This window comes from Dermacentor andersoni, chromosome 7 (assembly GCF_023375885.2).
Source record: "Dermacentor andersoni chromosome 7, qqDerAnde1_hic_scaffold, whole genome shotgun sequence".
NCBI lineage: Eukaryota > Metazoa > Arthropoda > Arachnida > Ixodida > Ixodidae > Dermacentor > Dermacentor andersoni.
Window position 1 is genome coordinate 104,913,529 of NC_092820.1, and position 121,896 is coordinate 105,035,424.

The 121,896-nt window shown below is 47.1% G+C and overlaps 1 protein-coding gene across 6 annotated transcripts; it reads right to left on the reverse strand.

Annotated features, from left to right (window-relative positions):
- Positions 1 to 16,491: 16,491 nt before the first annotated feature.
- LOC126534729 (uncharacterized) lies at positions 16,492 to 121,370 on the reverse strand. Of its 6 annotated transcripts, none has more exons than XM_050181976.2 (10): positions 121,250 to 121,370; positions 120,183 to 120,246; positions 116,969 to 117,056; positions 101,402 to 101,572; positions 100,418 to 100,443; positions 70,008 to 70,154; positions 51,243 to 51,259; positions 43,446 to 43,507; positions 38,696 to 38,788; positions 16,492 to 16,644 (listed from the first exon to the last, which is right to left on the reverse strand). In XM_050181976.2, exons 1-10 carry the CDS (start codon positions 121,339 to 121,341, stop codon positions 16,511 to 16,513), a joined length of 894 nt encoding a protein of 297 aa, XP_050037933.2. In that variant the 5' UTR covers positions 121,342 to 121,370; the 3' UTR covers positions 16,492 to 16,510. The 6 variants fall into 6 exon arrangements, with proteins under 6 accessions (XP_050037933.2, XP_054928544.1, XP_054928543.1 ...); XM_055072569.1 differs by having other exon boundaries at positions 121,223 to 121,367; XM_055072568.2 differs by lacking the exon at positions 120,183 to 120,246 and having other exon boundaries at positions 121,223 to 121,368.
- Between the last annotated feature and the right edge of the window lie 526 nt (positions 121,371 to 121,896).

Here is a 121,896-nt window from a genome sequence, read left to right on the forward strand (position 1 = left end):
TTGAAGGCATCACGAAGCAGTCGGTAAAACTCCTGCCAGATGGTAAATGGGGCTTCGTGGCTCTCGTATTATACTGTTGCCGCGGCTAAAAGGGAAACGTAGACATTCTTCAAGTTACAGCGATCGTTGCAGTCGTTAACGGCGGCAACCCGGTTGAAATGGTCCAACCAGTCTTCAACGGCCTCAAAGGCGTCGCCGTGGAACAGGTTAGGCGTGCAAGCGCGTTGACAACGCATGGTACAGCAGCATTTGGGATCCCCTCGGTTTCGCTTGCGGTTATTGTTGATATCTTCCTCACAGATCTTGCAGGGGACCGCAGTGCGGCGGAAGACCTTGGAAGCGACGGCTGCTTCGATGCATTTCTGCCATCCCCGAAGTACTGGCGTCGGTAGCTTCTGGTTCAGGACCAGTAGGCATAGGATGGATGCGTACCCAATACCTCCACCAGTTTTTCGCTAGAGGAAAAGGCAAGCCGTTGGTTCCAAGCAAACGGTTGCTTACTGTGCGTTTCTGCAGCAGCTACCACACACACTTCTTCTTCCTCGCCTTCTAGCGTAACTAGTACGTGCTAATATAACCTCCTTACATAGAAGCGACAGTGTTATTTGTTTGGCATGAGGCCCATGGCGGCACCCTGTCTTCTAACGCGTTCTCATGTTTGCGTTCGCGTCTCTGTCTTGAAGGGACGCGCACCGTAACATGCTGCCGTGGAGCGTATGTAAAGCGAGAAACGCTGTTCTAAAATGTCTCTAACTTCTGCGGGAAACCAATGTTTATAGTATTCCCGCAATAGTAAGAATCACAAGCACGGCAACCGTAACCGCAAGCGTCACCGTATGGTCGTAACTTGTCGCGACAACGCAGTTGTAATCCACAGACCCTGCGCGGCGAAGTGTGGCCGATCAATAAGTGATTGCCAAGATTACTTTTCAATAGACTTTTACTATTAAGAACCTTGGGTGCTTATACTGCCAAAAATACGGATGCTCGCCGGCGACTCCAATCATTTACTCACCACATCACACACCTACACATCAATTCAACCAGTTTCCCCAGAACTCGCTTATATTCCCTCGACCCTGAACTTCACTGCGACTCCCAACTGGAATCTAGGTTTTGCTCTTTCTTTTCACCGCTCCTTTCCCAAGGTGCTGAGGCGCGCTTCCACCGATGTTTGCTCCTCCTTTTTCTCAATAAATGGAGCCATTCATTCATTCATTCCTAAATTGCGCTCGAAATAGCAGGTCTTCATCTCCATAACAACCCTGTCTCTCACCTTGACTTTCCCTTTGCAAAACAATGCTGCAATATTGCTGGCGTCACATATACGATTTTCTAGGAATGGGCAGCAGCGTGACATGCAATTTTTGGTGGTTGGCGAGACAATATAGAGCACCTACTCTGCCGCTTCTAAACTCAGCGCTCTGCTCTGTTGGCTACTATTAGCCGTTGGAACGAAATACGAAGTGAAAGAATCCTAGCTGGACTGGACGCAGGCAACTCTTTTCGGATTCGTGATGCATTGACTTAAAATATACATGCCTTATCCAAGCCTGAATGACAGTGATATGGGCGAGATCAGTTATGGTAGCTCGTGCGTTTGGACTAACGACGCTCTTCACGCAGCCCTTTCGTGTCATGCGTGTTTGCGAAGCGGAGTGAAGGGCAGGAAGGTAACGTGCCTTCCTGAAATGAAACATTCGGAATAACCCTTCGTTTGATGTTTGGACATATTGTCACCCAGCTATGATGATGATGATGAAAAACTTTATTTATCCCTCTTTAAAGGGAAGCTATGACAACTAAAACAGTTTAGCACCGACAGATTGAGAAAAAACGTCTGCCTTTAGCGATGGCTGGTCCTCGGAGAGCACGCGCGCAACCACGAACTTCGTCGTTCTCGCCTTAAGGGTCCCGTGTCAACACGTGCAAACCTATTACGCGTCATTGCTCCCCTCTCAAAAGCGACCGGCCCGGTCGCTTCAAGGGCAGCGGGCGCGCACTATGGGCAAGAGTGCCAACATGAAAAGACAAAAAAAAACATAGAGGAATGTACACAATGCTGAAGCGGTTTGTGAGGGTTGCTTAGCCCTGGCGTGCGTAGTACGGCTTCATCCGTACTACGTGGACGACTTCAGCACGGGGACGGCGTCGGTTCGAGCCAGGATCAGAGGTTTGAGGCACCACCTCGTAGTTCACATCACTGAGGCGGCGTACAACTTCATAGGGGCCGAAGTAGCGGCGCAACAATTTCTCTGAGAGCCCGCGTTGTCGGATAGGTGTCCACACCCACACGCGGTCGCCTGGTAAGTACTGGACATTCCGTCGGGTCCGGTTGTAACGGTAGGCGTCGGTATTCTGCTGGGTGCTGATGCGATTCCGAGCAACCTGGCGAGCTTCCTCGGCTTTCTCGACGAAATCTTCAGTGTTGTCATTCCTTGTGGTTCCGTGGTCTACCGGGAGCGTGGCGTCTAAGGGGGTTGTAACGCGACGTCCGTAAACAAGCTCGAATGGTGTAAACTCGGTGGTCTCCTGCACAGCTGTATTGTAAGCAAACGTGACGTATGGCAAAATTTCATCCCATATTTTGTGTGCCACATCAATGTACATGGAGAGAATGTCGGCTAATGTTCTGTTTAGACGCTCTGTTAAGCCGTTAGTTTGGGGATGATAGGCTGTGGTCTTTCGGTGGTCGGTGTGCGTCAGTGTGATGACTTGTTGCAATAACTCCGCTGTAAACGCCGCACCGCGGTCAGTAATGAGTACAGCGGGTGCACCGTGGCGAAGCACGATGTTGTGGACGAAGAAGCTGGCGACTTCAGCAGCAGTTCCCCGCGGCACAGCTTTCGTCTCCGCATAGCGAGTTAAATAGTCAGTTGCCATGATTATCCACTTATTTTGCAAGGAGGACGTGGGGAACGGCCCAAGAAGGTCCATTCCCACTTGCTGGAACGGCGCCGGAGGCGGATCCAAAGGCTGAAGGAGGCCGGCAGGCTTGACGGGTGGAACTTTACGCCTCTGACAGTCACGGCATGTTCGCACATAGCGCTGAACCGACGAAAATAGGTGTGGCCAATAGTATTTTTGCCATATGCGCGCTAATGTCCTCGCGAAGCCTAAGTGGCCGGCACAGGGATCGTCGTGACACGCCTGTAAAACTTCCTCGCGCAGTGCCGCCGCAACGACGAGAAGGAACGTTTCCTGGCTGTTCTCGAAATTTTTCTTGTACAGGACATCGTTTCGCAGGCAGTACAACGTCAATCCTCGTGAAAGTGGGCGTGGGACAACAACGTCAGCTGCCTCGAGATATCGGATGACTGGAAGCAGCTCAGAGTCTGCACGTTGATAGTCAGCCATGCGCACCACGTCGACGACACCAAGAAACGGCAAATCTAGCTCCAAGTCGGAGGATGTCAAAGGAATAGGAGAACGTGACAAGCAGTCAGCGTCGCTATGCTTATGGCCGGATCTGTAGACAACAGTTATGTCGTATTCCTGGAGGCGGAGGCTCCAACGAGCGAGGCGACCTGACGGGTCTCGTAGATTGGCAAGCCAGCAGAGCGAGTGGTGATCACTGATCGCTCGAAATGGCCAGCCGTATAAGTAGGGTCGGAACTTGCTGATGGCCCACACGACTGCTAAGCATTCTTTTTCGGTCGTTGAATAATTAGCTTCTGCTTTTGTCCGACTACGACTGGCATACGCAATTACATGTTCTGCGCCATCTTGCCATTGAACCAGAATGGCCCCGAGTCCTACGTTGCTGGCGTCGGTGTGTATTTCAGTTGCCGCGGTGTCATCAAAATGCGCCAGCACTGGAGCGGATTGAAGGCGTTTACGCAATTCGGTGAAGGCCTGCTCTTGCTCTTTCGTCCACGCAAAGGGCACATCTTGTCGCGTCAGTCTCGTGAGCGGTTCAGCAATCCTTGAGAAGCCTTCAACGAAACGACGGTAGTAAGCGCAGAGGCCCAGGAACCGCTGAACAGACTTTTTGTCTTTAGGACGAGGAAACTCGGCAACGGCAGTGAGTTTTTCTAGGTCTGGTCGTACTCCTTGGGAGCTGACCACGTGGCCTAGAAACTTGAGTTCCTCGAAGCCAAAGTAACATTTTTCAGGCTTGATGGTGAGGTTGACCTTGCGTATTGCGGTAAGAACACTTCGTAGCCGGGTGAGATGTTCATCGAACGTGCTGGAAAACACAACAACGTCGTCTAGGTACACTAGACACGTCTGCCACTTTAGTCCAACGAGTACAGTGTCCATCATTCGTTGGAACGTAGCAGGAGCGGAACAGAGACCGAAAGGCAGCACTTTAAATTCGTACAGCCCATCGGGAGTCACGAAGGCGGTTTTTTCACGGTCATGCTCGTCCACTTCGATTTGCCAGTAGCCTGACTTTAGGTCTAACGAAGTAAAGAACTGAGCATGACGCAGACGGTCCAAAGCGTCATCGATCCGCGGCAGGGCATAAACGTCGCGTTTGGTGACTCGGTTAAGCCGTCTGTAGTCAACGCAGAAGCGGAGTGTGTTGTCTTTCTTTTTTACTAGTACGACAGGCGATGCCCACGGACTTGTCGACGGCTGGATGACGTCATCCTTTAGCATTTCTTGAACTTGACGCTTGATCGTCTCCCGCTCCATAGGTGACACGCGATACGGATGCTGACGAACCGGCCGCGCCGACTCCTCTGTAACTATCCGGTGTTGCGTAACGGAAGTGCGCCGGACTTTGGATTCCGTGGAAAAACAGCCGGAGAATTCTGTCAGTAGGCCCAGCAGCTGATCCTTCTGGACATCTGCTAAGTCAGCATTAATGTGGACGCGGGTATTCAGGCTGGCGTGAGTTGTTGCGTCCGGTGAAGTCACTTGTAACGTGCCGATATCGGAGAAGTCAGCAATTTCGTTCAGGAATGCCACAGCTGTACCTTGAGGGACGTGCCGATACTCATGGCTGAAGTTTGTCAATAAAACTTGCGAGCACTTATGCTGTATTTGAACAAGGCCCCGGGTGATGCAGATGTGTTTTTCAAGCAGCAGCGGGATATTTGCCTCGGCAATACCCTCATAGCCGTCGAATGCGTCGCAGGTGACGAGGGTCAATACGCTGCTCCTTGGCGGCACCGTGATGTTCTCGTCAACAATCCTCAAGGCGTTGACATACGTGTCGTCAGTGCTGCTCCCTGCTAAGGCCTGCGCCGTAGAAAACGCTACCCGCGACTTTTGTAAGTTGATCACAGCTCCATTAGCCTGCAGAAAGTCCATTCCCAGAATTAGGTCCCTCGAGCAGCTTGGGAGGATAACAAAATCTCCGAGGTACGTAAACCCACGAATGCTCACTTGCGCTGTGCATCTCCCTACCGGGGTTAGCAGATGGCCTCCTGCAGTTCGAATCTGCGACCCTGTCCACTCGGTAGAAACTTTCTTCAGCTTGCAGGCAAGGTCCATGCTCATAACTGAGGTGTCCGCTCCAGTGTCGATTAACGCCGTTATTTCTTCGTCGTCTATGGTGACGGGAATGTTCGACGTTACAACCTCTCGTAAGGTGTTCGACTCCGTCTGTACGTCTGCGTCGTTCTGTTTTCGTCGTTGTCGTCGTAGTGGAGGATATTGCGTACGGTCGTCGTCAGCGGCCTCACCTCCGGAGGTCGCTGAACTCAGTTTTCCCGACCCGCCGGGCTAGGCGAGCGGCGTCTCAGAGCGCCACGAGTAAAGGCTTGGCTTCGTGATGGTGACCTGTAACGAGCAGGAGACGACGAACGGGGCTCCGGCCATCGCTGATCATCATTGCGACGATTTGTGACGAAACTCTCTATTTGCGGCGGCCGCTCACCAGGTCGTGGACGAGGTGCATTCGGCGAGAATCCACGAAGCCCCAGGTGACGATAAGGACACATTCTGTAGATGTGCCCGGCTTCGCCACAATGAAAACAAATGGGTTTGTAGTCTGTGGTGCGCCAGACGTTGCTCTTCCTAGTCCTTGCTTCGGCGATGTGCGGTGGGCTGCGAGGCGGCCTGAAGCTTACGTCTATTTGTTGAGTGGGGTGTACCATGCTGCACGCACTTGAGGGTGGCGGACGGCGTACTGCTTCAGCGTAACTCATTTCGGCATGCGGTACCTGCTGTGGTGCCTCGTACTGTCCAGGAACATGGACGGCCTGTCGGACCTCGGCGCGCACCATTTCCGCAATGGAAAGTTGTCCCACAGGGGCAGTGGTCGTCTGCATCTTCTGCAGTTCCTCCTTGACGACAGCCCTGATGAGTTCTCGCAAGGCGCCAACGTCGTTACCGAGGGTAACGGCAGAGAGCTCCCTTGAAATCACGGCGTCGCGGTTGTTTTGCCTGGCCCGCTGTTGAAGGGCCTTTTCCATAGTACTGGCTTCGTCATGGAACTCTGCAAGTGTCGTCGGCGGATTTCGAATTAGGCCAGCAAAGATTTCCTCTGTGACGCCGCGCATGAGATGGCGCACCTTCTTTGTTTCAGTCATCAAAGGGTCCGCACGTCTGAAAAGCCGATTCATGTCTTCTACGTACGCAGTCACTCGCTCATTCGGGCCTTGAATTCTTGCCTCCAACGCTAACTCCGCTCTCTCCTTCCTGTCCGCCCTGGCAAAGGCATTGAGGAACTGCCTACGAAATTCTTCCCATGACGTCAGTGTCGCCTCGTGGTTCTCAAACCATGTTTTCGCGGAATCTTCAAGAGCGAAGTACACGTAACGTAGCTTACGCTCGTGGTTCCAGTCGTTGAGGTTGGCAACCCGGTCAAAATGGTCAAGCCAGTCATCGGCGTCCTCTGAAGCACTTCCGTGGAACAGATTCGGCGTCCGGATGTGATTGACGACAACGTGCGATGATGCAGGAGTGGCAGGAGGTGGTTGGGTCGTCATTCTAGTTCGTTCAGGTAGCAGACCGTGCTGTGGCTGGAGTCCCTGGAGGCGTCGGCTGGCACGTACGTGCACAGGGGTAAGCTCGGTTGAACTACTCGCCGGGCTTAGGTCTGGGGTATGCTCCGGAGATCTTAACATCGACCGTACCCAGCACGTCCACCAGAAATGTCACCCAGCTATGACAACTAAAACAGTTTAGCACCGACAGATTGAGAAAAAACGTCTGCCTTTAGCGATGGCTGGCCCTCGGAGAGCACGCGCGCAACCACGAACTTCGTCGTTCTCGCCTTAAGGGTCCCGTGTCAACACGTGCAAACCTATTTCGCGTCAATATGTCAAGGGTCCACAATACGAACCACCTTTAAGTCGTCATCGGCTTCTTAAGGGGGACTGCAGATGAAACGTTGTCAAGGGGATATGCTTTTAATTATCATATGGATGATTCTATTGAAATTTACTTCCTTACCATGAGGCGGAAGCTGACTAATAAGCATTAAAATTTTCTTTATTCTTAAGACCTCCTGTTTATATAAGTTTCCTGTTTCTTATAACCTCGCAAATTAAAACGTAAGTTATGAAAAATAAATTGTTGCGTCAATTGTGTAAACGCACATGCAACAAAAGTGCTAGTCCATTTCCGAGTATTCACTCAATGAAAATGTAGCGCGTCTATACTGTAACGTTGTAGTGTTTGAACAATAAGACAGTTCCAAAAGAGGGAGTCACGCAGATAACTCATTATAAGGCGAGCTTGCGCTGGAAACGAAAATAACACTCAAAGCACAACGATGGCTATGCACAAAGTGGTGCCTCCTCTGAATCTGATCACCGGATCAAGGCATCGGTTCAACAGATTGGAATGCTCGTACATTGCAGCGGCATCTAGAGTCCTCAAATATGATCGATAATGTACGCCAGTATTGGCTTCACGCACAATCTCATAAGACAACGCTCTTCCACTATCGAATCCATGACAACATACTGGATATTAGAAACACATGCGCGCATGTCTTGAGCTAACCGATAACTTTGCAACAGTTGTTAGACGCTCAAAAAAACTCAACCCCCCCTCTCCTCCCCCCCCACCAAAAAGTGTACAGTTGCTTTGAATACTAGCTGAAACATAGTGCTCGTGGTGAAAAGGACCCACAAGACTGCACAGCGGCGCCGACATACCAAAATTCAAGCGCTAAAGACTTTCCAATTACCGCTATTCATCAAACCAGCATTTCGTTGTTCAATGTAGCCCTGCAGTCAAGGGGCCAGTTCTACCACGGGTACTGTGTCGGAGCTCATATTTCACGTGAGTGTACGTATGTCGGCAATAATTGTCAGAAAATCACATAACTTTTCTTTATATGTTAGCTTTAGACAGCCAAAATATCCGCAGCAAATTCCTCACATTAATATTTCAGTACCTTTCGTTATTATATATCCGATGTGTCCAATGCAAAATGCATCAAATGCCTTCCTGCAGGCAGCTGTTTTTATTCTTGATGTTGCCAGGAAACCGAGCCTCATGCAATTACCGCTCAGAAATTTAATCGGCAGCGCGCACAATATTCTCGCACATCTTGTGTGATGTACCGTAGCGCTGAGGTGCTACTTGTATAATGTAGAATGGTCCATTGTAAAGGCAGAAGTGCACGGTTGGGCACACGTGCTTAAGCTAAGGAATTTGGTTTGCGTCACGAAAACCTGTGCAAGCTTTCACACTTGGTTTTTAAGAAGCCTACAGCACGAACAATATGCCGGCTTCCTTTACCTACACCAAACAAAATTCCAAAGGCGAAAAGGCGAAAAGGTACACCAAAGGCGAATAGGTACGGGACTAAATAACCGACTTGCGACATCTTGCAAAAGATTGCAGTTTCGATAAGTTTTTGTATCGCATGTTGCGGGATCGGATTGTCTGCGGAATCCGTGATGAACAAGCTCGACGGCACATGTTGTCTCAGAAAAAGTTGACCTTGGCGGAGGCAGAAGCTTTTGCTCTAGCAGCGGAAACCGCAGAAACAAATGTCCGGGCAATGCAAGAGAGGAGCTTCAACGACAACGGTACTGCGAACTTCACACAGAAGCACAGGATAAATCCGCAGAAGTCCGGACGTGGGCATGGATCCATGACCGAGGCTACTCAATGCTGTAGATGTGGCTCAAACCATGTTTCGGAAGTTTGCAGACACAAGAAAACGACGTGCTAAAAGTGCGGCAAGAAGGGACACCTGCCAAGGATGTCCTCTAGTGGTCGTGCTAACCCCTCAGGAACGTACGCTGTGAAAGAGCTAGACGGTAGTGACGAAAGTGGAGAAGAAATTCTCTACGCTTTGGTGGCTCACAGCTACAGTAGTAACGAGTCCGCACGGCTATTCCAAAGGGATTTCATCTGGGAAGGCCGGAAACTGCGCATGTTGGTGGATACAGGATCCACTATCAGCGTGATTCCAAGGACGGTATTCGAAAACCATCGCGAATGGTGGCCGACACTGGAGAAGACTTCACTGCGGCTGACATGCTTCCTGGGGCCTCTGCGGGTCTTTGGCCGAGTGGCCATGAAAGTCGAATGCGATAATGCGTAAGTAGACGGCTCGCTGATGGTAGTGGATTTCGACGGGCCTCTGTTGTGCGGCCGGAACACCATCCACGCCTTCCGGAATGCTGGCATGGCGCTACTGGAAGAATGCGCGCCGCGGAGCGTAAATGTGGTTCACTGCGACGCAGCGACAGCGAAACTTTTGGCTATATTTCCAGAAATTTTCGAGAAGTTGGAGTGTTGCAAGGGGCCGCCCATGAAACTACACAAAAAGGAGGCCGCTGTAGCACGCGTTCTCAAGGCTCGATCAGCGCCGTACGCGCTTCGGGAAGAGGTGTCTGCAGAAATTGACCGCCAAATACAGGAGGGAGTGCTTTCACCAGTGAGAGTTTCCGAGTGGGCTACGCCCGTCGTGGCCGTAGTGAAGCGAAACCGTGATACCAGACTGTGCGGCGACTTCAAGCTAACCGTTAATCAGACGGCACAGCTGGAACAGTACCCGTTGCCGAAAATTAAGGACATCTTCGCATCTTTGTTAGAGGGGAGAGTTGTTCACCCCTTTGGATTTACGGCATGCGTATAATCAACTTCCACTAGACGACGAGGCACGAGAAATGGCCGTGCTGAACACACACAAAGGGTTGTTTGCATACAACCGCCTCGCGTTCGGAATTGCATCGGCTCCGGCTTTGTTCCAGCGCCATCTCGAATCCGTTCTGAAAGGCGTCCCTCGCGTCAAGGTGTACTTGGATGACATCATTATAGCTGAAAAGCAGAACGACAACTCAACTCTCTGGCAAGTCCTCGAACGGCTGCGCGACAATGGACTCAAGTCGAACTGTGAGAAATGCAGGTCCCGCGAGAAGCAAGTTTTGTTCTTGGGCCACAAAATCGACGCAACTGGCCTACACCCTCCTGAGAATATGGCAGCCATCACCGACGTACCAAGACCGGAGATGGTGAGCCAGCTAAAATCGTTTTTGGGATTTCTCACTTATTACGCGAAGTTTTTGCCTAAGCTTGCAATCATGTTAGTCCCACTCTATAGGCTGCTGGCTAAAGGAGTTCGATGGCTAAAGGAGTTCGCTGGTTATACTTCATCACAGAGTGTAATGGAACTGCGTTTTCTTGTATTGATTTGCTTTTAGAAGGAGGTACTGCTATAAATGCAGTGTCGCTAGTTCTTGTCTCGTAGATTCAAATATGGGTTTAAATAAACTACATCAGATTCATCCCTAAGAGTAGGTGTAAGAGGCAAAATTCTTGCTAACTCGCTCACACACACACACACACACATACGTACGCACGCACACACACATACACACACACACACACACTCACACACGCACGCACACACACACACACACAGGGAGGGAGAGAGAGAGAGAGATACGACACATGTCCCTTACATTCACATTTACACGCGCCCACGTATGCACAGTTGTGGAGCGGTGGCGTAGAGGTAGAGCATCCGCCTCGCATGCAAGAGGACCGTTGTTCCAATCCCGGTGCAGTGCAATTTTCCACCGGATTAAAAGAAGTTCACGTGTTGATGAAATTGCATAAACAGGCCTGGAGTGTGGCCTAATCCCGGTGACCAGAACCGGTAACACACTCCCTCACTAGAGCAGGATTGGCCACCCTGGTGCAGTACTTGGCCACAACCTCCTTTATGAATACAGCAATCAAACCCCAGCCCTCAATCCCAAGTAGCTGCGAAGCAACTGATCACGTCGGCGGTCAGACCTGTGACGCAGCAGACGGTGCTAATATCTGGGTCCGGACAGGCGCCATTGGAATCTGAACCTGGAAACGTTTAACGCTTGAACGTTATCTAGTGAGGCGAGTCTAGCACTGCTATTGGAGGAATTAGCGGGCAGTAAATGGCATATAATAGGGCTCAGTGAGACTAGGAGGACAAAACAAGCATATACAGTGCTAAAAACTGGGCACGTCCTGTGCTACCAGGGATTAGCGGAGAGACGAGAACTAGGAGTCGCATTCCTGATTAATAAGGACATGGCTGGTAACATACAAGAATTATATAGCATTAACGAGAGGATGGCCGGTCTTGTAGTGAAACGTAATAAGAGGTACAAATTCAAGGTCGTACAGATCTACGCCCCTACATCCAGTCATGATGACCAGAAAGTCGAAAGTTTCTATCAGTACGTGGAATCGGCGATGGCTAAAGTCAAAACAAAATACACTATACTGATGGGCGACTTCAATGCCAAGGTAGGCAAGAATCAGGCTGGAGACAAGTCAGTGGGAGAATATGGCGTAGGTTCTAGGAACAGCAGGGGAGAGTTATTAGTAGAGTTTGCAGAAGGGCATATTATGCGGATAATGAATACCTTCTTCCGCAAGGGGGATAGCCAGAAGTGGACGTGGAGGAGCCCGAATGGCGAGACTAGAAATGAAATAGACCTCATACTCAGCGCTAACCCTGGCATCATACAAGACGTGGACGTGCTCGGCAAGGTGCGCTGCAGTGGTCATAGGATGGTAAGAACTCCAATTAGCCTAGAATTGAGGAGTGAAAAGAAACTGGTACATAAGAAGCCGATCAATGAGTTACCGGTAAGAGGGAAAATAGAGGAATTCTGGATCAAGCTACAGAACAGGTATTCGGCTTTAACTCAGGAAGAGGACCTTAGTGTTGAAGCAATGAACGACAATCTTATTGGCATCATTAAGGTGTGTGCAATAGAAGTCGGTGGTAACTTCGTTAGACAGAATACCGGTAAGCTATCGCAGGAGACGAAATATCAGATTAAGAAACGCCAATGTATGAAAGCCTCCAACCCTACAGCTAGAAGAGAACTGGCAGAACTTTCAAATTTAATCAACAAGCGTAAGATAGCTGACATAAGGAAGTATAATATGGATGGAAATGTGAATGCTCCCAGGAACGGAGGAAGCCTAAAACCAGTGAAAAAGAGACTAGAAATAGGCAAGAATCAGATGTATGCTTTAATAGAGAAAGCCGACAATATTATTACTAATATGGATGAGATAGTTCAAGTGGCTGAGGAGTTCTATAGAGATTTATACAGTACCAGTGGCACCCACGACGATACTGCAAGAGGGAATAGTCTAGCGGAATTTGACTTCCCACAAGTAACGTCGAAAGAAGTAAAGAAAGCCTTGGGAGCTATGCAACAAGGGAAGGCAGCGGGGGAAGATTAGGTGACAGCAGATTTGTTGAAGGATGGTGGGCAGATTGTTCTAGAAAAACAGACCACCCTGTATACGCAATGCCTAATGACCTCGAGCGTACGGGTATCTTGGGAGAACGCCAACATAATCTTAATCCATAAGAATGGGGCCGCCAGAGATTTGAAAAATGATAGGCACATCAGCTTACTGTCCATTGCCTACAAAGTATTTACTAAGGTAATCACAAATAGAATCAGAAACACCTTAGACTTCTGTCAACCAAAGGACCAGGCAGGATTTCGTAACGGCTACTCAACAATAGACCATATTCAGACTATCATCAATCAGGTGATAGAGAAATATGCAGAATATAACCAACCCTTATACATAGCTTTCATTGATTACGGGAAAGTGTTTGATTCAGTCGAAACCTCAGCAGTCATGCAGGCATTATGGACTCATGGTGTAGATGAGCCGTATGCCAAAATACTGAAAGATATCTATAGCGGCTCCACACGCACCGTAGTCCTCCATAAAGAACGCAACAAAAGCCCCATAAAGAAGGGCGTCAGGCATGGAGGTACGATCTCTCCAATGCTATTCACAGCCTGTTTACAAGAGGTATTCTGAGACCTGGATTCGGAAGATTTGGGGATAAGAGTTAACGGAGAATACATTTGTAAGTTGCGTTTCACTGATGATATTGCCTTGCTTAGTAGCTCAGTGGACTAATTTCAATGCATGCTCACTGACCGAGAGAGGAAAAGCAGAAGGGTGGGTCTAAAAATTAATCTGCAGAAAGCTAAAGTAATGTTGAACAGTCTGGTAAGAGAGCATCATTGAACGATAGGTAGCGAGAATACATTTACTTAGGGCAGGTAGTGACCGTGGATCCGTATTATAAAACTGAACTAATAAAAACAATAAGAATGGGCTGGTGTGCGTTTGCCAGGCAGTCTTAGATCATGGACAGCACGTTGCCTTTATCCATCAAATAAAAAGTGTGTAACAGCCGTGTCTTACCAGTACTCACCTACGGGGCAGAAACCTGGAGGTTTACGAAAATGGTTCTACTAAATTTGAGGACGACGCAACGAGCTATGGAAAGAAGAATAAGTGTAACGTTAAGGGATCAGAAAAGAGCAGATTGGGTCAGGGAACAAACGCAAGTTAATGACATCTTATTTGAAATCAAGAAAAATGGGCATGGGCAGGAGATGTAATGAGCAGGGAAGATAACCGATTGTCATTAATGGTTACGGGCTGGATTCCAAGAGAAGGGAAGCGTAGCAGGGGGCGGCAGAAAGTTAGGTGGGCTGATGAGATTAAGAAGTTAGCAGGATCAACATAGCCACAATTAGCACATTACCGGGCTAGTTGGAAAAGCATGAGAGAGGTCTTTGCCCTGCAGTGGCCGTATCTAGGCTGAAGATGATGATGTATGCACACACGCACAAAAATGTACGCGTCCACGCACACGGAACTGCACGCACACTCAAACACGTAGGTTCACACACGCATACACGCACTCATGCGCATGTATATTCAAATACTGAAACACACACATGCGCACACACGAAAATAAACGTACACACGCACGCAGACTCAAGGTGTGCCCACACCCATATGCAATCGCTCTCGTTGCCTTTCGCCTCCAAGAACACACGCGTGCAAACTGACTGAATGACACTCGATCTGCAATTACCGTTCAAAACTCCAGCTGTAATAGATCGCTTTACGGTTTAAATTTTGGGCTTCTTCAAGTCAAGGTGCCCTCTGCTGAGAGAGTGCAACTCTTCTCGTCAAACCTTGGCTACAAGAAAAAGGCCTCTTTGTTGCATGATCGATCAACTACCGCAGATGTAGGAAAGCAGAGACGATTGAACACACATTTTTGGATTGCTCGGAGGCACTTTTCTTGTGGGACATTCTGCAACGCACACTGAAAAAAGCGTTATCTATCACACCGTACGGCATCCGTTTCCTTCCAATTGCCACTGAAGATGGTGTTCCTTACGATATGTTTATGGCGCTGATTCTACACAGCCTGTGGAAAACCCGCTGAGTGTCAGAGATGAAAGACTGGTTATTCGCCCAGCTAGAGAGCATTTTACTGAAAGTATTTTGTTTTTGCGCGAGGCTTGCAATGCACGACTAGATAAGCCTGAATGGGCAACCTTGTTAGATGAACTCGTCTGCCTAAAGCGTTTTTAACAATGTACACCCGCCAATTGACGGTAGGCGGTTATATCACCAGACCACTGTACACACAATCCTTACGCCATCTGTATGTCTGTTTCTATTGTCAAAGAATGGCAATAAAGATAGAAAAGGAGCATTTGCTCCTGTCGTGTGACATAATCGCCCATCTCCGACCAAAACACCGGTTTAATGCACCACCAATGTTCCGTCTATGTGCCATAAATGCATATGTTGTTACAAACGGCTACCCTCTTGGCGCAGAGAGTAGAAACTTGTTCATACTCGGGTAGTATATAGAAATAAAATTGTGTAAAATTTTGTCATTCAGTTAGGCATGTGCATTGCCGTGAAGTTCCACAGGATGGTGAAGGTGCAATGTCCAGAATTCCTGAGTATGTCCATCCTACAAGGCACGTTAGCATCCTTTAACGTAACACAAAAGATGCGCATACTTGTGGTTACGTTTTCCAAGGAGTAAAATGCGATAATATAAGCGATGACTTATTGAGTAACCCATCGCGACCTTTTCGGAAGTAAAAATAGAAAATATAATATTTGGAGAGCCCTCCCGAAGAAAGCAAAACTGAAACCAAATCTTGAGTTTTGTGTTTCAGCCATGTGGTGGGAGACTGGCGAACTCGGTCCTACGTGGCGTTAATAAAAGGCAGCACGGCATTGAACCGCTGTCAGCATGAAGCGGAACGATAGGTGCCAGCGATTATACAACTCTGCCTCGGCTCCCAACAATAGTGCAAGAGATACGCTCGGATTTTCATTGATACCATGTGAACTTGCACGACTGTGCTTGAAGAAACGCGTTTCTGAACAATGTTACGCCATCTGTAGAGAGTCGACATAGGCATCAATTGAAATCTGCGTATCCGGACTACATACACCGTAGCGGCTATCACGATAGACGCCGTACTTTTATCACAGCTACCGTTTGTGTCTCGAAAGTCAAGCACAAATTTTCGTCGTTTCCATCGGCTTCCATTTCTGAATCTTTAACAGCTCTGGGAACAATATCCAAAATTACTGCATTTGGCTCGTGTGCATTGTCTTCCAGAACATATCTGTCACTTGCTTTCTTCAATAATTGGCCTGCAGCTTTTGTTATTCGCTAAAAACCCACCCGTTCCATTGAAAACGCGCTAGCTTCGTGCCAAGGCCGCTTGGGGCGCTAGTTGATACGTGTCCAGAAAAGCTGGAAATGTCATGCGGACCCGTCCGAGCTCTCAATGCGTACTACTGTCTGCTCCCTTCAGCGCTCGCTCGCGCTTGTTCGGTTTCCTTGGTTTGGTCTTGTTCGCGCATATCGATGCGAGATGTGAATTGTGTAGCATATTCTGGAAGCCAAGCGGCACCAGCCAATACACTGGAACCTTCGACGAGTCATGTAAAAAAGCCAACGCGCTTGACACGAGTATAAGATTTTCGATGATTGCCGAGTCTGCTAGATGTCTCTCTCAAATTCTTTCCCTCAATATAATGCAAAATGAAAACACATACTTAAGTTTGCTCAAATTTCGCATTATGGAGAGTCTTAATCATCGGTGAGCTTTTTTATCATCTTCAGCCACACCAACGGATTTCACGCTACATGAACCACATAATGGTTTCGCATGAAAAGAGTATTTCATATTATGATTGCTTGAAATCCCTGACACACCAGATTACAGGAGGACTTGAAGAAGGCCCAATTGTCTGAAATAAACTTTTCCTGCGTTTATTAGCACTGGTTTAGGTTTTTTTCATTTATTACAATCGCTTGTGACTTGCAGAAGTTATCGAATAAGAAGTCACAACGCCAATTGCGATTTCCAACAACACTTCTGCGAACCCAGTAGGTGCATTCCGTTTTTTCTGCAATAAAGAAGAAAACGTGTAAATTAATGGTGACAGTATTTCTCCTTATAAAGCATCAGCTAGGAACAAATCTTATTAGGAGGCCAGAGGAATATTTTCTAGGGTGCTACAAGTGTATAACAAATGCTTGCTACACATAACTTCTGGAACATTTGCCTTGATCTTAACAGAATAGAGCTTGCTTTCTCACAGCCACAAATTAATGGAAAAATACCTAAAGTGTTTACGCGCTGTGAATTTCCATCATGGGTCACCAGCTAGCCCATTCACACACTTCGATCCGGTAGAATTAGGCGTGTTTCGAAAGTTTCTTTGGTGGTACATTCTCGTAAAGCCTTCCCACCTAGTCCAGCATGTTTCGCAGGTGGGAATAAAAGTTCTGTGAATGTGCCTTTAAAGCAGAGTTAGTAAGACTTGTTCATATATGTTTTTATCGCTGCTAAATTTATTATGGAACCACAAAAATTATTTTAGGTTGTTACGCATGTCGCGTTGCGTTATACCTACTAAATTACAATGTGCTTCATCTTAGCGCATCGCGGTTCACATTGCTCAGCCACAGAAAAAGAAAACGAATATGCGTGGCTGCGTGTTTGGCAATGACAGGGCAAAGGAAATAGATGTTAGCGCTTTGCTAAGTATGGTGAGGAAACCATGAATGCACCGGCCCAAGCATCCAAGCTATATTTCGCCGAAAATACGCCAAGGTCATTTAAAGCGAAACACATCTAAGTGTTGAGCACTACCAGTTTCTAGTGCGAAGCAGTGTTTACCTGGTACATGGCACTTCTCACTCAGTTCTTTTTGTCGTTATATAGCCACGGTACTCTATATGACAAAAGCTGTTGAGTTTTCTATAATGGAAGCAGACAGTTGCCGTCCGACACCTTCAATGAGAGCGCGTGTTCGTTGTCGTCGTCCTCAGCTTCTGCAGTAGCGGCAAGCCCACTACACAGCCAACTGTTATGCTCATGGCATTAACTCCCTTCGAGAATGCATCGTCTCGATGCTTCAAATGCGAAAAAAGGGGAAATGTACAATGCACACATATGGCAACTCTGATAACTTTGGGAAGAAGGAAGTGTCACATAAGGGGGATGAAGGTGAGTGGCAATGAGAATGGCCTTGTCAACGTGAATGGTGCGGTTTCATCATGGAAACCTGGTCAATGTCCGTCGGGTGCATACCACGGGATTGACGAGTCGTGTCTACAGGAAGGACTTCGTATTTGGCCTCTCTGAGGCGGCGCAGGAATCTGTAGGACACAAAGTAGCGGTGCAGTAACTTTTCCGACCGGTCGCGTTGCAAATCGGGGTCTATACCTATACTTCATAATTGGGCTGGTAGTGAACCTTGAGATGGCGAGCTTTATACCCCTGGGAGTCTATGCATTGCTGATTCTGTATTAGCTCGCATGCAAGCTAGCGAGCTGCGTCTGCGAGCCCGGAAAATCCTTCCCCGTCGGTGGTAAATTCGTATTGCTCTGGTCCAGCATGGTGGTTACCTCACGGCCATGGAGCAACCGGTAAGGATTCCACCCAGCAGTTTCTTGAACAACAGTGTTCAATACGAATGTAAGGTATGGCAAAACATCGCCCCAGTTCTTGTGGTCGCTGTCGACATACATGGAAAGCTTGTCAGTGATTGTCTTATTCAACCTCTCCGTAAGACCGTTGGTCTGAGAATGAAATGCAGTGGTCCGGCGATGAGCTGTCCCCCTGAGCATCATGTTTTGCATCGCCTGTACTGTGAAAGCTGTACGACAATCTGTTATGACTACTGCTGGTGCTCCCTGCCGGAGGACCATGTTTTAGATGCAGTGCGGGACGTCACTGGCAATGGCTGGTAGAAGGGCTCTAGTTTCGCAGTATTGGGTTAGATAATCAGTCGCAACCACGATCTAGCAGTCGCCACCACAAGACTTAGTGCAGGGCCTGAGCAAGCCCACGCCGATCTATTGAAATGGTTGTGTTGGTGGCATAACAGGCTTCAAGGAAGCGGCTGGGCGCTGATGCGAAGGCTTTCGGCGCTGGCAGTGACGGCACGTTTTCACGCAATGCTTGACTTCATGGGTGAGCTTAGGCCAGTAGTAACGTTGGCGAATTCTGTCCTAGGTACACGCGAATCCGAAATTATCTGAAGAGGGCTCATTGTGGCAAGCGGGTAGAATATCGGCACACAGAGCGGACGGAACGACAAGATGTCCAGTAAATGATCGATAGTTCTTTTTGTACAGCACATTGCTGCGGAGACAGAAGGAAGATAGTGAAATGTGGGCTAGAAGTTTGTGAATAAGTTGCCTAACTTCTAAATCGTCTCGCTGTTGTTGAAACAAGTCGGAAATATTGACAGCGCAGAGGAAACCACTGTCGTCATCGGTATCACTTGACACCGTTGCAAGTGGAGCGCGCGAAAGTGTCATCATCAGTGTGCCTCCGGCCAGATTTGTAAACGAGTCTTACGTCAAATTCTTGCAGGCGAATGCTCCACCTGGCAAGAGTATCTGAAGGGCCTTTAAGGTTTGCTAGCCAAGAAAGGGCATTGCGGTCGGCAACCACTGTGAATGAACGGCCGAATAAATATGGCCGAATCTGAGCTATGGCAAGGACGACAGATAAGCATTGCTTTCCAGTACTGGAGTAGTTCGTTTCTGCAGATGCTAAGGTTTGGCTAGCGTAAGCGATAGTACGTTCAACGCCACCTTGCTAATACACGAAGACTGTACCAAGGCCAATTTCGTTAGCATCACTGTGCAGCTCAGTGTCGGCATCTTCATCAAAGTGTCCAAGAAAGGGCGGTGTCTCGAGGCACCGCTGAAGTTCGGAGAAGGTGTCTCTCTTCTACGGGCCCCAAACAATCGGGTTCCGCGATCTTGGAAAATTTTTCCACAAAGCGTCTGTATTATGGGCAGAAGCCCAGGAACCGGCGCACGTCCTGTTTGTTCGCTGGTGGTGGAAATGCTACAACAGCCATACTTTTTTCTGGTTCTCGCCGACCACCTTCACTAATAACAAAGTGGCCGAGGAACATTGGATCCTGGTAACCAAAATGGCATTTCTCAGGTGTCGATGACAGGAGTGCAGATCGAATTGTAAGGAACATGGGCTGAAGTCGTTGCAAGTGTTCTTCAAATGTCTGAGAAAAAGGAATGACGTCGTGGAAATAGACGAGACATTACTCCTATTTAAGGCTTGATATCGTGGTGTCTGTCATACATTGGAAGGTCGCAGGAGCTGAGCATATTCCGAAGGGCAGCATCTTAAGTTCGTACAGGCCGTCAGGAGTTACGAAAGAAGGCTTCTCGCGATCTCGTTTATCCACTTCTATCTGCTAGTATTCGCTCTGTAAATGCACTGAGGAGAAGTATTGGGCTTGTCGAAGACGGGATAGAAAGTCATATTTGCGGGGAAAAATGTAGACATCTTTTTTTCTTCTCCCTGTTCAGTTTGAGTTAATCCACAAAAAATCGAAGGGTGGCGTCGTTTTTCTTGACGAATACAACAGGGGACTCCCATGGGCTGGTTGAGTGTTGGATTATGTTGTCGTCTATCATTTGCTTCACATAACAATGAATCGCGTGTTGCTGCTTTTTTGACACGCGGCAGGTGTGCTAACGCACGGGATGTTCGGTCGGGTGTGTTATATAACAGTGCTTCGCAAAGGACTTCAGAGGTGGATGCGAAAAAATCACTCAACCTGCATACAATACTTCGTACTCGCTTTTTCTCTGTGGTTGAGAGCTCAGGATTTACATGGACTGTACTGACAACCATGGTGCCAAGCTTTACGGCTGCCGAAAGCACAGAAAGTGTATAACTTATTGCATCCCCAATCTCTTCAAAGTTAGCAATGGTTATTTGCATTGCCAGGTGCTGGTACTCGCCGCCTAAATTGGCCTCGAAAACCTCAATCATTTGGCCGTTCAGGTGAATAATGCCAGGGGCGACACAGAGTAGTCGAGCCAGGAGCACCGACAACTTTCCTTCAGCGATGCCCCTATTATTATGGCCGCAGTCGCTTTCAACAGTTATGAACATACTACTTCCCGGCGGACGTGCCACAGCCTCATCAAAAGGACGCAGTGCTGTCTTTTGCATGTTACTATCTTGCAATACCGGGACGTAGTTGACGGAAAACGTTAAAATCACGTCCCGAATATCGATGATTGCACCGTGCTCGCAAAGAAAATTCATCCCAAGGAGGACTTTCCGCGAGCAGTCGCACAACACGATAAACAAAGTAACGTACCTTGACTGATGGATTTGAAGCCCGGGGGTGCATCTCTCAATCAGCTCCAAGAGACTACCACCTGCTGTCCAGAGGTTCGGCCCGTGGCATGGCGTCGTGACTTTTCTCATTCAGCAGCAATTTCTGCATTCATAACAGAATAGCTGGTGCCAGTGTCCACGAAGGCAGTGACCAAGTAGTTGGAGACTTTAATGGGGATGTCTGCGGAAACACTTTTATAGTCGACGGCATGCGGCTGTGAAAGGGAATCGTTGGTGCTCGGCTGGCGTATCGATGAGGATACTGTTTTATAGAGCCGTCCACAGCGGTTCCACGCCCGGAGGTAATTGCTCCTATTTTGCCCGGCATGGGCCTGCGGAACTGATGAATCTGCCTCTAACGCCATTAATGAGCGGAAAGTTTTGGCCAGGTGACATAGAACTTCGAGGAGATGGAGAACGGGACTAGTACCGTGGACGACTCGGTGACTAATGGCTCACCAACTATTCGACAATAGCTCGCGGACGCTCACCATCACGGTGTCGAAGTGCGTCTGCGCGAAAGCCAGGATTGCCCATCTGGCGGTATGTGCACTCTCGGTGTACGTTACCTGCTTTACCAGAGTGGTAGCAGCACCGCCAATTGTCTGGAATGCGCCACACACTGGGTTTCCGCACGTTTAGAGGGGTTTGCGGAAGGCAGAGGGCTCCAAAAGTACTGAGGATTCGAGGAGTACTGTGTCATCGCTTGCGTGCGTGGACGGGACGGATAGACCACTGCCGGCATAGGAGCTCTAAAGGCTTCGGCGTACGTCATGAGAGGGGCTGCGGCAGCGGGAGCGACCAGCGGTTGTACCAGCTCCTTGACCTCTTAGCGAACCACTTCACTTAAAGCAGTCACATGCCAGTGAGGAGACATTGCATGAACTTGCTGCATCTGCTCGGGTATAATACTGCGCACAATACTCCCTGAATGTCGTCAAATCAGGGGTAGCCATCGACCACGACAGAAATGAGAAGTTTCTTGGGCGCTCGTACTGCGACGATCGCTGCCGTAGCGTACGCTCCATCGATTGTGCGTCGTTGCGAAATGCGGCTATGGTACCCGGCGGATTGCGCACTAACCTGCGAACAACTACTCTTCCACGCCCCGTATCAATCAGCGTACTTTTTTTCTTCTGTCATTCCGCGATCGCCGCGTCGTAATAGTTGCGACATGTCCACAACGTTCATGACAACACTCTCATTTGCTGGCCACAAAATCTTGCCAGGTCGTAAACTAGCTTCGTAGTTTTCAAACCAGATGCGCACCGAGTCCTCGAGAGCGAAGTAGACGTACCGTAGCTTCCGGTGGTTGTCCCATTCATTGACGCTGGCAACTCGATTGTAGTGATGCAGCCAGACACATCCTCGAACACGTCACCGTGAAACGACCTTGGTGTTCGTGGCGTGTTCAATATCCACGCAGCAGGCGGAGTGGTGGTCTCTTCAGCCTGGCTACTCATTGAACTGGTTGTAATGGAAGCACACTTTACTGAGAGAAGGTTCAGTTCTGGTGGCAGTTCTAGAGGTTGCCGGCTGCGCCGAAAGTCAGCGTTGAAGGTATCTTGACGAAGTTAGGAGCTACCTTTTGGTCGCAGGGCATGGAACAGTATATATACATATATGTATATATATATATATATATATATATTTATATATGAAGCGATCTGTGCTGGACGCATGAAAGACGAAGAAATGGGCTAGAGGAGAAGTGAGAAGGAAGAAGTTGGAATAAAATGGCGGGCGCCACGCATCTACCTTAGATTATGCCATTTCTGTTGCTGTTCTAGTTAGGAACGCTACATTTTGGCGCAGCCAACAGTTTTCGAAGACCAGCCATGCGAGTGACGTTTTTCGTCGACCAGGCGTCATCGGAGTTGGTTGTGTTCACCCGATACCAAGTGCACGGTGAGCCAGCGACGGACCTTCCTCTCGAAGTTAGTTCTACCGCGCTGATCAACGTGGTGCTGCAACAAGCTGCAATCAGCCGCCAAGTCCTCGTGCAAACAGGATCAGTGACAGTGAGCCTACAACTGCAGACACTGAGCGAACTCGTTTTGGAACCCATACGACGTGGCACCCTCAAAGAGGAAACGCCTACCGGGAAGGTGAGCCTAGACTTGAGTGTTATGGAACCGCAAAGACACATTATACAACAGATCGAAATAATGAGAACTTTCGCCCAAGCGCTTAGTCGAGAGCAATTAGCACGAGGCATTGTTGAACCGGATATATTTGATGATGATATGTGGTGTTTAATGGCGCAAGGGCCAGGTGTGGCCAAAGAGCGCCATGACAAGTGGTGATGTTGACGATGTATTATGGAGATGTGACTTGGCTGTAAAATGGCCTAAAAATAGTTGCTGTAAAGTGCATAAAATCTACGTGATATAAAATTATGGCGATGACTAATGACGAATACTATGAACATTAAAATCCATCGTAAAAGAATGACATAGAATTGAAAATATATGAGATGGTAAAAATAGCTGGAGCGCTGTTGCCTCGCCTGAGCCCTTGAAACACAAGGGCCTAGAGGCACGTGCTATACGAAAGAACTATCACAGCGCCATCCTCTGAAGAGAGGAGGCGCTACGAACATGTGGGGCTAACAACATGCAATACAACATCTTTCAGATAACTTAAGACTGCATTGGTGTCAAATAGCGGTTCTGGGCCGAGTAACATTAATGGGTGAAGGGGAATGTGCTGCCGGTATGCTAATGAAAAATGTCTATTTCTCTCAGATTCGGCTTCCCGACACTCCAGGAGGACGTGGAGTACGGTCAGCCTCTCCCCGCATCTACCACAGGTTGGAGGCTCACTTCCGGTCAGTAGAAAGTTATGGGTGCCATATGTGTGTCCTATTCTTAAACGACAGAATAGGACATCTGTTCGGCGCGATTTTGTTGTAGAGGGCCAGAGTCCTAACTGTGGCTTTATTAGGTGGAGCTTATTATCTTTTTCCGCGTCCCACATGCCTTGCCAGTGGGCCCGCAGCCGCCTTCGCAAGAAAGGCCTCAGATCTGTGACAGGCACCTCAGCGGTAGGGTTAACGGCTTGCGATGTTATAGACGTTGCCATCTCGTCCGCCAGAACGTTGCCCTCGATGCTCCTATGGCCAGGCACCCAGCATATAATGATATGCTGGTTAGATATGTACGCTTTACACAAGACGGAATATGGTTCATTAAGTACTGGATTTTTGTGTCTATAGGGTGACATCAAGGCCTTCACGACGCTTAGGGAGTCTGTATATATCGCTGATTTTTGAAGTTTCGATTTTCCTATGTGATTTACAGAAGACAGTACTGCGTAGGCCTCGGCCGTAAAGATACTTGTTTCCGGATGCAGTACACCAGATTCTGAGAAGGATGGGCCGAAGGCAGCATAAGACACCCCGGCATTTGACTTCGAAGCGTCTGTGTAGAACTCTGCGCAGGAGTGCTTGTGCTGGAGTTCAAGAAAATGCATTCGGATCTCTATCTCTGGTGCGTGTTTTGTTACTTCTAAAAAGGATATGTCACATTCAATCAGCTGCCACTCCCAAGGTGGTAACACCTTGGTTGGATGCATTAGGCGAAGCTCGAGGAGTGGGACACGCATTTGATCACTAAGCTCCCTCACTCGAAGCGAGAAAGGCTTTCTTACAGAAGGACGATTATGCAATAGTGTAGTACATGTCATATCGGTAACAGTGTGAAAACATGGATGTTGATGATTGGAATGTATTTTCAGGAAATATGTAAGGCTGATGTAAGTTCTTTGTAGATGGAGGGACCATTCATTTGATTCCGCGTATAAGCTTTCAATCGGGCTAGTTCTGAAAGCGCCAGTGGCTAAGCGGATACCTAGATGGTGGACAGGATCTAGGATCTTTAGTGCGCTCGGAGCGGCTGAGTTATATACAACGGCGCCATAGTCCAATCGTGATCGAATTAGGCTCTTATAAACATTCATCAAACACTTCCTGTCGCTACCCCATGTTGAGTGGGATAGAATTTTAAGTAGGTTCATTGTCCTTAGACATCTTTCTTTAAGATATTTAATGTGCTGTATAAAAGTAAGCTTGGAGTCTAGTATAATACCTAGAAATTTGTGTTCTTTGTTGATAGGTATTTGATGTCCACAGACTTGAACACAAGGATCTGGAACCAGGCCTCTCTTTCTAGTAAAAAGAACACAGGAACTTTTCTGGGGGTTGATTTTGAATCCGTTTTCGTCTGCCCACTTGGAAACCTTGTTCAAGCCCTGCTGTACCTGTCTCTCGCATACTGTGAGGTTGCAGGATTTGAAGCCTATTTGTATATCGTCTACGTATACGGAATAAAAGATGGCCGGTGGCAGTGAAGCACGTAGTGTGTTCATCTTAACGATGAAGAGAGTGCAACTCAGCACGCCTCCCTGGGGTACACCAGTTTCCTGCGTAAAAGGACGTGAGAGTGCATTACCAACTTTTACTCGGAAGGTACGATTTGACAAATAGCTTTCAATAGTGTTCAGCATATTTCCACGGATGCCCATTCCCGACAAGTCTCGCAAGATTCCGTAACGCCATGCTGTGTCATACGCCTTCTCCATGTCGAGGAATATTGATAGGAAAAACTGTTTATGAACAAATGCATCGCGGATATTTCCTTCAATGCGCACAAGGTGGTCGGCAGTCGATCGTCCTTCTCTGAATCCACACTGATTGGGATCGAGCATATTGGCGAGTTCAAGGAAGTGTATAAGTCTGCGATTAATCAATTTTTCGAAAAGCTTACAGAGACAATTTGTAAGAGCTATCGGTCGGTAACTTGCCGCCAAGGAAGGGTCTTTGCCCTGCTTAAGAACAGGGACCACAATCGCTTCTTTCCATGAGGATGGGAGCTATCCCGCAGCCCACATAGTGTTGAAAAGTGTGAGAAGTGTAAGTTGTGTGTCAGTATGTAAGTTTCTGATCATGTCATACATGACTCGGTCAGGTCCCGGTGCAGTGCTTTTGCATGTGTTCAATGCAGCTCTCAACTCGGCAACACTGAAGGGCTGGTTATACGGTTCATTCTCTCTGGATTTTCGTAAGATTGGCTTGCGTTCTTCTATTTCTTTAAGTTTCAAAAAGGATTGGGAATAGTGAATTGAGTTTGACACGTGCTCAAAGTGCTCCCCAAGTGAGTTTGCCTGAGCTTGCAGGGTATCGCCTTCTGTGTTTACCAAAGGCAGTGAACATGTTTGCCGCCCTCTTATTCTATTAACCCTGTCCCAGGCTTTGGCCTCATCAGTAAACGAGTTGATACGCGATAGAAACTTCTGCCAACTTTCTCGTCTGGCCTGTCGACGGGTTCGCCTACCTTGGGATTTTACTTTTTTAAAATTGCTAAGATTCTCCGCAGTGGGAGAAGCGCGTAGCAACCCCCACGCCCTGTTCTGATTTTTACGAGCGATCCTACAATCGTCGTTCCACCACGGGGCACGCCGTTTGCACGCCAAGCCATTTACTTCTGATATGCAGTTAGATGCGACATCTAATATGAATGCTGTAAAGAACTCGACTGCAGCATCAATTCCTAAGGAAGACAGGTCAGCCCATGAGATACTAGTAAGAGATCGAAATTTCTCCCAATCAGCTGTCTCAATCTTCCACCTAGGAGCGTGTGGTGGATATTCGTTTTCTTTAGGTGATCTTAGCAGTATAGGGAAGTGGTCGCTGCCGTAAGGGTTGTCGGTAACTTCCCATTCAAGTTCAGGCAGTACAGACGGGGAGACTATGCTAAGATCTATGGAAGAATAGGTTCTGTTTGCTAGAGAGTAATATGTGTGTTGCTTCTTATTCAACAGACACGCACCAGAAGAAAAAAGGAATTGTTCGACAAGACGTCCTCGCGCATCTATACGAGGGTCGCCCCACAGGTAGTTATGCGCATTGAAATCGCCAAGAACAACATAGGGTTCTGGCAATTCATCTATAAAGGACTGAAATTCATGTTCGCTTAGTTTATAATGTGGGGGAATATAAAGCGAGGAAATAGTGATAAGTCTGTTTAGCAGAATAGCCCGAACCGCCACTGCCTCAAGGGACGTTCGTAGCTGTACACGTTGACAAGCTATGCTTTTTTGAATTATAATTGCAACACCGCCCGATGATGCGACAGCATCATCGCGATCTTTGCGAAATGTAACATACTGTCGAAGAAAGTTTGTGCATTTTGATTTCAAGTGTGTTTCCTGTAAACACAGCACATTTGGATTGTGTTTATGGATGAGTTCTTGAACATCATCAAGATTCCTAAGTAGACCTCTGACATTCCATTGAATGATTTGTGTATCCATATTTTAAATTAAATTAGTGCTGTGCTTACGGAAAGGGAAGGGATGTCTTAGATTACAGAACCCTTTCGAGGCCCTGTAATAGGGGTTTTGCTCTTTCTGAAGCGTTCGAGCGAACCTCGGCGCTCCTTAGGCGTTTGGTGCGCCTTGAGGACAGGTGTAGTGTCCATTGCCTCCTGTGAGACGCCGGACAAGCGCTCTTGCGAGCGAGATGTTTTCTGCGAGAGTCCTGCCCCGGAAGGCAAAACCCCTGCGCCCCCCATCCCGGAGGTCGATGGGGCTCCCTGAGGGATTTGGCTGCGCTGGCCGTTGCCAGCGCTGGAAGGGGCCTCGGGGGTTGGGGCAGCCTCGGCTGCGCCCACCTTCGGGGTCGATGGCCCCGTCTGCTGGGTTGGCGGAGCAGCGCTAGCTGCAACCGCCGCGGGGGCAGATGGCGTAGCTGCCGACTCACTGCCTGTGGGTCGGACAGCCGCCGGAGGCCGTTGTGACGCTGCCCCCTGGCGCGCCACTTCGGCAAAGCTTTTCTTTGGCAGGTATGCTACCCGCCTGCGTGCCTCCTTGAATGAGATATTTTCTTTTACTTTGATCGTTACGATTTCTTTTTCTTTCTTCCAGGAGGGGCACGACCGCGAGTATGCGGCGTACTCCCCGTCACAGTTTACACAGTGGAGAGCGTTATCACAAGCATCAGAGGTGTGTTCTTGAGCACTGCATTTTGCACATGTTTGGCGGCCTCGGCAGCTCTGTGAGCTGTGACCGAAGCGCTGATTTCAAACATCGGAGTGGATTTGGCACGTACGGCCTAACACGGAGCTTGATGTACCCGGCCTCGATTGACTCGGGCAAGATACTTGATCCAAAAGTAATTATGAGGTGCTTCGTCTGAATCTCTTTACCATCCCGCCTCATCTTAATTCTTCTGACATTGATCACATTTTCTTCGCTGAAGCCCTCCAGGAGTTCCGCTTCAGTCAGCTCAAGCAAATCATCATCTGACACAACACCACGGGTGGTGTTCATTGTACGGTGTGGGGTTACTGTTATGGGGGTCTCGCCAAATGACACTAGTTGCGGTAGTTTCTCATATTGTTTTACATCGCGGAGCTCCAAGAGGAGGTCGCCGCTTGACATCCTCGACACCTTGTAACCTGGACCAAAAACATCAGTCAGGGATTTTGAGACAAGGAATGGTGAAATGTTTCGGACTACTTTGTTTGGCTTTTCAGAATGAATAACGTGAAAGCGGGGAAAATTCTCGGTTTGGCGTCCAAAAAACTTGAAGACATCTTCGGTGCGCCCTCGTTTCTGAGGGCGATCAGCAAGGGAGGGGAAAGAAGTTTCCATGGAAGAAATGTATATATTCGGCAACAGCGCCGACCGCCCACCACGGAGCCCAACGAGGGGACGCGGCAGAGCTTGCACGCAAGTCTGCACGACGCCAGTCGTACGCCGTCACTATAACCGAATATGGTGTACCCAAGGTTGGATAGCCACACAGGGTTAACCCTTGCCGCCAGGAGAAAGGAAGTAAAAAGAAGAAAGAAGGAGACAGGAAAGGTCAAAAAGTGAGAGATAAAGACGAAGATTCGAGGAGGGAGAGACAGGAAAAGGCGACTGCCGATGTCCTCCAGGTGGGTCAGTCTGGAGGTGCCGTCTATGTGAAGCCGAGGCCGAAGAGGTGTGTTGCCTCCGCCGGGGGGCCTTAAAGGTCCAAGCACCCAACTTCGGCTCAACCCCCAGGATCCCCTTTTCCCCAGACACGGCTAAACCGCGCACGGCTACACGCGGGAGGGTCCAACCCTCGTGTGCTCGGGTACGTGGTGTCGCAACGCACCAAACGCCTGCTTGCGCAGACGCCCCTGCGGGGGATATATTTGAAGGAAACTCGCAACGTGCACACTACTGGCTGTCGTTTTTCGAGTATGCCTGTGACAAGAATATGTGGAATTACGACGACACAAAATTTTGAATATGCGCCGCTATTCGGGCGGTATAGCCAGAAAATGGTATGAGGTGCAACTCATGGGTCATGGCACAACATGTTAGGAACTGTGGAAAAGCAACTTTTTAGCGGCTTTCGAAGGCAACGCAGTAGAAAGATGGGATGCGGCACTACGGTTCAGTTATACAGGTGGCTCTCTGCTTGAGTACTGTCTGGAGAAGCGTCGCCTATTGTATTCTGCAGAACCGAAGCTGTCGTCTTCTGCTGTTGTAGCTTTGATAACGCAAGGGTTGTGTATCGAGATCCGTAGTCATGTCCAACTCAAAGATTTAAGCAAAAATCTTTCGACACCACGCATACCCAGTCACACAAACGCTTCTTGTAGCGCAATGAAGTTACTGAAATAATTGAATTTATTAAAGCAAAATGCGTCAAAGCAGTCGTAAAGTACGACTTGGACACGATGTACAGACATGATACAGTCGGATTGTATTTGAATATATGAGAAAACGTAAGTTCTGTTACGCGGAAACTCGAACACAAATCTCTTTACCAGCATTTCTACCATCCATAGAGCGGCGGGCCCTGTTCCTTAAAACACCACCCAGAACACGCTCTCCTCCGTGCATGCGCGGCCCACACAAGAGGCTGCTTTTGTATCAGAAAGCTAGGCTTCGTACGTGGCTTTCATTACCAGCGTTTCCCAATAAATATTACGATTACATACGTTAGAGTATCCAGGAAGCGTGAGATGCAGTCGGTGATCATTGAATGCTATCGGGTTCTGCTCTAACGGGGAAGCTTAAGCGTCCTCCAAATATTTTTCTCGGACATTTGAGCAACGCTTTCAGCGACTTCAGTCCATGTTTCTTGCAATTCGCTCTGCAGGCCTATCACTGAAAGCCTAGAAATGCCATTTCAGTTGTCAGGAGCCGAAGTGGCTCGGCCACGTTGTTAGGCACGATGGTATTCGGCAATACCCAGAAAAAAGCATTGCTGTTGCCGCGTTTCTACCACCAGCCAAAAAACGTGACGCTTGCCACTTATTAGGCCACTGCGAATATTACAGAGGCTTCGTGGATAATTCTTCCAAAATGTCCCAACCCCTGATTTGTTAAACCCTGATTCGTTTACGGAGTGATGGCCAGCTCTAATAGAATAAAGGCAACACTGGACGTTAGTCAACCAAGGCTGCAGGCTAGCTTCAGGAAGGGATACTCTACAATGGACCCCATCCATGTTGTTAACCAGGTTATCGAGAAATCCGCAGAGTAGAATAAGCCTCTCTATATGGCTTTCATACATTACGAAAATGCATTTGATTCAGTAGAGGTACCAGCAGTCATGGAGGCATTACGTTATTAATGAGTACAAACCGCTTACGTAAATACCTTGGAGAAGGTCTACAGAGGTTCCACAGCTACCATAACTCCACACAAGAAAAGCAGGAAGATATCTATAAAGAAAAGGGTCATACAAGGAGACAAAATCTCTCCAGTGCTATTTTCTGCGTGCTTGGAAGAAGTATTCAGGATATTAAACGAGGAAGGCTTGGAGTAAGGATCGACGGCGGATATCTCAGCAACTTTCGGTCTGCCGATGATATTCTGCTATTTATTAACAGTGCAGACGAGTTGCAACAAATGATTGAGGACCTTAAGAGAGAGAGACTGTTAGAGCGGGGGGAAGAATAATATACAGAAGACAAAGATAATTATGAATAGACGGGAAAGAGAAGAGTTTAGGATCGCCAGTCAGCCTGCTGATCCTGTGGAGTACGTTTAACTAGGTCAAAAAATCACAGAGAACCCTGGTCCTGAAAAGAAAATTCGTAGAATAATAAACATGGGTTGGATCACATATGGCAGACATCGCGAGCTCCTGACTGGGAGCTCACTGTTATTATTCAAAAGGAAAGTACACAATCAGTGCATTTTACTGGCGCTCAGATATGGGGCAGAGATTTGGAGACTGACAAAGAAGCATGAGAACAAGTTGAAGACCACGCAAAGAGGTATGGAATCAAGATTGCTAGGCATAACGTTAAGAGACAGAAAGAGAACGGTTTGCATAAGAGAGCAAACGGGTATAGATGATATTCTAATAGTCATCAAAAGAAACAAATGGCACTGGGCTGGTCATGTAATGCACAGATTAGATCACCGTTTGACCATTAGGGATACAGAATCGGTACCAAGTGAAGGGAAACGCAGCCGAGGACGGAAGAAGACTAGGTGGTGCGATGAAATTAGCAAATTCACGGGCGCTAGTGGGAATTGGTTGGCGCACGGCAGGGGAAAATGGACATTGCAGGGGCAGGCCTTCGTGCTGCAGGGGACATAAAGCAGGCTGATGATGATGATGATGACTATGATGGTTCGTTAAAACACCGCCGTTACTTGTACACTTTGATGAAGATGACCACATGGAACTGCACATTGATGCTACCAACATAGACTTTGCTGCAGTCCTCGTGTAGTGGTAAGATGGCATTGAACGTGCTATTGCTTAGTGTAGCCGCCCTTTAACTTCTGCAGAAACGAACTACTGTACCACTGAAGAGGAATGCTTGGCTGTCGTCTGGGTCATAGCTAAGTTCCGGTTACATTTACACAGCCATCAATTCAGAGTGGTTACAGACCACTCTGAATTGGCTAGCCAATCTCCAAGACCCTTCAGGGCCACTCGCCAGGTGGAGCCTACGTCTTTAGGAATTTGACGTAGCAATCGTCTACTAGTCAGGCCGGAAGCACACTGATTCTAATTGTCCTTCTCGTGCTCCACTTCCAAAGGTGTCAAGTGATACCCATGACGTCGGTTGTTTCTTTTGCGCTCTCAATCTGTCTGAGTTGGCTGAGCAACAACAGGACGATCTAGAACTGAGGCAACTTATCCACCATCTTGGAGCCCAAACTTCGCATCCTCCACGGACATTGGCGCTTTCACCGTCTTCGTCCTGTCTTCACGGCAATGTGTTGTAGGAAAATAACTTCTACACATAGGCGACTGGATCACCTCCTTGTTCCGTGCGCTTTGCGTACCGATATTCTACCCGCCTATCCGGATTAACCCTCTTTGGGTCAGTTTGGATTCGCGCCTACCTTGGCCCGTGTTCGTCAAAGCGACTACTGGCGTAAGTTCACCCAGGAAATCAAGCATTACGCGAAAACTTTTCGCTCCTGCCAGAGCTAAAGGCTCCACATCAGCGCCCAGCCGGTTTCTTGACGGCTGTTACAACGCCAACGCAACCATTTCAACAGGTTGTCATTGACTTGCTTTTGCTAGCTTTCCATGTCTTTTGCTGGCAAGCACTGGATTGTGCTTGCGACTGACTATTTGACGCAATACTGCGAAACTCGCCCACTTCACGGAGCCATTGTCATTGATGTAGCGCAATTTTCCAACCGCGACATCGCGCTCCGGAACGATGCACCAGAAGTAGTCATAAAAATCGTGGTGCAGCTTTCACAGCAGAGATGATACCAGGCGTCATGACGCTTAGTGGACCATATCATCGCCGAGCATATGCACACGATCTTCAGACGAAAGGTCACACGGAGTGTTTAAATAAGTGGTTTGCTTACATTCTTACTGTGCTATTCGACAGCGACCACAAGAAATGCACCGATTATATATATATATATATATATATATATATATATATATATATATATATACCAGAAAAAAAGCAGTTCTGGGTCCGGGTAAATATTCACAGCGAAGTAGACGCGCGTATGAAGCGGCTTATTGACGTTTCGGCCGGGGTCCGGCCTTCATCAGAAATAGACGGCCTTCTGATGAAGGCCGGACCCCGGCCGAAACGTCAATAAGCCGCTTCATACGCGCGTCTACTTCACTGTGAATATTTACCCGGACCCAGAACTGCTTTTTTTCTGGTATATATATATATATATATATATATATATATATATATATATATATATATATATAATATGGCAAAGAAGTCCGACAGGGCTATGGACGACACCAAGAACGCAGACAAGAAGACACAGCAGCGTAGGCTTAGCCAGTCACACCAGGAACAGCGTCTAGCCCGAGCCCCACTTCAGTAGCGCTGGCGATCCGGCTGCGGAGCTCGGCACGGCGCACTTCTTCCTTACAACTTCCCCCCTCTCTGAAGACGGAGCTGCACAGGAGGCCTAAGGCGTCGTATGGATGAAGGGCTCGTGATACGGCTTGAGCCGATCTACGTGCACAATTTCGCGGCCTCGGCGACGCAGGTCCGTAGGGGGCGTCAGAGGTTCGATAACGTAGTTCACCGGAGAAGTTTGGCCTAAAACCCGGTAAGGTCCATGGTATCGGGATACAAACTTGGAGGAGACACCTTGTGTAGAAGTAAAAGGCACCCACAACCAAACAAGAGCGCCAGGCGAAAACTGGTGGTGGGGGCGCCCGTCGTCATGACGAAATTTCTGTAGCGCTTGTTCTTGCGTTGTAAGGGAGCGAGCTAGTTGCCGACATTCTTCTGCATATCGGGCGGCTTCGGAAACCGGTGTACTCTCTGATAAGTCGGGACGGTAGGGGAGAATAATGTCAATGGGAAATGATGGTTCGCGGCCATATAGAAGAAAGAAGGGAGAAAAGCCCGTCGTTGACTGGGGTGCCGTGTTGTAGGCGTACGTGACATAGGGAAGGATGAGGTCCCAGTTGGTGTGGTTGGAGGCGACATACATCGAAAGCATGTCGCCAAGAGTTCGGTTAAAGCACTCTGTCAGACCGTTTGTTTGCGGGTGATATGCGGTGGTACAGTGATGAATAATGCGGCATTCAGCGAGAAGTTCTTGAATGACATCGGCGAGAAAGACGCGGCCACGGTCGCTCAGGAGTTCGCGGGGAGCGCCGTGACGTAGAACGAAGCGTTGAAGGAGGAAGGAGGCAACGTCACGAGCCGTCGCGGCTGGCAGAGCGACCGTTTCTGCATAACTCGTGAGATGGTCTACAGCTACAATGACCCAGCGATTGCCAGCAGCTGTGTATGGCAGAGGCCCGTAGAGGTCTATCGCCAACCCGGTCAAAGGGTCGCGAAGGGCACGGCAAAGGTTGCATTGGTCCAGAAGTGCGGCAAGGATCAGGCTTCCGGCGTTGACATTCTGTGCAAGAGCGAATGTACTTTTGCACAAATGTGTACATACCACGCCAATAAAACCTATGACGTAGTCTGGTGTAGGTTTTGAAGAGACCAGCGTGTGCGCACTGAGGGTCGGCGTGGAAAGCGGCGCATACATCAGTGCGGAGCTGCCGAGGTATTACAAGCAGCCATTTGCGGCCGTCGGAACTGTAGTTACGGCGATAGACAATTCAATCGCGGATGGCGAAGTGCGAAGCTTGTCGGCGTAACGCTCGGGATGGTGGGCGTGTAGGTGAAATAGAGATGTAATCAATCAAAGATGAAATCCAGGAGTCCTTGCGCTGCTCCAAAGCCATGTCGACAGAAGCGAATGGGAGAAGTGGGTCGTCTAGGACGGACACACTGACAATGTCGGCGTGGACAGGCGAGCGCGAAAGAGCATCGGCATCCGGGTGCTTCTTGCCTGAGCGGTAGACAACCCGGATATCGTACTCTTGGAGCCTCAGTGCCCACCGGGCTAGGCGGCCGCAGGGATCCTTGAGAGACGACAACCAGCAAAGTGCGTGGTGATCGGTAACGACATCGAAGGACCGGCCGTACAGGTATGGGCGAAATTTTGTGATGGCCCAGATGATCGCGAGACATTCTTTTTCCGTGACGGAATAGTTGGCTTCAGCTTTCGTCAGAGTGCGGCTCGCGTAAGCAACAACATATTCTTGGCAGCCGGGCTTTCGCTGGGCGAGCACAGCGCCAAGACCAACACCGCTAGCATCCGTATGGATTTCTGTGGGAGCAGTTGGATTGAAATGGCGTAGTATCGGTGGTGTTGTGAGCAGGCGACGTAGCGTCGCAGAGGCATCATCGCAAGCCGGGGACCATGAGGAAAGATTGCGGTCTCCTCGAAGAAGCTCTGTCAGCGGTGCCATAATCGAAGCGAAATTTCGAATAAAGCGGCGGAAGTACGAGCAGAGGCCAATGAAATTGCGCAAGTGTTTTAGTGACGTTGGCCTCGGGAATTCTGTAACCGCACGGAGCTTAGCGGCATCAGGGAGAACGCCGTCCTTCGACACGACATGTCCGAGAATTGTCAGCTTGCGTGCGCCAAAGTGACATTTCTTCAGGTTTAGTTGGAGGCCAGCGTCACTGAGACAGCGTAAAACCTGCTCCAAGCGATGAAGGTGAGTAGGAAAATCTGGTGCAAACACTACTACATCATCCAAATTACACAAGCACGTGTTCCATTTGAGGCCTCGAAGAATAGTGTCCATCATCCGCTCAAAAATCGCGGGCGCGTTGCAAAGTCCGAATGGCATCACACGAAATTCGTATAGGCCATCTGGTGTGATGAAAGCAGTTTTAGGCTTATCGTCTGCAGCCATAGGCACCTGCCAATAACCAGAGCGCAGATCGAGGGAGGAAAAGAACTCTGCGCCTTGTAAGCAGTCTAGGGCGTCGTCGATCCGCGGCAATGGATAAACATCCTTTCGGGTTATTTTGTTTAGGCGACGGTAATCTACACAAAAGCGGATCGAGCCATCTTTCTTTTTAACTAAAACTACTGGCGATGCCCATGGGCTGTCAGATGGTTCAATGACACCACGCTTTAGCATGTCACCTACTTGCTCGTCAATGACGCGCCGTTCGGTCGACGATACGCGGTATGGTCGCTGCCGTAGCGGTGAGTGAGAACCGGTGTCAATCCGGTAACATACAGTCGTCGTTCGGCCCAGAGAAGTGGTATGGCTGTCAAAAGCAGGACGAAATTTCTCGAGGAGACGAAGAACGTCATGGCGTTGCTTGGGGTCTAAGGCATTGTCGATGACATGGTTGAAAACGTCCTCAGGCGATGTGGCAGCCACGGGACTACAGTAGAGCGTGTTGACTTCTGACGATCCAATAGGAAGTTGCAACGTGGTAATGGTGTCGTAAGGCTCCACAGTGCCGAGAGATTCGCAGCGAAGCAACGTAATCGGGAACGGGGAGTAATTGTATACAGGAAGGTGAGTCGCGCCAGCTTGAAGGCCAAGCAGCGCAGTTGGGAGTGGTGAGAGGTGGCGGCGAACGAAAGCAGTCGAAGGTATAAAGAGTAGGGTGGCGTCGGAGGCAACGGAACAGAATACAGATGCCAGAACGGATGCGTGTGGAGGTATTAGGATGTCGTCAGTGAGGGACAACTTGGTGCAGGAAAGTGAAACGTCATCAAATATGGCATTGCCAAGCGAAGAGAAGGCGACTTCTGCACGGGAGCAATCAATAACAGCTTGCTGACGGGAGAGAAAGTCCCAACCTAAAATAATATCGTGGGAACAGTGGGGAAGAACGACCAACTCGACTGTGTAGAGCACACCTTGAATTTCAAGTCTGGCGGTACACGCAGCCACCGGCTGGACGTGCTGTGCTGTGGCCGTGCGGAGTAAAGGACCGAAGAAAGGCGTCGTGACTTTTCGTATTGAGCGGCAAAGTTTTTCGGCAATTACAGATATGGCGGCACCTGTGTCAATGAGGGCAAGCACAGAGACGCCTTCAACAGCGACATCAATAACGTTAGGCGGCGAAAGAAGAGGGCTTAAGCGTTGCGGCGATGACGCAGTTCTTGCCTCAGGAACTGCGCCACTTAGTTTTCCGTGTCAGCATTAGAGGGATGTCGACGCATCGGGGAGGGCGAGCGGCGACGAGGAGAAGGAGAACGGCGGTCAGAAACTTGGCGAAGGCTTGGGCGGGGAAGGGGTAAATCGCGGTCAGGAACGTAAGGCGACGGATGGTCGTACGCGGCTGTGCGTGGGTCGTCTCGTGGATGAAGTGCACGGCGGCGGCACAGGCGTGCAACGTGACCGGGAATACCGCACGAATAGCAGATGGGCCGATTGACCGCTGTACGCCAGGGATTTTTTACTCGATGGACTGGAGGTCGTGGCGGCGTGGGGGTAAAAACAGGGCTAGGCATCGGAGGCGGAGCCCGGAAGGTCGGTGGTCGTGGTCGTGCAACGGCGTCGACGTAAGTCAATGGGGCGGTGAGTTGAGGCGCCCGTTCCAGAGGAAGGACCTCGGACACTTGTTCTTCTATAACGTGTCGTAGGGTCGAACTAAGGGATGAACTTGACTCCGGTGGGTTGGAGATGAGGGAGAGCTGGCGAGCAACTTCTTCCCGGACGAAAGCCTTGATTTGCGAGAGAAGGGTGGCATCTGGAAAAGGAGAGGTCAAGCCGGACAACGATTCCTGATGGGGAACAGGACGGCGGATGAGGAGGCGTTGACGGCGGAGCTCGTCATAGCTTTGGCACAGTTCAATAACTTGGGCAACAGTAGAGGGGCTCTTTGAGATGAGCATCTGAAACGCGTCCTCGTCGATACCCTTCATAATATGCTTGATTTTATTGCACTCAGTCATGGATGCATCGACGCGTTTACAGAGATCGATGACATCTTCGATGTAGCTGGTAAAGTTCTCACCAGGCTGCTGAGAGCGCGACTGCAGACGCTGTTCGGCACGAAGCTTTTGAACAGCAGGGCGGTCGAAGACCTCGCTGAACTTTGTCTTGAACACCGTCCAGCTTGGGACTTCACTTTCGTGGTTCCGAAACCACAAGTGGGCAATTCCGGTGAGGTAGAAAGGGACGGTGGTCAATTTCGTGATGTCATCCCATTTGTTGTTCCGACTGACCCGTTCGTATGATAAGAGCCAGTCATCAACGTCGTGGTCGTCACTGCCGCTGAAGATAGGAGGGTCCCGCTGGCGGAACGTGCCGGGGCATACGGTAGACTGGGGAGCAGGTGGTGGTAAGCTCGTGGCGCTTTCGGTGGTCATGATGGCAGAGAGAGTCCGGCTGCGCAATTCCAGGATTGCAGGAGACCCAGCAAACCCCCACCAATTATGGCAAAGAAGTCCGACACGGCTGTGGACGACACGAAGGACGCGGACAAGAAGACGCAACAGCGTAGGCTTAGCCAGTCACACCAGGAACAGCGTCTAGCCCGAGCCCCACTTCAGTAGCGCTGGCGATCCGGCTGCGGAGCTCGGCACGGCGCACTTCTGCTTCCTTACAATATATATATATATATATATATATATATATATACACATATAAACAACGTGCGACATTCCCCGATGCAGTGTTTAGGCAGATGCTACAGCCGATTTCCGACGACCATCGTGTGTCAAATTCATCTAAACGCTGCTAATTGCACTCCAGAGCACGTGAAAATTTTGGATACAACAAGGTACCTGTGATACGTACACTTGCCCCACTTGGTTGGTGTCGGCTAAGAAACACCGCAAATTACAAGAAACAAAATTAACACATCTTAAGTAACTGCACAAGCGCCACACATGAGAAGAACCGTGAGAAAAAGAAATCACACATGAGAAGACTTATAGTCCGATCTGCACTATTTCTCTCAGCATTGGCATTTTCTTTGCCCATATACTTTAATTTTGCTTACGTCCATATGGGGGCATCTTTCCCAGAATGATGCAGTCCTCGTCGGCGTGCAAAGATGGAAAATCCTCTATTCCGTATGGCAGGGAGGTCCATGCTGAAAAGCACAAGGAAAGGGTATTTATTTATATCCCTCAATACAGCTCTACGATGATTCGCGCACTAATAACCGACCGAGCATCAGGTCGGAGGTTGGATTTACGGCCGTAGTCGCGCAATATTCAAAGGGGTTCGGATTGCTAGCGCGTTCATGTAGCAAGCACTCAGCAGTGCACTCCCTGGGTGGCAGAGTTTGCGCACCAATGCACCACTGCGGAAACTTGTGCACCTTGTAGTACCCTCGCCGTTGTAGCATACACAATGAATGCAATAAATTGATCACTGCTTTACTACTAAGAGATATTATTTTCTCTTCGTAGGCTACTCAGTGTTCTGGATAATTTACAACTGTTGTCTCATTAGTGACGTATTTTCCCACTATAGTGCATGCAAGTGACCTTACCAATGAGCGCACCTTCTTGAGTTATCTACCCCTTCGAGCCAGCAACTCCTGAAAAGCCACCACTTAGCACACAGACATGCTTCAAGCTGTGTAAATTTTCTTTAGAATAACTTTTGATGACTTGATCGTCTAGTAGCGATACTCAGCCTTATACCGCGGTGTAAGCCCCGCTTATCCCAGTCGTCTGTCGTATAGATGCGCCCGGTCACCGAAGAGCCAATCTGTCCGAGCTGTGTGCGCGTTTGCCTTATTGGATGTGTACGTGCTCGCACAAAGTGTTTCCCTCTGGCATTGCACCACGTGCAAGCAACCCTTTCACGAACGCAGTTGTAACCAACACACTATAATATGCATGCGAAGGGTGGTATTCATTCTACGGATGGCACCCATGAAGCTTTGCCATGATTGCGGTGCCTCACTTCTTAAACTAATATTTTTTCCGTTCCCTTTGATTATCCCTACCTCCTTCCCTTTTTTGCTCTTTCCGAGCTGCGCTACAAGCCTAAAACAGTCACAATATAAAACGAGCAAACAAGAGGCAAGCAGCTCATTATTTAGTAATCACAAGGCTGCACCGTCCCACAAAAACATGCGATGAATTCCCTGCATTCTTTTATTTTCATGACTATTCTTCACATGGTATTCACTTTGCACGGTAACAGTAGACCGTATTATTCTTGCGTTTAGTCCGTTTCTGTTTAACTGTTTTATTTTTGTTTTATTCATCACAAGTGGTTCACACCTACGAGCACCCATTTCATCACACAAGGAAAAGAGCTCTTCTTTTGCAAGTGGCTGTATTTTCAAAGGAAATTTCTCAGCTTTGATAGCTTACGCTCTTCGTCATTGGCTCGGATGCCCCCGCGCCGTAGTTTTTGCCCGGATTCATTACTCGGCATGTCAGATTAGAAGAAATCTAGAATGAAAATGCATCTTAACAAGCCGCATGAATCGCAACGAATTTAGGCAACCGGAAATGCCAGAAGCCACCGATGTCGAACCACTTCGACAATCAGCGCCACCTAAATGGAGGCGCATCATTCCCCGCAGTCTTTAGTACCGTGCGCTGTTCCGGAGATGCTTGAGAATGGAAGGCTGGGGAACACGAAGTTGCGGAAAGCAGCATCTGTGGCAGAGGAGATTCAACCTTTCGTTCGCAGTGTCCTTTGACACGACCAATTAAAACTCAGTTTGCTAACAACAGGCGTACACAGAAAGAAAACAGAGGGAGCGCAATGGCAAAGTAACCTGGCCCGCAGCGAAAACCGCCCAGCGGCGATGACGCCACTACTTTTCTGTTTTGTCCTGTCCAGGCATACAGCATGTGCCTACATCGCAGTGTCTGCTGCAATATTGCTTATGTGTTAGCATTAGTAGTGTCAAAGTGGAGAATAAATGCTAGGTGTGTGAAGTGTGTTAGGACGGTCACGTGGCAGAGAGCTGATGGGAGAGCTTAGAAGAGCGTGTGTGTGAGTATGTGGATTTGAGATCTATTCATGCATTACGCATGAGGGCACTTCAGAAAATATTTGCCCGTATTTTTTGCCTAAATTAAGGCTGTAAATGCGTAGTCAACTTATCCATTCCCAACGGTGGACTTTTCTAGGACCGGCCCAGCCTTATCTGCCTGGTAGCACCTCAGTACATCTCTGTATTCAGTTGTTGAACATGGCAGTTGTATTTCACACGTTGACGGCTTACCATCAACGAAGTGTGATTCGTTTTCTGTTGAGCAAGTGATGAATGCCCATTGAAATCCACAGGGAAATTTAGCACACGTGTGGGGAAAGTTGTATGGGAAAGCAGCTGGTGAAGACCTACGCGGAAGACACAAGAAGGAAGACTCCCCTGAAGAGTCAGCCCCAGCCGCAGAAAAACACAATTACTAGAGCTCAACAAAGTTTTCACACATTCACTCACTGACTCACTCACTTACTTTCGTTTTGAGAAGTGTAAGGTGGTGGTGTTGTGAAATCGAAAAAGGCCGTGAAGGCTATCATGACAAAGGGTGTTCTGGGAGGCCGCGTGCATCGCTGACTCACGACAAGTGGCGATAGGCGCATCTCAAATTTGGTACTGTGATGGGACAAATGTCTGAACCAGTGGGGGGACTATGCGGGAAAATAGTGTAAGGTACGTGAATAGTAGCTGTATTTCTAATTACCTGTATGCACCCTATTTTGGCTTATAAATAAAAAGATAAGCAAGGACTTTCTGAATCGCCCTCGTGTGGCGTATGCATGTATGTATGTGTGCGCGCGTGAGTGTGCATGTGTGTGTGCGCGTGTGTGTGTGGGTGTGTGTATGTATGTGTATGTATTAATAGAGTGTGACTGACAATGGCATGCTCCAGAGCACCGTCAATTATACTTCACTGCACGAAGAGGCAGGACATGTGTGGATTGAGCTGCTGAACAATACTTTGCAATGCGGTGAACGCAGTAAAAAGGAACACACTGGGTTGCCAGAGAGGTACGAGGTAATGCTAACGCATTTCTCTCCCAATTACTACTAAATTGCCTCCCAACTATTCTTTAAAGCGGTCAGCGCTAAGAACGCGACTAAACAGAAATACGCTTTCAAACTGATACCAACTAGCTCACTAACGCGTGTTATCGCTATATAATAGCGGCGGACAACATGACGTAGCAATAAAAAAAAGCCACGAGGGCGGAGCTTGTTCACATACGCATACTTGCCAACCTGTGATTTTTCAAATTTGTAATAACCTGACAGCAGGGCGTAGGGGGATGAGGGCAATAGCAAGCGTATTGTTTCAGAGCTTTTCCTCAACCAATGACCGTTCAGGCATCCATACGCACTTTGTTAACCATGATTGCACAAGCGACGCAGTGTTTTAGACCGCAGTTACTTTATTCCAGCGACTCTGGTGCTGCAAATTTGGCTTGCTTCAGAACTGACATGTAAAAATGGGAATGTGCTTGCAGCATCTTGGATTCCTTCCAGCATCACAATACTTCCAACGGTATGGGATTGTTGAGCGAAACGTGTTGGTGAACATATTTTTCGTAAAGCTTGACGCAACGTTCGTACAATCGTAAGCCGAGCTGTAATGATGCGTAAATATTACGAAAGTTTTGGAAGAGTTGGCATGTATGCATGTGTTACTTCACCAAGTAGTCGGGCTGCGTTTGACAGCGCTTTCGACATTTTGTAGCAGATACTTAATTGGCGCAGCTGCCAGTTGCGATGGCTTCACATTTGCCCAAATGCTGAAGTGAAAACCAGAAAAATAGGTCATATTCAACAGTCAGTTGTCTATTCTATCTGTAACTTGCGCTTCTAAAGCAAGAAAAAAATTGTATGCTTTCTCTTTCCCAGCGTTACGCAACGCGAAGGAGCATGTGTGATTGTTTAGCATGAGTGTTCTTGCTCGTGCTAGGTTCACCTCCTTAGCTTTTCGGCAATGCCAAGCAGACAAGAAAAAATATACCGTGACCAAAATTTGCAGGAACGAGTAGACCTTGTGTAACTAAAAAAGCAAAAGCTCAAAATGGTGTATGGTGAAAGATAGTAAAGCCCAAAATTATCGCCAAATTTAGAATGACTCCTAATATAGTAGGCAGTTTACGCAATCGCCGGCGGATAGCCTTCTCAAAATTCTCGATGTATGCCTAATGAGCGTTCACCTGCACATCTGCTAAAGTATTTTGCTAACTATAGGGCCGTACTAGGCACTGGTGCATTTTTCGAACGCTTCTATAAATTTATACGCTATGTTGCTTCCCGATACATTGTTTTGCAAAAGCTCGCGACCATTTCCGAAGCGTTCAAACTGCAAGACACATGTTATGATACTTAAGGCTGATACCTTAAGGCTAGTGTGTGTTTAATCACGAGGGACGCTCAGAAAGTTTGTTGTATATGCACCATGAATTTGGAGCACATGAACACACGTCTCTTTGGCTTTAGAGGAATAGAAAATTGTGTCTTGCTTACATGGGGGCACTTCTAAGGAACGGGGGGGGGGGGGGGGCGAGGAAGGGCATCAAAGCAAACTAGGCAGCGTCCACAGTTGGTTGAAACACGGACAGTGAGCTGCTTTCTATTACGATACCAATATCACGAATTTCGCGAACTTCCCTCGTGATTATTGTTCCTTATTTTTCAATGCCTGCATTTTTTATACTTTTATGTGAAGAGCATGTATTTCGTGTTTAGCATTGAACGATCGTACAGATAATTTCTATACGGTCAGAATTATGGTGGTGAAAATTCTCTGAAATCTCACCATCTTTGACCAGGAGTGTTTCTCCATAGTGTACCGAAGTGTAGAGATTTAGGTCAAATTGCCTGAAAGAGCCATCGTATAAGTTAAATATAGTACAGATCTACTACAGGACTCTTAGCTGCATTGTTGCAGATCCTGACATCCTTTAAACAATGCTTGCAAATATCCGCAAAATTGCCGCGCGACTCGCCGCTCCAGGCATTTTGCGTGTATTCGAGGGCGTTTTCTTGCTCGGTAAAATACTATTCTATAGCATGTATTGAGCAACACAAAGATGTATAGGGAGATTTTCATGTCGCTCTACAATTTTGTCATTGACTGTTTTCATGTAATTGTAATATTTGAGAAAACTAGTTCATCAAGACTAATGATCTGATTATACAGAATCAGCGTAAATAATTTGAGTATCTCCAAGCGATTGCAAACAACATTACCTTGGTTCGGTCCAGCGACGTGGCATTCACATATTTTTATGCCCTGGCTAAAGTTATCTGGGACACCCCTGTGTATTCATGCTTGTTTCTAAGGAATGCCAGTTGGAAGTCAGTGCTTGTTCTTGTCGCTTCTTTTTGTGTTCCGTGTCAACTTTCGCGCTGGTTATATCATTATGAGATACCACATAGCCCGGTTTCACAACTTGAAGTTTGAGGGTGGGCTAACTTGAAATTTGGGGATGGGGCAACTTGAAGTTTGTGGAATGGCAAAGTGAAATTTGGGGGTATACTTATGCATACTTAGAAAACTCCAGCGGAGTTTCTGCGCACTTTTCTGCTGTATGCAGCTCGGGCTTGCCACTTCCCAGCATAGTGTGAATAAACTTCACCTGATTCGGAGCAGCTTAGGAGAGAGCGATGCACTCAGGCCAAACTTTGGTTTAGATAACGAAACTAAATAATTCGTTTCATAATTATAAGAATGAGTCGTTTTTATATACAGATCACCTAATTGTTTAATTTATCAGGCATGAATTATTGTACGATAGAAACGTTTGTTTGAGAAATATATTAATAATTCAGATTACCTAACATGGTCGAACTAATGTCTGGTACAATTAATGATTCTTGAATATGCTCCATTTGATATAACTTTAGTTACTCTTGTTTGGTGTAATAATTTAACATAAATTATTTAACTAGCCTCACAACACTTCATTACCGTCAAATTATGGTTTTACGCCTAGCTAATTTTATTGTAATTATTGTTATTAGTCTGCTAACCTCAATTACTCTTACATCTCTTCAGTATTCATTACACGACATGACATTATATGATATATGACATTATGACGTGGCACTGTGTTCACAGTACGCAGTGTCAACAGAGCGACAAAGACGACGATCAGCTGCCAGACCAAGGAGACGACTTAGTGGGGCTAGCCTACAACCATACTGGTTGTGCCGGCCATATCTTTGTAATAGTAGACATGGTCCAATTGAACCTTAAAATTTCGCTCGTTTCATTTTTGGTCGAGGTGCTGGATACTGCACAAGAAGGAACTCCGCAGCAGGCTTGTGCTCGGCCGTCCTACAATGCTGGCAGACGACCAGGCAGCTCGGTCGAGCACGGTGTCAGCACCCGGGCCGTCAGCGTCCTTGACGCCGCGATCGTGAGTTCGCGATCGTGAGCGGATCGCGATCCGCCCGACCTAGGGCACCGACAGTGTCGACGTGGAAGAATGGTCTAGCATATATGAACGCGTTGCTGCGCCCAACCGATGGCACCCGACAGTAGAGAGTTTTAGCAGAGCGTTTACGGTCCGCTCCGCTCAGACCGGCCTATCACAACAATTGGCAGGCAGCCGCTCAGCAAAACGCTACTGGGAACACTGACGCGCGTGCGCACAGCACACATAGCGGCAGCGGAACGTGGGACGCTGACCACGTTCCGCTAGGAGCCTGATTTAGCGGTGCGTCAGGGAGCGTGTAGTTGCTTTCGTAATCGTTTTACCGCCAAGCTGAGAGCACGTCAGTGGCATCTCTGGAAGGCGCTCTTGTTAGATAAGCGAAATCAATGCATTCTGTGCAGCCACCGGTGCGCGTGAAACGTGTGCGGAGCGGAGCGCAAGCAAACGCTCTGCTAAAACTGTCTAGTGATGCTCGCCGTTCTTTCTACCTCCAGGGACCAGCACTCACCTAGTAGGACACACATGAAGAAGAGCTGACCAGCTGAGACTCCCGCAAGCAAGAACCATGTGACCTCGTAGGCAAGGTCAATGGTCACAAGATAGCCGCTACGAAAGGCCTATCATGTCGAGCTCAGAAAGATACAGAGTCATGCATTGCGTGCATCGTTGATGTCCTAGCTCTTTGCCACGGCGTCGATTCCCATATGCCCGAGTCTCACAAAGTAAGGCATGTTGTGAAAGACATCACAGATGATAAGCTCAACTTTCTCGTTTTTATAGATTGCTTGAACATTGACGAAATTATCTATGAGTGCAGGTGTTTCGAAGAGTCAAAGAGCCGTCGCACTGCCCGAAAGCTCTTGCGGCTTCCCAACACCACTGCTACGCCGTCGTGCGAAGACGCTCATTCGTTCTTTCAGTCATACACTACAGATAGCGTTGTCCGAATTCTGCGACACGAAATCGAGGCTACTTCATCATCTTCTTTTATACGCCCTTCGGAGGATACTCAGTCGACGATCTCCCTCATCCAAGTCCGCGAAGAACTGCCAAACGCAGACATTCAACCCATGTGCTCCGTAAGCCGCTCCTAGGATAGACCTACTGCCCATCTTCATTGACCTCGCCCGACGTTTGGACGCTACTAGATCCGGCACAATGACGAATACCTGACGACATGCACATATGCTTCCGACTGTTCGCCAAATCGTTAGCCCTCGTCTTTCCGCTCCACGTTTTACTACCACCACAATGACAACCTACTTCCTCCATTTGATGCTCCCCATGAACCGACATACTGTGACCGCGGCCTTTCTGCGTGCACCAAACAGTCAAAACGCTCTACGTCACCTTGTACGCCTCATTCGCCGCACCATTTTGTACGCCTACCTCCGGAAAACTTGTGAATGTAGCGTCCGGGTATGAAGCTGCATTGGAACTGCAAATCCTGTCCTTACGTTGCCGGCAGATCAGAACCTAATCGCTGTGGAAGTTGACGCCCTACCTGTAACTGACCTGATCGATACCGGCACACACATCTCATTCATGAACGCTGATCTCCGGAAGCGGCTCAAGAAAGTGCTCCCATTTGCCGAGTCCTCTGTTGTAAGAGCCGCTGATGCGGATACTCCCTCTGTGCTGGGAATGTGTGCCGCTCATCTCGACATAGCTCATCTCGACATAGACGTTGGCGTTTGTTGCACATCTGTTCTGCTCCACGCACTCGGCGATTGCCCGACGTCAGCCATAGCCATGATTTCTTATCTGCTCACTCATAAAAACTGACTGCTCGGCTGGTGCAGTCCAATTTGATTTCCCTCATGTTCGAGACCTTCCCGACAAACTGCAGACCAAGCTATGTTGTGGCTACTTTGTTCGTCCACAACCGCAGGTACTGACCTGCATCACAGCTGTGCCCCACCCCTGTGTACCTGATGGTGACTGTGCTGCCACTTCGGGCATTTATGCCTTACTTTTGCATCACGTGTATTTTCCTGACAGCATTGTGACCATATCGGCTCACATAACTTATCTTCCGTCCCTGAATGTCCCAGTCTGCCCTTGGGCACTACCCGAAGGCCTCTGTCTGGCCACACTGTCGCCTTCGTAGAAGCACGAACTCTCTTCTCTCTCGTTTCGTCCTCCTTCCACCAACTCTCCCGCGGCCTGCAACGCTCATTCTCCATGATGGTCTCCAATGCACGAGGACGTTACCGAAATGATAGCCCTGGACCTTTCACCCACACTAGCTGACAACCTTCGTCATCTGCTGCATCTCATTACATTTTTGACATTCACGGTCGGCCTTTTGGACAAGGTTGCCTTGTGCAGCATAGCATACATACCGCCAATGCACCGCCTATTCCGCCCTATCGCATGTTACACACCTATCGCCGAGGATACTATTGTATACTGCACACCAACGATATTATTGCGCCATCGTGCCTTTGAGCCATCTATCCACTGCCGCACATTAACACCTCGTTTGACTGCCTACACGGTGCGACGTATTTCTCATCAATACACCTGCATTCTGGTTACTGGAAAATTGCCGTTGACGACATGCACCATGAGATGGCGGAATTAGTACGAGTCACGTCGTTTGTCTTCAGCAATGTTTCAGCCACCTTCGACCGAATGATGGACTCGCACTTGCTCAACTTTAGGTGGCCTATGAGCCTCTGTTATGTCGACGATGTCATCGTGGTATCGGCATCCTTCGCAACAATACTTTGGCGCTTTTCGTCTGTTCTCTAAGTCTTCTGTGCTGCTGGGATACAAGGGAATATTTCGAAGTGCCACTTTGGTTGTCGCCAAATCACTGTCCTCGGTCATCTCGTCGACTCATCTGACGTCCGCTCCGATCCCACAAAAATTCATGCTGTTCTTGATTTTCCTGTACAAACTTGTGCCAATGACGTCCGCAAGTTTGTAGTCTTGTGCTCATATTTCCGTCGATATGTCAGAAATTTCGCGTACGTTGTTCGGCCTCTGGCATTCCTCCTCAAGAACGGCACCCCCTTTTCATAGGCCCTGACGAAGCTGCTGCTTTCGAACGCCTGATAACAGTGCTCACTACAACGCCAATGCTCGCTTACTTCAACCCATCTACCCCATAGAGATCCGTGCAGATGCTAGTGGCTGGGGTATTGGCGCTGTTTTAGCTCAGTGCCATTGTGAGCATGGCAGAGTTACTGTGTACACAAGTTGCCTGCTTTCGCACGCTGAACACAATTACTCCAGTACTGAGCGCAACTGCATTGCACTCGTATGGGCAGTGGGTAAGTTTTGACCGTACTTATACGGCCGACCTTTCGCTATGACGACCGATCATCACGTTCTTTGTTGTTTCTCGACACTGAAAGATCCAGGCCGCTGGGAACTACACCTTCAAGAATTCACGTACAGTGTGTTGTGGTATTTAAGTCCAGTAGGCTCCACCAGGATGCAAATTCCTTGTCTCGGCACTCATTCGACGCTCCACACTCCCATGACGCACCTGCTGGAATATTCGTGCTCTCCGCCTTCCACCACATCGGCCAGGAACAAGAACGTGATACATTCTTGCACCACCTTATCAGCCACCTTTGTTCTGACCCATCAAACCCTTCAGTTCGCAAGTTCCTCATTCTACACGGAATTTTGTACCGCCGAAATATGCGACTAGAAGGACACGTACTGCTGTAAGTCGTTCCCTCTCATCCTTGGGCGAGTGTACTGGCGCAACTTCATGATGCCTCTACTGCCTGCCACCTGGGTGTTTCCAGGATGTATGGCCGTGTCCGGCGACGATATTTATGCCATGGAGTCTACCGTACCGTGCGAGGTTATATCGCTGATTTCAAACCGTGCCCGCGTCGTAAGAAACTTGTATTTCTTCCGGCTGAAACCCACCAGCTTATTGATATTCCCAGCGAACCGTTTTATCGTGTTGGCCTCGAACTATTGGGCCTTTTTTCTACCTCCAGGGCTAGACCTAAGTACATTACCGTTGCAACGGATTATTCCACCTGCTATGCCATCACACGAGCCATACAGACCAGTCGCGCTACCGACGTCGCAGGCTTCTTGCTGCAAGACGTCATCTTACACCACAGAGCTTCTCGCTGGCTCCTCAGAGATAGGGGCACCTGCTTTGCACCTTGAGTTGTCGAAGATCTACTTCGCTCTTGCGCCACAATACAAAAGCTAATGACAGCATACCCTCCTCAAACGAACGGCTTCACTGAACGCCTGAACTTAACGTTTACAGATATTCTCTCGATGCATCTCTCCTCAGATCATATTGACTGGTACGCGGCCCTCCAATTTGTGAAGTTGGCGTACAACGCGCCACGTCACGCCAGTGCTCTCCACTTGCTCTTCTGTCTCGTCTTTTGACGCCACCGGACACTGCTTTTCGAGACGTTCCTGCCAACTGCTCTCGAGTACGCTCGCGACGGCATAGCGACAACGACTAAGGCACGTCAAATTGCCCACTCTCGCCTTTCTGAGTCACAAGCCAGATAGAAGTCTGTCACAAGCGTCTGCATGATGTTAAGTTCTCTACCGTCGACAAGGTACTTCGGAATCCTTCAGGGCGTGTAGTCCTATCGGAAAAACCTGCTCTACCGGTACTGTCGCCCTTACCGCGTATCCGATAACTCGGTGATGCCACATCTTAAATAGCTCTACCCGATGCTTCCCCCTCGTTCACGTCATCTGATTTTATCCACGTGGTTTGTCTCAACCATACCATGCGGCCGCCACCTAGCAGGCGCCGGGTGGGCACTTTCGCTGCCAGGGTTTATGTCACGGCATCACGAGTGCGACAAAGAAGACGATCACCAATAAGCCGAAAGAGACGACGTAGTAGGGCTAGCCTAACGTACCGCCATTCTTATTGTACCGGCCATATATTTGGAATGGTAAACACTGTCCCAATTAACCTATAATCTCTGCCCGTTTTATTTTATAGTCATAATCATAAATCATCAGTAGCCATACGTTATCATAAGGCATTCTCATGTACGTGATCATTTGATCATCTTTAAGTTTTGCAGAACATTTATAAACAATCTGCTACAGATGAAATATTTCTACTCCATGAGTTGTATTATACGGAGAGGAGGGCAATACTTGCACAACACATCGAACACATATTCAGTGAACTAAACAAATCTCCTAATTATCTTTTGAATTATTTATTTCACGACACATTGAAATTTACGAATTGTAGCCAGTGAGCGTGCAAGGCGTATCCACTTAGAATTAACTTCCACAATGACATTAGTTTGGAGACATGCGCCATCAAGCTTTTCCTAAATGCATTGTTATTCCACTTTCTAGTTCAACAAGACGCAGTCTTATCAATCGATGCACAAGAGTAACTGGAACGCCGATGTATTTCGTCCCACAGTTTGGAAAATCATGTCTCGAAGCTACCGTCATGCTGGAAATTCATTTCAAGTAGATACACGCTCACCGGCTACTGTTCGTAAATTAGAATATGTGCCTTAAGGTTTTCCGCTAGAAAGCGAATTCGTTTTTTCTTCATTATTTGAATGTGTGTTTCGATTTCTCGTGCTCGTAATGCGCGCCTCTTCGACCAATCCACTTCAAGGACAAGAATTATATTGTCTGCCACAGGAAGCTTTTGAAAATTCCATAAAACATAAAAATTATAGCCCTGTATAGCTCCTTTGGGCCTCATGTATCTCTATGCGTGCAGTGCATCGTGTAAACCGTTAAAGAGAGACAGTTGTACAGACGGGCAGATAGAGTCTTGAGGGAAGTAGCCCCAGTATGCTCACACATTATTACACGCTGGAAGTACCGATCAACTACAGGGCGTATATGGGCAATTTGACGTTTCCACTTCGCTTGCGTACCTAGCGCGGTTTGTCAACAGCAGACGCTGCGCTGCAGACCCTAGTCTTTGAGCAACAGTGAGGCGGAGGGGTATTCAGCAAATTCTAGCAGGCGCTTGTCTATCGACAAAGCCTGGCTATTCTGGCCGCCAATAGATGACGCCACCAGCAAACGAGCTTCCCCTTTCTGCCAATTGCTGGCGTTCTAAGCAGCCTCTGCACACCATAGGCTACGCGCTCGCGTGTGCCCTTTCACAAAGGACCACCGTGTACCTGTACCAGTCATGTCATGAATGTCAGTCATAAAATGGTATGAGCACTTACATGTCCTGCCACTGATTCTGAAAAAGAAAGACAACAAGACAACACTTGATTTACTTGCAGATTTTAAAATCATTTTTCTGCAGTTGACCACAAAATTAGAAAGCTCGCGTGACATTACTGTGCATTTCATTGTGATAATGAGTTATATTGGCTAATATATCCAGAGGTAAACTACCTTCAATATAACACAAATTGCCTATGACCATTCGATATGGACTAATATGGACACTTCGAAGAAAGGCTTCTTTGGCTGGCTGCACTTCAAACGCATTTATGTTGAGGTTGCTCTTTCGTCGGCTGCACACGCGCTGGTATTGTTCAATTTGTTACGCGGTAAAAGTAACTTCAGTGGGTAAATAAAAAAGGAACACCGCAAATATTCACGGAGGCATTGTTAATTGCACAATAGAGTAGGGTTAAGTGCTAAAGGTGCATCCGGAGAAACACAAAATAAGTTTAAGACAGCAAACTATCCTTTAAACAGCCTATAAGAAAAGTTTTACTAGAACAGAAAATGAAAGCTAACCATCCACCTTTTGAATTTCGCGCAGAAACTCCAGAGCTAGTACGTCAATATGACGCACGTCTTGGATCTACGACCGCAGCTTACAGCCACTGGTACGCTATTGCTATAGATCCTGACGCCTGCTTGTACGTCAGTATCTGCGACAGCACCTTACGTCGAGGCAACGTCATCGTCGGGATTTTACAGCAGCAGCCTATTTTTATGCTCTGTAAGCCTAACAGCCCGTCGGTTATTTGCCCTAGGAATTACATGACGTGCCCAGCACCATTTCTTTCTCATAATGTCAACTAGAACATCGGCTATCCCCATTTGCTCTATGATGCGCACCGTCCTTGTCCTGTCTTTTAAAGGTCCCTTCACTAGGCCCCATAGCAAATTTGGGTTATGCGCTGGAAGTTGTTATGTGTCCTCTAGCGAACGTCCTGCCGCACATATGTTTCAAATCGGCTCAACAATAGCCGAGATAGAAATATTTCAGTGCCGCGAACTCATGATTTCAGCAGGCGGGCTCCACTGCCAAGCAAGACGCTCTCTCCACTCGCGCTGTCTAGCCTACGCAAGCGAAATTCCTTCCCTTTCTTCTCCGATACTGGAGCTCGACGATCGCATGCGTCACAGGTCTCGCCTTCATTTATTTTTTGTTCTTTGTTTTTCTTTCGGCGCTATGCACTTCCGCCGACGGCGTCGCACGCGAGCTGTTGTCTCGTTCGCGGAGCGGACGATATTGCGCGCTGTGTACAAGGAAACATGACTACCGATATATTTCAGTGCTACACGAATACTGAGGCTGAACAAGTGGATCACAATGCATGATCACGCGCTGGAACACGGTAGAAAATGGCAGAATTTTGGTACCTGAGCACGTGACCGCACCACCGTGGGAACAAGCAGACGAAGCGCAAGTACATCTCTCTTGCTTCGATGAGAAGTAAAACAAAAACACGCATACAATCCGTCTGTGTGTTTTATTATTTGTCTAAACTTCAATTCGTCAATTCAAGCAGCAGATCGCACAGATAACAGATGTCTTGAATAATTATCGCAGTTACGTGTCGCCACGAGGGACGTCACACTGCGGACACGACTACGTAGCGCAGGGGCACGACTACGTCACCGTCCGGCTTGGAGCGCGGCGACCACAAGGAGAAGGGAAAACTGCATTCGGTTTGAAATTTCAGATCGTTCCGCGGTGCGTAGCGATCTAATACTTTGTAGAAATGATTGTTATCGCGCTATGTGTGCCCTGCACTTGTCAGCTCAAAATGGCTAGACCTGGTGAAGGGCCCTTTAACATTGTGCACAGCATTTCTCGTATCATCGCTCTTTACTTTACTTGTCCTTTACTTGTTCTCGAGCTCATTTTTGACGTCCTAACTACTCCCCAAATAGTTTGTTAACGGCAGAATACAATGAGTGCACAAATTTTTTTCAATGACATTGGCAAGTGTCCAGTCATGATTTGGTAATGTCTGCCGTATGGACTATACCGCGTTTTTTTATTTGTTTGTATATTTCCTTCTCGTGATGCGGGCCCCCTCTAAGTACATTACTTTCATGAACGTGCTTTTGCGCAGACTCTAGAGGCTGACTGGCAATCATGATGTCTTGTTACATTGCCAGTCTATTGAACATTACCTTTTCTTCTGTATAATATTCGGCAGCTCTACTCTTGTACATCTTCGGTTAAGGTCTCCAATTACTGATGTAAAATTAATAAAAGGCTCAAGAGACGGAAAATTGGACTTTGTCGGCGTGATTAAATTTTAGTCAAAATGGCTTGAACCCTCAACCTTTGGATGGAGTCTAACTGATGACCTTTTGTGTTCATGAAGGCGAAGTTAATTTAGATAAAGGTAATTATGGCACTCGAAGCAAGGAGCTCTGGTTGGAGTCGAACCCACGTCCTTTGGTTTCAATGAAGGCGAAGTTAACTAAGAATTTGCAGCGCACTACTGGGTGCGACAATGGTCCGGTCAGAAAAGACGATAAGGACACGCCCGGCACGGTGACCATGCGCGAGCAGAACAATCGGCAAGGCTTCCGTGTGATTGAGCTGGCTCGGCTGAAAATGTAATTTGCGGACACCAGAAACCCGCGTCTGTCTTGTTTTTCTTCACAGACAAATTGGTGACTCCGGACTTTGCGTTATCCCTTTCGCTCCAGGTGCCGCAGCCGCTTCACTGGGCCTACCACTGCAAGGAGCTCGAGCGCGCTGTCTTCGCAGTCCGCTTTTCCATCTTGTAAGTCATCGCCTTGGATTCTCCCGATCAAGTACCGTATCAAGTATCAAGTATCAAGGTCACCGCTTTCAAGCTTCCAGAGTTCTAGTCGTCAGACTCGGAACTTTGTTTCCTTGCCATCGAGTTTTTGTTCCGTAGCCACCGCCTCAGTTCGCAGATGGCCATGTTCGAACACATAGCTGGTGCGCTGGCACCGACTACTGCTGCGATGGTTCGCGATGTTCTACACTCCCCGCCCGTCAACCGCCCCAATGACCACCTTAAGGCGACACGCATCAAGCGCACCACTGAATCGGAGCAGCAATGTAACAGAACTTGTTACATTGGAGGAGCTCGGAGACAGCAAACCAACCGGCTTATACCGCAGCATGTAAGGTTTGGCTCGAGACGGGGCTCCTTCAGCCGATAGCGAAAATCTACGGGAACTTTTCCTGCAGCGCCTTCCACCGCAGGTCTGCATGATTCTGACCGCATGTTCATTCTCGACGTTGGAATCTCTGGCCAAGTTGGCTGACAAGATTATTTATATATGTCGGTTTCCCCTCCGTGACCACAGTTCATCGCCATCCTGATCCTCCGTCCTATGATACAGCCGATGCCGACAGCTATGCGTGTCTCCTCGAAGCAAACGAGGAGCTTACACGGCAAGCAGTGCAACTGACAGCTGAGGCCGCTGCCATCCGAACTCGCCGGCCGCGTTCTTGGTGGTGACCTCGCCGCCCAAGCCACGGTCACTCTTGACGCTGTTTTCCTCCTCCCGGTACGCTTTGCTAGTACCCCCATCGCTATGGCTCTCGTGCAAAGCAGTGCCGCCAGCACAGTTCGTACGTGGGAAACCGTTAGGTCAAAAACTTAGGGCGATCGCGGTTTCCGGCCCCGCGTCCAGTCGCCTTTTTCACGTTACTGAACGTGACACTAAAGCGTGATATCTCGTCGACAATGGCGCCGTGCTTTGCTTGCTTCTTGTTACATTGGCTGAGCACCACCATCCTCCCGACTGGCCTCATCTCGCCGCGGTCAACAGATCGACCATCCAGACCTACTGCCAAAAGTCCGTGATCTGCCTCAGAAGTACCTCTGGCTGAATTTTGGCCATCGTGGGTGTGCGCCAGCCCATCATCGGAGCGGGCTTTCCTTGGCACTACAAGCTTCAACCGTCCTTGCCGAGTTTGCGAACGTCTACCGACACCCATCCTTTCAGTCCTGAGTCGCTCACAGTGTGACACATGATATCATCACGACTGGCCCTGTCGTGCTCCCTCGCGCTCGCCGTCTCGCACCGGATTGTCCAGCTGTTGCCAACAAGAAGTTTCAACACATGCCTGACCTTGGCTTCCTTCGCCCCTCCTCCAGTCCTTGGCCCTGGACACTCCATATGGTGTTCAACAGGGCCACTGTCCAGGATCGGTACCCAATAGCTCACATTCCGGATTTTTCGGCGGCACTGCACGGCTTCGCCATTTTTAGGAAGGTCGACCTGGTGAAAGCCTTCCAGAAGATTCCTGTGAAACTCTCACATATTCCGAAGACCACCATTATAACACCCTTCGGCCTGTTCAAATATCTGCGCGTGCCTTTCGGACTTCGAAATGCGGCCCAGACCTTTCAGCGTTTCGTTGATCAGGTATGACGTGACTTCACGTGCTCCTTTGCCTATTTTGACGACATCGTCGTCTACATCACCACTGCCGAAGCTCATTAGCTTGATCTACGTCAAGTGTTCGCAAGACTCAGCAAGTTTGGTCTTGTTGTTAATGGTCCGAAGAGCGAGGTCGGCGTTATGGAGTCGGATTTCCTCGGCCATCGCATCAACGCACACGACATTCGTCTACTCGCGACCTGCGTCACAGCCATCCGTAAATTTCCTCAGCCATACATCACCAAAAAAATTCGTGAATTTCGTGGCCTCAGCAATTTTTGCCGCCGCTTAATTCCTCGCTGCCCCAATATATTGAAGCTTTTCCATGGCCTTCTCTCGGGCCTCAAGACGCTGAATACTCCCGTGGCCTTGAATGACACTGTAGATCGCGCGTTTAGAGGCATCAAAGGAGCCATATGCAGTGCGACGCTCCTTCTCCTCCCCGAATGCGACACGCCAGAATCTGTCATGGTTCACGCATCGAACACCACTGTCGGCGCAGTCTTGCAGCAGTTCATTGCTGGTGCTTGGCAGGCCGTCGCTTTTTTTTTTCAGGAACCTTGCACACCCTGAGCACCACTACCGCAGGTTCGGCCTAGAGCTGCTCGCCATTTATTTGGCTGTGAAGCACTGTTGACATTTTCTCGAAGGGCGCTCCTTCCATTTTTTTCCGACCACAAACCATTGACTTCCGCCCTAGCCTCCGGCAGCACCTCCAAGCGCCCAGCGACATCAGACAGCTCGCCTACATTTCTGAATACACCAGCGACATTCGTCACGTTAGCGGAAGATCTAAAGCCATCGCCGATGTGCTTTCTCGCGCCGCCATGCATGCAAGGTACCACGGCTGACCGGTCGTCCACTTCACGGCCATGGATACCGCCCAGATTATTGACGCCGAGCTCCAGCTGCTTTGCCGGAGTGGTACCTCTCGGGTGTTTGAAGATGTCTTGCTTCCTCGCTGCGACGTAGCCCTCGTTGTGATACATCGACCGGACATCCTCGACCTTAGGTACCTCGTCCATACCATCGGGCCGTCTTTGATGCTTTCCATTTTGCTCATATTGCCATTCGACGCAACACAGCGACTGGTCACTTCTCGTTATGTGTGGCCCAGTATCGACGTAGACGTTCGTCGCTGTCATGCGCGTGCCTCAACTGCAAACAGTCTCAAGAGCCTTGCCACACTACGACTCCTCTTGGCACATCCTCGTTCCCGGACGCCCGCTTCAGCCATCTGCACATCGATGTTGTTTGCCCCCTTCCTCGTCGCGAGAACCATCGCTACCTGTTTACCTGCATTGACAGGTTCACCAGATGGCCTGCAGCCCTGCCCCCGTGGACATAACTGCGGAGTCGGTAGCTCGAGCACTCATCACACTGTGGATTAGCCCGTACGGTGTCCCTTCAAACATGACAACATGCTGTGGTCGCCAAATCCACTCAACATTGTTCGCCAATCAATGGCATTCCGACGCTGTAAAGATCCATGACGTTACGGTAAGCTGGTGCGGCAAGTCGACCGTGGCAACACCGCGCGTTATTCATTTCATTGCCATAGGGATTATGCGCATGCTCTAGGTGCATTTGCAAGGCCAGCGACCCTCCGTGTTTTCCTGTCGGTGTTGCCATCGACGGTGTATGCACGGTCCACACGCGGAGGCTTAGGCGGCCTCCAGACCATGCGGAATGCGTTTTGCAGCAAACGGAGAAGACGGAGAGGACGCACCGTCAACGCATCGCTGAATTGGCTGAGTAGTGGAGCCAGTGCCTCATTCTGCCTTCCACGGCTGGAAAGAGCAGTGTGCGCACGCAAACTATACCACACTAACACACCATTACAAACTTTAACACACTTGAATATAGCACATCTAACCAAGATATGATTATGAGGCATGGGGGACTCCAGAATAATTTAGACCGCCTGGGGTTCTCTAACGTGCACGCAACACAGGGTACACGGGCATTTTTGCTTCTTGCCCCATCTAATTGCGGTCGGCGCGACCGGGAATTCTATCCCGCGCCGAACGGCAAACCAACTACGCCCCCACGTCGGTAAACACTAGAATCTCTGCTAAGTTGATATGTGTACGCACTGCTCTGAGCAGAAACGAGCTTACGTTTTCTGGTATTTCACTTGGCGCTGAATACCGCGAACAGTTTCCCGTCAGCCTCAATAGTGAACAATCGTGATGCGATGCCTGCAACGTCACTTCCAGCGCTCCGCTTCACTCTAGCATAGTCTGGAAGCTACCAGGGCGATGTTGCTTTTGTGATGCAGCAGTTCCCTTGCGTGCTACGTCACCTAAACTTGACACGTCCGTGTATGATTCGAAGAGTTAAAGCGAAGCCAAAGAGCCTGTTATCACTTTCGACGCTTCGCCCCCCCCTCCCTCCTCCTGGTGAAAAAACCAAATTTATTGTTAATTGTTAAATTATTGTTAATCTAAAGAAAGCAAGCAGTTGGTCTTCTCGTATCAATTATCAGTGAGCTATGGCACAAATGTCGCTACGTGGAAGCGAAACTTTTTTCGCCTCGTCCCTCCACTTTCCGGGCATTCTGTGTTATACCGGGTGTTTCAGGGAACATTTTCAAAATTTTTAAAGGTTGCCTGTGGTAGGAAGCACAATTCTAGTTCAGGAGCTGGCCTACTCACACAGGGAGACATTACTAGCACAAGAATTAAATGCATAATCGACATAAATAACGAAAAGTCTTCAATTAACTTTTCAACTAATTAGCATATGGACCCTATTGCGATTTACAAATTCTAACCATGGAGTTCGCAAGGCGGATCTACTTGGAACTAACCCTCAAGGTTACTGCAGTTTGCAGATATTAATTTCAGAACTTTGCGGAGATGTGCATTGTTGTCCAAGTAACTCAATAATACGTCGTTTTATGCATTCAAGGTCAAAAGTAACTGAAACGCTAGGTCATGAAGAACGCACAACTATGCACAAACGTTTCTGGGATGGCCCAGTGGCTCGGGTTGCGTAATTCGTGTGCTAACGCTAGCTTCAGTGTCATCTCTACGAACCCAGCTGATAAGCTCATACCGAAGAAGTTTTTATTTTGCTGATGTACAATCCTGCCCTCTGAGAACTGCCTGAAAGAAATTGCCCCATAAATGTAGACTCATTTGTTTGCGAGTTATATATTTTTTTTTTGAACTTTTGAGGCTAACAATCGGGTGTTATTTTTAAGCAGCGAAATCGGGGAGAAATTGAGAGTTCTCTAGACTGCCACGAAAACAGCGTAGAAATCGGTAGTACCGCTGTCTGACAGCCCCAATTCTGAGTTTTCTGGTAAATTTTAAAAACGCTGAACGCAAGAAAATATCTCCCTTTGGACACAAGCGTTTTGTTTCAAAGGCAAAGTCACGCCCATGAACAAGTAATAACAAATAGAGCTACTCGCATATCATGTGAAGGACTCACCTCTACAAATCGTGGTTACCAGGCGCTATCACTACAGTTAAAAGAAGCCACGATAACATAACGCAACAAGCAGAGACGGGTTTCGCGAATCTTTCTTTTTTCTTTACTTTTTTCTCTGCACGTTTTAACAGTAGTGTCACGTAGAAGTGACGGCGAATAATACAGCTGTAAAAATGGTAATGACCAGACTGGCTTTTCATTGCGCAAGTTTGTGCCCACAAAAGCAAGTTACAGTCAAAGCACAGCAGAGCGGAGAATACAGTCGGCGATCGTCGAATTCGCATCTGCGGGTCAAGCGCGTCGGCTTTTACACATCAGTCATCGAAGGTTCCAGAGTGATCGCGGGTGCCGGCGTGTCTTCCAGAAAGTTCTACATCATTCGGGTCGCGCGATGGATTCAGATTACACAAGGCTCGGTGACGACAGCGGATGTAACAATCGATAACTCTCGAGAAACTTCCGATACATGCAGGCGCGTAATGCGCTGTGCGATAACATTTCTTAGGTGGTGAAACGTGGTCACACGATAAAGAAAAGCAAGTACAGGTGCTCCCAGAATAATTCGGAACGCCGGACACGCAGCTGTTCGTTGGCGGAGCGCGCCGGCGGATAAATACAGACAAGATTTGCGCATGCGCGGTCTCCCTAGCGAGCAAGTTTCGCTCCCTAGTGCATCTAGATTGGCGTTGCCTTGCTCCAAGAAGGTAGCGCTAGGTGCCCTTTAGCATTGTGCAATGGGGGCTGGGCCAATGAATGTCTGTAGCACAGCATGAATGCACCGTAATCTATAAATAAAGGCTTGTGGATTCCTTGCAGCGTATTCTCGCCATGGTCTCCATCCCGTCTGGGATATAGCAATGCTTTGCGTTATTACGTGCTAGTGAGGCGGCTTGGCTACAACGGCATCGCTGCCTTATTTTTCCGCCATGTGAGCCTGTCCTGCGCAGCATTAGCTCTTAGTAAAATATCTCCCTATCCATGTTACTACTAGCTTTGTAATACGAGGACAATTTCCACTATTACATGACCCCTCTTAACGGGTGTGTCTGCGATAGCGGCAATAAAAGAGTTTACAAAATGAAATAACGCAGCACGTTCATGAAGGCCAATTTCACGCACAGGAAGTCATTTCATGCAAAGGGCACTCTAATGAACTCTTCACGACTCTAGTCATTTATTGGCGCACCCCGTTACGTGGTTCGCATATATTTTGCGCCAATCAATCACGGAATCTGGACCATTGGTAGCGAGTATCCCTACGTATTGATCGCGTGTCGGCGTTTGTTGGCGAATATACTCATTTTCATACTCATTTTCTTTTGCTCAGAGGAAATATACAATGATACGGGTGGCACTGCCTAGTCGGGCAAATGTTTGCCTTTAGCCGTGTCCTTTAAGACAATCTGTTCATTGTCTTAAATAAATCAATAAAGAAAGAAAAATAATAAAGGGTAGGCTGTGTGAGCTGCATGCAAAAAAAAAAAAATAGTAAGGAGAACATAGTAAATCTAAACAACAGGAAGAACACTGGGTTTATTTTTTACACAGTAAGCAAAAGGAATCGAAACGTAACTGTTTCGTCTTAAGCGGTTGGCATGTTCCGCTATCAATATCTCGCGAATGCGCCGTCCACGCGAAGCGCAACTTGTACGCGGCGTGGAATTAACTCGTAGAGCGCATCTACGAAGTCCCTCCTCTCACCAAGGCGCTTCCACTCGCGCGTTACGGCGAGCCAGAGCTCGTCGGCACTGGCCCCTCCCAGATTCAGCTTGGATAAACTTTCCTTCATCATGCCCTACACGTTCTCCATAACATTGAAGTCTGCACCTTTCGGAGGCCAGTCAAGAACGCGAACACCACGTTCTTGAAGTTTTTCCACAGCTCTGGCGGTGTGCACCGGGCTCAGGTCTTGTTGGAACAAGTAGCAGCCATCTTTAAATGGCCCGTCCACAGCGTATGGCAATAGGTGGTAGTCCAGAATTTCGCAGTAAGCTTCAGCTGTGAACGATGGGGACAGTCGGATTAGCGGACCGAGGCCCTCTTTGCTAATTGCTCCCCAAACGTTGACAGTACAGCGGCCGCTGCTGTAGACCTCGGAAACATACCCAGGCTCGTATCTACACGAAAAGAAGGGAATAGATAATGGTCTTTTCAGATGAAATACCGTTCACGCGTCCGAAGAAGTTGTGCGGAAAAGATCAGAAAGAAAATGAAAATACCTCCAGTTATATGGTCTCCATACGCGGCGCTCTTGATCCCATCTAGATGAAAATGTCCATTCATCTGAGAATATGACTCCCTTCCATTCTTCAGTCGTCCAGCGCTCATATGCCCTGCCAAACTCAAGGCGCCGGCGTTTTTGGCGCTTCGTAAGGTGTGGCTTTTGTTCCGCGACAAATCCACGAAGACCAGCCTCTCGCATGCGCCTTCTAATTGTTTCCTCACTGGCTTGCAGGTTGAGGGCTGTCTTGATCTGGTGGGCGCTCTGAAAAGGATCAGCAACGGCTGCAGCAACAATGAGAAGGTCGGACTCTTCCGACGTCCATCGGTGTCGTCCCGGTCGTGCTGCATCTTTGAATCGGCCATCTTCATCCCTGTATGCTTGGATTATTCGGTTGACCGTACTTATAGACTTTCCTGTGAGGCGGCATATCTCACGTTGAGGTATACCTTGCCAACTGAGCTTAATTATATGTCTCCGCACGTTCATCGGCACTCTTTTCGGCATGTTGCCTCGATTGGAATAAGGCGGAATACGCGTAACTGTCATTGTTTAAATATGTTCGTATCCCTTTATCAATCGAGCCGCCGATATCATGACGGTTGCGTCAGACGAAAACGCCGCTCTTTGCCAGCGCTAGTCACAGTCACCTACCATAAATATTTTGAGCTAATGATAAATACAGCCCACACGAAAAATGAAAAAGAAAAAAGGCGCCTAAGCCCCCGAACATGCAGACACGAGCGCTTGTAATCCAACGCGAGTGCATGCGCAGACACAACTTGTCACAGACACCACCGGCCCAGCCCCCCTTGACAAAACGTTAAGGGGCACCTAGGGCTACTGTTTTGGAGCAACGCAACACAAACTAGATGCACTAGGGAGCCGACCTTGCTCGCTAGGGAGACCGCGCACGCGCAGACCATGGTACTACTTTTTCCACGGGCGCGCTCCGCCGGCGAGCGGCCGTGTGTGCTGCGTTCCGAATTATTCTGGGAGCGCCTGTACACTTGTCAATACCGCCCTCTTAACGAGCGTCGCCCCGACGTTACAAACATATGAGAGTGAAACAGAGAAGGCGTCTAATAAAGAAAGGTAACAGAACAAAAAAAAAAAACAAAGTCCAAAGTAACATAGTCCACAAAAAGCACGTCCCGAGTTCAGTTATGCAAAGTCTCAAAGTTCATTAGCGCTGGTCGAACGTCTTAAGTCGCACAACATCGAATATTTCAGGTCATGAGTGGTGCCACAATAATAGCGAAATGCCGTCTGGTACGACCGCACAGTCGAGTGCACCGATGCGTCGTATGATCTTGTAGGGTTCGAAATAGCAGCGTAAATGCTTCTACCTAAGTCCTCGTCGGCGTATTGGCGTCCACATCCTAACAGGGTCACTCCGCTGGTACTCGACGTAGCGTCGTCGAAGGTTGTAGTGTCGGCTTTCGGTCCTCCGTTGGTTTTTTATCGGCAGGCGATAGGGCTGTCGGGCGTATACCAGCTTCAACGGCGTGATCTGTGTTATTTCTCGCACCGCCATGTTGTAAGCGAAGGTTGCGTACGGCAGGACGGAATCCGAGGTCATCTATTCAACGTCGACGTGCATTGCTAGCATGTTGCTGAGGGTGACATTCAGGCGCTGCCCAAGACCATTCGTCTGCGGGTGGTAAGTAGTTATCCTCCTGTGGCTTGCTGGCTGTAATGCAGAATGGCTTCGGAGAGCTCCGGTGTAAAGGCCGTCCTTCTGTCGGTGATGAGGAGTTCTGGGGTGCCATGTCGCAGCAGGACGTTCTCGACGAAAAATTTTGCCACATCCGTTGCGCTACCTTTCGGCTGAGCTTTCGTTTCAGCGAAGCAGGTGAGGTAGTCCGTGGCCACGACGATCAACCTATTTCCGGTTGTTGACGTCGGAAAGGGCCCCAAGTCCACTCCCATCTGCTGAAATGGTCGGTAAGGAGGCTCGATCGGCTGTAGTAATCCCGCTGGCTTTGTCGGTGGTGTCTTGTGTCGCTGACAAGATCGGCTTGTCTTGACGCAACGGGCGACGTAATCGGTCAGGCGCGCCTAGTAACACTTTTCATGTATCCTCGATAGCGTCCGGGAGAATCCGAGGTGCCCTGCGGTCGGATCATCATGTAAGGCGTGCAGTACTTCGGGATGTAGCTCTGAAGGAAAAACGAGACGGTAGTTGGCGCGGATTGGTGATAAGTTCTCCTTTACGAGTTGGTTGTTTTGAAACGAGCACAAAGGCAATCCTCGCTGAAATGCCCTAGAGACAAAATCGGTGCGCCCTTCCAAATACTAGACGAGGCTTTTTAGCTCCGGGTGTGGTCGTTGCTTATTATTCCAAGGAAGGCGTCGTCATCCTCGTCATCATGCAGCGGTGTGTCTTTGGGGACGCGTGATAAGCACTCGGAATCGGAGCGCTTTGGTCCGGACTTGTAGGCTAAAGTGATGTAACATTCTTGCAGTCTGAGGCTCCATGGCGCCAGCCGTCCTCAAGGGTCCTTTAAATGCTCTAGCCAACACAACGCGTAATGGTCGCTGATGATATTGAATAGCCTGCCATGTAAGTAGGGGCGAAATTTTACTAGAGCCCAAACGACGGCGAGGCATTCCTTTTCGGTCGTAGGGTAATTGCCTACTGCAGCGACCCGTTCAAGTTCGTCTTTCCTCTGAACTAGGACGACACCGAGGCATGAGCTACTTGCCTCAGTGTGGATATATGTATCGGTGACCTCGTCGTAGTGCGCAAGTAAAGGTGGCGAGTTCATGCGTCGTTTGAGTTCTCGCAATGCGTCGGCCGGAGGTGCTTCCGACTTGAACTCAACATCAGGTTTAGTTAGATGTGTGTGCGGCTTAGAGATACGTGGGACGTCTTCGACAAAGCGCCTGTAGTAGGGGCACATGCCAAGGAACCTATGCGCTGCCTTCTTATCGATGGGCTGCTGGAACATTGCAATGGCAGCTGTTTTGTGTGCGTCGGGGCTCACTCCAGATTTGCTTATGACGTGACCCAGGAGCAGGAGATCATCGTAAGCGAAGTGGCACTTTTCCGACTTCAGAGTGAGCCCTGATGACTTGAAGGCCTCTAGTGCTCTCGCTAGCCTGCGAAGGGGATCGTCGAAATTTCAGGGGAAGACGACGATATCATCCAAGTAAACAATGCAGCTCTGCCTCTTCAATCTTGCAAAAACCGTGTCCCTAACGCGCTGGAGCGTTGCAGGCGCAGGGCACAGTGCCAACGCCATGACCCTGAACTCGTAGAAACCGTCTGACGTGATCAAGGCGGCCTTTTCGCGATATATTTATTCAAGTTCTATTTGCAAGTAGCCGGACTTGAGATCCATCGACGAGAAGTATTTGGCGTTGCAGAGCCGATACCATGCGTCGTCTTTCCGCGGTAGGAGGTATACGTCCTTCTTGGTGATCTTGTTCAGTCGACCATAATCGGCGCAGAAACTTATGGATTGGTCCTTTTTCTTCGGCAGGACAACAGGGGATGCGCACGGGCTTTTCGGAGGCTGAATCATGTCGTAGCGAAGCATTTCGTCTTGTTGTTGTCCTATTGCTGCACCTTGCCGCGCCTAAACTCGGTAAGGGCTCTGGCAGAGTGGTCGAGCGCACTCTTCCGTTGCGATGCTTTGCGACTGGTGTTCGCCGAATCCTCGATGTCCTCAAAAAGTTATATTTGTACCATCGGAACAGTCTTCTGAGCAGTTGCTGCTTCATCATGTGCAGACTTGGGTTTATGTAGAAGTCTAGCTCAGGAACTATGGTTTTCGGGATAGATGCGGAGAGTCCGAGAGTACAAACGCATTGCTGGTTTCTACAATGAAATCGATGTAGACGATAGTCGTGCCCTTGTTGATGTGCTTAAACTCCTGGCTGATGTTTTTCTATATGAATTTCACTTTCTGTCCCTGCAGTCTAGCGATCGCTCTTGGGATGCAAATTTGACAGTCGAGCAGTAGAAGTTGGTCGCCCTCGATGAGGCCTTCTAAGTCTGCGGGTGTTTTGGTGCCAACGGAAATAACAATGCTGGAGCGAGGCGGCATGCTCCCTTGTCGTAGTGACTACGACAGCGCTCCGGCAGTATCGCTTGATCTTGCCACAGCGTTATCGACTACGCTTTCAGCTCAATGATTGCGCCATGTTGGTAAATGAACTCCATGCCGAGAATGACGTCTTGTGAACACTGTTGGAAGCTAACGAAGGTGGCAGGGTAGGCTCGGTCATGAACTGTAATTCTTGCGATGCAGATTCTAGTCCGCGTTATTTGGTGTCATCCAGCGGTACTAATTTGGGGCCCTTCGCACACAGTCTTAACTTTCTTCAACTTGGTGGCGAAGGGTCTCTCATAACGGAGTTGTCGACTCCCATGTCTACTCATGCGGTTGGCTGCGTGGCGGCCGAGCAACACATCTACGTCGGTGGTCCTTTGCCTTGCTTTGCAGTTAGGTCTTGGCGTCGAATCACGGCTGCATGGCTTTGGCGTGTGGCTGGTGCGTCCCGTCGTCAGGTCTTTGGTCGGTACATTCTTTGCTTCCAGGCTTCCACGCGATGGTGGCGTGTTGTTATGTCACCGAGACAGTCTCTTCGGCGTCTTCGTCGGCGGCGGAGTACCTTCGCCAGTTCGACGAACAGCAATCCTACTTCCATGGGTTGCTGCTTTTGCCTTTCCGGATATGGACAGACGGACCGGCCTCGGGCTTGGCCAGTGTATGGACGGGGCTGCGGCGACAGGTAGCGGCCTAGTGGCGGCGAACGGGATGGTAACCCAGGGCTCCAATGAGCAGCGCCGAGGTAATCAGCGATATCGCGAGGGCATTCACCTGCCTGAGGACGCGGTCCGTTGACGGCGAACCCTCGCAGTACAATCTCGCGGTAAGGACTTCGGCGGTAAATGTGACCAGCTCCTCCGCAGTGATTACAAAGCGGACGGTGGTCGGGGGCTCACCAAACGTCAGTCTTTCTTCGAACGATGCGCGGGAGACGGGTTGCCGTGCTGGAGGCGGCGGCGAACGGCGGAACTGCGTCGTTTCAGCGCCATGGCGCTGGCGCGGAGGGGGAACAGGACGGCGGCTATGGCGGCGTACGTCATCGCTTCGGGGTGAGGCTGCGGCAATCAGAGTACTCCGAGTGAGTGTTGGAGCTCCTCGCGTACGACAGCGGCAAGCAAAGCCAGTTGATGCTGCGATGAAGGGAACCGCTTCTGGAGCTCCTCCCGCACGACCGCTCTGATAGTGTCGCACAGGTCATCGGTGCCGAGTGATTGAACTCCCGCGTAGTTTGTTGACTTCCTTCCGCGGTTAATTTGCCGGTTCCGCATTTGCAATGTCTTCTAGATGCTGGTGGATTCGCGAAAAAACTCGACGACGGTCTTCTGTGACCTTCGTATCATTCCGGCGAAAAATTCCTCTTTCACACTACGCATGAGTGGGCAGACTTTCTTTTCCTCGGACATTTTCGAGTCGGCGTGGCGGAATAGTTGGGCTCGCTATTTTCACAAAACGTTTGTAAATGTTTGCAGGAAGCCGTTTCGGAACAGGTCCTACGTCGTTAAGGTGGCGTATCGATTCTCGACCCACGTCCTAGCGGCGTCTTCCAAGGCGAAAAAGACATAGCGTAGTTTGTCGTCACTGTTCCGGCTATTAGGTGTGGCGACCTTCTCATACGTCTCACGCCAGCTTTACGGGTCCTCAAACGGTGAACTACGCAAAGTCGCTCGCCCTCTGGGCTGCTGCAACATGGTTCGCGTTGGCGACACTGGGGCTGTCATTGTAGCTGCTGTTGTGGCCGTGCACTTCCTGGTCTTCTCAGGCGAACGTCCGTGCTCCGGTCGTAGTCCTTGCAACCTACGGCTAACTCGCTAGCCCTTCGTGACGTTGGTCTTGCCTTCGTGGCTCAGGCTTCGCTCACGGCTTTGCGGGGGCGTCCGGTGCATGGACGCACTAGCACCTCTACCAGATGTCACGTACTAGTGACGGTGAATAGTACAGCTGTAAAACTGAATGACGACATTGACATTTTATTGAGCGAACTTATGCCCACGAAAGCAAATTGCACTCAAAGCGCAGCAGTAGCGGCGAACACGGTTGGCGATATTCGAAATCTGATCTGCGGGTCAAGCGCACCGGCTTTTATGCATCAGTCAACGAAGGTTCCAGAGTGATCGCTGGTGCCCACGTGTCTCCCGGAAAAGGTAGTAACAGTGCACCCAAGACAAGGATAACAGAAGGAATAAAAACGATGACACAGCGCTGCGTCGTCTGCTCTGATAGTGTCAGAGCGGACGCGAATAGCGGCTTGGAGATCTGCTCCTTTCCGAATATCGCGGAAAAGTTTATTTTCTTGGTGAGACAAGAGTTGGTGACCAATTATTGTTGGCGACCAATTATCGTATTGGGCTTTATGTCTTGGGTGCGCTGTTACAACCCTTACAATGAATCTCAACCAACTCGCCCAACTTGCCGTTCTTCCGGAAAGTTCTACACCATTCGCGTCGCGCCTACATGCAATGAGATTACACAAGGTTCGGTGACAACAGACGGTGGATAGAATAATCGATAACTTTCGAGAAATATCCCATGCAAGCAGGCGGGTCCTGCGATGTGCGATAACGTTTGTTAGGCGGTGAAGCGTGGTCACCCGATGAAGATAAACAAGTGCACGTCAATAGAATGAAGTACAAGAAGCAGAGTTCAAGAGAACGCTTCGCCGGATGTGTTATGTTTTTTTCTTATCACACCGAAACTAGTTGAAGCACGTTATCACATGCATTGGGAACATTTCTGTATAGATAGTAGACCTGTCGGGCCTCTGGTCCTTCCCTGCTGTCGTTCTGCTTTACTTGTTCCGACATAGGATTTTGCTACAAAATTATTGGAATACCAAATAGATGAACCAGCCATATTTTTTTAAATACAACGTACGGGTGCTTGAGCTATTTCAGGACAAATCTTTTAACTGCCATAGACATTACCATCCTCGTTCTATCTTTCTAGACGCTTAAGCTGGCCCATACCAATCCCTCTGTTAGCTGTCTAGCACATTTATTCCGCGGTGTCCGCTTTCTTTCTGGCACATGTGAGGAAGAAGTACATTCTCCTAGTCGCCATGCACGCCGACACAAGCGGCTTGGAGATCTGCTCCTTTCCGAATATCGCGGAAAGGTTTATTTTCTCGGTGAGACAAGAGTTGGTGACCAATTATAGTCCGTAACAATCCGAATGAAGCACTGCCACGGTTCAGATGTCATTCACAGGCTTGAAATTCTCCAGCACGTGGAGGTCATGATGAGCAAAGCCCTGAAAAGCCGATCATGTAGGATCAGCGTCAGGTGGCAGAACAAGAAATCACGCTTTCTCTGCGTGACTTTCTTTAGCATCACACCTAATTTAGCTCTGCCTGAGTCCACAGTGTCTGCGCGAGCCGAGAAAGCTTGGTGGTGAACTTAAGCGACCACGCATCCTCAATATGATGTCCTAGTTCCGAGTACCTAAACCGGTACGCCGCTATGTATGGCGGGCGTCGCTGACAGAAAGGAGAACAAATAGACACACAATGAGCAAACGTGCTTAAACCTGCTGCTGTGAAGCGCTGCCTAGCACCAGCACAGACATCGATGACAGAAATACGAACAAACAGCCACAGAATAAGAAACTTACTGAAACCTGCTAGTGTGAAGCGCTGCCTAACATCGACACGCAGTATCTGATCCGAATGCATAGACATTATCAAAGATGAATATCATTAATATTTGACGCTAAAGATGCGTTTATAACAGAAAACCAGCGAAAGAAACACTGAAAAATATTTCTTCCGAAGATGCCGAATCTCGTCCGAAATATCAATGCTATTCTGGATGTCATCATTACATCCTCAAATAACTCGAGCACCCAGTAGTTGGGCAACCACCCTCTGAATTTCACTGCTACTATTCACAATGGATGCAAAGGAATGTAAGAGCAGCCTTAATTCACTTCCAAGCGCATTAGCGGGGTCCAAAAGTAAGTGACGTCAGAAAAATGCAATCCAATGCATCATTCTCGCATTCGTGTAAGCGCGGTTTCTTTCTAAAAAGCAACAAGCTTTAGTTAGCTCTTGGCTGCCAGACGATCAATATTTTACATTTCTATATAGACAAGTTTGCGCACTTTTCGTAAGCGGAAATCGCGCGAGTACCATATCCGTGTATTAAAGATATTATTATGATATATGACCACTTTCTCACGAAACTTGGGCAGCATTCATATGCCCGGCAACAACTGCACTTATAAGTGTCGTTTATGACAGGACAGACTTCATGGAGAAATCAGGTTTGACTATTTGCATACATTTCCATCAAGGCGAAAAATCTGGAGTTATTGGCTTTTACCTTAAAACGAAGCACTCCCCATGTATGTCAGTGCCATCTTACATGGAACGTTCGGTTCCGTACCCATAGAGTCGCCCGTCATAAATAAAAGAAAGCAAATTGTATAAAGTTCACAATCGGCCTATAGCTCTTGAACGATGATCTTGAAAATGCCCGTAGCCCAAAGACATAACACAAATACAGTTGAGTCCATTTCTGCGTAGGTTTCTGGGCGCTGCTCGGCATTCGTTGGTGCTCAAAAACAGCTTGCCACGTGCATATTTGCTCCCGCCTGAAACAAAAGCTGATGAAACAGTTTTAATGAGGCGCATATGCACTTACCCCAACTTTTTTTTTGTACTTCACCAGGCGGTGGAATTTGTGACTACCACGTCTAAACGGGGAGGACACAAAGCATTTCAAAGTGTCCTTTTCAAATATTGAGGTTGACAGCCCCACCATGATGAGGTCTTCATCCAGCATCAGCAACTGTATGGAGAAACAGACAACATTGAGGGTCGCAACGCTTTGCTGATGATTAAATAAAGTTAATTGCTGCTAGCGTAGAATTGCGCTTCTTAATTGAGAGACTGTCAATAAAAATCTACAGAAATTCTGAGAATCGTCTGCTAATGCATAAAGATTGCTTGGCTCGGCTGTGGCTTCCTTATAGTTTAGTTTTGCGGGCATGCTTTTCCTAATTCATTCGCGCCTATCCATGGTCTTTCCGTTAGCAAAAAATGCATAGGTCTTAGCAGAGTATTGCCAGATTTTCTCGCCCCGTCCGGCCCTTTGAATGCAATCTTACCAAGTGAGCCGGAACTCTGGGCACAAGCACGCCTCCACAGAGCGCAGAGATCTCATGGGAACACCAGCTGCCGCAGTAGAGCGTGACGCGTTGCTTGAGGGGAGAGTGTATGGCCGTGGAGCCATGTCCCCCTCGCTGTCGCTTACGACTTACAGTGGTGCTGCTGCTTTTCAAGCTAATGGCTGTAACCACCGCCGGAATCTCTATATCTTTCTATTGGCTGCCCTCATACACGTCGGCATAGTCGGCAAGGAGAAGGCGGATACCTACGGCAAGGTTGCCCACCATGACATAATCGCGGTTCCCAGAGCGGTAATTACTTCACAATATACGAGACATCGGCTACGATGCCAGCTCACCTCCATCCATGCGGACCCCCGAGTGGCTAATTGCAAGGCCCGCAAGACGCTTCCGCAGAACGGCCTCTCCAAAAGAGACCGTCCCGTGCTCCTGCGCCTGCGGACTGGCTACACCTGGACTACGACCCGGCTGTACGCCAAACGCCGCTCCACGTCACCTGCCTGTAAGAGGTGCGGGCACTCCGAGAGTCTGGATCATCTTGTCGGTGCCTGCCCATCCTTGGCACAGGAACGCTTCGTAGTAATCACCACTTATAGACGCCACGACTTTCCAGTGACCACAGAGACTGATCTGCTGCTGCCGGTGCGTCACCGGCTCCCTGCGCTGCGAAGGCTCCTGGAGTTTTACCCATTAGCTAGAATCACGACCCTGTGAGCGCCCGCCTAAACGCTGACCTATTTGCTCAGGAATGCTGCCCGTCGCACCTAGCGCAGTCTATTAGGCCTCATCCTCTCTGTTATACTATCGTCTTGCACTTCCCATTGCCTCTCCCCTGACGACGCTGAGCCGCGCTCCGTCAGGCGTTACACAATGAAGCACCATTTCGTTATTTAGATCGCTACCACCATCATCATCTCTCGCAAGGCCGTGTTAGGAGCACGTTCCTTGTTCACGCAAGCCCACGCCTGCACTCTCACTGCGTCTCGGTACGGCGCAGTAAACCCGCTCACTTACAAGCCAGGAGTTGATAGCTTGAAAGACACTCAGCAGCATTCAACTGGGCATTGAGCCAACCTCAAATCTCAAGTTAGCCCAGCTAAAAATTTAAGTTTGCCCACCCTCAACTTTCAAGTTGTCCCACACCCTAATTTCAGTTTGCCCACTTCAACTTTCACGTTGACCCAACCCCAAGTTTCAGGGCGCCAAACCGTATTATGAGCTTCACCCATGGATTTTCTATGGAGCCTTATTTATGTCTATGGATATTTTATTTTTATTTTTTGTGCTTATACTTTTTATCGCTTGAAATCTATCAATAAACTACATTTACAATATCATGACACTCAAACATCTTAATAAAGAAAGCTTACGTATTAAAAATCACCGACAACTACGATACTCCCTAATACTAAATTTGAGGGATGCTTTGCGCCTGTTTTCATTTCTCGATATATTGAGGCATCGCTCTTATCGCCGCACCGACTGGCAGAGCCATCACGCGCGGCGGTATATGTAGACCGGCCACACAGTTGCCAATTCCCGGCATCTGCAGCTTATTCAACCGTAATCTTTACAGGGAACTGCTTGCAGAGAACGTTATGGGCGAAGGCGAGCTTTTCGCTTCTTTTTGTTTCTTTACCCTGCATGGTCGGTGCCACCGCTCCGCGGATGCGTGGAGGCATGGATGCTATGAGCGTTCCCTTTGGAATGTGGCGGTGGGTTGCACCACCAAGCTCTTGTTCTTACTCGTATTTTACCTAATGTCCTACCTACTGTTGCATATCTGTGCACGTGTAATTGTGTGATAGCGTTTCCCTTTCTGTGGCGTAGCTCATATCGCTGTCACATCATCCTCGCCCACTATGTGTAAATAATCGCTGGCCGCAAAGCTGTGGTATGCTTTTTGTCCTTGTATTCGTTGGCTGTCATTCTGCCACGTTAAGTTGCTGTCATGCAATAAAGCATGTTTCAAGTTCAGTCTGCCTCTTCGTTCATAGAAGCCCTGCAACACGACACTACCTTAAAGAACGCAAATAATTCCCATCACCAAGCGGTCTAAACCCCCATTGGGAACGTTGCTTTTTATGCCTCTGTTGTTTGTCGCCTTCCTACTTTTCTTCAACCAAGCTACCACTCGCCTCTCACTTTATTTTATTGCGGACAACTTTACCGCTCCTCACGCTGAACCCAAGGGCATCCAGGATACCAGCGCAGCCTAAATCGATCGTTTGGTAAGTATCTTCACATTTTAATCAAACATGCTTCATCGTTTCCTTATTCTCGTTCTTGTTCCTAGTGAACTAGCGCAACCCACTCTAGAGGATCGGCCATAAATTGGGCAATGAGAAAACTACTTTACCGCTGTAAGCACATGGTTCTTCTTCCGGGTTGTACCTAGCGTTCTAGGTGCACGTTCTAAGGCATGTTGATCTCGATTCGAATAGTTTCCCTTTCAGTTATGAATTGTTTATTTCAGATTTCGTTTTTTTTTGTTTTACTCGTTGCAGGTTATTCATAGCAGCTGTCTTTTTCATTGCCTCAACCGATGCAATTGTCTCAGCATGTGCAACTTTCCGCTTGAGGTTCTTTGTTGCCATATTACTTACTATCCCCTTCAGTCACAGTGCATAGATTTGTGTATGCGACTTATTTTCCTTTTCTGTGGAGTGGTGGCAAGTAATGGAAGACGGACATTACGTTTCTAGTGCATGAGATCTTCTGTATACCTAGATCACCTTAATTTTACTTCTGAGTGGAACGTAAACCTTGAAATGACTGCTGTCGTGAAAACACTACCATGTTGTACGTGGTGTTTGACAGGACGTACAAGATTTTCGTAGCAATTTCGAAATAATTTTTCCCCTGTTTAGCGGTGTTTGCCAAGTAGCATTTACACGTTATTTCAGTGGGTGATTCAATTCTTTCTACGAAGAAACGTGGCATGATTAACAGTAAACCAATTAGATATTTAATGACTTTGTGTAATTTATGATCACTAATGATAATTACAAGGAGCCATTCTATGACGTTGCCTTGCTTGCAATGACCTCTTAAGCTTCTTCTCGAAAAAATATCTATTCACATATTTATCGACAATCGATCATATTTCATGATTGAAGGTGCTATACCGGTCGCCTACTAGCTTGTACCTTCCTTGTTTTTTTCCTCCGCTCTGAATCAATGGTTTTCCCGTACAAATAAATAAACACTTTCCGAGCCCATTTACTTTCTGACATTCCTCAGTCCTTGTTCATCATCACTTTTACTCTGAGCTTCCCCTATTTCGAAATTTGTCCAGCCCATACGGCTCTGCACAGCTTCATTTGTAATTTTTCCGCAAACATCCAGTGCGAGGCGTTCCCCAGTTCTTTGCCATCAAGTGCAGATTTTACTTGGAAAGCATATTTAGTGCCAGCGAGCAAGGACAGAAGAGAGACGACACCACAATTCGCTAAATTCAACAATTTGATTTTCTGGAAACGCCTTCCTATCTGACCCATGTACGGTGACAGCACCTCATCCAAATTTTAAACACCCAAAAGAGCCGTCTCCTTATCTAACAAGTCAACTGATGTGCCACTAACACACGTGTCACTATTCCGACAGATCGCCTGAGCCTCAATAATCTCTAGTACATCTTTATCCTTGGGCTTCGCAAGAGCCGGGCAGGACACATACACCGGCGCAAAGCCGCATTCCTGACAGTAAGTTGATACATTACCGTATTGCTTATTTCTCACGTTGTACTTTAGGTGCATGTTAAAGAACCCCAGGTGGTCAAAATTTCCGGAGTCCTCCACTGCGGCGTGCCTCATAATCAGAAAGTGGTTTTGGCACGTTAAACCCCATAATTAATTTTTTTTGATTTCTCACGTTTAGACTATGTTCTCGTAAACGGTCATTAAGACACCTTCCGGTCTGTCCAATTTATTTTCCCCGCAGGACAGCGGAAGCTCATAAACAACAGCTTCTACGCAACCCACTGCTGCTTTACGATGATTCGTAGAACATCTGACAGCTGGCTTACGGTACGGGTCCTTTTACCGACATATTTTCGGGAGTTTTTCTGTCGCTGAAAATACCACTTTTGTGTACACTGGGTAGCCATTTTCTTAAGACTATGTGCCGTTCTGCGTAGATAGGGCACTACCGCTACCTTCCGTCTGCGTTCTGTACGTTGATTTGTCGTGTCCCGAGTTGTGCTGTCTCGCCCGCATCTTTTTAGCAGCCCCTCTAAGGGCCGATTTACGCTCGAGCCGCCCATCGCCCCAAGCAGCACCGCACGCGTGCGGTCGCGCGAAAGATTGCACGTATCAAATACTTGTGCGCAAACTTCGGTCTACAATGTGTAGGGTGCACACTGTGCACAAAGTGTAAATGGTAATTTGCGCGCAAGTGATGGATACGTGCAATATTTCGCGGGACCGCAAGCATGCGCTGCGGCTTGCGGCGATGGGCGGCTCGAGCGTAAGTCAGCCCTAAGACCGAAACCTGCACTGACTCCGGAAACCCTGCTGCTGATAACCTTCCCTACGGATCTATAAGACTCGTATAGATCTTATGGTGGCAAAATTTTTTAATGCATTTCCAAAGCAAAGTTGGCAATGCCGCTATTAACGAGCTTCGAGTGGGCGGACCGATACGGCAACAGGAGCTTATTAGCCCTAGAATTATACTCCCAACACGAGTGCCGTTGCATGAATTAGAGCCGAATATCTAACAAACGCAGCACCTAATCAGTCGGCTCCTCAAGCGTGAGAGTAAGTGGGCCAAGACCTGCAGAAACAGTGTGTTTCGCCAGCGGACAAGGAAGGTGGCTTTGCAGTCCATCAAGGAAAGTGATTTTAATAAAAAGCCTGCTCTGCGATTGCCTATGTGTTCCACCAGTGTCGTAATGTATCCCTTAGAAAGATCAAGCTAGAAACAAAGCGCCTCTGCAAGAAGGCAGGCCTTAGTCAATTGCTTCGTGAAATTGACAACGCTAAGGCCGGTTGCCTCCAAATCATCTTTTGTGCGAAGACGGACAGAGTGCCCATTAAGGGTAATAGCTTTAGAAACCGGGGCATGGCAAAAAAAGTTTGCTCTTTTCATGCAAGAACAACTCAGGATTCTTAATATTGACGACTAATTTTCTGTTAAAAGCTCTGCAGAAATCGTGAATTTCCTGAACGAAAATTCAGACAGAAGCTTATCAGCTTGCTCCTTTGACATTAAGGACTTGTACTACTCCTTGCCTCAAAAGAAACTAATAGCGTGCTTAGAAGAGTGCATAGACGAGTATGGCGCGGTTGCATTTCACAATTCAGCCGGTTTATCCATTCCGGTCTTTTTAGATATGTTTAGTTGCTACCTTCACTCGACATATGCAGCATAGAATGCCGAAATATTCATTCGAAAGCCGGCTGTCTCCATCAGTTGATGTTTGGCGCCGACACTAAGCGACGTTTTTCTAGCCCGCCATACCAAAACCTGTGGCGTACATTGTCAGAGCACAGGGTGTTTAAAGTTTCAGGTACGTTGATGATTATCTAGTCCTTTTCAAACCAGACGCATGTCCTACTGCAGGAAAGCTTTACGAAGTTTTTTCTGCAGGCCATAGCCCACTTACTCACACGCTTGAAGAGCCGACTGATTACGTCCTGCGTTTCTTAGATATTCAGTTCCTGTTCATAGAACGGCACACGTGTTGGGACTATAAACCTAGGGCTGATAAGTCCGTGTTGCCGTATTGGTCCGCCCACTCGAAGATCATCAAGAGGAGCATTGCCAAGTTGAGCTTTGGAAATGCATTAAAGAAATCTTGTCACCCTAAGATCTATATGAGTCTTTTGGATCAGTCGGGAAGGTTATCACCAGCAGGGCTTCCAGAGTCAGCGGAGGTTTCTGTCGTAGAGGGGCTGCTAGACAGATGCGGGTCAGACAGCACAATTCAGGACGCGACAAATCAATGGACCGAACGCAGAGGGAAGGTAGCGGTATTGCCCTATCTGTATAGAACCCATATAGTCTTAAGGAAACGACTAGCCGGCTGGTCCCAAAAGTGGTCGTTTCAGCGCCAGAAAAATTCGCGAAAATATTTCGGTTAACGGATCCGTACGTAAGCCAGCTGTCGGATGCTCTACAAATTAACGTAAAGCACCAGTAGGTTCCGTAGAAGTTCTTGTTTATGAGCTTCCGCTATCCTGTGTGAAGAACTACAACGGACAGACCGGAAGTTGTCATAATGACCGGTTAGGAGAACTTAGTATAAACATGAGAAATAAGCCATAAGGTCATCTGTCAACTCACTGTCAGCAATGCGGCTGTGCTCCGGTGTATGGGTCCTGCAGGGCTCTTGAAAAGCAGAAAGATAAAAATGTGCTACAGATTGTTGAGCCTCAGGGGATATCTGTCGTAATAGTGATATGTGTGTTGGCGCCCCTTCGGTTGACTTAGTAGATACGGTGACGGCTTTTTTCGTTATTTAAAATTTGGATGAGGTGGCGCCAATGTGCATGGGCTAAATAAGATGGTATTTCCTATAAATCAAGTTGTTGAAGTTAGGGCATTCTGGTGCCGTCTCCATTGTGTCCTTGTTCGCTGGCGCTAAAAATGCTTTCCAAGTCAGTTTACTAGCACGCCCAAGAAATTGCAATTCTCATTGTGCCTCTGACTTCAAGCCAACAACCGCATTTGCGATGTAACTCGTGGAACCATTACACCTTTCCACATAGCCCGCAGCACTTCGTATCTATTTTATTCCCATAGCCCTCTGTTTCTCATAACAGCCTCATTTATCTTGCGCTTTGCTCTGTTTTCCTGTGTTTCCATATATCTGTTCCCTTTGTTTATCTATATACAAAGTTATTTGTGTTCTTTTAACCGAGGTGTTTTCTGGTACTGTATTGATACTGTATGTTCACTGTTTTCATTTATTTCCTTAACACCTGATTTTAAGGCTGGATTTCACACTTATATTCTGGCCTTCCTGTCCACAGATATTATCTAGACATTGCATATCACTTTGCTTGTTGGCTAGCAACACTAAGCAATACAATATGGTCCACTTAAAACATGCAAGCTGATGCTCGTCAGCTGATGGATGGATGGATGGAAGGTAGGAGCGTCTCATTTGAAACGGGCTGATGGCAGTTGCCACCATGCTCAACTTTTTATTTTTGTTTACCTGTGTTGTAAGTTATTAAACTTCGCCATTTTCTTGAAATACTTCTTCCTACACTATTAACCTTACGTCACCTCACTGCTTTTGAGCCGCCAACCTTCCAATCGCTTTTTGCTCATTTCCGCCGCACTTTTATTTAGATGACTATTATTATCTCTAAACCCTAGGACCGCAGGAAGCGTGACAGTGCCTGAATCGACATCGGGAGGGATACCATCACATTTTAGTATGAGGTGTTTTATTGTTTTTACAGATTTACCACACACAGTACATGTGTCTTCTTCATTAAATTTCTTTTTATAGCTGCGCGTTCTAAGACATCCTGACCTAGTTTCAAAGAGGAGGGCACTGCCTCTTGAATTATCATAAAACGCTTCCTTCCTGATCTGATGTTTCCAGTAGCGATATAATAGTTAAACACTATGCTTCTTTTCCATTGAATTTATCCAATTTTTACATTCCGCGTTTTAACCTGTCGTTTAATGCTCCTTCTCCGTCCTCGTGTCTGGCATACTTACTGGTTATCTTCCTAGTACTTTCCGCCGTTGTGAGCGAATGCTCTTTCTGTATAGGTATGTAAATACCCTTGCTTCCCACCTCTTATCGTCCAATTTCCTCAGGCTTTTTCGTATGGGTTTTTGCTCTGAGCTTCCCGTGCTTCGAACGATGCCCAGCCCCTATCCCCCTGTACTGCATCGTTTGTGGTTGTCCCGTGAGCACCAAGTGCTAATCTCCCGACAGCTCTCTGATTTACTTCTAGTCTCGACTGAACTTCTGCCCTTAAGCACCAGACCGTATTCCCGAAAGTAAGACCCGGCACCATTTTTCCTTTCCAAATACCTCTCAGTACTTCATACCTGTTCTACCCCCACAATGCCCTATGTTTCATTATCCCGGCATCTCTTCACCCTTTTGCTATGAGAGACTGTTCGTGCTTTTCCGTGTACATCTGCCCTTTCTTTATCCATACCCCGAGATATTTGTATTCGGCCACTCGGGGTATTTCATAGCGTTCTATTGTAAGGTCCTGATCAGTTTTATCGTTGAAAATCATCCAACCGGCCTTAGCTGCGCCAAAACTGAAACCTAGGCTGTCTCCTTCGTCTCTACAATAATTAACCAGAGTTTGCAAATCTTCGTGTTTATTTGTTCCCAATACAATATCGTCCGCATACATTAAACCCGGTAGTCTTTGCTCAACAACCTTTCCGCCTAATCTGTACGAGAGATTATACACTAGATTGCTTGCTTATAGCCTTCTTTCGATATGTATCATAGAAACCACGAACAGCAGCGCTGATTGAGGACAACCTTGCCTTAAACCTTTGTGTACCTCCACAGTTGTCGTACTCTTAATTCCTTCCCATGTTATTTCAACAATATTTTCTCGATATATTTCCTGTAATAAATCAATTGCCTCATGACCGATACCTTCATCTTTTACTATGTTCCACAGGAGTTCCCTCTTCACGTTGTCGTATGCACCGCTCATGTCCAGCAAGGCTAAATACAGAGGTCTATTTTCCGCCTTAGCTATTTCTATGCACTGGGTAGGCACGAACAGGCTATCATCTAAGTGCCTACTACTTCTGAACCCGTTGTTAAGTTATTCGAGTATCCTATTACTTTCTACCTATGACTGCATATTTAATTTCGCCGCCTGCATCGCCAGCTTATATATAACTGATGTTATCGTAATTGGTCAGAAGGATTTTATGTTCGTCTTATCGCCTTTCCCTTTATAAATCAAATTTATTTCACTGTTTTCGCCAGTGCGCAATTTGTTTATTTGTTATGACGGCCTCCAATGCTTTTAACAGCGTTTCCTTGCTTTTTGGGCCAAGTTCATCAATTACCTTCATTGGAATTTCGTCTATCTCTGCGGACGTGCTTTTTGGAACAATTGCTTCCGCCTTTTTCCAATTAAGGTTGGTCAGTTCTAAGCTGTTTTCTATTGTGCTATCCTGTGTTGCTCCCAGATTTGGGGTGGTTACCTTGTCGTCTTTCCTAAATGACTCAGCTATTACTGAACCAATGTAGTTCACAGCGTCATCTCCCTCTATACATTTTCACTCGGCATCGCGAATCTGTTCCTCCTTTCTGTGATTCGCTTTACCCAGCCAGCTTATATGCTTATATCCCTCTCCCATGTCTAGGGTAGCAAACCGGTTAAGCTAAAGTGGTTAACCTCCCTGCCTTTCGTTCTCCACTTTTTCCTTCCTTCCTTGCTTGACCCCCCTTTAGTTGCATCGCGAACTTCAGCCAGCCCGCGATCAGAGGAGTGCTTTATTTTAACCTGGATGAGGACCTGCACTTGTTGTTTCTTTTGTCCATAAGATTCCTATTTTAGGCCTATTTCCTTTTCAGATAACAGCGCCCCCTTTGTTTCTCTGTGTTCCCGTGATGCCAACCGTCTTTGTTTGATGGCCTCCTTTATTTCCTTATTCCACCAACTTCGTGCCTTCCTGTTTTCTCTCCATCGGTTTACTCCTTTTACTTTTTTTATTTTTGTCATAGTCAGTAGTTCCAACTGATTCTAATCCCATTTTTCCATGGGATGTTTCTGTATTGCTTTCTCTGTGCCGGCCGCTATTTGCGCTATTTGTTCGTCATTTAATTTTGGTTAATCTTTTTGACTTCCCTGCACTTGTCTTTTGAGCAGGGCTCCCAGCTGTAGACTAATGCACTTGGGATCACTTCTGAGGCTGTACTTCCCCTCTTCGTCTATTTCCATTATTGCGAGCTTGGTACACATCCCCTGCGACATTAAGCAGTAGCCAATGGTCGTTTGCCTGTTACGGTATTACCACGTGATTAGTGCCACGCACTTAGTTTCTCTATTAAAAATAACTAGGTTGTGTCACTCACAGAAGTCTAGCATCAACTTCCTGTTACAATCTGTGTATCTATCCAGATGCTCGATGTGGCCATTCACGTCACCCAGGAGAATAATATCGGCACCTTCTCCAAACTTCTTTATATGGTCATTGATACATTTCAATAGATCCATCGTCTCATACCTGCGTTTGTCCCTTGTCCCTAAATAAACTACTCCTAGCCATGTCTTTTTGCCGGCAAATGTACCTGATACCCTGACATTTTCTTTGCAAGTTCACTTTATTCTTTGCCAATTTGTTCCTTGATGTATGTGCATACCTACTCCTCCTCCCTTCCTCTCTGTTGTTGTTCTGTTGCTCTCTTCCTATACGTCGCCCTCAATAAAAGGTGGGTCTTCTAGATCCCTGAGATGTGTTTTGCTTAGCGCGTATACACCTAATTCTTCGTCCTTTAACTGCTGTTCTATTTCTAACCACTTGGCTCTCATTCTGCCAACTTGTATGTTTATGTACCTGATCCTGGTGTGAAATATATTTTTGTAGTATTCTTCCTGGAAATCCTAGTGGCCATTTGATTGGCGTCAGCCTCTATTGTTGCACTTTCTACATTGTTTCTGCCTACCTCTACGCCCTGAGTCGCAGTGGACCACCTGAAAAAGCTCAGGCTAGGAGCCGATCTCGGCTCCCAGCCTTCCATCAAAGTGGATGCCATCTCGTGTAAAGCCTCCGCCAACGCGTACCCTATGCTATTCCCTGTTTATGTCTGCCACTTCAAAGATTCTCCTGGCTTAACTTTCTTATCTCCCGATTAACAGCCACAACGTCATTGGTGATTTCTCCGCTCCGTCCTTGCACCTCCAGCACTCTGCATACCACGATCGGGACTAGCTGTGCTATTACCCTTAAATCGTCAACTCCTCCCGCTAATCTTTCCACTACTTTCGCGGCTTCACCATTCAGGACATGATTTAGCCCCGCCGCTACTACTACCAAATTGCGCTCTGCAACATTCCTATAAAGTTCGCTTTTTGTCTCTCTATGTACTGCGTCGATTGTCCTGCCTGGGAACGCCCCGACTGCTACCCGCTTATCACCCTTTACCCGTTCCATTATAGTTCTTTTGCAGCGCATTCGCTCACGTCAGTGAATACACTGACGTGAGCACCATCTGGCAGTCCTTCATGGTGGCTTTCGCCGCTTTCCTCCTTATGCTGCCATTGCACCCTTCTCTTCGGCTTCCCTGCTCGCGCTCTCTTAGCGCTCGCCCTATTTCATCCCCCGCAGCGCTCCCCGTTTTCTCTTTCATCTTTCGCTGTGCTCGTTCGCTCGTTTAAGTCGCCGATACATGTACACGCTCAACGCAGGAAAGGGCGCTTAAGCGCTGCGCTCTCAGAAATCATCATCATCATTACTAACATCGTATTGTGTCACATGTCTCGCGATGTGAGATGCGCACCGCGTAGCGTCTATGCGTGCGCCCTCTGCCTTGCAGTTGCATATTCTTAGACTAGGTGGCACGCCAGGTAGCAGTTGCGTAGGTTGGAGTACAAGGTAGAAGAAAAGTCCTGTGGAAGAAAAAGACGATTGTGGAGATGTTTAATATTGTCGCAGCAGTGCGCGACTGAGGCAGAGAAAGAAGAAGTAGAGTGCGCGCGCGTGATCTCGGGGTACTCTGTGCCAGCTGGACCTGGCCTCTGGCTTCCTCTTGGACCTCCTGGAAATCTTCACACATGTCGCATGAAAGAGCCACTAGGATATAACAAAAAGAACGGGCGTTCCACCTGAAAACTCACGGAGTCGATGGGACATGTCCACACGCGGCGACACCACCTCGCGTTCTCCATGTTTCAGGATGAAGATTGAGATTATACAAAACTGCTAGAATGAAAGACATACATAGCATATATGTTTCAATAAATCATGCTACTGTCTTTCACCATGCAGTTTCAAAGGGAATGTGATTAAATCGTCAACATCATCATCATCATTAGCTTCCTATCGCGCCATTCTTCACACGATGAGACATGCGGGCCGCGTAGCGTCGATAGGTGCAAACTTTGCATTGCAGCTCCGTAATCTATAACCAGGTGTCCCGACATATAGCTGTTGTGTATAGCAGTTCCATGCTGCATGTATGTGGACCAGGTTAACTCAACCAAGCTATGTGACTTTGCCATCATCCCGTTTCGAAGGGGATGCCAATAAGTCATCATCATCATCAACAACAGTATCGTATCGTGTCATGGGTCACGGGATGCGACATGTGCGCCACGTAGTCGGTATACCTATGTTTATACTCTCTCGATACGTGTTATGGTGCCTCCTCGCAAGGCATGAACCGCTGTTGAAGAAGCGAATCGTAGAACTACTCGCACCGTTGCAAGCCCGCAACGTCGGGCTCAGGAGGCCGCTGTGCAGAGAGCAGCACAAGCCGCAGCTCACCGTTGGCGCAGGGCAGGCAGTTGAGATCGTTGTCGTTTAAACGACGCGAAGAGACATAGCTGCGAAGACCCTCTAGTGGTGTGGTGCAGAAAGTGGAGCTCCTAAGCCCTCCTCCAGCTTATGCTGTGACTGAGCTGGGTGAGCCGCGCAGACCTGTGACTTTTTTTCGGAAGAGATGAGGCGCACGTCACAGGGGACGTAGAGGGTGAGGGGCTGGCTGAGCCGGCTGCATACTAACACAGTAATTTCGCGGGGGGGGGGAGTGGCTCGGCGGGGAGGGGGCACATACATGATGTGCCGCCTTCCTCCTGGCTGTGCTACTTAGTACAGCTAGCTTCTCTATATAAGTTCCTTAGATTATGAAAATTCATTTTAGTCAGTAGACATGCAAGCCGTCATGGAGCTATTGGATAATGAAGCAGTAAAGAAATCAAGCGTAAATATATCAACAAATATCTATAAAAGATACCTCAATGGGCCGTCGAGAAGGCTCGCGCAGCGGCCGCCTGATACTCCCTGCAAATCCTTGCGTGGGAGACACCCACTGCGCGCCGACTTGAGCCCTGCAGGACCTTTAATAAAGTTTGTCCAATCCAATCCACAACTACCTCATTATCCAGGAAAAAAAGAAATGCCTGTCAAGACAGGGGTTCAGGAAATGGAGACACACTCTTCTTAATGCTATACGCTGCATGCTTAGCACTACAATTCAAGCTATTAAACTGGGAAGGCTTGGGAGATGACATCGCCTTGTTCAGAAATGCTGGCTATCAACCAAAACAAATTATTCAGGGCCTTAGGCGAGAAAGTGTCATATACGGTGAAAGTTTATTATGCGGAAGACAAAAGTAATGTTCAATTGCGTGGAAGCGAACAAGGATTCCCGATCAGAAGTCACCCTATGTAATATGTGGAACAGTACGTTTATGGTATGGTATGGTATGATGAACTATATTTAATGTCCAGAAGATCAACCCTTAGGTTGACGCAGGCGGCTACCACGTCGGGACAGTAAGGTTTAACCTTACCGCCGTATCGTGGGCCTTCTGGACGGCCTGTACTTGATCGAAAAGAACTCCACTGTGTAGCACTCGCCGCCACCAGTCTCTCTTTTTGTCACAGTCTGTGAAACTCACAGGACACTGCCAAAGCATGTGATCCAGAGTGATGATGCCATTACACTTCTCGCAATTGATTGGCACCTCTCTTTCAGGATATAGCTTATTAATAAAGTTTGACTTGGATAAGTTCTTGTCTGCAACAATCTCAGAGTCACCGCTTGAGCTCTATTGAGCTTAGCGTGTGGCATTGGGAATTCCCTTCTGTTCATGTAGTAATGCCTCGTAATTTCATTATATGTAAGTAATTGGTGCCTGTCCTCCTCCTGTATATTATTAAGGTCCTGGTCGCGTAGTGCACGGATAGTAAAGTCCTCGTGCAACTGCGTTAGCCATCTCGTTTGAATTATTCCGAGATAGATCGACAGACCCCATGTGCGCAGGAAACCAGCGGATTTCGATCCCTTGGCTGTCCAACTCACCGATCGGCTGGGCAGCCCTTGTGGTTACAAAGCCATTGGTAAAGTGTCTAATAGCCAGCTTAGAGTCACTGTAAGCCTTCGTCCACTTATTATTCTTTAAAGCCAATGCTATCGCTACTTGTTTCGCGACTGTCGTGTCTTTAGTGATGATTGTAATAAGATTCCGAGTGAGACCATCTGCATCTACTACTACTGCCGTAAAGGCTTTCTTTCCTCTGACCCATGCAGCATTTACAAAAGCGGTATGTTCTCTGTCGGGTTCTATCTCTTGCAGGAGAGCTTTGGCCCTTGCCTTTCGTCTTTGCAGGTTGTGCACCGGGTGCATATTTCTGGGGAAAGGAGTCGTCTTGATTATCTCTCTTATGCTATCTTTTAGTTCTACTGTGCCTTCACCTGAAATTTTGGATTCGGTTGGACACCACCCTACCTCTTCTAGTATTGCTTTACCTGGCCCTGTTCCAGAGAGCCTCTCTCTGAGAGCCTCTTCATGTTTGGGAGTGCGTATGAGAATTTAGTAGTAAGAAGAGGCATTGCTGTTCTTGTGATCTTCAGGCGGGGCCTGAGGACCTCGGCTCGATCAAATTTGTTTGCAGCGGTGTAGGCATTTTGAAGGTCACTGTTTGGGTGGTTCCTGTTTGATAGCGTTTCTTTAAGGTGATCGAGTCTATCTATGTATTCTTGGTTTCAATGCAAATGCGATGTAGTCGTGTGGCTTGGCCTTTAGAGATGCCTTGTTTGCAATGTCTGGGATGGTGGCTCGCATAATTTAGGTAATGTTGTTTGTCCAAAGGTTTCCTATACAGCGTAGTCTTTAGCGCCCCATTGTCAATCTATATTGCTGTGTCCAGAAAGCTTATGCGCTCAGTTAAGGATTCTGATGTGAATTTTATTGTTGGATGAAAAGGGTTTAGAAATGCTGCATATTTATCTAGACTGTTTTAACCATATCCCCATATTATGATTATGTCGTATATGTATCGCAGGTATGTGTGAGACTTGTCAATGCAGCTCGATAGAAAATGTGTTTCTTCAATCCCCATACATATGTTCGCGTAGGTTGGTGCAAAAGGCTTACCCATGCTTGTACCATGTATCTGTAGGTGGTAACTCTCCTCAAATTTGAAGTAGTTATGTGTTAGAACTAATTCAAGGAGAGACAAGTAGACTTCAATATATTGTTGTGCATCGTGTTTAGACAGCGTTTGTTTTATCTAAGCTAAACCATCAGGGATTGGAGTGTTGGTGTACAGGGCCGTGACGTCTAGCGTTGCGAGAATTATGTTGTGAGGTAGTGTGCCTTTAGCATTAATGTCCTCTATAATTCTCAGCAGGTGGGGCGTATCTTGTACAAATGAGCGAAGTGCTTTTGGCAAGTCACCAAGAGAGTGTTTAAGGAATGTGGAGGTGCTCTCTGTCGGGGCGTTGTTGTTTGATACTATCGGGCGACCTGGGATAATAGCGGTGTATAGTTCAGTGGATGGAATTTTAGGAATTTTCGGAAGGAGGTAGAAACACCCAGTAGTTTTGTAGCTTGGTTTAAGAAATTTGTAGTTGACGGTGTTATCAGTTCGTCAGCCAAAAGTGATTTCAGCCTGTTTGTAATTGTTACTGTGTAGGATAGTGTCGGATCGTTATCTAGCTTACGAGAACATTCAGGGTTGTTTAGTTGTCTGTAAGCCTCGCGCTTCTGTTTTTGTACTGGTCAAATGACTATACTTCCACCCTTATCTGCTTCCTTAATAACACTGTCATTCCGGCAACTAAGATCTGAAATGATATGACTCTCCGACGCAGTTATACTTTTAGGTCGCTTAGATGTCTTGGATTGGCTTATAATTTCTTTAGTGACAGTTTTAAGGTATATGTCAAGTTCTATGGCTTGTTCTTGTTCGGGAGTCCAAGTGTATTGGGCTCTAAGGGGTGTTGTCCCGGTGTCTGGTGTGTCTGCGAAAAAGTGTCTGATACGCATTCGTCAGGAAAATTCTGAGAGGTCCTTTTGAAGCTCGAATTCATTATTGTGTTGTTCGTGGGACAAACCTTTAGGCCCTAGCTGAGTACGCCTATTTCTTTTACTTAATGTTTTTAAAATCTCTACAACATTGGAGTGGTTTACTTTTGTGGAAGTTTCCGTCACGTCTGGTACTTCTAAACTCGTGGTACCTCTTGACCGCATGTGGTGGCTGTTTGCCTGGAGGGTTGTTTTTTGATTAAAGCTTTCTTTTTTTCTTATGTTTTTGAATCAATTTTCTAGACTGTTTTTCGTCGTAATGCTCTAAATCTTTCTTCCCATCTGGTGTCAGAGCTAGGTTCAGAAGTCTGTGGCTAAAACTTTCGATTTGTTCTTCGCAGTGTTCCTCGAGGATATTAAAAAGTGAACGTGAGGCATTGTGCAATGTTGTTTGCACGATCGTGTGGTGGGAGTGTTCCTAGAGCTGGTACGGTCTTCAGTGCTGGACCTTTAGGGATTATATTTTTCTCTGTGCAGATTGTGTAGGTTATCAGATGGGAGGTGTAGCTCGCATGTTTTTTGGTAAGTTTTCTAGCCTGTAGGAATTCGGTGCTTCATGGCTGAGAAGAGTTACTGATTTGCGATGTGTGTCATTTCTTTGTCTTTTTGAGGGAAGATTTCCGTGGGGTGTTTTTCTGTTTGGCAGGTTTATTACCGCATGCCGGGCTTAATTTGAGCTCGGTTACTGTTTGACTTTGTGCGTGTGCCGGTAGGCGTGTGGGGGTCTGTGTGGAAACTTCGGTAGTGGGTTTTCTGTTGTCCATTACAGTCGCGTCTCTTTGCACTGTGGTTGATGTCGTTTTTGATGTAGTGTGTGTCCTTTGGCTATTTTCACATTCCGCTGTTTCTGTTCCGAGTGTTTCGAGGTGACTGTCGCAGTTCTGTTGTTCGCGGTTGCACGCTGGGCAGAGTCGGTGGACGTGGTATTTGAGGTGCATTTAAAGAGTTTTTCTGTACTTGTCCTTAATAATGGATTTGATGGGTTGGGAAACTAGTTTTATTCCTCTGCGGTTTAAGTGGAAACCGTCCGAAGCTAGGTGTTTGTGCGGTGCTTCGTGTATTTCTGCGTGGTGCATCGTGTGAACGTTCTTGTGCAAGTGTTCTAAGTAGAAAATTAATGAGTTGAGCTTGTTAGTCTCCTCAATGTGCTTCATGAGTGCATTAGTTTGGTGGATTAGTGGGCGGTCTTCTTTTGTAGGCGGGGAGCGACAGTTACTGACGGAGTATCAAGATCATGAAAAGAAAAGTTAACGGACAGTAAAAGTGTGTTGGAGCCCATAGGGCACGCATTACAGTCATGACCGGCATCTTGCCGCTAACCTTTAAAAGAAGATTGTAGAATCATTGCATTCTACCAGGATAGAGAGCGATCGCGTTATTTTTAATCTATTCGACACCAAGCAAGAAAAAGTTGAGCTGAGTAGGCCATTTTATGTAGAGACCATATAACCGGTGCTTTACCAGAGTTATAGAATGAGTGTCACAGGAAAGGAAGCACAGTCGAGGAAGGCAGAGAATTAGAGGGTTTTATGAAAGTAGAAAATTTGCAAGCGCAACCTGGAATCATCTATCGCAAGAAGATAATAAAAAATATGATGATGATGATGATGATGATGATGATGATTATGACGACGGGCACGGCGGTGACGATGGCTATGATTATAATGATGATGAATTCTAAGCAGACGAACATTTCTACATTTAGTCCCTATCCGAATAAAACAGTCATGTCCTTAAATCGAACCTGCCTACTATTTCCTCAACATTAAGTGTAATGCCCCATCCACTCACAGCCGAGTTCGCGTGTTCGAGAAAAATAACTGTACCGAAAACAGGATAGCAAAAAAAAAGTTTGGAGCCGACCTCGAAATCAATAATTGAGACCTTGAAAGGGATCTGCTTATTCTATAGGCTGCTGCACCTTAGTTGCCCCACGTCATTCCTTGCTTTAGTTATTGTTGATGGTCAGTTTCAAAAGATTATCACAGTTAACAAGTCCTTGGAAAAAACGGGTTGTAATGTCTGCCGAAAAGAGGGTGCGACATCTTCTGTCGAGGACGGGCTCAGAATTCAGCGAGCATCATCATAAGACAACCTGATGCCAATACTGCGGTGAGAACAGAAGCCATTACTATTACAGCCTTTTTTTCCACCCCACTAAGCCGAACAACTTGCTTACTGTGCCATTTATGCAGGCAATAATCCTCGAAGAACTGGCTGATCATGGACTTCATTCTGTATCTTCCGTTACTCTTCACAGCTCTCTAATCCTCTTTGTGGACCCACTGGTAGGCGGTATCCTGCATGATACCGAAAACCAGCCGAGTGGCGAACCGCAGACGATCGGCTAATCTGCTTTCCCTGCCGGCGTATCGGTCAAGTTGCTCTCCATTGCAACAACCACACTGTCTCCTCCCTTCTGCGCCCACCATTCGACAGTTATCATCCCGAGCAGAACCCGCATGGTCGCCAGCCTCCATTTGATCTGCAACAGCCAAACAATGACGCTCGTGCTCCTTGGAACACTCCGTCGTCGCCATACTGCGGTCACTAGTTATAGTGCCGCCACTAGCTCTTCGGCAACAGTGCCTATCACCGCAGGCTCGTCGCCAACCGTCGCCCACGCAGCCCTGGCGCCTGTCTCTGGAAAACAAAATGATGCAGCTCCTGGAGGTAACGCTGCATTGACGGCTCGACTGCAAACCTTCTGATTACTTTGCCAACCAAACAGAACTTGATGGATGTTGTCGTGTATGATGTCAGCGTCCCAGCACTTGTTGAAACTGGCACACCCATATCCGTGATGAGTGCCCAATTGCGCCAGCACCTGAACGAAGTCCTAAAGACCCGCTACATCATGCACCCTCCGCGTCGCCGAGGGAGGAACGCCTACCGTGCTTGGTATGTGCACCACTCGCATTCGCATCGTGGGGAGCCTAACCACGGTGTTGTTTCTGTTTTGGAATAATGCTCTTACGAATTTATACTCGGCTTGCACATTTACAGCGAAGCTGTTAGCCTCTAGTTGGTCGGGATTTTTCGCCAGTTCTCATGACGATGATGATGGCTTATTGACATCCCCTTTGAAACGGGATGGTGCCAAACATTCACGTAGCCTGGTTCAGTTGTTCAGGTATACTATACATGCTTTTAATTCTAGCGTTTTATAGACACCACTTTATATATTTTTCTCTCTTCAAGACTTCTGTGTCTACCATGTACCACTACACATGCATGAAACGAATCCGGTCGTATAAATTTCTTCCCTGCTTTTTTCTACCAATACTCCAAACGTCTCTTGCTTATATCGACTGCTGACCAGTTGTTGCTTCGGTCCACTTGAAATCCAGGGGCTTCTGCAAGGAGTACGTTACATGCGTAGCTCACTGGGTCGTACTCCATTAGGATGTGCTGACTGGTCGCTACATTTTCGCTGCAGCATAAGCACCCGTCATATAGTTAGGAATATTTGTTCCGGTATATTTCTATTCTTAGGCGAACAGTCCCAGTATCAAATAGCAAGGCAGGTTCCTTCATGTTATCGCAGTTATCGAAGGTTTTTTTTTTGTTTCAAGTTCTTGTATACACTTTAGTGTCTGTTTCTCTCACTTTATTTCCGATAACTGCTGATTTTCTATTTACACTTTCAATTAACCTGTACTTGGTTGCCAAGATTCTTGGCCTCTTCCTGCATTCTGTGTCCACAATTTTAAGGTAAAAATAATTGTGCCCTTTAGCCGCCCATTTAATATTGCCATAGCAATTATATGGACACGCCAGGCGCATTTCTGTCATCGGCGTCGCCATGAAGTTCAGGGGCGATAAAATCGTCGCTGCGCGCGGTATGCTGTATGTGTGAGTGAAAGCGTGCAAGGGTGAGCCGGAGATTGCGGGACATTCTCGTCTGTGCGAGCGAGGAAGTGGGGCCCGAAGCACGCCCTCTCATGTCGCACGCGAGGCACGGAGGTGATGCGAGAGAGGTGGGTGTTCTATTACGGCGGCTGCGCGTGCGCCTATTTTGAAAGCGATCTGCGACGTGGCCAAAGTGCGCGTCCGCGCAGGCCTCATCTTCAAAGCGATCCGGAATGTTTGCAGAGTGCGCGTAGTGCCGGTAGCTTCGTATGCGCAGTGCTTTCGACGTTTCCCTCAAGTTGAAGCGAGACAGGCACGAAAGTCAATTCGACCGCTGCTGCTGCGGCTATTCCTCTCTAGCATTTTGACAGCGAGTTTCCACGCTCAGATGGGTGAAAGTTTGCCTGTGCGTGCGTGAGACCGTACTTGTTAATTTAATTAAGACATGTTGACGAACTAGTTGGTTGGAATCCATGTGCTGTTGCTGTGTGTCTGTTGTTTTCTACGTCCTCGTTCAGTCGCGCTTACACATTATATCAGTGCTCATTTTATTAGTAAACGAATGTTTACAAGTTTGTACAGCCCATAAAAACTACTATCCTTAGTTCATACAGCTATCTACTGATTCGCTATCGGAATCGGTGCTTCGCTTTTCAGGCGAAACTGCGACTTTCTTGTAATATAGCGTATTGTCATACGCAGCTGTTATTGACCTATAGGTAACGGCAATTAAGAATGGCACTTTGATCAGTGCGCTTCATCCTACTATTACCGTGTACACTTATTGGATATGCTTCATAAACAGGTTCAAGTAAGTGAAAATCTGCTTTCGAATTTCGATTATAATTAGGTACTTCCGGAGACTGCCGTCTATCGTCTGCTCACACTCGGTTGCGGCCGCCCGCGTAGGAATTACAATTTGGCCACCCTCCTTATCGGTGTCGGATCCGTCGGGTCTCGCTAATTTCGAATAGTTTTCAGCGCTAAGCTAGGCTGGAACCACGCGAAAGCTAAGCGAAGACCGCACGGGCACTTTCGAGCGCGGGCTCAGTCTTGGCGGCTCCTGGTTAGACGCCTTGTTTGACTTAGCTTCGTAATGATTGAGGTACTGATAGCGCTTCGAGATGCGCAAGTTCCATGTGGCTATTGCAGGACAATGCCAGTCCACACCACGTAGGGCAGCTACGCAGGCGCATGTGAGCACGAGCACGCACTCAAGCCCTGTCGACCAGAAATCAAACGATACGCATACCTACTACAGTTGCATATTGCTGCGGTCTGCTACGTAGCGTACATGCCGCGGCCATCAACGGGTTCGGCAGTGACTGCGGGAACAACCGCCTTTGGTTTAGGTTGGGCGCGTCGTAGTCGCCAAAATAGGAAGTAGTGGCACTGCGTCAACATCGATAACGAAGTTTGAACTGCACGCCACGGAGGCGTTCAGTACGCAGGGAGTAGCGGGCACGCCGCGCTTCGCCGTAGCCTTCGCAGTGCAAGGCATCGAAGAAGCCGAATCACCGTGAAGTACGTGTTTGATTGCCAATAACTCTACGTCTGGTAGAAGCATTGAATTAGTATCAGAACGCAGCTCTTAGGCACCCGTTCATGATGTGCGCGTCTGCGTCGGCGTTGTCCGTCGTAACCGAGCGAACGAGCACAGCGAAGTATGAAAGCAAACGTAGAGCGAAGCAGAAGAGTAAGTACAGTGATAACGAAGATAGCGCGAGGAGGAAAGCGGCGCAAGAGAGTTCAGTGGAACCATGAGGCGGAAAGCGGAGGAAGAGGGTATGACGAAAGCGTAAGAAGACATGCGTAGTGTCGCGCAAGGCAGGCTTCGCCGCTACAATGACTACGAGGTGGCGCCACATGAGCATGCGTCGTATGTATGGAACCAAAGCGCTCCATGAGCGGAGGTCTGTCGGTGGCGGCTGCTGTGAAACGCCCCTACGCGTGGCCCAGGCGCTGCCTCTCGTGATGTCCCGATTAGTGAAGCCGTCTCGCCACACTTCAATCCGTTCGCAACGGGCCCCGCGAGCCAGATTGTCAACACCAGATAATAGCTTTAGTTGAGCGTAATACCGGGCTTAGCGGAAAAGCGGTATCGAAATGCGCATGCGGAGAACGCTAAACGACCTATGCCGTTTAGCGTACGCACACTATTTCTCAGATTTAACGTTACCGTCTTAGCGTGGGTAATGTAGTTTACATAAATCATGGCAAAGGTCCCAGCCGCCCGCTTCGAAGTGAATTTGGCGTTGTTTTGTAGAATGCAATTCGCTCGTAGCACATGACTGTAAATGGCTTGTGCTTTCTCTCAGGCCACATCGACGACAGAGTCCCCCTCAAGGATCTGTCCTGGGCCCACTTTTGTTTCTTATATACATTAATGACTTACGTATTAATATTTCATCAAAGATATGTTTATTTGCAGAGGATTGTGTGATATACCGCAAAATTTCCAATAACTGCGATGTAACAGCTCTACAAACCGACTTAAATAAAATAACTGATTGGTGCAGCACGTGGAAAATGCAACTTAACATTAAGAAGTGCAAAACTATGAGGGTTTCTCGTACTAACTCTAGTTCTCCAAATTATTCTCTCACTAATATATCACTTGAATGTGTCACTTCGTATCGTTATTTAGGAGTGACCATAACTAACAATTTGTCTTGGAAAACGCATATTGATAGCATAGTGTCCAAAGCTAACCGTACTTTAGGGTACCTGCGGCGAAATTTTTCTCGTGCACCATCATCATTAAAACAATTACTATATACCACTTACGTTCGCTCGCAACTTGAGTATGCTTCATCAATATGGGATCCCTGGCATTCAACACTAATACATACGCTGGAAGCTATACAAAACCGTTCAGCCCGTTTCATTTTAAATAACTTCAATCGGACAGCAAGCGTAACACACATGAAATGTTTATTAAACCTGCCTCTCTTATCCGACCGCCGAAAACACTCACGCATTTCTCTTTTTCACAAAAACTATTATCATAACACCTTTTTACACACTCTTTGGATCAGGCCAGCACCCTTCATTTCTTCTCGCCGTGATCATAATCAGAAAGTTAGCATATCTCATTTCAATACTATCATGGGCGCAAATTCATTCTTACCAAAGACTAGCAAAGACTGGAACAGCTTATCCCCTTCATTAACAGGTATAATTAATCCACTTATGTTTAGAAACGCACTTGAAAACGAACTTTTGTAATATACTTACCATTTGTCTTGCCTATGTGTATGTACCTTTCTTTATTGCAGCGTTTTCATCAGTTTTCATCAGCATCATGATCAAAAAGTTAACAATGCATTTTGTAAATCTACTGTACATATGTTGTTGTTTTTTTAATCCCTTTACCATTGTGTACACCACATTTGTATTTATCTTTTGTACCTCTGTTTATTATCATCGGATGTCAACTCAAAATTTGGAATTATTACTGCCGTTATTTATTTATTTTTTTGAGTTACTTTTACCGATGTTTACTTTGTATTTTCTTAGCCCCTCCCCTCTATAATGTACTATGTACCTTGAGGGTAAAATAAATGAAATGAAATGAAATAACCTTACGGGGTTTTCCAGATCTCTTATCGTTTCGAACGCGCCTAAGCCTAACGAGAGAAAGCTCCTAAATGCCAGCGCCACCTATCGGTGAAGTTCGTAGAATGGCGCGACTACGGCACATGACCTCTCAGATCGGAATATACCGGAGGCTATGGTAGAAAGCTTTAAAAATAAATTAGGGGCTTTACATGCCAAAACTACGATTTGAGTGAGACACGCAGTAGTGGGGGACTCCGGAAATTTGGACGACCTTGGGGGTTAAAGAGCCCTGGGTGCACGTTAAAGACCCCTGGGGTTCTTTAACGTGCACATAAATCTAAGTACCCGGGTGTTTTCGCATCTCACCCTCATCGAAATGCAGCCGCCGGGATTTGATCCCGGGACCTCGTGCTTAGCAGCCGAACACCACAGTCACTAAGTAACCACGGCGGGGGCTAGAAAGTTCGTGCTACAGTTTCCGCGCAGATCAGTGGACATGGAAAATAAAAATACAACGCGCTCCTCGCTTCCATTGCGTTGCCGCTCTCACTTTCCGGATGCGCACAAAGATACCATCGCTTAAGTACACTATGTATGCGAAATTCAAAGCTTCATGGAATAGCATCCCACACGTACACTACGCTAACACTGCACCAAAACTCGCGTTCTGCAAAGTTCGCTTACGTAACAGTAACACTACTTACCTTAACCTCATAATAATGCTTACGTTAAACTAAAACAGCCTACTATCGCGAAATTAAAGCACCTGTAGATCTGCGCTTAAATTTTCGCATCAGGGAATGGTAATCGTCGGTGAACTTTTTTTGCGGAAGGAATTTGTGAAGTACGCTAATTTGCCTTGGAATGAATTTCTCCACTTCGATAAAAAGTGGCTCAGAGCCCCCTGAACTATATTTTTTTGTCGAAAATTTTGTAGCCAGCGAGGCATGCCTCATCAAACAGGAATGTATGCGTGTCGCCAACGTACAGGTGCGGCCACTGCTAGCGGTAACACGGGAGCTCGAGGCAGCGCCCTCTGCAGCGCGACCACAAACGACTTGTGAATTGTTGCTGCGCAGTCGCAATCAAAGCGATAGGCGGCGCTCTCGGAGCGTCATCTGCTGCGTCTCAGACGAGTTGGTAACCGCAGCAGTCGTTGCAACCCAACCGCCCCATGGTCGTCCTCGGACTAAACCGGCACTCCGTCCCGTTGTGTAAATCATAGGTCAGGTCGTGCATGCGGCTGCATTCTTCTGATGAGAAGGCGATAAAACGAGCAGCTATATCTGCATTTCCGAGAATAAAAACGTCCTAGAGCACACCAACACTTCACTACGTCTGCGGGTTTATGGCAAATACTGAAAAAAACACTGGCCCAATTAGGATGATCCAAACTTTTCATATGATGCTGTTCTCGGTGACCCTTTACAAAGAACTGCCGCGTTGGTGTGCCACTTCATTTCTTTGTAGCAAGTCGCTGAGCCACGGCTATTGTGTGAGAGGACGAACGCTGCGCGACTAGTACCGATGGAGAATAACCAAGTGGAAACTATTCACACTCGAGTAGAGCAGCCGCCAGAAATTATTTTGTTGATGTCATTTAATAATTACTCAGTTAGTTCATTGTTAATTTAGTTTTGTGAATGGTATGTTATCAATGATGAAATTGTAGACAATTCAAACAGATGTAAAACTGGCATTCTTCAACCAGGTGCTTTTAGCCGCGTTATGTTTTACGGCAGATGAATAAAGCCCGGGAGAACCAAAACTATCGCGTAAGTAAAACCCAAAGCCTTCGAACACGTTCTGTAGGAGTTAGTAAGTCCACTGTTTCTACGAAGAATCAACCACCAGTTATCGGCACTGTTTCCTTATCGAAACCAAGATGCCGTGCTGTCGTAGACGAGACACACCATATAAGGCGACAGCTCTGCGACTAACTTCTATGGAGCTTGTTTGAAGGCGCTGATTTTTTACGCGGCTGGATGGTTCGTCACTCAATATATTTATTCGCGCACTTTCTTTATCAGCCGGAAACTATAAACGCCCACAAAGTACCGGTCTCAAAACGTGCCAACTTCAGGTTTCTGTCAATTTCCTACAAATTCTTCATTGACAGCCCGACATTCAAGACAGTAAATAAAAAAAATGATTGCAATGTTTCATTAACTTGAATGGCACCAACAAAAAATATCAGTGGTGGCTACTCAACTCTACTTTGAACATTATGCACTTGGTTATCTTCGCGTAGAATAGTCCGTCTTTTAGAAAAACGTGATACCTGGTAGCTGGGACACGCTGCATAAGCCCATTCAGTAGTTCTTACAAGCGTGTCACTTAAAATAAACCGCCCGATAATTGCATTGTATGGTGCGTTCTTTTCCTCCTTGTCGTTCCTCTCTCTGAAGTTCATTGCACGCATGCGCTCAACCTAGTGTTCCTATCAAAATCCTTTCCTGTTTTTATTTGATGGTTATAAATATCACTAAAGTGGGTGGCAATGCGGTTCTTGCTTTTGTGTTTTGTTCACACACGTGCTTAGAATACACTTTTACAAGAGAAGCGACAAAATTGTTTCTTGACAATGGAACTACCACTTGCAAACAAAAAAAGTAGCAGGCCTGCGGGGCATACGCAGCACAATCACAGCGTGAGCTGGAGGAGAGGGTCCACAGGAGCTTCATTTTGTGCAGAGCGCACTGGACGGCTTCCGCGACGAAGTCTGCTCTCGTCGTTTTCACAAGAACAATCAAAGCTGTCCGGCCGACGTCGACAACCAGCTGCGGGTTGTACCGCTTTGTGGACAGCGGTCTGCCGAACCCGACGTTGTTCTGTTGCAACCGCACGCGTAGCTCTGCTACTCGCTTCTTCAGAAGCGGCTCGTACCTTGCGAGCAGGCACCATAACATGTACCGAAGAGTAAACAGAGGGATGCAGACTGCTCGACACAGATGTCACATCGCTTGACCTGTGGCACGATACGATGCTGTAGTGGAGGATGATGATTTATTGGAACCCCTTTGAAGCGGGACGATGGCAGATGGTTACCTAGCCTGCTTGATTTAACCAGCGACATGGAGCATGCAAATGCTACGTGCCACTGCTATATATCGGGATAACTGGTAGATTACAACGCAAATGCAATGCAAAGTTTGAACTTATTGACACTACGTGGTCGGCCTGCCACATGGCGTGACAAATGGCACGATGCTATGCCAATGATGATGATCATGATTTGTTGGCATTCCCTTTGAAACGGGTCGGTGACAAGCAGTCGCCTGTCCTGCTTGATTTATTCAGGTATCGTATACATGTTTTTCATCCCAGTATTTTTATGTAGATCTCTATACCGTCTTTATGACTCAAAACTTCTCTATATACCTTGTGCCGCAACCTATGCAAATGCTACATGGCCTGCCATCTGGTGTAATAATGTGCAACTGCAATGTACAATGTGCACGTATCGACGCTATGCGGCGCACCTGTCACATTGTGTGTCTCCTCGTGCCCTAGGACGCGTTTATAGGGCAGGTTTCCGCTGCAAGCTAACAACCGCTAGCGTGACTCAGTGGCAGGGTAGCTGGCACCCACGCTGAGGGACCGCTTGCTATCCCTGTGTGAACTGGGTACTTTTTTCTAATTCATGGCGATAGCCGCGACAGAGACCGGTGTCGGCAGCCGAAATGCCTATTGGAATGAGCCTATAATAGCTTACGCTGTAAAAAGCCCCAATGAACTCAATGGTGTAGCACATGCCACTATAGCCTGGCCAATAATACCAATGATTCGTAAACTGTCTGTACTAGTCGTATGCATCATAACCTCCATTTGGGTAGTACTGCAGTTACGAGCCCCATTACCTACTTGCCTTCCTAGAATCTTAGATAACTTTGGGGCATGCAATTTACTAGCTTTTGGTTAGCAACTGATGTCTTTCTTTTAAAGAGTGTACAAGTACTACTGAAGTCACACTTAGTGAAAAGGGTGGAGGGGAGAACAACTATGGCAAATAAGTATGTCATGGTAAATCCGAAAGGATAAATGACACAATTTGTAAAAGAATTCTTTGAGCAAGTGTTGAAAGCGTTATATGGTAGTTTTACGCGATATTTCCCAGCAATATTTTGTAGATATTTTTTCTTCAATTATGCTGACGGTTAATACGCGTGTTGGCTTCAGGAGGTAAGTCTAAGGAGTCCCTCCAACCACAGGTTCGCAAGAAACCACTAGAACGCTAAGCGTGATTTATCTTTCGTTACACAAAACGTGCACTACAATGTCGCACGGTTACAAAGTAACCTGAATAATCTCTCTCCCCAACCTTTCTACACCCTTTCGAGCTTTGATGCCCAGTGAGATACAGGCAGAGTACTTGTCATGCTTGTCAAAGTTTAAACCTGTCTTGTTTGTATCTAAGCACCACAACAAAAAAATGATCACAGTGCACTCTACCAGTGAGACATTGACACTAAAGAGCGCAAAAAGGGAACTGAGACAAGATAAGACACTGGGTGAGAGCTCATTCAACACTGGAATTTACTAGAGAATCCAAGTGCTATATATATGTATATATATATATATATATATATATATATATATATATATATATATATACTTTTCAATATAACGGCCAGCACACAACAAAATTTACTACACTATCAATTTTACAGACTCATATGGCACTACAGTCGCATCAGAATTGCAGATGGTGGACAGACAAATTTTACACATCGTTGTTCCAGGGCCGGACGCAAGGCTGATTAATGTGCATGTTACTGCGAGCAACGGGATAGGTCTCTATCACAAGCCTTGCGGCTGCTTCTTACTAGTGCTAACTAAGAGCGCCTGTTTCATAAAAAAAGCGACTCACATGCAATATGCGTTATGATGAGCTGCTAAATGAGGCCGGGCATTAGTTCGAATGCTATGTTTCTGTTCTCTGAGCAGATCATTTAGGCATTGTCCGCTCTTGAGAATACGAACTTTTCCAAACTCTAGCGTAACTCTGTATGCTCCGCCTCTGCGGGCAAGGCAGGAATTTAACCTTGTTACGTACCTTACACAAGCTGCGATCATTTATAGAATTTCGTGTTTTCTTTTTGTCGACCGATACACAAACCTACCTAAGCTAAACAAGGAATTTGAGGGCTACAGTGACACAATAACAATTAGCAAATCATTTTTTGTGACATCCAGCATGCGACGATGATAAGGAAGAAAACAGTTACTTTATTTAGCTTATCCCTCACACCTATTGCTTACGTCTGCGCATTTATTTGCCTAGTCTGGCTTATTAAGATTTCTTGAGACCTATGCAAAAAACACTTCCATGAACCGAGCCCAAGCTAGACATAGCAGTCGCACGTTTTACAACTTTTGAGAGGTCCTAGTAAAAGTTAGGTAAAGATTTAGAGAAACTTCGCTTATAACTGCAACAAATGTGATTACTGTCCACCTCTAGTTACCGTCAAGAAGGTGCATCTGGCAACCATTTGGTAAATCAAACGTGTAGCGAAGTGTCTTGGTGGAATGACTGCGTATCTATAAATGCACAAATTGCATTTGACACATTCCATGTAGTCGTTTACTTAGTTGTCGATTAATGTGGCCCAAAACAACCTTTGCTTAGGATGTGCGCAACGCACGAACGAATGCGAGTTCCACGCCTGTAGATCAACATTCCAGTACCCCAACCAATTAGCAGGAATCGAATGTAGAAGGCCAGTAACTACATGAACCCCATGGCAGAGATACCACTTTTCCAATCAAAGCATGCTTATTATTATCCTGTCGCCATGAAGTAGCTTAAGCTGAAGTATAGAATAATGCATGTCTTGAACGTCTACACTAAATGCATAAGAATTTCAAGGATCTGTTTATTCCAAGAGGTATACCTATATCTTAGAATTGGGAATCAAAATAAGACCACTGAACAGCGAGTTGGCTTAAATGAGCCCGTGAATACCAAGACACTTGGGACTGCCGCGTCTTTCACACAGAAATTAGAGCCCTACCAACTAACAAACAACTTCAGCGGTCACTCAGCGTTAATTTTTCTTCTATCTCATCTCTGTTGTCCTTTCGCGCTTCTAAACTTCACTATGAATGGAAACAAACTCGTAGAACGTGCTCTGATAGTATCACTTGCTCATGTAAAAGCCATCAATTCGTTTGTTGATGGACGACCTTTGTTTTACGGCTGTATTCAAGACAGAGTGCCGGGAAGACTTACTTAAGACAAAGCCGAGAAATCGGCCTTAGCCCAGAGTGCTCTCAACTGCTACTATGCTCAAGGGAGAAAAAGAAGGACATGAACAGGATCATGAACGACAAGCTGTGCTGAGAATAAGTGTAATGGAGTTGCTATCTTATAGATATGCTTCAAAATATCGGTACTTGGACATGTTGGTATTCCATACTGAAACTACTGACAGCGCGAAACGGCATGACTACACAAGAAAGATACACGGACAAGAGCTGTCTTTACAGGGACAACTTTAAATTAAGCATATTTTACTTACTTTTTCTGGATAGAAGGCCCTGAAGACTTTATTTGCAATATATATCCAAGGTTTATGAAAAAAAGACAGAGCGAAGATAAGCAATCTATCGTTCTGGCACTAGAAACGGCGTATACAGAAGTGTCAGCTATTCAGAATAGCCAGACGTCAGGACAATAGTGGAAGAGATGTGGGTGGTGAGGCGTAAGGGTATCTGGGAGCGGAGGTGCCAGAAAGAAGGAAGACAAACAGATATAGGTAACTTACATTTGATCGCACCGTTGGCGTGATTAACGAACGCTGGCGATAGCCAAAATGTTATGGCACAGTGTGCCCAACTATGCGGAAAGATACAACCATAGGAAACGGTTATGACTACGATTTATTTCAGTGTTCCGTGCTGCTCTTCTTTTTCTGTACAGATAAATCGATGCTGCTGCATGAATGGAGGTCAAGGTGATATAAACAGCGCTTATATATACGTTTCGCGCAATCCGGACTACTCTGTCTTACCTTGTTTTAAGTGGGAGTAGACTTTTCGTACACTAATGAAACTACGCTCTTACTATCTTCTTAAAAAGTTGCGTCCTTGGGTGTGCTTACATAATGACGCATAATGTTCGCTGACAAGTCACGCCTACACGAGCAGTACACTGCGAAATTCTGAAAGTGTAGAGGATTTTTACTGTTGGCACCAGTATGAAAGGGGAACAGTGTCAGCCAGCCGGCCAGCCAGCCAGCCAGCCAGCGAGCCAGCCAACAGGTTAGACAGCCAGCCAGCAGGTTAGACAGCCAGCCAGCTAGCCAGCCAGCCGGCCGATGAGGCAGCCAGTCACACTCAGTGAGGTAGTCATTCAGTTAGCCAGTCTGTCTTGTCTTGTCTGTCTGTGACGTTGGGAAAGCGGAAGGACACAATCGCGATATTAATCAGCTCACGCCAGCTGTAGCTAACAATTCAGTGCCAGAGTGAAAGCAATGTGCAGTAGCCAGCGTTAACGTACTTACCGCAGTCCCTGTAAGGCACGCAGTAGGCGTCCCACCTCTGGGCTGTCCCTTCCTTGCATGCGCACCTAAACTTTGATTTCTCGCATTGCCATGGCTGAACTCCAGGACACATGACTCCAGGGATGTAGTCATTACGATGGCACCAAAACATGTATTCGGTGGTTCTGCACGCTGAAGTAATGAGAAAAGCATAAATCACAATAGGGCGGCGTGTCGGCTTTTATAAATGATGGTAGCCTGCGAAAATTAATTGCTGAATGATCTGAACCCCTAAAAACATAAATATTTTGCTTAGGCCGCGGTGACTAAGCAATGTGAATACCAAAAACCCACAAAGGTGTGAAAGCGTAGACGAGTGTCAAGTCAGGCGTAGCGACTGCAGGTTTTATGACCTGGTAAGAATAAGGAGATTCGAGGTACCCACTCTTTTGTTCATCACAACCTTTCATATTTTTTTACGTTGGTATTTCTGCAGTTCAATATAAGCATAACAATTATTTCTCTGGATTCTTGGGTTCTTACTGTGTGTTCACACGTTGAATGCTGGCATCACGCTATGCGATTTCAGAACATGCGATATACCTGCAACGTATGAACATCCAATGATATATTTAGCACAAATTGCAAGCATAAACGTCTTATGTAGTATGTACACGCAAATATAATCCGGTACACAAGAAGGGAAGATGACGCAGAAAACAAAACACTTTGCTACATTTACGACCATGAGTATGAAAAGTAAACAAAGTTCAATAATTTAACTCGCAAAATATATATCTAACCTAAGGCTCACTAGGGGGTCAAGCTCACAGAAATCAGACCAAGCCCGGCTCGCCCGAGCTCAAACGCACCATAAGGACAATGAACAGGTACTCAATGGCACTCTGACAAAGTGTTCGGTATGAGTCTTGCTTATATTTAGTCAGACAACTCATGCGTAAATTCGCGGAACTATGGTTACTAAAGCAACTCTGCGACAGTAACTCAAAACAAGAAAAAAGAATCAAGGAGTTTTTATAACTTGGTATGATCATTGCGTCTCTTTATCGCGGGATTTAAAACGGGACGAAACCGTCAGCAGGCTTGGTGTAACCGTGAAGCCAGTCTTGTATTAGCGATGCCAGACACATAGACTTGCGCTACAACAACACCTGAGACCCCATGTACGCTGACTGTATACAATAGCTGCATTTGCCCAGCGAATTATCAGATGAGCGTTCCGTCGCTAACCGAGTGGTCATAGGTTCATTTCACAACTACAGTGGCCATATACAGTGCAGGTCTAATGAAAACCTTTCCGGCATTTACATTTCCGTCCGCGTAAGAAAACAGCTCTGCTACAATACGCGACAGTTAAGTACCGCAAAGCCAGTTCATGTAGCAGAAAATCGCTGCTTGCCATCTTTCTCCTTCCGTAGTCATTTTCGCCGATATTCGTTCGAGATCGTCTTCCCCACAGTTCTTCCCCTGTTCATTAAGTACACAATTTAGCTGTCATTATTCTGAAAGTGTATTGGGAACACGTTTATTTATCTATCAGAGCGGTGTAGCGTTTATCTGCTGTTGCTTAGTTGTATTTATCTGAGCACGATCTATCGCACGACTACAAGTAATTACTTATCGCGCTTTAATTATAATCACTCTGATATATGAAGCCAACCGCAATGGCTTAGGCCCTTTGAGATGTTACCAGATTATCACATGTGCAGTCCGCTACTAGACTGGCTCATTCTGCGGAACGTATATTTGCGTGATCCTATAGACACTCTATTTGCAAATATCAGCAAATTACTCAGACACTAATGCCTGGGACAGGCCAAAAATCAAGCATAAAGGAATTATGTAAAGGCATAGAAAATAAACACTGAAAGATGAAAATAAACTTCTAACTGATGAGACTGGAACTTTAACCAGAATGCCAGTTTTATTTGTTTTGTAATTATCGGTTCGCACTTTTATTATATATACCCGAAATATTGGTCTTCAAACATTTGGGTGCTCCTTTACTGTGCCTGTTTTCACCCGCCGTGGTTGCTCAGTGGCTATGGTGTTGGGCTGCTGAGCACGAGGTCGCGGGATCGAATCCCGGCCACGGCGGCCGCATTTCGATGGGGGCGAAATGCGAAAACACCCGTGTACTTAGATTTAGGTGCACGTTAAAGATCCCCAGGTGGTCGAAATTTCCGGAGTCCTCCACTACGGCGTGCCTCATAATCAGAAAGTGGTTTTGGCACGTTAAACCCCATAATTAAATAATTAAAATTACTGTGCCGGTTTCGATGTAGGTGCCTTTATTGAATTTTGAGGATAAAAAAATGCCGTTTTCGGTGTTTTTCCATAGCCTCATCTTGTTTATAATGCTATCACCCACTGGGGAACTTGACTTAAGGCAGCGGAATATTAAGGACTTAAGGAAGTGGAATGTTAACAGCTTTCTATTAGGCGAGATTGTCGCTGTGAGGAGGGTTCAGACTGCTCTTCGGGACCAAACAGATGAAGGCGGCATAGCGTAGTTGCGCGCTAACTTCACGTTTTTTGCAGAGATTATCGAGAAATTTGAGAGCTCGGGCGCCACTCTGACCTGCAATCGGACGACCTGCATCTCGGACGACAACCTCAGACATTCGTTACTGAAAGAACTGTTGAAGGCTCTGAATGGAGAACATTCTGCAATTCCATAGGAAAGAAGACCATTGAGCGTTGAAAATTACCTGCATGTGCCACTAACTTCGGTGGATGTTGAGCGTGTTTCTTTTCTGTATGCAAACTTATATCCAGTAAAAAATACACAATATAAACCAATAAATTTCTTAAATGGTGCTTCTTTGTCACTGAATTCACAACTTTTTTATATTTGCGTCTAGCCACACAATAATTCAGATAAATCCTGTAAATTTCACATAGTCTGTCACTCCATTCTATCGGCAAAAATATGAATGCATAAGATTAGGGCTTAGTCGGCTGTGTTCCTTATCAAATCATATTTTATCCCCACATGTACAGCGGCAGTTCTTTAATTGAGCGTATACATGCCTAACTCACAGTCTTTGGCGTCCATATAAAACATAAATTACAGCTTTAATGCTTGTTATGAAACCTAAAACAGAATTTGTAGCGCCTAGACATCAAATCTTTGGTGATGAGTCAATCGCGCATCCAAACCAGACGACAAGAGATGATTGAGACTGCAGAGATCAATCACCTGGAGATTCTACTACGTCAGTGCAGCGTGAATGGTGTCAGAATGTAGTGACGGTGAATAGCACATTACAGGAAGACTGCGTATCACAAAGCTAACTCTTTATTGGGCAAGCTTGTTCCCCTAAAAGCAAGTGGCTTTGAATGCACAACGACTGCGGCGAGCACAGTCGATAACTGCCGAACATATGATCTGCGACTCAAGCGCCTCGTCTTTTACGCAAGACTCCTCGAAGGTTCTACAATCACGGACAAATTTCCGTGGCTATGAAGGGAAAGCTACGGAGGCAAAGCGCGCACAAGTGAGAGCGTTTTTGCAAAGAGTCCCGCGTTTTAATCCTCCGGGGTTTAAGGTGCGGAAGACGAAACATAAGCACCCTATTAGCAACAGTTTGATATGACAGAATACACCACTGAGAGTAGTGGTTTAATTATTTTGCTTTTTTTCCTTTCCGCGTCTGGGAAACGCAAAACCATCGCACGGGGAAACCGCGGTGATTCAGCGTCTGTTCGGAGCATAGAGTTTCTAAATAAATACCTTAGAGGCAAATGTGGCGCTAGTGTCAACGGGGGCTCTCATGAGCGTTGCGTCAACCTACATGGGAATGATCGGAAGTACAGGCTTCGGATTCACTTCCATCTTTAGACTAGTGGCATTTGCTTGCGGCGCAGTAAACGAAGCTGTACCTAAATCTTATCGCGTAAAACCTAATTTTATTTCTGCACTATCTTATATAATGTACAGCACGTTACATAAACTTTGTATGACTTTGAGATGTAAGCGCAGTTTACTATGTTTTATCAACAGGGCACAACAGGCTATGCATTCTTGTGTTGCCTATTTAATGCCAGAGAATAATTATTTATTTATTTTTACAACAGCAATAACAACAGTGCATGTACTTATATAAAAATACTCAGCAAGTATTTATGGAAATAAAAATGTTGCGTTGTCAGAAAGTGTTGCGCCCTTGAGAGGAATGCTACAAGTGTCGTCTGCCACGACACCTGCTCGCTGCAAACGCGAGACGTTTCTTGCAGACGACAATCACTTGCGAACTCTCTCCCTCTTTCGAAAGGCTGCGTCGGCTGTCACGATTGCTGAACGCCTTCAAGTACTTTTAAGCACATCTGCTGCAGTGCTAGCCAGGACGCATGTGGCCTCCTACGAGCATGCTTCCTTATACATTATATCGACGTACCGCTTCCGAAGAGTTATGGCGTGGCTTTGCAGATAACCGTTTTGCGACACTAAACTACAGCCAGGAAGCAGCAGCCTGTCCTACCACAAGTAAGTTTGTGCTCTCAAAGTCCTAAAACACGCATTTAAATGAGCACAGAAATGTGTAATGCATAATGAAGCCCTCAATAAAATTTTATTGTCAAGCCCCTAGAAGTGCAACTGTCTATGTCTTGCATCAGGAGTGTCTTCTTTTTGGTATTCTCATGTTTCATAAACCACGTCACGCTACAGCGCAAACCTAACTTAACAAACCAAAGTCCAGAGGCTCAACACATGTTCCTTCAACGTTTACGATGGCATCGCATTCTCGTCAGGGCTTCGACACCACACCGCGACACAAAAACCGTCCCAGCCGCTTACCCAAAGCACTAGCGCCACTTCGAGCAACAGAAAAAAGGCAGAGAGCTGCTGAACCGTGATGAAGATGGAATGACCACGTTGGCATTCGGACGACGGTGTGACCCCGAATGCATGAAAACGACTGTATGGTGACGATGCAGTGACAGCATGATGACCATGCGATGGCCACAAGCCTATGATGACGATAACGTGACAATGACCACATCCAGAAACCTGTAGACGACGATGGCGGTACTGCGATAGCGTGACGAATGTCGGACAACGAAACTGGAGTGACGCTTGTGGCACAAAGACGTTATGCCAAGAACAGGATTGAATGAGTGGTAATTACTATGATGTCACAACCGAGACGGTATGACGACGGTATGACAAAGGATGCATGATAGCGTCTATGTGACGTAGACAAAATTACAACAAGGGTATTATCACCATTGAATCACGACAGCATGAGAAAGCTAGATTGAAGTCGGAATCATGTCGATTTATCAACCAAAGGGATATAGTGACGAAGACATGACAACGATGCGATGATGGTGCTCAAGTGATGACGTCTATGAATGTAGAGCCTGAAAACGATGACATAACGACAAAGGTGTAGATGACAACAGCACGACGAGAGTTGGATGTATAAGTTATAGCGATGATGAAAATGACCGCAATGGCATCCCTACGACGGTATGACAACGAATGTGTGACGATGACTGTATGACGTTGATGCAGGGATGACGGCGTCATGGCAACGGAGTGAAGACAATGGGGTAAGGACGAGTTTTTCATGAGAATTGCGTGAAAAGGACTGTATCATGAAAGCTATATGACGAAGATGGTGTGACGAGGACGGCATGGTGAAAGTCAGATGTCAAAGTTACAACGATGATGATGGAACACCACCGCGGAATCCCTACGACAGTATGGCAACGAATGCGTAACGACGACTACGGGACGACGACGCCATGACAACGGCATGACGAGAATGGGGTGACGATAGTGTGGGATGAAAATAGCGCGATGATGGCGTCATTGAGAAACATGCATGACGACGACTGCGTGACAAACGCGGCATGACGAGAGTCAGATGAAAAAGCTGCAGTGATGATTACGGTATGACAATGATGACATTGTCAGACAAATTAGTCATGATAGGGTCTGTCAAACGATGACGTAGTGACAAAAGTAGCATAGCCACGTTTAAATCCCGAAACTATGACTACAATACAGTTATGAAAAAAGCTTGACGTCGACAAAACGACTAACACGGTACGAAGACCAGGATACGACAATGTGTTCACGTTAGGGAGGTGATGACACGAATAAAGCGACCGCATCGCGATGATGGCATGACGAGGGCTGTGAAGCAACGATGGCGTGTTGACGGCGTCCTGACACGAGTAGGATGACAAAGCTGTAAGGACGGCCACGACCACGATAGCATTATGCAACGACCACGATAGCATTATGATCCCGAACACATACCTAGTAGACTATGCTATTAGACAACTTCGACCTCTGGGTCGGAGTACAAGGCATCACAATGACAGAATGACGAGAGTCAGATCACTAGACTGGAATGACAATCATTGACAGACCACGATGGTATAGATAAGGTGGTGTAAGAACAAATGCCTGCTGTGTGACGGCGACGGCATGACGAATGTCGGATGACAAAGCTTTAATTACGATGCAAGCGACCACTAGCCCATGCCTAGTGATTCAATCAATTAGACAACTTGGGCCACTGGGTCGGAGTGGAAGGGATGACGACAACGGCATGAGAAAAGTAATTGATGACGTAGCTAGGATGATGACAATGCAACGACCAAGACGGCATCACTACGCGAAGTATAAACATAGTAGCCCAAAGAGGTAGGCAAATTGACCCACTGGACAGACAGACAGACAGACAGACAGACAGACAGACAGACAGACAGACAGACAGATACGTGTTTGTGTTCCAAACGAACAGAAGGGTACAGAGAGGAATCTCTATCTTAAGAGTTCAGGTTACACACATTTGCTTGCTGCACAGAATTCTAATACAGAAAACCAGTAATACAGTAACCTGCCGGGCCTGCTGCGGCGAGTCGTTTTGTAAGGAGCACAATACGCCTCGTCAACAACTTGTTGGCGCCGGCTTGTATGCTGCGGTAACTCGCTTTGTGAGGACGACCATGCGCGGCTTCCCCAGCCGTGCAGGCCGGGATGTCTAGACGCAGACGGCAGACCAAGTATTAGTGGATTCGCCGTCCCCGTCACGGTTTGTTTGAAGTGGGGGAACTCCTGGAGCAAGTTGTTTTGCGGCGCCGTCTTATGGACCTTAGAAATCGTCAGTCAATGGACAGACGCGGCGACCACTGCCTGCGGGGTCAACTTTGGGATCAAGAGGCGCCTGCTCGTAGCAGGACCCTTGTATGTGAGAGCCCTCTCACCTTGGTGCGCTCAGTGAAACCTGTGCGGAAGTGTGTGTGTAAACACCAACCCTGAAAGGCAGGTTGGTGACAATGACTTTGGACGCTCCCATCGGTCTAAGGTTAAACGGCCGTTTTTTCTCACCTATGAATCTAGGGAGGACAGAGTGTTTATAAGTAGCCGGTTTCGGCTCTTCAGCGTGGATCCTCTTTCAGTCATGCTAGACTGATGAACTGTAACGTTCTCATGCAGATACTGTAAATAAATTCCCTATTCCTCGTTCTCGATGAGAACCAGTCTCTCCCTTTAACAGCCTCATCAGCGTGGATGAGTTGGATGACGTTGGATGACGCCATGGGCCAGCTACCATCTATTTCATGCCTAACCCCAACCCTTACAAACCTCATGCTGTAACCGTTGCGCCGATGATGTTTTTCCCCCATAACTGCGTGCCACATAATCAGATCGTAGTTTGGACGCGGTAAATCGACGATATTATTTATAATAATTACGGCGTCATCATTCGTGAAAATGTGCGCCGATCCTGATGATGTCCACTAAAAAAGTCGCAGCTTCGCCGGAAATGCGAATCATCGATTGCGATAGCAAACTAGTAGACTCCTATACGAATCTAGAGTAGTAGCTTTTATCGACCGTATAAACGTGGAAACACTCGCTTACTAACGGAATTTGCAAGTATAGGGTCAGCACACACAAGCAAACACGAACACGTCACACTACACTTGATGAGCGCGGACACTCGCTGCCAAAGCGTTGGTGTGCGCACGCTCGGCAGCAGCAGCGAGCAAAGTGACATTCGTGCCGTCTATCGCTTAAACGCAAGTTCGGCGAGAACACAACGCGCACAAAGGTGTGAGACGTCAGAAGATCCCTTCCAAGATACGGCTCGCGCGACCGTACGCGGCCGTGCAACGTACGCACATGGTGGCGGAGACGAAGCCGCCCTCACCGCTTCCGCAACTCCCCCTTCTCTCAATGGACAGGTGACCTTGCACCCGGTCGCAAAATGCGCAGTTGCTGCCGCAGCACAACGCCGCCCTGTCCTCTATATCTCCCCTCAACCCCCCTGTGCCCCCCCCCCCCCTGGACTTACACGCGACGGAAGACGGCGCGTTTGCTCACCGCTTTCTCCTGCGCGCGGGCCAGGGTAAGCCGCAATCATCGCCTTCCCTCGCGTGTTTTACCTCGCACACACGGCAACGACGTGCGGCGAGGGCGAAAACGCGGCTGCAGTGTCCATATACTTGCTATGGCAATTTCGACAGACGCGCCTCCTGCTAACCTCAGGTGAGGCGTGATGCGATAGAGAACCGTGCGCAGTGACTCTGCCCCTATCTCATACCGAACTCGCTCAGGCAGAGGTTGCGTTTCACTGACTTCAACTGGAGCTTGAATCACCTTCGAACATTTTTAACGTGACTACTCCGCGCATGCAAAGGTGATGGATTCCTATGATTTCGCTCTACGAATAACTAGTTAAAGTTTAGTGCTCGTTATTTTCTTTCGGGCTACCTCACATTAATTTTTGTCTGTACGTCGCGCTACCACGTACTCCTTAAACAAGTGCTTTTCTCTTGCGGGAGCCATGCTGCCAGGAAAAAATTTACTATCCACGCATTCGATCGTAACGTTGTCTTCGAACGAGACACCATCCAGGATGGATTGCGTCATCCACAGTCGCGCAACCGGAGCTCCGGCTTCTTATAAAATAAACCAGGGCTAAATCATAATTTGAAACTCTGCGACAAGGGGGGCTATCACCGGCCTCAGAAATACAATTGATGGCCTTGCCTGATGCGTTCACCTGCGCATCTTACGACCAGGCATGGCGACATACAGGTGCCCTAATTGGCAAATTGCCGTCTGATTTCCGCGTGAATTTTATGATATCTCTTCAGAAGGCATGATTCGTGCTCCAACTAAATGCCGCCTGTGGTTGGGGCGGGACAACGGTTGCATGCGAGAGGGTCCCCGACCGTTGGCAACACGGAAGAGTTATTCGGTGTTCAATAGCACTGCATTCAGGAGCTATTATGCTGAGGTGAATGAGTAGTGGCTGTCAGTTGAGATCTAAAAGTTTTAATGCTTCTTAAATCTGACAGTGTGCATTCCGGGTATTCACTTGTCTCATTCGCGTACTTCCCTGTGTTGTTTAATTGTTTCCGGAAATGTGGTAGACATCAGGTTGATGGTCCATCTTCAAGGTCATTACCATTTACTTATCTCTGCCGTATGCCCTGTGTTCCGTTTTTGTTTAGGTATAGCAGCAAACCACTAGGCGAAACCGGCCGATGAGAGTTTCACTATGTTCACTAGTTTCACTATTTTCACTACGTCACCGATTCACTACACCGAGCAATCGCGCCTTCTTTCGTACTCCCACTCGAGGAATTTGGCGGCAGCAGTTGCGGCGGCATGTCCTCCTTCTCAGAAAATTCTTCTTGCCAACAAGTTGATCAGTGGCCTGTGTTCCTGCTCGTCCTTGGTTCCTGCGTCGTATGTGGCCACCGTGGCTTCTTTTCCACGTGCGCTTCCACTCACTGCGAGTGCTTTCAAGCGTCTGAGCCCTGTACTGCCTGCTGCGTCTGCACGGACTGCACGTGACTTCAACGAGGACCATATAAGTACGTACACAACGGCACTGACTCAATTTGGCGGCAGCACTTGCGGCTGCATATCCTCCTTCTCAGAAAATTCTTGTTGCCAACAGGTTGATCAGTAGCCTGCGTTCCTGCTCGTCCTTGGTTCCTGCGTCGTCTGTGACCACCGTGGTTTCTTTTCCACGTGCGCTTCCACTCACTGCGAGTGCTTTCAAGCGTCTGAGCCCTGTACTGCCTGCTGCGTCTGTACGGACTGCACGTGACTTCAACGAGGACCATATAAGTACGCACACAACGGCACTGACTCAATTTGGCGGCAGCACTTGCGGCTGCATATCCTCCTTCTAAGAAAATTCTTCTTGCCAACAGGTTAATCAGTGGCCTGCGTTCCTGCTCGTCCTTGGTTCCTGCGTCGTCTGTGGCCACCGCGGTTTCTTTTCCACGTGCGCTTCCACTCACTGCGAGTGCTTTCAAGCGTCTGAGCTCTGTACTGCCTGCTGCGTCTGCACGGACTGCACGTGACTTCAACGAGGACCATATAAGTACGCACACAACGGCACTGACTCAATTTGGCGGCAGCACTTGCGGCTGCATATCCTCCTTCTAAGAAAATTCTTCTTGCCAACAGGTTAATCAGTGGCCTGCGTTCCTGCTCGTCCTTGGTTCCTGCGTCGTCTGTGGCCACCGCGGTTTCTTTTCCACGTGCGCTTCCACTCACTGCGAGTGCTTTCAAGCGTCTGAGCCCTGTACTGCCTGCTGCGTCTGTACGGACTGCACGTGACTTCAACGAGGACCATATAAGTACGCACACAACGGCACTGACTCAATTTGGCGGCAGCACTTGCGGCTGCATATCCTCCTTCTAAGAAAATTCTTCTTGCCAACAGGTTAATCAGTGGCCTGCGTTCCTGCTCGTCCTTGGTTCCTGCGTCGTCTGTGGCCACCGCGGTTTCTTTTCCACGTGCGCTTCCACTCACTGCGAGTGCTTTCAAGCGTCTGAGCTCTGTACTGCCTGCTGCGTCTGCACGGACTGCACGTGACTTCAACGAGGACCATATAAGTACGCACACAACGGCACTGACTCAATTTGGCGGCAGCACTTGCGGCGGCATGTCCTCCTTCTCAGAAAATTCTTCTTGCGAACAGGTTGATTAGTGGCCTGTGTTCCTGCTCGTCCTTGATTCCTGCGTCGTCTGTAGCCACCGTGGTTTCTTTTCCACGTGCGCTTGCACTCACTGCGAGTGCTTTCAAGCGTCTGAGCCCTGTACTGCCTGCTGCGTCTGCACAGACTGCACGTGACTTCAACGACAACCATCTAAGTACGCACACAACAGCACTGACTCAATTTGGCGGCAGCGCTTGTGGCGGCATGTCCTCCTTCTCAGAAAATTCTTCTTGCCAACAGGTTGATCAGTGGCCTGTGTTCCTGCTCGTCCTTGGTTCCTGCGTCGTCTGTGGCCACCGTAGTTTCTTTTCCACGTGCGCTTGCACTCACTGCGAGTTCTTTCAAGCGTCTGAGCCCTGTACTGCGTGCTGCGTCTGCGCGGACTGCACGTGACTTCAACGAGGACCATATAAGTACGCACACAACGGCACTGACTCAATTTGGCGGCAGCCCTTGCGGCGGCATGCCCTCCTTCTCAGAAAATTCTCCTTGCCAACAGGTTGGTTTATTACTTCTGAACACTATCTAAAAATTATTTCTGCCGCAACTGCTGCCCAAACTTCTTGTTTCACTGTTCTTCCTGTATATACTTCACTATGCCTACCACAGCGGAACTGGCAAAAAAAAATTGCATCTCTTGAAGCAGTGCTGAACGAGAAGTTCGATACACTGATCGATTATGTAGTGTCACGAATTAGCATCAAGCTACAGGATGTAGGATTACGTGAGCACGCTTCCATCTGTGAAAGTGTTCAGTTCATGAACAAGGAACTCGACACGATAAAACTAAAACAGGAAGAACTAGTAACTTCAAAGAAGGCGCTCTTGTCACGTAACGAAGCACTCGAAAGAAAAGTGGCTGATTTAGAGCAGTATTCGAGAATGAATAATGTAGAAATTAAAGGAATCCCTACATCGCAGGGCAAAGACTGCGGAGTCATTCTGAAGCGAATTGGCGATGCTATCGAGTACCCTCTCTTACACGCTGATATCTACACGGCTCACCGTGTTGCCTCTAAGTCAAATGAGAAGAGCATCATTGCTCGCTTCTGCTCACGCGATAAGAAAAACTAGTTCATGAGGAAGGCAAAAAGAGCTAGGCTGCGAACTGACCACATTGGTTTCACAGGTGGCACTAGCACGCCTGTCCATGTAAATGACCACTTGACAATTGATAACAATAAGATGTTTTCGAAGGCGCTGGCACTCAAAAAACAAAATAAGTGGAAATACTTATGGACAGAAAACTGCCAGATAAAAGCCCGCAAAACTGATGATAGCAGGGTCTATCGCATTATCACTGATTCCGACCTTCGAAGCCTCACGTGATTAACTGTTAATATTTTTTCCCGTCTTTTAATGGCCTTGCTCTACCCTGTTGACGTAAAGTCTCGTCTTACGGCAAATAAACGATCCCTCGTTCACTTCAATGCTCGTAGCCTTCGTAAGAACATAGATGTAATTAATAACTCCATTGCCTCACTTCACCATGTCTTCACTTTTATCTGCATATCGGAGACTTGGCTTTCTGATTCCGACAAGAATATGAGCGGTTTTCCATCTTATCAACCAGAGTATTGTCATCATACAACTAACAGTCATGGTGGCGCCGCCATTTTTGTTTCACAAGATGTCACCTACACTCGCAGATTTGATCTGGCAGTTAACGTGAGTCATTGTGAGTCAGTGTGGATAGAAGTCGACCGGTCATTCCTTAATCACAATAAGAACTTGATCCTTGGTTGCATTTATCGCTCACCGTCATCTTCCCTTAATGACTTCTTGCTTTCTCTTGATGCAGTATTGTCCAAGCTAGCTTTTGAAAATAAGGATGTGGTTATTGTAGGTGATGTTAATATTAACTTACTTGACACTGAAGCTACCTTGTACACAACTTACACAGATTGTTTTGCTGGATTTCGTTTTGAATCACTCTTTGACTGTCCAACTAGAGTAGCCTCTCGTGGGAGTAATACGCTTATTGATCACGTTTTCTCTAACATATCACCATCGCCTTGCTCCGGGGTTATTAATACTGATATAACTGATCATTTTCCTGTTTTTCTTAGATTTAACAATGAAATACATGAGAGCGATAATAGCTACTTTACTTCCGTATTTAGTTCAGATACCTTTATTGAAGCCATCAGTGAAACTGATTGGTCGCCAATTAATTCTATGTCTGATCCCGAAGAAGCACTGAACCAATTCTGCACTTTATTTTTATTGGCAGTTTCGACTAACACACGCAATGTAAAATGTGCGAAAAAGTATAAATATCCGCGCAACCCATGGATGATGGATGGTCTTCTAGAAAGTTTAGAAAAGAAGGAAAACATGCACAAGAAAACTAAACGTCAGCCCTTTAACACTGGACTACCTAGACGCTATAGTAAGTACTGTAAATTACTGAACGTTTTACTTAAATAGGCAAAAAAAAAAGGTACTACGAAATTAAATTTGATCAGAATAAAAATAACCCCAAAAAGCGATGGCAGTTATTGAACTCTTTTCTTAACGAATCGTCTGTTGATGCCTCTATAACCAAAATAAATTACAATGGTCTCACTCTTTCTGAGCCCAACGAAATTGATAATGCTTTTTCGGACTACTTTTCTTCCGTTTACACTAATAACAACATACATGCGCAGTTGCACTTGCACAATCATTCTTCTTGTTACCAGCTACACCAAATGAAGTGTGCTCCACGATTGCTAACCATAAAAATACAGGGCCTGGCTTAGACAATATTTGTGTCAGGCATTTAAAACTCGTTGCACATTTAGTTTGCGACACGCTCTGTAATATCATCAACCTTATGTTTAAAGCAGATGCATTCCCTTCATTTTTTAAAAATGCCAAATTATTCCTGTTTATAAAAAAGGCGACAAATATAGAGTTAATAATTACCGTCCAAGTGTAATTCTTTCCTGCCTTAGTAAACTCACTCAGAAATTATTTGTTAAACGTCTTAATAACTACTTAACAAAGTTTAACTTGCTAAAGAACAATCAATTTGGTTTCCGCCCTGGAAGTTCCACGAATCTAGCTGTTCTATCTCTAACTGACTACTTAAAAGTATGTATTGATTCGGGAAACTTAGTCGGATCTGTATTTTTAGATTTCAGTAAAGCTTATGACATGGTTAACCATCAAGTCCTGTTTAATAAACTTGACTCTTACGGTATAACCGGTCCTGCGTTAACATTCTTAAAAAATTACTTAACTGGCCACAGGCACTACATGCTGCAAATGCTTTCTCAGTAAGAAAATGTATTAACCAAGGTGTACCACAGGGATCAGTTCTGGGCCCTTTGCTTTTCCTTTTATATATTAATGATCTTCCGGATTCTCTTAATTCCACCAACTACGTTCATTGCATTTTATACGCAGATGACACAACCCTGTTTTCATCTGACAAATCTGTTGCTACTCTTACTTCTAAGTTCAATATTGCATTATGTAACATTATAAAATCGTGTAGCAACAATTTCTTAGTTCTTAATCCTCTAAAAACTAAATTTATGTTATTCAAAAGTGCTCAAAGGGCCTCAACGTCTATTCTTGAAGTAAAGCTTGCAATTCATTCAATTCCCGTTAGCACCGATGTCACTTTTCTTTGCATACATCTTGACCCTAACCTTACATTTCGCCCTCACTTCCAACATCTGAAACACAAGACTGCGTTTGGTATACGTGCAATTATCAAAGCTAGCGCTTTTTTTTCTCGTGAGGCTTTGCTAGCGTTGTATTATGCGTTCATTCATAGTCACATTAATTACGGCATTGTTCCATGGGGCAACACGCACGCTTGTCACTTATCATCAATTCAACATATCCAAAATCAGTCAATACGCATTATCACTTCTAGCTCCATGCAATCCAATGCCTCTTTGTTACTTCGCGCGTATAATATCTTGCCTATTATTCATTTGTTCCAGTTGAACATACTCATCTTACTCCACAAGTTGCTTCATAATAAACTTACGTTTCCATTCATTGCAGTTGACCATTTGCAGAATAAAAATATCACCAGGTTTGCGGCTAACAACAATTTCTTGTTACCCATGGTTCATACCAATTACGGCAAAAGAACATCTTCCTTCGCTGCAATTTCTCTTTGGAAAGAATTACCGTCAACCGTAATATCCTGTACTTCTCTTGAAATTTATAAAAATCACCTTAAGCATCATTTCCTGCGATAACTTAACTACGATCTGGCGGTGTACCTCTGCATTTTCTCTCACATGTCATTTCTTGTATTTCATCCATGCTTTTTTCCGACTTTCTTTTATAACGTGCTTTTTCTTGTTTGACTGTGAATGACATGTCTAATGATGTATTTGATCTGTAGGTGTTGTTTATAATAACGCTAATTTGCTGACTGTTGATACCACCATCAATGTTGTTATTATTAACCGCAGATCCCACTACAGTTGTTTCACTTTGGGACCCTCGTCTGTATATTTGTCATGTAATTACTTCTTTCTTTTGGAACCAATAAATCTGAATCTGTGTCTGAATAATATTCCTAATAAATTCTGAATAGGCGCTGGTAGAAAAACAGCACTCACCTTGAACAATGCACCATTCGGCACATATTAGAAGGAAGATGATCCTTGCTTGATTGAATGTGGTCATGCTTTTTGTAGAATATGATAGCTGTTGACATAAAAAAGGCAAAAACGTGGAACATGGAAAAGAGTGATATATCGTAAAATATATGTTTGAGATATGCAACGGATTTAACATCACGAGCAATTCGGAGAGCTTAGACGCAGCTAATCATAAGAAAATTTCATAGAAGTAATACTGCGCCTTTTGTGATCGACTGGTTTGTTGACGTCTATGATGTAAACGTCCTTATTGGTTTTTTTACGTTTTCGTAAATTTCTTTCCTTTTCGACCAAAATTCCCTTACACCAGTGCCAGGTAGCAAACCAGAAATTCTCATCTGGTTAACTTGTGATGCCTTTTCTCCCTTTTAATTTCTTTCTTGACAACACTCGTTGTTGGGCTAATTGGTTTATTAAACTCCATAAATATAAAGGAGGCAGAAAAGAGAGAATATACCTAGGAAATATAGTACTGAGGCTCTAGTTACAACAGAAAAGAAAATTCATGCTACAAGGAACTACATAAGGCGCGGCAGAATACTCGTAGTCTTTGGTTGTCAAGTAAAAGGACAAGGGCTGTATTTGTGAATGAACACTATTCTATGGACAACAAGAAATGGTTCCCAATAACACTGGCGCTCAAAGAAAAAAGTTTTTCGCTTCATTTCTGGAAAAACAATTGTCAAATTAATGCACGGAAAACCAATGACATCCGTCTGTGCCGTATTCTTTGTTAATAGCTTTGTTGCTGAAATTCCTCATCAGCTCTAAACTCAAAAGATATAGTAGTATTCACTGCTGCCAGAACTCACGACGTACATTTTCCCCGTAAAGTATTCATAATCCATTTTAGTGCACACAGTTGGCGTTAACTCACTGACGTGTTCTGGATTGAATGCGTTAATTAACCATTCATAAGTGATAATCAAAAATATCTGCTCAAGTTTCAATCATATTCTTCTGTGTACTGTAATCGTCAGTAGTCATCACGGCGCTGCCATATTCGTATTTTTTTTTTTCAGTTTGAGCATCCCGATAAGTTCCTATTTATTGCTTAACACATCCGATTTCAAATGTGTCTAAATTAAGCTTCAGAAGTAACTTGCTGGGAAGAGAAAAATCATCTGAAAGTGCGATGTATCTATCATTGTATTTCCTCGTCAAGGCATCAATTTCATTTCATCTTAGAAACAGAGCTGCATAAGTTGTCTCACGAACAGAGAAATGTACTTATCATGGGTGATAGGAACATAATCCTACTCGACGTCAGTAACCGATCCTGTAACCATATTTGAATCTTCTGAATGGCTATTGGTTTAAGCGCCTTGCCTCTTTTCTTACTCGCTGTACTTACAGGGTTCAAGGTACCATGTACACTACGCATTGTCCAATCTTTTGGTTACTTTATATGCTGATAAGGTTCAAAGCACTATACCGATCATTACGCTATGTTCGGGCATTTAAACGTTTCTCCGTGTAAGTGCGATGTACTTTTCCAAAATGCAATTAAATATTTTTCTTTGCAGAGTTAAAAAATCTCATATTTGGCATCTTTATATTCTATGGACGTCCCTGAAGTTGATTTTCAGTTTTCCAGCATGATCTCCGGCGCACTTGCTATGTTAACAACTTCAGTAAGTAGTAATGAAGCGGCTTTAAACTCCTAAAATATCCATGAATTAGATCATTTTTGACGGCGTAACAGGCAACTCCCGCCAATTTTTGATGTAAACGGGCTTCAATAAAATTTCCTGTGTGAGTTCCCCTGCACACTTCTGTCATTTCTTCAAAACAGCATGCTTCTGGAGTTGCACAGGTCTTTTATAAATGAGTTTCGATAATTACCTAGAACCAGCTGCCTTGCCTCCTCCTTAGCTATTGCACACATTGTGCTATGATGCAAACGGTGGCATATTGTCACGAGCCTTCAGATGTAATCTGGGGTTTTTAATAAGCAGCAGAGCCGCTGGCTCTTGGAGAGCGAGTCCGTTGGGGTTCACTCGCGAGCAGGGAAGGCGCGCGGTCTTCTTTGTTCTTGTGGTCTCGACCCCCTCTTGCCCTCGAGCCACCACCTATATGTGGAATTTTCCGCTCTTCCGAACAAAAGCATCGTCTCGATGCTAAAAAATGCGCGTAAGCAATAAAAACAAAACAAACAAAAAAGATAGCACAACGCAGATAAAGCGAAAATGCACAAAAAAGAAACGTTCCGCTGGCACAGTCGCTGGCAAGGCAGGCTCATGAAGATAACGAAAAGCACAAACAAAGAAGGGTGTATGGGAGACAGAAATTACGAACGCGCAGTGTACGTTTTCATGCGCACAACATGAACTATGCCCGAGTTCGTTGTCTTTGTGTCCGGGTTGTGTATGTGATGATGTGCCCGGGACCACATCGTAGTTAACGTTACTGACGTGGCGTAGTACTTCATGTGGACCAAAACACCGCCTCAGCAACTTTTCATGGAGGCCACGCCGGTGAACAGGGGTCCATACCCGAACTTGGTCTCCGTGGCTGTAGGACACGTCCCTGTGACAGATGTTTTAGTGTCGTCCGTCCTTCTGCTGCCGCTGGCCTATGTGCAGCCGCGCGAGCTGCCGAGCTTCCTCGGCACGCTCAGCAAATTCATTGGCGTCAGTTGCCGATTGTTCGGCGTCTTGACACGGCAACGTAGCATTCAACATCGTCTGGACCTCGCCACGGTAGAGGAGGCGAAATGGTGTGAATCGCGTCGTCTCTTGCACCGCGGTGTCATACGCGAAGATCACGTATGGCAAGATCCGATCCAATGTTTTCTGTCGATGCCATGTTTTGTGTCAATGTTTTGTGTTTGACCCACAGGGCCCTTCTATAGGTTCCTTTCTGGTTTGGAGCTCACGACCCACAGCTGCTCAGCAGGAACGCTGACATGGGTGCACAGAATGCTCATGGCATTAGTGGAAGCGAGAGCGCTTCCAGTAATGGTGCGTCTACCGGGCTTCCTCACTTTTTGAGTCGAATTAACGCATTTCGCTTGCGTTAATTTGTGCTTTTCAGACGAGCTGAGTGTGTAGTATTCGTAGCTCGTAAAACACACGAAACTTCCTAAAATACACAGTAGTAATCGACACAGTGATGCGCGGCTGTACACATGTACGCCTTCTATTTATATGATTGTTGGTAAGCAACAAACATGTAGTCGTAAGTCAGCGCTCGTGTTACGTCTCTCTTCGTTGTCCGTGTTTGAGTAGTTTGCGCTGTAACAATAAAGCATTTTATGCGCATTTTTTCCAAACCTAAAAATGCTTCTAATTGTATATTGTGGTGAAGATTTCAGATTTCAAAGTTTGCATGCTCCTTGGAGCCGGCTTTTTGCCCACTAGAAAGAATGTCGTTCTTATTGGATGAGGGGATTGAGCTTCATTTTCTTCTTCTATAATTTGTATAGTATCATACAGCACGTGAACAGCTACTCTAAAAACGCTGTTCTCCCGTACAAAGTGCGCCTATTTCAAGCACGTGGTAATCAGCGATAATGTGAGGTCATTTGCCTAATTTATCGCTATGGACAAACATGTTTGGTTACAGAGCTGCTGTTTCACATTCATTCTTTCAAAAACGACATCAAGCTCTTCTGAGGATCACATTGTCACATTCTCAAGCACCAATCTGGATGTGGTGCTTCAAGGGGCTACATCTGTCGCAATAACGACTCAGATTGAAATTCGGTATTGATATTTAACAAATTACGTTGTGACAGTAAAGCAGAATTACACAATGGTTCTTGCATGAAAAAAAACAACAAATTTTGTAGCAGCAACTTGTGAGTTCTTCAGAGTAAGCATGTTCTTTCAATAATTGCCAAAAGAAATGAAAAGTCTAAATGAGTGCTTCTCAATGACAAGCACATGCCCACAAAGCACATAACTTGCCATTCTATTTCGTTCCTATCATTGCCAGTGCTGTCCTATTTCTGTTACACTACATGCTTGAATTCAAATTTAACTTACAGGGCAGATGCAACGGAGTAGGTTGTCAAAATTTTTAATTTTCATCGTGATGTGCCATCATCGCTTGCAGAAATTTTAGAATTTGGCCGAGACAGACTAAAATTGGGTGTTTATGAAACATGCATATTTGACGCAGTGTTACCTACTTCGTCACCGACAGTAGCGAACATCTCAATGTTGTCGTTTCTAAACATCTTGTGTCAATGATACGGAAATTTGATACCTCAATTTGAGGAAAACGGCAGCTCACCCTGTGTGCACCAGCCACATACGCACGCAAAAGGAACCTTCTAAAGTTCTCCCGAATCGGCCTGCTTTGTCAGCCTTCTGAGGACTCAGCATTAACGACAATCAGTCATTATATTAAGTGCGGACATTGATATAAATGTCTTCCGTTGTGAAATTGGGGACTTCTGAGAAAAATGAATTCAAGTTCGCATCTCAGACCAAGTAAAAAGTTGTGAAACTTTGTTCTCAACTAGGCAACTGTTCTGACAGTTCTAAATATCATGCTTCGAGCCAATGCGTTTTGTTTTCGTCTTTCTTTTGCGCACATTGCGTGTCACTGCTACAACAAGCTCATCCACTAGTCGCTCTTAGAAAATATCACAAAACAGACTTGCCGCAGATAAACTTGGCACATTCATTTCTCAGTGTTAACGACATTTTAAAAATATAACGCTTGCTGCTTTTGTGACACCAAAGTTGTCAAAGCGAATGCGACAGCGGTTCTCGTTCGGCGGTGAAGAAAGCCGACAGCCACCTGCGCGGCGTGGTCGGTGTCAAATATCAGTCAAATAACAGGCAGCAACTAAGCCGTAGTCCAAGCCCTGCAATTATACGTCCAAGGCATTGGTGAGCAAGCGCAGCCGAACACGGGCGTCACTGGTTAACTAT

What these genes read in the sequence shown, in the direction of transcription:
- LOC126534729 (XM_050181976.2), bottom strand. Translation starts at nt 121,341, where the DNA reads ATGCTGAGTCCTCAGAAGGCTGACAAAGCAGGCCGATTCGGGAGAACT. An exon ending in GCGCTGACTTACGACTACAT is followed by an intron (nt 117,057 to 120,182) that starts GTTTGTTGCTTA and finishes TTATGTCAACAG; the next exon opens with CTATCATATTCTACAAAAAG. An exon ending in CGAATGGTGCATTGTTCAAG is followed by an intron (nt 101,573 to 116,968) that starts GTGAGTGCTGTT and finishes TCATTACTTCAG; the next exon opens with CGTGCAGAACCACCGAATAC.